Here is a 129,234-nt window from a genome sequence, read left to right as displayed (position 1 = left end):
AATTTGATTCACCATTTAAGGAAAGATATCACAAGTAACAATTTTAATCAAAACTACTACTAGGACAATTTTGAAGAGTTTTACTATTCTCTAATTACTAGTTTTATCGAGACTTATCAACCAACTTTTAGCTTCTTCAAAATATATTTAATATATTTTTTCTGTCCCAAGTGTCGTGTAACAATAAAACACTTGGAGAAATAGTTAAGAGGACTAAAATTTGGAATTCTAAGAGAATGACAGTCATGGGTTTTTTTTTTTTTTTTTAAATACTTCTCTACATTTGAGAGATTTTAGGTAAATTTAATTTTTTTCAGTGATTATCTAAAATTTGGTAGTATCACATGGACACAACAAAATTTTTTTAAAAAAATTAACCCACTAAAAGCATAGGATAGGTTGAAGTTTATCCATAGGTTAAGATAAGAATATAGCATTTCAGTGGGATTCACCTGGATTTAGGCATTGGATCTCGATAGGTTAGATAATAAATGGGCAAGAGTAAATTTGACAAAAAAAAATCTAATGAAACACTGATAAATAAATTAAAGAAAAATGCCCCTTTCATAATATTTTGGCCATTATTTAATAGACAACCTCACGGTTTATGAAATACAATTAGTTGCATTTGCCGAGCGACGGAGGGAGAGAGCACGAGCTGTGGCGAGTTGGTGGTGAAGTGCCCTAAGGATTATTTAACTCCTCATCACCTAAATAAGCACCAAGAGAGATTCGCACGCCAGTTTTTACCGGCCCTCTTTTTTTTGTTTTTGTTTTCCTGTCTTTCGTTCTGTCTTTCTTTCTTTTTAATGTTCCTTAACTCTTGGTAAGTGATTTCCTCGAAATGGTGGAAAGCTGGAGTCCACACGGCACTCATCATTCATCGTCCATGTTCGCTATTGCCTTGGTAATTGGTATTGGCTCGGTCGACAAGGACAAATCAACAACCAAAAAATCATCCCTCTCACCATCTCCTGTGCCATCCCTCCACCAGTTAAATACTATCGCCCACCTCGTTCGTTCAAATATTTAATCAAGTCTTTTAGGATGGATGACCTTCAGTATTTGCTGGTGGGCAGCAAGTGCCACCTACAAGAACAAGGCACAAAAAAATTTAAAAAAAAATGCAAAGCTCTTCCCAGAATCTCACAGATCAATCCACTCTCGAAACCTTTTCTCGCTCCTGTGAGCTTTACTCGTGTTGGAATTGGAGCTGCTGTCCCAGTCTCACCCAATTTCAGGGGATCACGCTCGTTTCTAGGCGCCGGGCGTGGTGGTCCCGCTTAGTGATAGGGCAGCAGAAAGATATGCTCCAAATCTTTTTCAGATCAACTTTCTCATAATCAAACCGCAATTGTTATTAAACTTTGTGCGTGTGTAAATGGATTTTGAATATTTTGTCTGTTGGATTTGGATGGGGCACCCCCTGCTCGCTCGGGCAGCTCGCTTTAGAGACAGCGACAGGCTTTTATTTCCTTTGACGCCAAACCTTTGACAACAGGGAGGGAGGGACTAGGGAGCATGATCAATCCGTGGAGCTTTTAATAATTTATTTAATTCACAACGTATAATGGACGGGCCATTCAGGCAGGGAAGTGGACCAGCATCTCAAGTCCCTGTCGTATTTAATAACTGAATTGTAGACGAGATGGGGTTCGATATATCTGTGGCCATATGGGCAGGCATATTCGGTGTAAAATATGATGCTGGAGATCCAAAAGGAGCCACCATATGGAATGAATGGCCACCAGAATAAGAGAGCTGGATTGGATTGGATGCCAGGGAAGAATAAAGAGAAAAAAAAGGAAGAAAATAACTTGTGAGGCTCAAGAGTTTTCAACCTCGAGACTTTTCTCGAGGCCCACTGCCCTGCACTGCACGCATCCTGACCTTTGAGAGATCTTGGAGCTCAAAAAGATGCTCCCTATCTTAGCTACTCCCTCCCTCCCACAACAAAAACATTTCTTTCTTTTTCTTTTTCAGTTTCTTTTTATTCATCTTTATTTATCGGAACCAGTAGTCGCTCCGATCCATCGAAGAAAGAAATTGCAATTTACTAGATATAGAACCAATAATTATTTCAGGAGGATAAGAATGGTTCTTGTTGAAAGTTGGAACCTGATCGAATCCATTACAGATTGGTCGACGCAAGGAATTATTTCATCTATTCAATTCACTAGATATGGAACCAATAATTATTTGATCTAATAATGATTCAAAGACTTCCAATAAAAAATCCAGTAGTTTATGCTCATATAACGACATCATTGACACAGATAGATACTCGACTTCAAATGGAGATTTATTTCATGTCCTATATGCACATTGTGAACTTATTTACTGATGATTAAAATTAAAAAAAAATCCTTAATTATCTAAAATGAGTGTTTTTGAGATTAAATTAGATTGAACAATTTAACTCTCGGCTCCTGCAAGTCGACAGAAGGAGCGTCTGATGCTTGCAGAGAAGTCTTTGTCCAAGGAAGCGTTAAATGTGAATAGAAGAATGCATAATGAGGAGGAGGAGGAAGATGAAGCAGCTCCACCCACCTCAACCCACACCGTTGGTTCACTCACCGTCCTCCTGCAATTATTAATCGCCAGAAATAATATATACCGAAATTATTAATCACATCAAAGCCTGGTCCTTGCTCTGGATCCGTGGCCATTTAAGATGCAGCTGGGGAACATGTAGGGCCTGCAACAGGGAAATGTAAAAAAAAGAAAAAGAAAAGGAGGAAGATTACGAAGAAAGAACAAGTTCGAGTTTAAATGCATGAGAAAGAGAGGAAAAGAATTCCACAAATGCAACATGTTAATGATAATTGTTCTTGGATACTTTCACAAAGATCCAAAATATGGGAAGTGGAGTAAATGCTTTCAGATAAGCAGAAATGTTATTGTCTGACATTGTTTTCACTGGGGAAGCTTTGTACTTGACCACATGATAAGGACCTCTGAAACATTGATGCTGGGGTCGTTCGTTGCCTTATGGGTTTGCTTTTCATTTCATTTTATTTTTTGAAAAGAAAAATATATCCTTGGGCCTTTATTGTAGGACAAAGAAAGGGCTGCAGTGACAGGAATATTAAAGAAATGATGATTTAGGTCCTTTGAACTGAAACAAATCGAAGCAAGTAGGGTTTGTTGGGATAAATCTTTGCTAACCTTGGAAGGCTATACATCTAAGAATTCAACTTTATTCAGGTAAAACGTAGAGTTGGTCACTACTATGATTTGATTTGTGATTGTATCTATTTTCAGACACTGTTGTACTCTTTGGCGGTTTCATGAAAGCCTGTAGATGATGAAGTTGAGAGCTATAAATTAATTAAACAAATTAATGTAAGAAATTAAGCGAAGAAAAAACTCACTGGAATAAATAAGATAACAAATAGTCCACAAGAGCAAACACACAAGAGGTGTTAAGTATTCAAGAACAAGACAAATGTATTTAATTACTCTCTGTATCATGATGGTGCCCCACTTGGCATTGCAGGCATCTGGTCACTTTCTGTGCTTTGAAAAAACATGTCAACCACAATGATGATTCTTATTTCTTATCAAGAAAGAAAAGATCAGATAGATGGTGTATTGGTTTTAAATACTGAAGCTGCTTATCTATCCATAAAATAGATTAAGCACCACCTGCTTGAACAAGTTTGAGAGGAATAAAAGATAAGAAAAGGACGACTTTTGACAGTGATCTTGTTGATATAGCCCTCTTATTGCCGTCCAACTGCCACAGCTGATCTTATTGTTGATAGCTGAACATTTGTCTCAATTCATAAGGCGAGACTGAAGACGTGATTGATCTGTGTGATTTTGAGTTCTTGGGAGGAATGATGACACACTGCTGTCAGGTTGCTCCAACGCAAATGTTGAGAAATAGTTTGATTTATTAGGAGAGTGTCTGGGATAAAAGTTGCTTTCAGTCACTTGACTATCGAGCTACAGGCAGCCATTGCAGTTGTTGCTCTCTCCATTCCACCCAATCATGCCTCCCTCTTTTGTCACGTTTAGTCTGAAAGAAATCTCCCAACCTCTGTCTTAAATGTGAGGCGTGAGCTCACCGCTGCAGCAATTATTGTCCCTATCCACTGTTAGCATTCACTTGTCTTCATTTCATTGTCATCCACTGAATCCTGCAACTTTCTCCATTTCCTTGTGCAGTTGTGCCCCTGCCAGACCTAAGAAGGTGGTGGTTGCCTAAGACTTGGCCATTTGCTGGCAATTTCGTTCATCCTGACATGGAAGGGTGAAGGCATGGCCAGTTCTTTTTTATCCTTTCAGGATATGACATGGACTCATAACAACCGGCATGATGCCATCCCCAGTGTTTTATGCTAGTTGGCCTTCCAATTCAATGACCCAATGAATACAATTCTGCAGACGGAATTTGGCTCAACCGCACCAAAACATGATATACTATGATGGTCATGTCGACAAGCTACCTTTTCCAACTTAAAAATGCAAAAGAACATGCTTACTTTTCAAACCTTTTGTTGATTAGCTGATGAGCAGATAAGGATGATCTACGTGCTCTAGAAAAAGATAAAGATATGGTTCATTTAGAACAATCCGGTTTCCAAACCTACATGGTAATTCCTTAATTACCGATTTCTTGAAAAGTTAATATGAACACAGGTCCTTGTCTAAGAATTTTGATTGATGTCAGACATCCACACTCGATGCCAAACCTCCAGTGGGAGGGCCCAATCAACTTTGTTTCTTAGCTTTTGGTGGAGGATTTCTTCACCTCCCAGCTCATTTCCTTTTGCTTTCACCCGTTCTGAGACTCGGAAGGGGATTCGAAGTTCACACATCCCTCTCAGTAAAAGACAGGAATTTATAGAGCTTGTGCTGCCTTAACTTTTCTTCCGGGATGCAAAGAATGGTCACCTCACTTGGCCAGTTCCAGGCACAAGGACAAGCGAGAGCAACGTGATGGAGCGCTCATGGGAAATGGATGCCCGGCCCCATGACTCGTGATGTGCTGCAGTGCCCAAAGCCAAAATGACCACTCCTTCAATTCCAAGATGCAGATTTTGAGTACATGCTAAAGAGGATGCCTTGAGAGAAAGAGATGGATGGGTGATGACAGAGATATACGATGCACTAAGCAAACAGTGGATCTGCAGTGTGGGACAGGAGGGTGGATGAGTAGTAACTTTTTACAGAATAGAATGGTATTTAACAATTTAAACATGGTGATGGGAAATTCCAGAAAAGGAACATGACTGTGCGGGAGAGATTAAAACTACGGAGAAAATACTTGTAAAATTATGTTTAGAGAAGAGGTAAAAACCAGTAACAATTGGAATGGCACATATGCCTACAAAAGTAGCTGGTCCAGAGTCCTTATCATGCAACAGTAACTATATATTCCTTTGCGACTCCATTAAAAATGAGAATGAGAGAATCAAGTTCCATCTGATTATTTTAAATATTTTAAGCTGTTTCTAACGGATTAAACGGGCCGAACCATCTGATTCAGGTTTGGTAAACCTCTTTTCCTATCATATAGAATCAGACAAGCACGGGCAGTCACAGGTCCAGAGCAGGCCCTGTGACTATGACCGCAAAGCATGTATCCAATCCTATATATCAGTTCTTTTCTCTAAAAAACTAAAATAAAAATTAAAGAAATATAAAAATAAAATATTTTATTTACTTTTATATTTAAATTCTCTAATCACGCAGGCAGATCATCCTTTTCAAATCCTGTATGCTAAGTTAAGCCCAACATATATAATATGATTGATTCCCTCACGGATCATGTCGAGCACGATCCATTTCTTTGCTGGTCGCACCAGAGATATATGTAAATATATGAAAAATGTATTTATAATACTTTACTAATAAAATTTATATAAACTATAGTGGAAGATAATATAGAGATATTAGAGTCATCCCTAGCTAGTTCCTTCTCCTTAATTTCGTAGATCATCGTGAGTATTATTTGTCTGAGTGTGGCTTTGTTTTCAAGTTGGGCTTCTCTTGCTCCCTACTCGACTTTATCTTTATGTACTAGCGGATGATTGCCTATATTATCATATCCTAGCAATTATATTCCTTGCATCGTCACAATACTAGCTAATTAATGTGTGTTCACCAACCAATACCATGTGCTCTCTTCTCATCCTTCGTACGAGCCACGAGCCCTCTAAGTTCTACGCATCCTTCGTGTACATCCACCCTTCTATGCATCCTCCAACATGCGATCTATGTGTCCTCCACGCGCATCCATCATCTGGTGTGTAGCTCCACACACTATATGTGTGCCCTTCCTACGTGTTTGCCATCCGTACGTGCCTTGGCATGTCCTCCGCATGCATTCGTGTGTCATATAACTCTTCCTTGTTTCTCTGTGTGAGCATCTCCTCTAATGATCTCAAACTTGTTGAAGGAGGGGTTGTCATGATGAAGTGATCATTGAGGCAAAGCCGTCTCGCTAAGGGCCTTCTATAGTTCATCCAACATTAGAACGACTCCTCCAATAGGAAGCTAAGTCTTCTTTGATGCAAGAGCACAAGTGGCATACTCTTCTATATCAGTGGATGACGGAGTGGTCATGAGAGCAAACAACAAGATAGAGGTAGTCATGCATTCTAGAGGATATATAGAACATACCCAAGTGCACCTACTCTTGGAAGTTTGGCAATATCAAGGCTACATGTTATTCACTATATGGTTCTCTCCTAGTTACTTATTTCACATTGCATGCCCATGTTGTTCACTTAATCCTCCTCAATTAGCGTAGACGAGTTCAATGGTCATAGTCACTGAGGAGGAGTATTCTTGACTTCTCCAACTTCAAGCAACGACTCATGCCGCATCATCTCAACTAGTCACCTCATTTCCCTATGGAGATACTTCTAATACTAGCATAATTTATCCTTCCAGGTCTTTTCCATGGATCTTAGACTTGGGGGGCTTCCGAGTTACTTCTAGTAAAGAGTCCAACTTCTCTAAGCTTAGAACACCTCAATTCCCTATCTAGTGTTGCAGTAGTTGATAGATATCAATCATCAATTAAGGGCAAAAGTGATGTCACTCTCTCACCTATCGTATGTTTTGTTTGTTTATCAATTCTATATTCCTAAATTCTTATTGAGCTTGTAACAAATTTTTAATTTTTTTAATCATATTTGATGTTACTTCTATTTCTATTCAGGATTTAAATATCACATAGATGACTAGTGGAGGGCATGCCTAATGAACTTTATTAGTTGGATGTACTTTCACATTTGTTAATTCTCTGGAGTACATCCTTTTCTTGTCAATCCACATTCATCTTAATCACCTTAATTTTCATAGCTAAAGCTAATGGTTCTTATTTTCAATTTCTTCATTATTGAGTCTTGTCAATTAGGTGAATGTATTCGATCATCATTTTTTAAAAGTGTTTATAAACATGCTTTTGCACATTTTATTTTTGTTTATTTTAGGGTCGTAGTCATGTTAGTTCAACTTTTATTTTTTAAAATAATCTTCATAGATGACTATTCTCAAATGACATTGTTTTCTTTTAATGAAAGATCAATCTAAGATATTCTCTATATTTTTTCTCTTTCTAAACTAAAGTTTACAAAAGTTTGGAACATCTATCAAAATTTTACACAGTAATAATGCTAAATATTTTTTTCACCCATTCCCATCATTCTTCTCAAACAAGGACATCCTTATCAATCTTTATGTCCACATACCCCTTAATGAAATCATTGAAAATAGGCTCCTATTGCACATACATGTTTAACTATTTGTGATCTTATCAATTGTACGTCGTTCTCCACTCTATAAGGACAAATTCCCTGTACGACTATCTGTTTGAGTGAGGCTATGTACTATATTCCATCAAAATATTTTGATTTGCAAAATATTTTTAATTTGCACTTGCTTTGTTCATCAATTCTCTCTGAATATTTCTATGCCTTGAATTAGACTCCCTCGTCTAGTGTACCTACTTTACAAGTGTACAATCAAAGATGATATTATTATAAAGATGCTCTACTTTACAAGTGTACAACTGAAATAATCATTTCCCTTGTGATATTTCTATGTTTTAATAACCTAGAAAAAAATAAAATATAAAAGCAAAAGAATAAAGATAAAAATAAAAGGAGATAGGTCAAATTAGTTTTCTTGGGTGTTCCACTGTCCTAGATTAAATAAATTCCCTTATCATATGCTTGCTCTTTTAGTCTTTGAACTTCAACATCAAGCTCTAGTTGATAGGATAGCTAGGTCCATTACCATGTCCTCATCCTGCACCTTGAAATCACAAATGTTAAGCTCATGGTTGCTCGCATCTTTGAAAAGCATAGGTAGTATATATAGTCTTGCTGCAAAGAATTAACATATTTTAGCTAGCTATTAATTTGGACTTCAGCTTCAGTGCTAATTAATGGCATTGAAGTCTCTGATTTTGAATAAACCTCCTCTCCAAATAAAGGACCAGTTGTTATATATTGACTTTTGAGCATTGAAATAAGAATTTTCATCGGCCAAACTAACCTTTTTTTTGCAGCGTTGACTAAGTTCCAACACCAGAACAAAGTAGGGATAATTTTTGCTGACTTTGTCCACTATTGATAAGTGTCAGCTGGCTTCCAATGCCAAGGTATTTCCTTTTCCAAGATTCTAGATGTTCTGCATTTGAACAATTGACTGTCCCAGTAGCCTTTTGTTTGTGTATAAGTGTATTGATTGATTCTCAGTTGGTAGCCCAGATATATAATCATCAATAGGTATATTGAAGTAGAAAACTGATGCTAATTGCTGTCCTCTTCCTTCCTTTATCGCAACCTGACTTGATGGGTTCTTGTTGAAATTGATATTCAGGCCACTGAATATATCGAGAATAGCTAGGAAACCAATATAAAATTTCAATGATCTTTTCCATATTTCCTTCCTCGACTTTGATGAAAATTATTGTATCATCAGCATATTGAAGTAGAATATATGCTGGTGGATTGAGCTTTACATTCATCAAACTTTTGAGCTTTTATCATTTGGTAATTAATATTTTTATGTTTGGATAATAAATAGATAATTAATTATAAGTACATCTTAATGACCATTAATTAATTATAAGTAAAGGTCATTAAGAAATTGAGTAAAGGCCATTATTTTATAGTTAGATATTCTTTTAGATTGCTTTAATCTTTGCTTGTATTCGTCTTTAAAAGGCTAAATATTTAAGCATGTATTGATGACCTATGATCATCATCATTTTGAGTGTAGAATAGAATATTTAAACACATCTTGATGGCCTTTATCTATTTGGGCTCAAAATTGAACCCCCAAACAGGTACTTAGGTTTTGAACTTATATTCACTCAAATATCAAACAAATTTTAAATATTCAAATGTGAAAAAGCAAATAATGTATTAAAATGTGTATTTATATTATAAATAGGTACTAGCCCCCCCTTTCTCTCTCTCTTTGCCTCATGGGCATAACCGAATTGATATTTGAGTGGTAGATTATCACATGAGAGTACAAATCGAATCTCCGAACGAATAATTTTTTGAGGAATAAAATCTCTCCTATCTGAAGAGACCACTTAGTCATCATAATTTACTCTCTTCAAATCGCTATGAGACCGATATTGAAGGACATCCCGGATGCCACATATCATTAAAATGTGTATTTATATTATAATAATTATGTATTAATTTAATAATCTTTCAAATATACTATCACCAACCATGTTTAAAATGAATTAAAATATTAATATTTTACACTACAAATTAATTTATAAATTAGCGTATAGTTTTAAAATTGACATAGAGATACAAAATTTTTCAGAAGCTAATTTGCAAAGGACCTTACACAAGATTTTACCATCAAAATAAACCTTTTCAGATCCTAAATGATTTGTAAATTATTTTATATTTTTAAAATTTCTATTATTTCAAAGATATTTCTATTATTTTTTCAATATTAATATTAATTATACAAAAAGGAGCTCCACATATATTATACAAAAAGGAGCTCCACATTCTCCTAATTCAGATCATTTGAATTGACGACCATGTGAAAGGAATCTTGGCCGGGGCGGAGCAATATCATCCCAAACTTAAACATACCGTTCCAACGAATACCCGGGAGGACCCCACTTGGAAAAGGTCCGAAAGCATGCTGACAGCGTTCGGTGCAAAATTTGGTGGTGTTTTCCAAGTCAAAGCCGAAATGATTTCAATGTGCCAGTAAATTGCCGGTTTTTTCTGCTTCTGTAACGCCCGGAATGATATAAGTCGTCAGGTATATAACTGCTACATGTTACAATAAGTAAATAATTAACCGCTCACCCGCCTTAGTCAAGCCTACGTGCCTCAGAGGTCCCACAGTTACCTAACTAGAGACCCAATTACCCACTGGTGACGCAATTGGATAATTAGCAGAAATTTGTATCCGGGTTCGCTTTAATTGACGTTTGCTCGAATTCCTTCGCCCATTGCCAACCCTTAGGTTCACTATAAAAACGCACGCGTAGTTTTCACGCGCGCTCGGGAGTTGAGGTCGTGAGTGGGAGGCAAATTCTGCGTAAAGTGGCCGCGTGCGATTTTGCAGTATCGAAACTCCGCCCATTGTGACGCTGTCGCTTCTGTATGTACTCGGTCACAGAGAAGGATCGCGCGGGACTTAGGCTTTTCCTTTTTGCCTTGGCTTCTGTTCGCCGCTGTCGTTGTTGGTCATCTCTGAACTACACTTCGATCGGGTGCCCGCCGCCGCCGTGCCGCTGACTTAGCGCGGTCTCCTTATCCACCTTTTTCGGTCTCTTGCTGTGTGATTTTGATCTGTGTTCCCCGGACGGAAAGGCATGGCCGGCCGGCCGCCCTGGATATCTTTGATCGACTGTTACCTTGCTTGATCATGACTCGGTTGTGACTATATCTCCAGATCAAGGAGCAGGTAATACCTAGAACGAGCAATCGTGCTTCTTCTTGGTTTAATTGGTTAGTGTTTACCATAGAATGTTGAATCTCTCTCTCTCGAATATTTGTGTATGGTAATATCTGACCATCTGAACCGTAAAACAACTTCGGTATTGATTATTCAGTGATTCTGTTTAAACAGTATCTTTGTTGGAGTTTTCTGATTTACACTGTAGAACTACGCATGCCCGTGTCAACTCGAGTTATGTTTTAATTTTTGTTGTTATTTCCTATTGTTTTCATGAAATTATGAGAAATTGTTGTCGCGCCCATGTTGGATGATATTTGAGTGATAATAAAAAGCTCTCTTTTCTTACTTTCCTGTGTCACAAGAAGCTGTGAGCGGATATATTTTAATTTTTGTTATTAGTTTCTATTGTTTTCACAAAAACATGAGAAATTGTTGTCGTGCCCATGTTGGATGCTCTTGGTGATGATAAAAAGATATTTTTCTCATTTTCCTGTTTCACAAGAAGCTGTGAGTGGAAACTACGTGTGTGTCAAAAACATGAATTTTATCCTAAAAATGAACTCTATTTAAGGTCTTATTGTTATTAATCCTTGGATTGTTTATACATCTTAATTACTTTTGGTAGAGTTCTTATGATCTCCCTTATGCCTCTATGTTCATCTCGAATTGATCGGTTTTGCTCACCATTGAATTTTTCACATGCCATCTTAATCTCTCTTTTTTCTCATTTTGATATCTATCAGGACTATGCCTAATTTTTCTTTGGCTCACTATGCTTCAGTTTATTAACTTAAATTAGTCGTGAAATTCTCTATCTTGTATCAGGTAGAAACTCAAAGAAAATATATTAGGAAATTGGAAGTATTTGTGATATTTTCAATAGTTTGTGATTTGTTATGTGTATTACTCTTCTCCTTCTAATGCGAATGTTTTCTTAGAAATGATCTCTCCATTGATAGAGTAAGCATTCTGCATGTGGTATGAGGATGTTCTTAATGGATATTCAAGAGTAGCCTCATTCATGATTACATTTATCAAGTGTTGTTTAGATATTTAACTTCTTTTTAGAAGCTTAGGCCTTATTCTTACAAATAGTTGGATATATAATGATTATTGATTATTTAGTAGAATGATCACTGAATTGGTAGTTAGTGTTTATTTTGAAAGTATTGGAACTTGAAAAATGTACATATTTGGCTTTAATGGTTGTTTGTGGGTTTTAGCAAAGACATTAGATGCCACTATAGGTGTTGAATCATAGAATTTATGATTCCTTTTCCTTTTTCCTCTCTTCAATCACATTAATGCTGTTGAAACTTAAAGTTGATGGTGAGGGTGGAGTCAACGATGACTCCCCTATTATGAAAAGCAATCGTTGGTGAAATGCCCTTCCATTTCATTTCAAATTTAAATGAAATGGCAAAGAAAATCTTTTGTCTGTTTTTGTTCATGGTGAGTGATGAACCTATATTCTTTTATGATTCTTGATCATCAAGCCATAGTAACAGTGCAAACACTTTCAAATAGAGAAAGGAATCTATTTTAACCAAACATTTTTTAAAACTAAACCTAATGATTTAAAATTATTTCGATTTGCTCTTTGAAATTACAAAATTGTACATGATAAGAATTTGAGAACCCTTGATGCCACAAATATAATTTTGTGGATCCTTTGAAGTGAATACTTCTGTATTTAGCTCTTCACTGCTGAATTTGTCTTTTACTTTAGAAAGCATGTATAGGATTGTTTTCCACAACTATCATTTGGCTCCCGTTATGAATTGTTGGGAATAATTGCCTCAATTCCCTCCATCTATGTTATTACTCATCAATATAAAATTATACGCAGGTCTATAATGTTCTATAGTATTGACATTCAGATCCTAGTGTTCATAACACTTCTCTCCAAGTTGCTCCACAAAAATTTTAGGAATTCAACATATTACACATATTTAATTTTAGTACCAGATTTGATTAGTAAATATTCTAGCTGATATTAGAGTTACAGATGATGTGACAATTTCATTAGATTGCATTTTCTCTTCATGAAATGAGAATCAATCTTTATGCCTTTTGTCCTTTCATGAAACACTATAATAGAGGCTATGTGCATGACAACTTAATTGTCAAAGCATAATATCTTCATGGGCTTTATAGGACTATGCCCCAGCTCGGTCATTAGTCCTTTGCTCCAAATGGGCTCACATATTGTTAGAGCCATAGACATATACTCCACCTCTTCACTCGATTTGGCTATATAATTTTCTTCTTGTTCTTCCAACAAATTAAATTACCATTCTAAGAACACAATATCATGAAGTGGATCATCTATCTAAGAGGTTGCTGTGTAATCCACAACTTGAAAATGACTTTGATCTTGTAACAAGAGGCCTTTCCCTGAGTAATTCTTCAAGATTACCTCTTAATAATTATGACATGGGGTCTCTAAACACCGTGATCACACATATGAGAAGGAATGCCTTGTAACTATAAGGTATCTCGGGTTTTTCACTAATCTTCTGTCTTCTTTGGATTAGTTAGTGACTCCCTCATGTTCTGGTATTGGTTTGACATTAGGATGTATAGGAGTGTTAACTGATTTAGTCTTTACCATACTAGCCTCCATAATATCAAGACTATTTTCTAATGAGCCATGAAAATATTTTCCTTGAGTAAACACCTTTATATATATATGTATATATAATACAAGATATCTCTCAAGTCTTTAGTTCTAAATAATTGATGGAGAAATTCTTTCAGTCATATGATCCCAATGGAATCATCATGAGTGACGAAGATGTCATCTACATAGACTATAAAAGGATCATCTTTCTGATTGAGAAATATTGAGTGATTCATTGAAAGAACTAAACTTTTAAAACTAAGGCCTTGAAGATTACTTCATCCATATAGCTAGTTTTTCAGCCTGCACACTGAGTCAGTCTTCCTTAAGCAACAACTATGGAGGTTGCTTCATATAGAACTCTTTAGTAAGAGCACTATGAAAGAAAACATTCAAGAGTCCAATGAAAGACATCTATCAGGGTGAGAAAAAGGTGAATTGAAGTAATCTTAGACATAGGAGAAAAGCTGTTAAGATGGTTCACACAATATCTATTCGTGTGTCCCTTAGCTGCTTGGCTATCATTCAACCAATCTATCTTGTAATTAGGATGGCATTTAACAATAAAATGTACTTGCAACCACTTTCATAGAGGAAGAGAAATCAACATACAAGTATTAGAGTGAATAACATCCATCTCATCAACTATGGTTTGCAGCTAAGTGGATTCAAAAGGAACCCTTAGACACTTTAAGTGATTGGTCATAAAGCTAAAGTGGATAAAAATAAATATTTGGGTGACAATGAAAGTCAACATGCACAAAGAGAAGAAAATAATATGTTATAATATATTGTGGTAAACTATTTATTGTGGCAGCAAATACTTGCCTGTGCTTACTATGGGAAGCTCCTCAAAGAGAAGGAATAACATCAAAGGGGTTGTGTCGCTTGGTAATGTTTAGTCATAAAGAAGACAGTTAATCTTACTACCAGTGATGGGTAAGTTCCATGTGAAGACAACAATTAGAGATTGGAAGTAGAGAGCGAAGACAAGTGGCCTTATGGGAATAGTAGGCAGCAACCACTTTTTTTAACTGATTATTGGTGTTGAGACTGGAGGCAGTGCAGGAGGGTGTGATTTGCGTGGGAGGAAAATTGATAGGGTTATTACCCTAGAAAGCCATGTTTATTCATTAATATAAACATTTTGGTATTATATGGTATTTACATTTTGGTTCTTAGGTTCATAATAGCTTCCATTAAGAAGGGCCCTTTTAACAGATGCAGTTACTGCAATTTCTCCAAGTAAGCCATGTTTTCAGCCTAGATTTACTCATGATCAGTGTATCTTATTTGGTGGCAAATGGATAATGTTCATTGATTGAACTTAACTCATGTTCAAACTTTGAAGTTTCCTTGTAAAATAATGACTGATGGCAAAGAATCATGTTTAAGTCCCCAATATTTCCATATAGCATGATTCTGGACTTTTATGGAAGTATGCAGTTCTGAATAGAAGTTTATCATATCTGCAACACTGAACCTGTAACTGAAGCAAAATCAAGATACTGCTTTATTTGAATTTTCTTTTCAGATGGCATCAGGACAGTATAAAATGCATTGTAGAGTTAGAAGATTCTGGACTATGATTTTACTTAATTGTGAACAATAGATACCTGCATAAAGGGTTACATGTGTTGTGAATCATTTGCTTCCAATAAGATTTCTATTTTGAAAAACTTCTAATGTGTTTTCATGTCTTCCTTGTTTTGTAGAAGACTTAATCATAACCAGTCAATTAACTTCTCCATTGGCCTTTTGCAACATGCATCGACATAGACTAAGGCTCCCCTACATTTTTCTTTTTTTTTTCAGTTACTGATTTGGTAGGACCATTTGATATATTTTTTTTAAATTTCAAATGACTCGCCCTGTGTTTTCTGTGGTTTTTGTTTTACCATTTATTGCATTTTTTTCATTTATAGCTTCTAGTTGTTTGCTTATTGCATATACTCTAGACACTTAACACTTGTATATGGAACTATCCATCTCCTGTAATGTAGATAAGAGTATAGCACATGACATCTTGTCACTATTTGTAATAATTGTATTACGAGTCCATTATTGTGGATTAGTATATACCAATCCCCTTGTTGTACCATACTTAAACAAGTTATATTTTATTGGTAAATCTATGTGTTGTTGGTCAGTGTGGTTTCTTTTTGTTTGAAAAAGCTAGCTATGAGAGCCCTTAAGTATTAAAATTTGGGTGAAGGTGGATTCAAAATGTAAAAACCTTGAGCAAAAACTTTAAAATCCTTAGTTAGCTGATACCCAAATTTTCAATTGTGAGCAGTATAGCCAATAGGGCTTTAAACCCGGTTGGTAAAATTATTCATAATTATTGTGGGTTAGTACAGTGACCATGTCTTATGCTTCAGACAGTTTCAAATTGAACTGCTGGAGAATTCAGGTTTATTTCAATTGATCTGCTGGAGTAATCAAGTTTACTTCAAATTGAATTGCTGGAGACTTCAAGTTGATCTTATTACTTTATAGTCCACCAATTATAGCTGTGATTCATCAGCCAAAATTTTAACTAGAAAAAGATGTAATGTCGGTACTTTTCTTGCACTTATCAATATTGGAACTTATCTTTTTGACATTGCTTTTATAATAATGACAATCACACTGACCATGTGTAGAATGGGATCACAATGTGATCTGTCATTTTATTTTATGGTATAACTGGACTCCCACCCCATGATTAGCCCTTCTATAGAAGATATTTTGGGTTTTGTAGAAGTGGTACACTTAAACTCGGCTAGGGATGGCAATAGAATGGGCCAGGGGGGGTTCTCATCCTAGCCCCATATAGGAAGTGGGGTGAGGCAAGGTGAGCCAAGGGGAGAAAAATTCTTCCTAATTCTCGCCCTACCCTATGACAAGACAATAACATATAAATCAAATTATATATTCAAGATGGGGTCGAGGTGAGGCAAGTAGGGCTGAGCAAAATTTTTTTTAAACCTATACCCGTCTGCCCATACACGCGTGCTATTTTTTTCTCTCATGCCTGCCTTATTTACATTACGAGTGGGATGAGGTGGGCTCAATCGGGTCTTGATGGGGGCATGCTGATGTGGATGGGGTAAATTGTCATTCCTAAACTCGATTAGTTGTTTTAGGTATAGATCTCCATTATTTTCAAAAAATCTAAGAGGATATTCACCTATAAACAAATTAGTTTCCTGTGAAGAAGCTTTAATTCACATCCAATTCTTTACTTGCAGTACTAGTTATATCTCTTTTCATTGGTTGATTGGAAGATGTACAGCACTAGCATGTGTTTTAGTTCTTTGTGTCACTTAAACAATGAAGCTAGATGATTGCTATTTCATGTTGATGCATAATCTTGTACGATGTTGGTGTTATTTATGCTTGCTTCTATTTTGAAACCTCTACGAGAAACAGAAGTTCATAATATAAATTGTTCCATACATGTCATCGCATGACATGATATATGTTTCGATCTTGCTGATACTGTCTTCTGTGATCACAGCACTATGATAGTTGTTGCATTTAGGTCTGGCTTGGCCAATCAGCTTACAAAACTCTCATCTTGGTGAACTGCAACTTTGGTTCAGCATTTCAAGTATATTAGGGTAACACATAATGTCTATGATGAGATCAGTAGATTCATCTACTGCCTATGACGAATCTAGTCTTTATAATTGTAAAGGTGGCAGTGAAACTTCCTCTTTATCTATGCACATATTAGGTGCAGATGAGCAGATTTATCATTATGGAGCTGCCTTACATCCTTCTGACTTTTATCCCAAGCAATACCTCACTGATTCACCACCAGAAATGGTTCATGCTAATCCACTTCACATATCAGGATCCACCATTCCAGGCCGCTATCTTCAAATTCCTTCAGCTCGGTATAAATTAATGGCTAATATATCAGACAATTCTTATAATCCTTACTTTGAGGATCGCCGTGTTGATTCCTTATCGAGCTTAAACATTTCTCATCAGACTTTAGAGAACTTGAGTATAGAGCGTGACATAGACTATGGCGATGAAGAAATCAGATTGAAGCTTCAAGAACTTGAGCAGGCGCTACTATATGATAATGAGGAATTGTTGGATTCAGATGAGTTCATGGGAGTTGAAAGTGACTGGGCCGAGCCTAGCAAGAATCTCTTACTTTCAAACTCGCCAAAAGAGTCTTCTTCAGATTCTAGCAATAGCAGTATTTGCAGCAATAGAGAACCAAGAACTCCTAAGCAGCTACTTTTTGACTGTGGTAATGCAATCTCTGAAGGCAGAATAGAGGAAGCACAAGCCATCATAGCTGAACTTCGTCAAATGGTTTCAATTCAAGCGGAGCCTCCTCAAAGGCTTGCAGCCTATATGGTGGAAGCTCTTGCAGCGAGAATAGCCTCTTCAGGACAAGGAATTTATAAGGCTCTAAAATGCAAAGAACCCCCAACTTCTGATCGTCTATCAGCAATGCAGATTCTATTTGAGATCTGTCCGTGCTTTAAATTTGGTTACATGGCAGCCAATCATATAATTTTGGAAGCATTTAGTGATGAAGAAAAAGTTCATATCATAGATTTTGACCTGACCCAAGGAGTCCAATACATTAACCTGATACAAACACTGTCAACCTGGCCAAGAAAACCACCACATGTAAGGGTCTCAGGGGTGGATGATCCTGAATCAGTCCAGCGGCCAGTTGGAGGTTTGCAAGTTATTGGTCAGCGCCTAGAGAAGTTGGCAGAGGAGCTTGGTGTGCCATTTGAATTTCATGTGGTCGCTGCTAAGACTGGTGATGTAGCACCTGAAATGCTGGATTGCCAACATGGAGAGTCTCTTGTGGTTAATTTTTCTTATCATCTTCATCATATACCTGACGAGAGTGTTTCAACGGTGAACGAGAGAGATCAACTTCTTCGAATGGTGAAAGCACTGAGACCAAAGCTGGTCACTATTGTTGAGCAGAATATGAATACTAATACAACCTCATTTTTCCCGAGGTAGCTTCCCCTATGTCTTCACATTCTCGTTTATGATCTCATCTTATTCTCTATCTACCCAAGTTTGCTGGTTTTGCTAATTGCACATATTGTTTCTTTTTCCATTTTCACTATGCCATTAGTTCTTATGAACTCTTGAGTTTTTTGCTTTGTTACATTGGCCATATCTTGCCTGAACTTTCAGTTTCTCATAGAGTTAAACTTTCTTGTAGGTATAAACACCTTGTTGACTTTATGTTTTTCTGATTTTGTTTGCATCTACTAAAGTTTGCTGGTTTTACTTTTTGTATGATTTATTTCTGTTACCATGTTGTGTATATGTCATTAGTTCTCATGAACATTAGTTTTATTCTTAATAACATTAATCATATAGGCTTTTTTTCTTACTGTTTCGAAGTGAACATATATTTCCTGAACTCTCAGTTTGTTATTGATGTTTGTTCCATGTGAATTAACAGGTTTGTTGAGGTTTACAATTATTATTCAGCAGTCTTTGATTCACTCGATGCAACTCTTCCAAGGAATAACACAGACAGAATGAATGTCGAGAGACAATGTCTCGCTCGAGACATTGTTAACATTGTCGCTTGTGAAGGTGTGGACCGCATAGAGAGGTAGACGTAGTCTAAAACTAAGTTGCTATCACATCCTTTACCTATTTGTGTTATAATCATCGCTTAACAATAACTTCCAATGCGATCAAAAAAGGTATGAGGTTGCTGGAAAGTGGAGAGCAAGAATGACGATGGCTGGGTTTGTTTCATGTCCGTTCAGCAGCAATGTCAATGGATCAATACGAGCATTGTTAAAATCGTACCCTGACAGATACATAGTTAAGGAGGAGACTGGGATGCTGCATTTTGGCTGGGAAGACAAGCCTTTGGTTTTTGCCTCTGCATGGAAATAAAGTTTCCATGTACCCGTTACCTTGCTAAACAATATCTCGGCTTCAGTTAGAAAAACTCATGTCTTCAAGCTAGCTACCAACTTTTAGTTGCTGTGGAAGAAGTTGCTTCTGAACTTTTAGTTCTAAAACTATGTGGTGGCTCTGTTTTCTGTCAGTAGTCCACGTCAACAGATCTGAAACACAGTGCTCAGCACAGCAGTCTAAATACCTTGATTCTGTATCTTGAGTGCTTGGCAAACCGAGCATCCCAACTCAACGCTCAAGTCTTGGACATTTCGTTTGAGGTTATGCTTGAGCTTCGTACGCAAGGCAGCCTTTCAAATTCCGTACACAACTGCCCCTCCTATTTAGGATTTTCTCAAATCCCTTATGGTATGATAGACTTAATCCTTCTGAATTAAAATATAGGTTCCTTCCTACGTAGCCCATTAGATATATAGTCTAATATGTTTATCCCATCAAACGTGTTCAACTTGCCTACATTATGTAACCCTTTTGACCTATTTGATAGGTTAAGTTTATTCAATTCGCTAGGAATATAATTTCTTTTGAAAAATACAATTACAACCAAAGACACCATTAAACCATTTATCTTGAAACTTGTAGCTCTCACATAAGAGTATCAATTTGGATGGATCAATTAGATTCGAATTGATTTGAAATAAAAATATTATAATTTTTTTTTAAAATTTGAACCTGATTCTAAATTAATTTAAAAATTATAAATCCAAATTCAAATTCGGATAACCTGATCAACTTGAATAATTTAAGTAACTCGATCTGATTCTTTTATTATTTAATAAATTAATTTAATAAAAATTTGAAATATATAATATATAATAATTGTAATTTTTTAATATAATAATAAATTTTATATTAAATTATATGATAATTATATTTTATGAGTTTAAATATTTAAATTTAAGAATTTAATTATCTAAATTAATATTAAAATCCAAAGTTGAGTCTACCTTAATTCGAAAAAAAAATTTCAGGTCAATTTTGGATCAATTTGATTTGATTCGAATCTTAAAATTTTTAAATCAATATTTTTTTGAATCAAATTCATTATTATTATTATTTTTTTACACCCCTACTCCCACCTAACCACTTGTGAGGAGAAGACCACAGCCTTGAACATTATTCAGGATTTATTAGTAGGTGGGTCAACTTTTGATCCATTCAGATTGATCCAAAATGAGTGGGCCAAACTAAGGGCATGTGGAAGGCCATGCATCCTTAAATCTCCAATTTTGACCTTAATCAAGTGTTATATCATAATTTCATTATTGTTATGTGATAGATAAAATAATATAGTTCATTCTAACTGTTCAGATGGAACATTTTTTAAATTTGATCAATTCGATTTAATTTATTTGATTTAATTGAATTTTTACTCACCATGAACGTATTTTAGTAGAATCATATATATTATTTCAATCGAATCAAAATTGATTTTAGATTCCTAAATTGATTAATCAATCAACTAATATCCTTAAATCTTAGATAACAATATATATTTTTGCTAATTTTATCTTCTAGTAAAAAGTAAAATTTACCACGGTCTCATACGACTTGTTTTCAAAAGAAATATTGTCTCGTATTTGTCGATATTCAACCTTGTTCACTACAATAAGTCTGTCTTGCAATAATCAACTCAACCAAAAACGTTAATTTTATCTTCAAATTCATGAACTTTTTGTCCAATTAGCTAGAAATTTATTTCAATTGAAAGTCTTTTATTATTTCATCCAAATAATTAGCAAGCCAAAAGTCGAAAATACCATTGAATTGATTAGTGGATTCAAATGATTAATTTAGAAATCTAACGTCAATTTGATTTCGATTTTTAACATTTTTAATGACTTAAAAAAGTTTCATAAGCATAAAATCACATCGATGTGCTATATGAGCTATCTTGCTTAAATACGACGAAACATTATCAATGCAATTAATATGGAGAAACAAACAATAACATGAATAATAAATAATAAAAAAAGAAAAAGGTTTTTGACTAAAACAAAATTATATCACGATTCGGCACGAGATTTGAATGACACATTATCAAGGAGGTCCTTTTACTTGTTTTCATGATGGGACTCGAATAAATATTATTATCTTCATGTATTCAAATTTTGTAGTTTTTATTTTTAAATTAACAAGAATACAAAATTCGGGTCTCAAATAATATTTCAGGGTCCCGCAAATAAACGACAATTTTGGGGTCTGAAAATAATCTTTGAAATAAATCAATAATGAATTGGAAGACAAGACAATTTTTGGTCCTAAAATAATTAGCAGATAATACAATTTTCGGTCCTAAAATAATTAGCATATAATTCAGTCTTATTAAATGATCATATAATATTAATACTTTAATTAGGATGCAACTAAATTCGATTGGAAAACATGGCATCCCAAGGTGGAGTGACGAAATCATCAAGGCATTATCCTATTTTGATTAATTTTTCGCAAGGTGAAAGTCCATGTGTATCAGCTTGTAGATCTCAAGCTACGGTAGCATCAATGCTGCGGATATCTGTTCCTGAGATGAGATTAGTTTTATGATCTGTGGTGCTTTGTATGTCCTATAGATGAGCATGCAAGTGTTGTGATATGTGGACATGTACATGGTGTCTTGGTGTTATGGTGTTATGGATTTGATGTAGTTTCTTATGTGATGAGTCATATGTGTGTGCTCAACAGCTAGTGTTGTCAAGATGAATTTATAGACTTTTAATTATACATTTGAGAGATCTAACCTCTCTTATTTTATTTATATATGAATTATTTTTCAAAAAAAAATCATCATCCATCCCATTTTGAAAATACTTATGAAAAAATTAAAAAAAATTCACTCATTTTTATTGAAAATATGAAAGTGTCAAAGTGAATTTCTAGTTTCGTGTCAATTCTCTGGTAAAATCGTGACCGCCAAGAAATAGTAAAATCGCATGCAGCACAGATCGATGGCCATTTGTTCTTGTTGAGATCCGCTTCTGGGTGTGCAACTTCTTCAGCACCTCACTTGAGTGAGCTTGGGTGAAGACGAAGGTGGGGAGCTCCTGGATCCTGTGAACACAAGAAACGTGAGTAGGAATGCTAGGGGTTGTCCTAGCGCGACCACTCCGATGCTTAAGTTAGCTTCGGGAAGAAGAGGCGAGGAAAATGGGAATGAAAAGGGAGAGTGTGTGAGATTGCATACCTCTCCTCAGGGCAGAACTAACCTTTTATATACATTGAGGGTGTTAAGTCGTGTCACAGACGTGACTGAAGTCCCATCACCGTCATGAATGTGTCAGAAAGCAAGGCATAGTCAGTGCATATGTCCCATCGGAGACTTGTATTAAAGGGGGGTCATGTCAAGCACGTCTATCGGAGCATTACCATGATGAGTTGCAGAGAGAGCAGGGAGACATTCACAACCGCATGATGGGGGAGTGGTCTTGAGAAAAAAGAGAAAAACCTGCCTTAGGGCCAGTGTAGCAAGGTAAAGCCGACCTGCCTTACGCCAGAATGGATCGTCTCGGCTCAGGACTGAGATAGCTGAGGATCCGGCTCGATCCGGATGCTGTGACACTCGAAGCTCGACTCGACGATTCGGCTCGGTCTTACTATCGGCTCATCGGATACTGTGCGGAGATTCGATGTTGAGTATTTGAGGGGACGAGCCTCGATCCGATTACGGCGCCCTTGATGAAGTACTGTCGTTCGTCAAGTCTTACCTGATTTCTCTAGTTCGGTCCGCAAAACTCGGCTCGGAGTAGAGATGCCAGGATATCCGGACCGTCTCGGGAGGAGATGTTCGTGTGAAATCGCGTCATCCTGAAGGAGCCTGCTTCCTTGTAGGTTCGGCTAGGTTCCCGCGTCGACACGAGGGATTCGGCAGGTGTCTGAGGGGAGGAGATTGGATCTGACTTCGAATGAGAATGGGGAGTCGGCTCGGTGGGCTTGACTTAGGACCATAGGGCCGGGAATCCGGTTCGGTCCATCTCATGCGATGCCCCGAATCTGACTCGGCGGTTCGGCTAAGCTTTGTGGGACTCTAAGGCCAGATAGATAAGTTGCTCTTGAACTCGACTAACCGTGATCCGTTCCCTTACGCCCATAACAGACATGAATTACTTTGCGCCAAAGCATGCCCGATTAACCGTGTTCTGTCGAGCATTTGCTTGCTAAATTATTTATTTACATTTTGTTTAAAAAAAACACAGTTATTCAGATGAGAAAATTGAATAATTCCCGACATTTGAAGAAATTTTGTGAAGGAAAAATAAAATAAAATAAAATAAAATCTGGGTCTGCAGCCACTCAAATCCGTGGCTAATGAAAGGATTGACCGCGACCGCCGTCCAACCCGTTAAACCGGAGTCAATAGTTCACATGCCTAACCCGATGAATATTTCTCATTATGAAATCGAAACGAACGCGCTGGCGGCCGAAGCCATTAATTGCAACCCCCCCAAAAAATAATCAAAATATGATTGAAAACGAGAAAAACTAGAGCGAAAAAAAAAAAGAAGAGAACGGCCATTTTTTGGTGTCCATTGTTTTCAATCGGCAAACAGCAAACGCGTGGCTTGTTCACAAATTCAAGCCTTGTGTGAATGTGACCTTTACAGCTGGAGCGACATCAGATAATGACAATATATATAATAAATGAATCAAATATTTCACATGCAAATATTTGACTTAATAAAAATTCATTTATATTTCATTATATATATATATTATAACATAACTAATTAAATTTAACAATTTTAAAAATTAAATAAGTTTAACTTTAAAGTAAACCTTAACAGTAGATTTTTTTTATTGGGCGGGCCCAATTGGAGCCCAACAACTCGTATGGAATTGTAAGCGGTGTCGGTCATTTAAAAAAAATATCACGGCGTTGATTGAGCTCGTCGATTGCTAATGGCTGCTGTTTCGTCAGTCAAATGGGCTCTCCGGCACTATCGCCGGCCCCACTACTACTCTGCCTTTCTTCCCTCCGATTGAATCACGTTCTGCAAAAGGGACATTCTGTTCCACCGGCTATTTATATGGACGTTCTCGTTGATCGCTAAGCAGTTAGCTAGCTAGTGTTGTAGAGGATTTCCGATCTCGTTGGGTTGTTCCTTTGACTTCGAACCTCCAGCTGCGGGGGTGCAGATCTGCGATCCGGATGCAGAGCATGGGGGTTGACGACGATGGCTACCGATCGTCGGACACGATCCAGGCGGAGGGCGTCGGGGGAGAGCTGGCGGTCGTCAGAGGCCAGCTCAGCAAGCGCGGTAGCCGGAAGGGCGCCCGCTTTGATTTCCCGGCCTCCTCCTCCTCCTCTGCCGACGATGGCGGCGACGACGAGGCCTACGTCGAGATCACGCTCGACGTGCGCGACGACTCGGTGGCTGTCCACTGCGTGAAGCCGGCAGCTGCCGGGGAAGCGGAGGATTCCGAGGTGTCGCTGCTGGCGCGGACGCTCGAGAAGCGGTCGGCGTCGTTGGGGTCGTCGGTGATCCGGAACGCGTCGTCGCGGATCCGGCAGGTATCTCAGGAACTCCGGCGGTTGGCGTCGGGGGCGAAGCGGCCGGCTGCTGGGAAGTTCGACCGGACTAAATCGGCGGCGGCACACGCGCTCAAGGGGCTCAAATTCATCGCCAGGACTGACGGCGCTACTGGGTGGACGGCGGTCGACAAGCGCTTCAACGAACTCGCCGTCGACGGATTACTTCACCGGTCCCTCTTCGGCCAGTGCATAGGTAGCATTCCTGCCTCAATTTCGCTTACTAAACCCTTTCTGAAACTAGCACTGAAGCTATGATTAGGCATGAAGGAATCGACGGAGTTCGCAGGAGAGCTGTTCGACGCGTTGTCGAGGAGAAGAAATATCACCGGGGACAAGATCACTAAGGCTGAGTTGACAGAGTTTTGGGATCAAATCACCGACCAAAGCTTCGATTCCAGGCTCCAAACTTTCTTTGACATGTATGCGATTAATGTTCATCAATTAACTGGTTCCCCCTAATTTTATCTAAATCGGTTAATTTGGATATGCAGGGTGGATAAGAACTTGGATGGAAGAATAACAGAACAGGAGGTCAAAGAGGTAATCGACGAAGAACTAGTTTCTTTTTGTGATTAACCTATTGAAGTTGCTCAATACTTGACGTGTAAACATGGAACAGATCATCACCATGAGTGCATCGGCTAACAAATTGTCAAAGATACAAGAGCAGGCGGAGGAGTATGCTCGGCTCATCATGGAAGAATTGGATCCCAATGACCTTGGCTACGTTGAGGTGATTGCTCGCAACCAATTAGCTAATTGAATTAATTGCTATGGCGAACAACAAGCAGGAGAAGCAGAATCAGTGTTCTAAGATATGAGCTAATTAGCGACAATGCTCAATATCGCGCGCAGATATATAACTTGGAGCTGCTGCTGCTGCAAGCGCCGAATCAGTCGATGAACATCGGGACGACCAACAGCCGGAACTTGAGCCAGATGCTGAGCCAGAAGCTGAAGCCGACGAAGGAGCCGAATCCGCTAAGGCGATGGTACCAACAGGTGAGGTACTTCATAGAGGACAATTGGCAGCGGGCGTGGGTGATGACGCTTTGGCTCTCCATCTGCGCTGGCCTCTTCGCCTGGAAATTCATCCAGTACCGCCGCCGCGCCGTCTTCGACGTCATGGGTTACTGCGTCTGCGTCGCCAAGGGCGGAGCCGAGACGCTCAAGTTCAACATGGCGCTCATCCTCCTCCCCGTCTGCCGCAACACCATCACTTGGCTCCGCACCAAGACCAAGCTCGGCAAAGCCGTCCCCTTCGACGACAGCCTCAATTTCCACAAGGTGATCGCGGCAGGTATCACCGTCGGCGTGGGGCTGCACGTGATCTCGCACTTGACGTGCGACTTCCCTAGGTTGCTGCACGCGTCTGAGAGGGAGTATGCCCCGATGAAGCCCTTCTTCGGGGACACGAAGCCGGACAACTACTGGTGGTTCGTCAAAGGGACGGAGGGATGGACAGGGCTGGTAATGGTGGTGCTCATGGCCATTGCCTTCACCCTCGCCACCCCGTGGTTCCGCCGCGGCCGCGTCAAGCTGCCCAAGCCTTTCAATCGTGCAACCGGCTTCAACGCCTTCTGGTACTCCCACCACCTCTTCACCGTCGTCTATACTCTCCTCATCGTCCACGGCTACTTCCTTTACCTCACCAAGAAGTGGTACAAAAAAACGGTACGTGTGGCCAAGACAAACTGCCCCATTGATATATTGCTTTAGCTAATTAAAAATCTGTTGAACAGACCTGGATGTATCTGGCGATTCCGGTGATCCTGTACGCGAGTGAACGGCTGATAAGGGCGTTCAGGTCGAGTATCAGTGCCGTGAAGATATTGAAAATTGCAGTGTATCCAGGCAACGTCTTAGCTCTTCATGTGTCCAAGCCACCGGGCTTCAGATACCATAGTGGACAGTATATATTCGTCAACTGCGCTGCCGTCTCCCCTTTTCAGTGGTATTTTTTTTCTCACTCTGTTAATGACAAACCATTTGCTGCTAAGTGATGTTCTTTGATTAAGTTGTACTGAAATGAGCAGGCATCCATTCTCCATCACCTCGGCTCCACAAGATGATTATGTCAGTGTGCACATACGGACACTCGGTGACTGGACCAGGCAGCTTAAATCAGTTTTCTCCCAGGTATTACAAAATGATAATCGAGCAGATCAGCATGAAGAGTAGATCATAAATTGGGATTTTACTTACGAGGAATTGCGTGTTTGTGTATAGGTGTGCCAACCACCAACTTCTGGGAAAAGTGGGCTTTTGAGAGCAGACTACGACGATGACAGCAGCAATGGAGCCAGCCGAAGGTGAGTTATTGTGACAAATTGCCCCAGTCCCATCTTATTCGCATTTATGACGATTTTAGAAAATGGATAGATTCCCGTGGGGATAGTAGAGCATGGTAGGACTGACACGTTCATTTTAGTTCTCTTTCCTAATGCAACTGGTCCAGTTTGCCGGTAGGAGAAGGTGCCCTACGTTCACGTGTCAAACATTTTATTTATTCATCAATCTCTCCCGTTTGCTAGAAAAATTCAAGGGCCCTTGTGGCTTTGTCTTCGTCCTTGCACCTCTCCCTACCTAATCCTTGATTGAGGAATAATACGAGTGATAGGAAAAGGTGCAGGATCGGAGACTGGTTTTTTTAATGCTCTGCTAAGTCGCAAGAATATGTTTCTTCTATTTCTAAGTGTGATGTGATGTTGGTGCTTCACAAATACACATGCATCCGTCTTTAGTTAATACCCATGCTTAGTGCTTATAGTTTGCTTGTTATTCCATAGCTTTCCAAGGCTGCTTATTGACGGGCCTTATGGAGCGCCAGCCCAAGACTACAAGCAATACGAGGTTGTGCTGCTGGTTGGGCTGGGCATCGGGGCCACGCCCTTCATCAGCATCGTCAAGGACATCGTCAACAACATGAAGGAATTGGAGGCCCTGGGACTGGCTGACGACGACATTTACGATGACGGCAGCATCGAGAGCGGCAGCTCGCACAAGAGGTCGGCCTCGGTGTCGACGTCCGTATCGTCATCGTTCAAGACGCGGCGGGCCTACTTCTACTGGGTGACGCGGGAGCAGGGGTCGTTCGAGTGGTTCCGGGGAGTGATGAACGAGGTGGCAGAAACGGACAAGAAGGGGGTGATCGAGCTCCACAACTACTGCACCAGCGTGTACGAGGAGGGCGACGTGCGCTCCGCCCTAATCGCCATGCTGCAGTCCCTCAACCACGCCAAGCACGGCTTGGACGTCGTCTCGGGCACTCGGGTCAAGTCGCACTTCGCCCGCCCCAATTGGCGCACAGTCTACAAGCGCATCGCGCTCAAACACCGCGATAAGCGAATTGGTACGTCACCTTTCCCTCCATCCTCCATATCTAAATGAATTTGGTAAACTAGCATTGATTCTAACAACCGAGTAAAAAATGTTTAAAAGCATCATAAGTCATCTTAACGACTTGCCGTATGGTGCGCTTTAACAAACATCTATAGTGGCTAATCAGGAAAAAATCTTAGAGCAGATTTATAGGCTTATAGGCTTCATAGTCTTTCATTTTACTATTATTATTAATGACGCATCACAATGTTCAATAAGTTAATTGATCAGGTCACTTCAGTGAAGTATTGGATTTTAATCTTAACGCTGAAGATTTTGTACGACTGCAGGCGTGTTCTACTGTGGAGCTCCAACTCTGACGAAGGAGCTACGCGAGCTGGCGTATGATTTTTCCCACAAGACCAGCACAAAGTTCGACTTCCACAAAGAGAACTTTTGAGCAGCCACATTTTAGATTAATGGAGGGGCTGCGTGCAGAATACTAATACAAATAAATCACATACTTTGAGTGGTTTACCACTAATATTAGGGCATCCCCCCTTAGTTATCGTAATGTTTCCCCACTAAGTACTTCTCAGTTGATATAGAAATGGTACAACTTTGTTGAGGTACTGAGCTAAGCCACCGAAGCTTACTTATTGGTGGACTGAGTGATAGTTGATATAGATTTGATGTACAAAGACCTGAATTGGTCAACTACTAATGTTACAGGATATAGTGGTTCCTAGTATATATGTAGTCTCAGCAAGGAGGAGCAAAGGGACCCTCTTGTTATTTGAATTATTTACTCCTACATTGTTGAATTGTTGATAATGCCTACTTGTGTTGATAATGTAGGACGTTTTATGCCATTTTAAATTAAGTGACACTGTAAAGTTAATGGACTCCCCTAATTTCCTTGAAAGAGTATTCTGTTATTTCCGTTTCATCTTCTGCCACAGAAATCTAGGAGCTCTCATAATTTTATTTTTAGACTATACCCAAAAGATCTTATACCAACAGAGATATCTTCCATCTTATAATTTCAAGATTTTTTTCATATATTTTCAATGTGAAATTTTGATTGTATTCCAACAATCTATCTCTCAAATAAAGGATTAACGGTTCCAACGGACTTCTTATTAGTTCGGGTCCTAAATATCCGCCTATTTGACGAGCCCCTCAATCAATCTTTTATTTTTTTTCTAAGAATTCTCACATAGTTCCATATAGATCATACTCTAATACCATTGTTAAAACAGATGGAATCAATATATATATATATATATATATATATATTCATAATGGTATAATATTATCCATTTTGAACTCAAGGCTTGATAATTTGATTTTTAAATTTTATCCAAAAAAATCTGGACAAAAATTTCTCATAGGATTTATCAATAGACAACGAGTTTTATTTTATTTTATTTCTTTTCAAATGGCACATTTTCTTGTATAAAATATAAACAAATATACCCCTTAATCTAATTACCCATCTATACAAGCAAGCAGTGGCGTGATCAAAAGGCAAAACAAATATTATTCTAAAATATATCTGTGTTTTTTTTTCACTTTCATATTTCATTTGAAAACAAGAACTCAAATCAATTGGACCAGAATACTATTATAAAATAATTCATTTTAATTTTGTCAATTCTATTGTAGATGATTTGATGACTCGTATCAAATCATTCAATGAGCAACTTTTATTGACTAACCTCTCTAAACCTCCAAATTATTGAAGGCATAAATAGACATTGTTGAAATCTTACCTAACGCAGAGGAATCCAAGTTTTGCCTAACATCAAAACTAAATTTAGAATTTTATGTATAAGTCAAGAAGGAAATGTTCAACGTGTGTTTAAGGGAAAAAAAAGGGGCAAAAATCAACATCAAAATCAAAAGGATGTCCCCTTTAAATTTACCATAAAACACGCACTGTTAATTCTTTCTAATAATTATGTTTTTAAATCCACTAAATGGGTGCATCCTCACCCGTCAATCTAAATAAATTGGACCAAAACCCCAACTCACAAATCATCCTAATCACGTTTGTTATCATTTGTTATTAAAAACTACTTCCACTTGCCTGTTTATATGTCACCGACACTTGTTGTCGACTCGTTATTATAGGATCGGTAGAGGAGAGTGAATATTACGTGTAATTTTTTTTAATAAAAATAAATAAAAATATGTAATGATAAAATAAATTATAAAGATACGATCAATTATTAGGTTCATAGTTCAATAACTGTTTCTTTAAGGCTCACGATTCCTTAGACCGTTTTGAATTAGACAATCCATTAATACTATTTTCTTTGAAAACTTTTGGAGAAGGAAAACTCGTACAAAGGATGAAAAAGATGTAACAAATTACTATCTCCTTAATATAAATTAAAATTATAAAGTTATCGACAACTAATGATTGAAACTTCGTAGTAGGTTATCAGAGGGTCTCTTGGCATGTCGATAGTAGCACTTGCACAAATAGAATATCAGGAGAGAAAGACATATCATTGAGAATTTGATCAGAGTCGCAGATTCTGAAGCTTCTTTTATAGGCTTTATCCGGTCTACTGAATCTCATTCAGTCGACTGAACCTATCAGGTGACTAGACCTAATACAAGAACAAATCAAAGAAAGAATGCTACAAAAGGAAAGATAACAAAGATGAGTAAACAAATGAAGCATTATCCGCTTCACCTTCGAGAGAAGAAAATCGGATAAGAGCACCCTCAATGTTGTGTTCATCGGGGGTGTTATAACGCCCCATGCCAATGTGGGACGTTAAAGCACTTGAACGTGTTCAATTTGTTCTCCAGGCCACCCCACATGTATTTATTTTATTTTTTAATTATATTTATTAAACGGTTAATTTTAATGACTATTAATGGTTAGTTTTAATTTTTATTAAAAAATTATAAATTTTAAATTTTAAAATTAAAAATTAAATAAAATGGTTAGTTTTTTAACGGCTAGTTCAAAATTTCGTCTATAAATATCTACCAATGTGTATTTATTTAATATATATAATTTTAAGATGATTGAGTGGATGGTAGGATTCATAAATAATGAGTGTTAATGTTAAAATGAATGTGGGTGAAAGAGGTATGTTGTTATAATGAGTATGTGGCAGTGGACCTCATGCTCGTTAATGAAGTGGAGGGCGTTATAATGTCAATGCATTGCGGATGCTCTAAGTAAGAATTCTAATGGAATATTAGACCATAAGTGTGTAGATATTTGACCATCCTGTTAATTTAAAAAACATGCTAAATTAGATAAAAATAGAAAGTTGTATTAAATTGAAGAAAAATCTTAAAGGTGGATTTGACTCGATCCAAAAAATCAAATTGAATTCATTGTATTTTTTTTCATGCTCTAGCCATAAACATTGAATTTTTTTGTACTATATTGGAAAGTATCGGTTTAAATTTTCTTTCTCTAAAATTTTGAGGTGGGGTTTATGCTATCTTTTCATAATCCAAATCTTTTTAGAGAGATAGAGTGAATAATTTTCCTCAAAATCCATCTTCAAAGTACTAAGATTAAATAAAACAATTGAAATCATATTTGACATATTTATAAATGATAAAACAAAATTAATATTACTAGTCAAAATTAAACATTACTAAAGTTTTTTTAATATATATATTTTATTTGTAAGTTTTATATTCATGTCTTTTTTTTTTCAAAAAAAAAGGGGTCAAAGTAAACATAAATATCACAAAGATTTGACACAATCTTCCCTCAAGGAAAACTATAATAAAAGAATTAACGAATCTCATAAGAGTTATTACAAAGTGCATGACCTACCAAAATTTAGAACAATGAGAAGCAAAACACTTATTTAACGAGAAAAAAATGGTGAAACAAAGCACTTGAAGATAAAATTAAAATGAATATATCTACCACTTAAAACAAAATTAACATGTCTATTGAAAAGGAAAATAGACATGCACTATGTCTCCCTCCTAGACTTCCTTTGGCGTGGGCCTGATTCATTTTCTTTATCCTTTTCATCTTTGGCATCACTGCGTCCTGCAAACTCAGTTTTGTCTACTTTGGCATTTTTGGATGCAGCGCTTACCTGATCAAAAGTTTCACAAGGTTCAACTCGAGTTAAATTGCAGAGAATGTAGACATGGTAAATTCTTTAAATGAAAGCCAAAAACTCACCTCAGGCTTCTTTGATCTAAAAATAGCCCTGGATAAAACACTAACAGATACAAACGCTATGGATAAAAGGATTCCTACTGTGATGTGTGCTTGCTTCTCTGCCTTCTCAATGGTCTCCTGTACAACAAGCCAAAATTCAGTACAGGCTTTTAAAAGCAATGAAAGAAACTAAGAAGAAACCTACACATAGAAAAGAGAAGAAGAAGACGCTGCTTACAATGATCTTAAACTTGTAAGCCTCCAAGAAAGGAATGTCTGCTATCTTGTAAAGAACAGCAAATACTTGCTTCTGAAATCTTAAGATCGTAGCCGAAAACCCAGAGGCAGCTTCCTCAGCTTTCAATTTTTCTTTCTCAACATCATACTTAGGCTTCCAAGTTTTGATCCTATATTGCTCAGCAACCTTCTCATCACTAGCTATCAAAATATTGTCAAATATAATACCATCTTGCATGGTCCAAATCTCAATACCGATAGCAGCAATTGGCTCAAAATTTGGTTTGTCGGACTCAAAGAATTCAGGGTTATTGATATCTCGTGGCTTCCAGGTACCCTTGTAGTTTGGGTTGTCAATTAAAGGGGCATGCCATTTCCCCTTGTATGCTGGGTTACTCTTCATTGGCCTCTTCCACTCTCCACAGCCAGGAGCTTCATAACACTTTGGGTTGTCCATTTTTGGTGGCTCCCATACTCCATCCTCTTCATCATCCCAATCCTCTGGTTTTACGGATCCAGGATCATCAATCTCTTCAGGCTCATCATCCAACCATCCATCGGGCTTGACTGCTGTCTCATCTTCGATCTCCATTGGTGCATGTTCATCCCAATCCTGTGGCTTTACTGCATGAGGGTCAGGAATTTTGCTCCTCTCATCCCAATCCTCAGGTTTTTTATCATCAGGATCAGGAATTGTCTTGGGAGGAATAAGTGCTGGCTCAAAATCATCTGTAGATAAGAAATTTGCACTCTTCTTTTCTTCCCCATCGACGAAAATCTTAAGCTCATTGTCAGGTCGCAAAATAGCAGTGTAGACATGAGTGAGTTTATCCGAGGGGACAGCGGGAGGGTATTTCAAATGATGTTCCACAAACTTGCCAGTTTTGGGGTTTCTGTGTTGAAAGATAAAATGCACTTTGTTTGTTGACCCACATTTATCTGGTCCAAACATGATAGTATAAGGAGACTGGTTGTCAAATCCCTTTGGTGCCCATCCAGGGGCTTGAGGACGGAGATATTTGAGATATGCCCCTCCACATTCAAGTCCGTTCTGTAGTCGAACCTCAAATTGCAAAACTGTAGTTCCATCGTTGAGATTGATAGGTTGATCAAGTTCCTTGGCTATTGCATACTTTTTAGCTTTTTCACTCACAAGAAGGCCATAGTCTTGATGGCCATTACTCTTTGAATGTTGCCATAGGCCTAATCAACACAAACAAAATCTACAATTAAGAAGGTGTTGAGTGCCTACCATTGTAACGCGCGGAAGCAAAAAATAGGGAAAAATATGAGGACGCAAAGAAGTTAAAGGAGGATGCAATTGAGAAAGAATACTTTTGAGAACAATTCAATAGATGACCCAACAATCAATAGTTATAGTTATATGGAAAAATATATATTTTTTCCCGGAATTCATGAAACTAACGAACCAGGAGATGGAGAATCGAAAATTAAAAAACACTGTAAAATAATGCAAAGAATAGTGAAATTTTTAACCAAAAACCTCATTTTCGAGCTTTTACTGGTTCATTCACTCATTCTAATCAAAGATATCGAGAACAAATGTCCAAATCATGCCTCGATCACAAAACAAAACAGGTTTTTGCACAGGAAAACATAAAGCATGGCAACCGATTCGAAACTTTGAAACTTTGGCGATTTACCAATAGACATCACAGATACACATTCGAACGACGACGATCTGAGGATAAATTAGGTACCTCCATAGCCCCCCTTCCCTGAGACGATCCACCGACCATCAAAAGGTTCATCAAACGACTCGTAGAACAACTGAATCAGAAGCCATAAACAATTAGTTACGGCTCAAAAAAAAACATATTTAGCAGATTAGGGTTATAAATACAACGCGCCTACCACATCCGACGCCCAAATCTGTAGAAAACAAGACGCGATCGGCAAGAAGAGGAGGAAGGGGTTGGCCATCTCTTAGCCGAAGGAGCCGATCGCAGGAACTCTAACAAACCGTTAAGAAGAGGGAGCGTGGAGAGCGGAGGGGTGCGGGTTGGACAATGAGAACGCGGAAGTAGGGATCTAAATTCATAATGGAGAAACTGACGGCCCAGATGAGCTGGTGGAAAGTCGTCCCAAATTCGTCTCTCCACGTGGCAATGGCATGGCCCCAAGTAGAAAGTAGAAAGTCAAACTCTAAACAATATGAAGATAGAGAAAATTTAATTTTGCCCCTAATTATTTATTTATTTAAATACCCTCACATTTTTAAAGATATTATTTTATCTTAATATTGTTTAGATTTATAAATTTCTCTTAAAAATTTTATGAGAATAAATTTTTTATTGAAAAATCTTTTAATAAAATATTGATATGTATTTTGTATTAATAAATTTAAAATGATAACAATCTTTAACTTTTTGATGGTAAGTTAATTTTTTTATAATTTAAAAATTAGCAATGAAATTTTTTATCGAAATAAAAACTTTTATAAAGCGAACCTTTATGTCTCTCCGATGGTAATTAGTAAGGTTGATAAAATATTTTTATTTTTAGACCGTAGCTAATTTTTAAATCAGTTTACATCATTAGAGTTGATACAAATTGAATGTCTATAAGCCGATTTATAAATAACTTTACTTTAAAAGTTTCAATAAAATAGCTTGTTTAGAAAAAAAAAAAGTAATACGTCATTGATAAACTCAAAATGATAAGATCTTCGATTTTTAGAAAGTAAATTGATTTTCAAATTTGCCATTAGAATTAAAATAAAATTAGCACAAACTTTGAAAATTAACTTGTAAATAGTTTATAATATAATTTTTTTAATCAAAATTATTTTTTAGAAAAAATGAATATCTCTTCGACCGTGTTGAGAAGTTCAAAGTAGTTAAAATTTTAATTTTTAGATAATAAGCTCGTTGATTACACCTATTAGTATATAGCCTACAGTATGTTTTATCATGTATGGTAGGGAAGGCTAGGATCCATTCATAGTTAACAAAGGAAGAAGAGATGATGCTTGCTGAAGGCCCTTTTTGGAGAAAAGAAGAAAGAGAGAGAAATCTACAAACAATTTGAATCCTTGAAAGATCATTTTTATCGAAGCAAATTAAGATGCATATTAATACCACAAAAAAGCCATAAAATTCCTAAGGGGAGAAATGAATTACCAACAAAATGAATGCAAACATTTACAAACATCTCCAAATCTCAACTACATGTATACAAGTCAAATATTATGGCACATCTCCTTATACAAATTTGTTCCAAATGTAAAATTAAAAAAAAAAGGAAAGAGAGAGAGAGAGAGAGAGGCATCTGCTTTTCAGTTTTAATGACACAAAAGTTCTTTTTACTGCCTTGTTAACCTACAAGGGATACACCAATTAGCGGAATTAGCAACTACCATTCTGATCCCAACATTTTCAATGAATATTTCCTCTGTGTCCGTAGGTATTTTCCATTCTAAATTCAGCCTCCAGTGCCTCTATGTCATTTGTTATCTCCCAGTGGTCTTTGTCATCGGTCCAGCTTGGGTGTGGCGGTTGGAGATCACATCTTGCTGATGCTCCACTCTCAAACTGGCTTTGTATGTCTTCAAGTTCCTCTGCAGCCACAGTATGTCTTTTTGCACCAACCTCGAGATCATAGCTTGTCTTTGGTACATCTGGACTAATGGCTCGCCCCATAGAATGTGATGAGGCGAATCTAGTTGAATCCTCTTTCACCTTTGCTCTGAAATTATTCATGGACTTGGGAACTTCAGAGAAGAGAACCTCCTTGACATTTTGGAAGCACCCGCGGTTATATGGATTCATTTTGCGGTCGTATCGATATCTAAAATTCTCATAGGTAGTCTACAGAAAAGACAAAAGATATCATGCTGCAAAACTGGAGCATGCAAAACGATATAGTAACATATGGCTTCAGCGGAAGGTACAAACCTGATTGGTGCAGATTAAGTAAATATGGAAGGATGTCAAACCGCCAACAAACCAAGCTGCTATAAATGTGTAAATGATGAGAATTCCAGAAACAGGTGATTTTGCAACAGCTGCCCAAAGATTGCATTCGTGCACATCCATGATCTTTTTAAGATTAACCCAACAGAAGGCAAAGACATACAGGCAGAGAAGGGTCGTTGAGAACACAAACATAAAGAACAAACGGTAGTTCCTCTGCTAGAACAAAAACAATAAGTGGCAAAGATGGAAGAAATGGTCTGTATTTCTTAATCAAATCTTTCTTTCTTAACTTTAAAAAATTAGATTAGGTAATCAAGAATCATAGTTATAAGCAAAAGGTATGAAGGTTGGGCATAAGATACACAGAAATTTCTGAAGGAACCTACTTTTAGTATACCTTCAACTCCCAATCATGGTAATTTAAATTGTCAAACTTGAAGAAGAAAACTACTATGGCTCTGAGAAATGCAATCAGTCAGTAACAATTAAATAAAATGGATTTGTGGAAGCTAAATCCTGAGAAGGCCAGAACAGGGTATGGACTTCACAATAAGATCTTACGTGCCATTAGACTTGGATCAAAACTAACATCAAGAATGGGGCTCCATGTCATTGTTCAACATGGTAGCTGTAGACAATGAAGACTGTCCCAATATGAACCATAAGAGGGCTTACCCTATTCATGTGTTACAAGGCCCAAACTCTGAATAGTGGTAATTCACTATACAAAATAACTACAGAGTTCTTTTTCTTAGCATTGAGTATAAATTTGTAATTATAGAGACCTACCTCATCCACTATCTCTATTCTTCATCCTATCATAAAAGGCAGCTCGATGCATAAAGCTCCTAGCAATGCAAAGTCCTGAAAAGGATCTGCCCACATTAGGTCTATTATATGTAACCTTGCCCTACATTGCACAAGGATGTTTCTGCAACTCAAACCCGTGACTACATGGTCACACAGCAACGACTTGACCGTTGCGCCAAGGCTCCCCTTCATGTCTTAAAAAATATGGACTTAGATGATAAATTAACATCACAAGGTGTTAGCTTAGGAATACTAAGCTGTTATGCTTGAATACGAATATCTAGTTTACAAGAGCTTACTTGTAACTTGGAAGAAAAAACAGAAGAAAGGGCAATAGATAAAGACGACAATTTAGGAAAACAATCTTACTCTTCCAATACACTGCCCAACCCAGGGACAATGATGATCAAAGCGCTCCACACAATTGTTGCAGATTGAGCAGTGAGAGCAACGAGGGGGGCGATAAAGCATGCATGTGTTGCAATACTTGACCTTCACAAAAGTGCCATTTACAAATACATCTTTAGTTGGAGGTAAAGCTGGAGCACCATGGCTTCCTGACCACTCTGTAGATGTACCAGGTGAGACAATATCTGTTGGTTCAGGTGGATTGGCATTACGTGGAACAATTCCTGGATCTCTGCCAGAGGTAAGAAGGAGAAGAGTAATATCCTGCATGTACCAAAAAGCAAACAATTTCAGACAATCTTCCATGAGAATAATTACAAAGGTGAATGATCTAGCAAACATAAAAGATAAATCAATTTTCTTATATGGATTTTTCTCTCTAAACATGTCGACATTTGTTGTTAATAAGCACAGGTCATTGCTCTCATGCTATTCATTGACCAAGCAGTTGAAGCTTCTATCTTCAACAGACTGAAGCAGACTGCAACTGTGATATGTAGTAATCAAGACGTACATGGACTAATTTACTTAGCAATGATACTGGATAAGAACTAGTGGTATTCTAGAAACAAAGAAATTCATTTCCACAAGAAAAGTACAATCTTTATAGTGTTACGTTGTCAATAGACAGTGTTTAACTAGCCTCTTAAATTATTGATTTTACAGTGATGTCCTGCCTTCCTCCTCGGTTGGTCCATGTTCTATGAAATTTAACGATAACTTAATATTGCTACAATATTGGAATGACCATCTTTTCATTAAGTCCCTCCCATTAACCAGGTGATTAGGAGTATAAAGCTTGTGAGATTCCAAATTCATAATTATTTTATGTAGCTTTTATGATTGCATTATGAATATCCAAACTATGAAAACTTTACCACTATAAGCCAGAAGTTCTACCACATATTTATTTTCAGGATTTTGCAACCAAAAGTTCACTCAATATATTAACATGCATATGATTGTATGGAATCTAAATACTAGAAGAAATAGCTGTTACTGAAAGTATATAATTATGAAATTTAACGTGACAAGGGACTTACATAAGCAGCAAACATAATAGCAATAGCTATAATAAGATTCCCAAACTGATGCTGGAACTCATGGACCAGCTTCTGTGAGACAAATATAGCAAAGAGGATAACAGGAACTGCAATAAGATTTATTGTGAGCACCAGAGACCTTGCATCTGGACCAAATATAAGCCTCCCTCCCCAAAAAAACTTCTGTATGATGTAAAGAAAGCTAATATCTCTTAGAACATCAAGAGATGGTCGATTAACTAATGAAACCACATTTGATAGTCCAAACATAATAAGTGTATTAAATATTCCAGAATTTGCATCTTGAAGAGAATGCTATTTTCTAATGAAAAGTAGATATAGGCATAAAATCAAAAGAAAATTTTGCACTTGCTATTGGAACATGCCATCTAATTCTAGGCAACCAATGTGGATTATCATATATTTAATTAGAAAAATACAAATACATCTATGATATGCAAGAGGATGAGATATTTGAACTGAAATATCAATTTTGCAGACTTGATCCAATTTATACCGATAAAATGCAAATACAGAAACAAGGAAAAGTAGGAAAGAGAATGTCAATAGGTTATTTTGTTTCTGGTCTGTTACCCCAAGGATAAAGCAGGTGATGCCCTTACTATCTATCGTAGATCCTTTCAACTTTGAGCAGTGAAAATGAAAGATTTCAAGAAAGGAGTAGACTAATCTGAATGCAATTTGTCGAGAAGATTCATAAATGTTGTTGGTGTTCAAATAGGCAGTGCAGTCTCTTCTTTAAAAGAGGCAGGCACAGTGACAAACAAAATAAAAGGACAAAATCTTTAAATTCAAACATCTAAAAAAAAGTGTTGAATGAATAAAATAATTTCTGCCACCCACACAGACACCCGTCTTGTGACCATGCTGGAACTAGAACTCTGCTTGCTTTGGCTGGCACCTCACCATGTGGCTCCGTTTGGCACAGTAAGAATGCATGCATAAGTTTGGGTGTTAAACTTAAAGTCCATGATTGGGCTAAAATCACACGTCCTCAAAAGTCTCAAGAGCTTGGCGAAAGAAAAGTATTCATAAAGGTATAAGAATGCCATAAAACTTCAGTGTGAGACTAAAGAATTATGTAAGGCCTTTTGGTTCTTTTCCTCCATTGAAATTTTGTAGTCCTTCCATTTGAAGCTTCAAGGCTTTTGCATGCTTATTATATCACTTATGAGAAAAGAATAGTTCATAGATTATCCTCTGTTTTTCTGACAGTGAAAGGTTAACAAACCACATCCTTGAGCAGATAAAAAGTTGCTGCCATTATAGTATAACTACATAAGTGCTATCTTTGGGCATCTGATATCTACCAAGAATAACATAAAATGCAGAAGAAGAAAAACTTTCATAAATATTTCTGCAGCATGGTAACTTGAGTCTAGTAAGCAAAATCTACCTAGCATTTATTTCATGAAGACACTCCTAATAGATAAATTTCTAGTACGAATTATTACATAAGAATTGTGAATCTCCCACGCTTTCAAGGGAAAAGGGATTCCTGCATTCAGTCTCCAAAGTGAAAAGGTCAAAGTTATCATGTTGACCACTTGAACAACCATTTTAAAATACAAGTTTTAAGTAACATATTAACTGCTTCAGTCTGGGAGCTTTTATTAAGATCTTGGATTCTCATAATATTATATAAGTTAAAATATACTCTGCTCTATAGGGATGAAGAAAACATTATCCAAAAATGATTTTAACTTTAAAAGATAAATATGTGATGCTCTTGCCTGGACAGAAAAGTAGAATGATGGGTAGATGAGTAAACAAATAGACCCACATATCTATCCTTCTGCCGGTTCATTTGAAGGATAAACATTCCGATTTATCCCTCATATCTAGTCCACTCAAATCACATGGACCAACTATAGGCTTAATGAGACTATTTTGTTAACTATTTTTTTATCCCTATGACGATTTTAATATTCCTATTCCTAATGGCCACTGCTAATTCCTTGTTTTGATCTCGAGTATTATGTTTTTGGCTAAGCGGCGCTCATGTATTCTTCTTCCTAGACTCTCGTGTTTGCCTACATTCCCAGCAGTGTGTTCTTCTCAGCTAGGCCTCCTTCCTTCATGAGAATTGCTCATGTATTATTTGCTATTCACGACTGTTCTCCATACTCCAGCAGGTTCTATGCTCTAACACACTGTTCTTCTGTTCTCTGATAGTGTTCTTTCATTCTCTAATGCTGCTATTATTTGTGTGCTCTTTTTCCTGGTTGTGCTGCTCTTCTTCCCAGACACATCTCCATTGGGTTAACGAATGCTGCTCCTGTCTTTGGTGAAGTTGTCTCTTCTTCATCTTCAAACTACAAATCCAACAGCATCCATATATGATTAAGATTTAATCTATTTTACATCACTGTTTCTTGTTCTCTATTATATGTTCCGTCAAGCGAATTTGTATCATAGAATTTGTTATACTGCTTTCGATTTCCAGTTCTGCTCACAAAATAGCACCATAAGCAGTCAATTCTATTTGATCTTAGAATGTTATATCCTAATACTAATGAACAACTTAAATATATCTTTTGTTTAGGTATGATTCTTGTATTTGGTTGTCACTGTTATAAAAACCTGAACTATTTCATGTAGTCTTATTGCTTCATTTCCAGGCAATGTAAAATCCAGAGTGTAGGATTACCCCTTCCAATTGTATGATCAAAGAGCTATCTTCTTATGACTCCTTACACAAGTTGTGTAGTTCTATAATTTCAAGATCAAATGCTTGTTTTGCCCTAAAGATCATTGAAGATGTTAATAAAATAAAGGTAAAATCAAACATTAATAGAAGCATAATTTGGGGAGGATAAATATACAACTCCAAGGGAAATTTAAAATTTGATAGTACAAGACTGAAAAGTTTAGAGCAAGGCGAGACTAATAGGATTAGCTAGAGACAAATCAATTTTGGCTTTCTCAAAGGCTACCTATGGAGATGAAATTTTTTACTCTATTTTATATCTCAAAAATAATAGATTATACTGCTTCATAATGTATATTGTATATCTTTGCCTTTGAGGATTGTTTCCCTTGAATTTGATTTATTATTTAAATACGAAAATTGAGAATTGGGGCTTGATATAATTGATTAATAACTGAAATTTGATCCACAGTTAATCCTACTTAAAATATGTTTTTTTTCATTGCATTCAAAGGAAGCTATGATAAATCATGGTAGTCATAGCATATTATCATCATGTGGAATCAATCAATAAACATATTGCCACTGATATGTTGACAAACTATTCGCTGAAACTAATAAGCATAAGGCAATCATTCAACAAGAGTTATTAAGACAACTGAAGTCGACAGGAGTTTGTGAAGAGAGGACAGGAATTATGAGGAGGGTATTAATGTCTTTTTTCAAATTTAGTTATCCATCCTTCAAATTATCATTCCATTCCAACTGAACTAGTCGGCAAATGGATTAAGGGATATATAATTCCATCTACCCATGCATCCAAACAAAGAAATTCCCAACTATCCACTGATCCACTCATTCATCCGTTTATTCGTTCATCAATTCATTCATCCTTCCAAGTTCCAACTGGATAGGTCCTGATTGTCATTGAATGATTATGGACAAATCAAAATCATTATAAAATAATTTGTTGTCTATGATTGGAGATCTGAAAAGCATCAAGACTGAAGAAACTTAACTCAGTCTTCCTCTTTTGGGAGTAAAGTTCCATTCTATGCCTATGGTGGCATACTCTTTATAGACTTTTTTTTCCTAACATAATTCAATAACAAGAACTGTTCCTGAATGGCTTGTTGATCTTCATCAAACATATTGACTGTTCTAGTTATTATTTAACCATTTAGCAACTAGACCCTGGTAAATGCAAAACTTGTCATCTCAAAGATCCTTAACCACTGTATAGTTACATAATTAATTCAGAGTGGTTGAGGTTTGAACTTATCCAGGGAATTCAGATTGAATATTGTCCTCTAATAAATATGTTAAAACATATTGCTACAAACAAGAACATTAGAAGTGGTTGAAAAAGAATGGAAAATCACTATAGTCAACTAAGACAGACTAGCAGTGATGGATCATAAGGTAACATTTACTTGTGAGGGGAAAACACAAAAACTGGGTGGGCCTCTGAGAAATTGAGACAATAAAGAATGTAGTAGACATTATTTGACTGTTTGCTATAAATCAAAGGAATTGCATGTGTGTAGTGTCATCAAGAGAATTTCTTTAAAACCTATTAACTTTGCTACAGATTGTTGTAATGCATCTAATAAAGACTCTGTCCTACAAAAGTTATGACTTCTTACGTCACATCTACCCACCATGTTTGAAACTAAGCAACAAAGGTAGCAGCTCTAAGCGATTTCCCTTGAGCATGAGGCAGCATTTATGGTATTCTAAGGTACTGTGTAAAAAAGGTTCACTAAATATGAAACAACATGCAAAAAGAGAAACCCAATAGTGCACAAACTAAAGGTCTAAAGGACTTGATGTTAGTGCCACAACTTCTGGATTAGATCAGAAGAAATTTCATATGCTAAGAAAGAGCTCCAAAATTTCTTACATTGCTTCCTTGCCACACTTGATACTCCCTCTTTGATGGACCGCTTGTCTCAATGATTCTCCGATTAGAGTCAGATACATGCCTTGGAAGTGTCTTTCCATACATCTTACCCTGCATCCTACCAGATCCTCAGGCACTATGATAGCCGACACTTCGATCCAACTTCTGCATTGCGATTTGCACAATATAGGATCCTTACAGCTGATTAGGAAACCAAGCTTCAGTTTTACTAGTCAATTACCAGCAAATTGTAGAATCAACTACGCAAGAACAAAAGGAGCGTATTTTTCTTCAAACCGAATGGAAGAAGTCACAAATTTAAAAATAAGCTAATAAAAAGCATACCAAATTCCCTGACGAAAAGGAATGGTGGATCAATTGTAAAACGTGAAAAACTCAACTAGAAATCAATGAGCCCTAAATGATCGCTACCCAAGAGACAAATGCCAGACAAGGAATATCCTTTAGGAAAAATTATTGAAAACGTTACATAAGATAAATCTCCAATAAATTTGGCAAAACCCGTGGTTTGAAGAAGCACGAAAGCATGAGCGGGCTAGCAACATTACGTCAAGGAAAGGAGAATGAGCGAGTGAGAAACCCTAAGCGTTCTCCTCCCCAAAATAGTCTCCGACGACGTGCCAGGCCACCTCCGTTGAGCTGGCTTGACGGCCGCAGAGGCGGGAAGGAGTGGTCGGAGGAGACGGGGATCGGCAAACCGTCCGGGCGATTAGCCGATCCTGCGCCTTCTCCAGAGATCTGTGTCGGGATCTGGAGCTCCTACGACGGACGACAGAGAGGAGAGAGACGGTGAGAATATTACGCAGCTAATATGGGCGAAACGGCGCCAAATAGTAGCCGAAGGTATACGGAGGAGAAAAAAAGAACAAGTCCCATTTTACAGAAAGGCCCCCAATTTGTTTAGTTCATCGGCATTCTTTTCTTCTGCATACGGCCGCATAATTCTTACAGATAGTTCCTTAAAGTCTGTCATCCTACTAAATTTTGCTCCTTCCAGCTATTTGTAAGAGAAAATTTAAAAATGCCTCACAAAATTTAACTATTTTTAAGAATATCATTAAAATCATAATATCATATCGCATGTAAGTCGATTATTTTAGGGAATTGGACACAGTGGAGGTGGATGAGGCAAAGATCCGAGAAAAGCTCGGAGGTGCAGTCGATGGCAGTAAAAACAGTCAAAGAGGCCACACTGATTACTGTTGAATGACAGTGTTGCTTGCTCACCAAATATATCTCTAGCAATAAATAATCTACAAGTTCAAACTTCAAAGTTGCATCACGCTTCAGTCTTCACATCGCCTTCTTTAACTTTTTTTTTCTCCTTTAAGATCGTCGATCCAAAGGGAAGCGGAGCAGCGATGCACGCACGCCAACTCGCTTCTTTTGCTTTTCGCCTTTTAAAAGCTCATCGTCCGTGGGCTTCCTCCCTTCTTTTTCGGCTGGTTTCATGTCTCCGACAGCCTCTCCCTGCCTGTTCCACGCGCCTTTTGAGAGAAGATAGCTGTCGACGAGCATCCGACGGAGAACTGCTCGAAAGTAAAAGTAAATGATGGATTCGCATCTATCCGCAAAATGGTTTTTGCAATTCAAAAGAGAATTGTTTAATCTATCAAGACCACGTTGTGGCATCATCAGTTTTACTACGTTGCTGCTGTGCATGAGCTGTTCAGATGGGGAAAAAGAACCACGATTAGTGTGTCGAATTAAGAATCCCAAAATATTCCTTACCATGTTTGTTAATAAAGTAGGTATACTTGCTCAGTAACATAATATTTAGAGCTTACTCTTTAATAACACTTTCTTTCCAAACTGAAACCCTGCTACTTATTAGAAACTGCATCATCATGGTAAAAAAATTGTTACAAGTTTTGCAATTCAAGATCCAATTGATGTAAAGATGCTTGTTATGGAGGGCTTACGTGTTCGAGACGACCAACTGTATTGCTTACACAGCAGCTTACTGTCGTCTATCTACTTGCGCTACTGAGGCAGCCATAGAAAAGTTGCCAAACTCTGCCCTAAAGCTTCAACAGCTACACTTCACATAATATGCCGCAGGATGCTCTGTGCGCTGTTAGAAAAAAAAGAAAAGATTAAGAGAAAAACTAAATAACACCAGCCAGAGTTATGGAAAGCAAATTGTCGTACCAGAGTATAGCCAACATCATGCTTCCCAGAGTTTCTACAAGCAAATCATGATAAAGACATTTGGGTTTGAGATTTCTTACGGAATCCCATTGTTTGGCAAACTTGTGAATGATTGAGTTCGTAGCGTATATAGGAGGGCTGCATAATAAAGCCCATTTGGTTACATCTGAATCATTCAATGGGTTGTCCTGACACCAAATATCATGAATAACAAAAATGATACAGCTAAAAAATTATCTCGATTGGTTGAAATGATGACTTATTAGCCTGGTCATTTTCCGTCTGCCTTATACAATGGGCATGGCTGGCAAATGCTTCTTCTCCCGTTCCACTCACTTCTTTCCTAGTGTCTTCCTCTCCCGGGTGCCCATTCAGGCTTTTTGTGACACTCTGTCTCTGTCTCAAAACAAGTGGCACTATAAAGTTAGCCATTCGAGGTGGAACGACTACGGAAGAGGCAGCACAATGTTGCCAAGGTAAGCATCAACAGAGAAATTTAAATCCTCAAAAGTTTTAGGTGAAAGGTGCTCAAAGCCAATGAAAACTCTGAACCAAACCTGAGAAGTTTGCTCTTGGAGAATGTGGTCAAATACTGTTCTAAGGTTTGAAGGTCAATGTACATAACCTTCAGCTAGCTGAGTGGCTTTGGGATCTTGGAGTTAATATAAATTTGAAGGGCACTTCTAGTGCCAAAATGATGGGGATGGGTTTTAAAGGATGCTTTGTGCTGTCTTAGAAGATCAAATCTAGATAGAACAAGCAAGATAACTAAAGTAGTGGTATGAATCTACATCTCCCTTCCAGGGAAGTTGAGATATGCACAATGTTTAACTCATAATCATGAAAAAAAGTCGAATCAATGTGTGAAGCCCAATAGCATCTTCACTGCCCCATGCAAAGATTTCATGTCGGTTCCACTCACCCAATCATAGGACTAGGTTCCCTCTAATACCACTTTTCACAGTCCAGCCCAATAAAAGAACTAAAATAACAGACTCATTAACTTGATTGATAAGTACCATTGCTAAATGCCAACACAAGTTGACCATAATATACCTATCTGTCAAGGCTTATAAATCAATGGAACTAAATCAGAATTAGCTACATGAGCGAAATTAGGGTGTAATACTTGTTTGGAATAATAGAAAGAATAGACATAAAATGGGAAAGAAAGTGCAATGCCACTTATTTGGAATTGTTGTATTGATAGTGTTTTGCAATTATACATGCATCATTCCTCAATATTGACATAGCATATAGCAATGACTTGGCAGTATTGTACAACATAAAACTCAAGACAGGTTTGCAAATGGATGTTTTGGTTTCACAATCTCATTTGAAGGTCCAACTTGTTTTAGTACCCAAACTTGGAACGAATGGCTAACATGCATTTTTGCAGGATAATTTTTGACTTCTGTTTATATCAATGAGAATAGAAAAAAGTAAGCACCAAGAGTAATTGTCCATAGTTTGTGTATATAACTATATAAGTGACAGAATTTTGCAAAGCAGACAAACAGCATATCTTAGCAAAAATTACTAAACATTGTGGCTGATGGTCAAAGATGTCGATAGAGGTGTTTGCTTTCTTCTGACCCATGTTCGTTAGTAAAAATATGATTAGCCAGTAGGCTATTTGTAGAAAACTGTCCCGTGCTCATAGTTTTCAAAGATAAAAATCCAAATCCACATGTTCAATTTTGGACATCATCCACTTCTGTAAAATCTCTAATAGAATCACCAGTCTCCATGGGCTAAGAATATGCCCACAATCACTGACCGTTATCTCTGTAAAACTTTTGGAAACAAGATCAGCCGTGAATCTGCCTTTCATCTAGTGTGACAAGTTGGCAGTAAGTGAGAAGAGAACCAGACAGTACTACAGTATGATGTACCTGTGCAGTCATAAATAAGACATGATAACTGAGAAACAACTGCAACTTCAAATAAAGCAATTGCATGATCTAAGTTTGATTTTTTGTGTTCATAATGCTGTAATTTATGTCTTGTGCCCTAACTGCAGCTTTATAATGGAATTTGGAGCTTGCTAGCATTAATAAGTGCAAACTATTCAGAACGAATTTTCCATAAGCTTTTCCATGTTTGTGGGATCTAAAAGTATTGAAGAGTTTTTCTCAGGGATTCTAACTGCATTCATCATACTCATTATTATCCGATAGGAAATCTAGGTCTTTCCTAGGGATCATCTAGCAAATATGATTTTTGATGAACAAATCCTATGAAAGGGGGGATCCATGCACTCTCATACCATAGCAATCTAGAATAAATATTATAGTAAACTGAAATTTGATTAACTTTAAAGTATATGGAGATCTTATAAGGAAAAGAATACAGTAATCAGGAAGTTGCTAGATAAATAGTTAGGTAATAAGTAATAAGGGAGCAACATAATTTCCAAGAATGTTTTTTTTTACCTGTGTATTGTCAGCATGCAGTAAATTAACTTGACTATCCACCAAGTTCTATAACCATAACTTGTTCTCTCAAGTCTCAACAGTAATCTAGCCAGCCGCCTCTGATATAACTCCATGGGTGACATCATTCACCTAAATTGAACTACAAGCAACATTCATTTTCACTCCCTTTTCATTCATCAACTTCCTAATCCTCCCGACATCCTCCCATCTCCTATAATTAGCATATATGTCAGCCATAATCGAGAATATCCCACTGTTATCTGGATCCAGTTCCAGTAGATGTTCTGCTGCAATCTCTGCAATCTCTATATTCCCATGTATCCGACAACCTGCCAGGACACCTCCCCAAACATATGCATCGGCCTTCATTGGCATCCCTTCGATCATTTCCATGGCTTCCTTGATAAACCCAGCCCGACCAAGTAAATCTGCCATACAACCATAATGCTTGAGCTCACGCTCAACACCATAGCTACTCTCCATTTCACTGAAGAACCTCCGGGCCATTTCAACAAGTCCTGCATGGCTACAAGCCACCAATACGCCTAAGCAGGTCACTCCATCCGGTTGAACACCAACATCACTCATCCTATTGAAGTACTCGAGCGACTTCTTACCATTGCCATGCATAGCTAGACCGACAATAATAGCATTCCATGTGAACAAATTCTTCCACGGTGTTGACTCAAAAATCTCTAAAGCAACACCAACGCAGCCACACTTTGCATACATGTCGACCAGGGCCGTGGAAAGATAGACATTAAGTTTAGCCCTGTTGTTCTTGATGTACTCGTGGATGGCTTCTCCTATGTCCAACTTTCCTAACTGAGCACAGGAAGACAATACAGAGACCAAAGCAACATCATCAGGCTTCTCTCCTATCTCGAGCATCCGGTCAAAGAGAATGACTGCAGCCTCGAATTCACCCATCTGCGTGTATCCAGCCAGAAGTGTACCCCACGAGACTACATCCCTTTCAGGCATTCCGTCGAACAGGTTGCGCGCGTGCTCAATTTTGCCGGCCCTCACATATCCATCTATCAAAATATTATAGGAGACTACGTCACGAAGCGAGGGGCACTCTTCGAAGATAGTCCTTGCTTCGGGCATCGAGTAGCAAGAAGAATAGGTGCTGATCAAAGTGTTACGGACGTAGAGGTCGTCGACGAAGCCGAACACGAGCGCTTGGCAGTGGAGGGCGCGGCCGAGAGCGGGGTGGCAGAGGTGGGCGCAGGCCTTGAGGGCGAAGGGAAAGGTGTGGGAGTCGGGGGGCACCGCGGAGCGGCGCATGCAGGTGAAGAGGAGGAGAGCGGAGAGAGGGGAGGAGAGAAGGGTGTGGACACGCATGAGGAGGTTGTAGGGGAAGGTGGATGGGAAGGGGATGGCGTGGAAGAGGGAGAGGGCGTATCCGGCAGCGGCGGTTGCTGCGGCAGGGAGGGAGGCATGGTGGTTGATGGCGGTGGGGAGGAGGAGGGTGAGCGCGTAGATAAGCTTGGCGAGGATGGGGGAGGGATAGAGAGAGGTAAGGCCGTGAACGGTGGCCTGGGCATGGATGGCCTTGAGGTGGCGGAGGCTCTTGCAGCGGCGGTGGAGGAGATGGAAGAGCTGACGGTGGGAGAACTCCCGCGATGGCATAACTGCAAAAGGTTGGAACCGCCAACCTAGCGGCCCCCACCCCGGCCCCAGTATGAGGGGGAGTAAATCACGATGAATACGGGACTGGCCAGGGCAATCCCCCCCGCGATGGCATAAGCTTAGCTCTGAGGATGACTCAGGCCAATAATATTTATTTATTAACTCTATTCACTCTGTATCAAATTTATTTATTTTTAAATGAATATTATTATCTTATAATTTAATTAAAATAATCTGATAAATAAAATTTATATATTTTCATTTTAATTATGTTATTACAGATAATTTATAAAAAGTATTATATTTTTCGTATTTAAATAAAAATTTAATTTAACACATAGACAAGTTAATAAAAATATTATTATTCATAAAAATCATGTATGAATAAACATAAATGAAATCAATTCAAATATCAAATTTATTTATAAATGTCTTAACTGAACTAGTGTATTATTGCACAATGAATTTTATAAAAATAGCTAGTTACCCAAACATAAATACTCTATTAATTTACATCCTTTACTACACATAAATACTCAATTTAAATATTTAAAAACATAATATATGTTTGAAATAAAAACTGGAGGAATCTAATATTTTTTTCCTCCATCTAATTTAATTTACCTACTCAATCTAATTTACATCTAGCTTAATATGATTTGTTTTCTCCATTTTAATTTATTGGCTAAAAAGAATTAACGATTTATAATCATCTCGATAAGATGTACTTTTGATGAGGGTTTCAGAAGGCTTGTTAGCCCTCGTTTGCAGGCTCATTCATAAGCCCTTTTTCGACTGATGGCAAGAACAAATTAAAACAGAGACCCATAAACAAAGCAGCACAATACAGCCATTCCACTAATCCAACTTCTGCCATGACAACTGCTCCATGCAAAGCCACAAAACACATCTACCAGTAATCCAATTGCATGTTAGCATTATCAGCAGTGGAGCAAGCACTTGAACAAGTCACACTGCTGCAATAAGAACCATGTCTCAACTTAATTTATACCACTCGGAGTTCAGAGATCGCATGTTGAAGAAACTTCTGACTCATATCGAGGGTAGCAAGTAAGCATCAGCACAAGGCAATGGCTTGCTCAGCGGCAGTAGACTTCACGAAGCAGAATTTTGTTGGCTCGTATAACCCGCGAACGGACAGCATTGTATTGCTATAGAGGCGTTTCACAAACAAGTCAAGGGCTTCGCGCATCCAATCGTATCGACAGAGTTTAAATGCATCCGCTACGGTCACCTGTTTAAAGAATAAAGACCAATGGTTTCAGAATCGAGCTAACTTGTGTATTGTTGCTGCTGATTGCCTATTACCAGGGTGTACAAAAGGCACTCACCCACTTCCTGCCATGTACTTCTTGCTCAGGCCAGCAGTCGAGTTCTTCGGTTACCTTCATAGCAAACATGTAACCTTTACAACCCCCTTCCTGGCTGAAACTGGCCTGACTGCTCTTGCTCCTAAATACCCATTGACCAAGCTCAATTTCCTGAACATAAGTGAGAAAATCCATTACTTTCTTGTCAAACTATGAATCTGAATGCTTTACGTGCAAAGTTGGAGCTACCTACAAATTATTCAATTTAGTGAGAATGCCTAGTTGGCAATGTTCAACAACGAGACTAGAACAAATTACCAAGAGAAATTGCTTCTTTTTTGTCATTGACATGACGTGTAAGTTAAGTCAGGTTCTTAGAAGATTATCTTTCAGACAGGTAATATGTGGGGGCTGGCTCTACAGAAGCATCTCTAGGAGCAGATCACATGTGAGATGCAGCTGGAATCAGGCAAGCAAGAGACATATCACGTGAAAATTAGGTGTGCAAGAGCAAAGTTGAGTGATATCACAATCTCTCAGACGTAAACTAGAGAAAAGCAATTGTTGAGGACAAGCTTGTTGTTGTTGGCAATGAAAACGACCACAATGTTACGAGTGGATCTAATTTAACTGGCGCTACAATCACTTGATTTATATCTGCATAAATCAGTATAGGACCACTTCCTGTGAAACACAAGAATCGAAAGATGAATTCGAGGATATCTTGATTGACAAGAACACAGTAAAAAAGCTCGCAACCCTACTAGTTCAGATACTAAAAAGTTTGCAATACCTTTGTTTGCTTATATTCATTTAATCAACATAAATACTCACATGTAGTATTCCCCGAACTCCTGCTTCCTCCAAAGCTTCTCTGCGTGCCGCTTCACATGCAGTCTCATCTTTCTCCCAGCCACCCTACACCGGCGTTTCAATCGGTTCAGTAACCATTACTAGCCCAGCCCCACTTTAGACCTCAAATTAACAAGCAGTGCTTACCTTTGGGAACACAAAATCATGTCGACCAGGTGAACTGATCATGAGAACTTGCAGTTTGTTAATCACATCATCAGATTGATTGTCTGGTTCCTCAGTTATCTTGTAGGGAATGCATCTGAAAAACAGCATATGACAACAGATAAGAAAAAAAAACGATTTGGTTTAGCCATAGTTATCTTAATTTTGGCTTTTTGGAAATACTACGAAGGGGGATGAGATTGTCCATCCTGCTCCAAAAAATTGCTACATCATATGGACAACCTACCAAACACTAGGCAGTGACAAGGCCCCCTCATGATGGAACTACAGACAACAAATCTAATAGGATATTGCTATCTAATCTCACAGAGAAATAAAGAAAGACTTAGCATTCTGCAATTATTTCTAAATTTTACCAAGTTGAAATCCCCTATCAAGAACAAGAAACCTTCGGTTTAAGAGAAAAGAAAGCAATATACCCTGCGACAAGCCGGAGATGGTTCTCGTAACGCTGCAAGTCGCGACCTTTCCGAGCCACCAGAGGCGACGCCATGATTCGCAACTGAAAGCTTCCGACTTTAAGGAGGAGAAGTCGAGACAAGAAAAGGCGAAAGATATCCACGAGTTCTGTCCTCGCGAGGGTCTAGAGACTGTTTTGGACGAAGAGAAAACCGCCTTGCAAAACCTAGGCAGCAAGCATTACTTCCATTCCCAGTTCTGGAGGTCGATTTATACAACTCCCTCAATCAATCCTCTTTCCAGAGCATTCGAGATAAATCCAAGGAAAGAAGAAAAGGACACAACTGGAAACGGAAAGCAAGCCCTCGGGAGTAGGGGAGCAGCGGAATCGCTACCAATTGGAGTTGCTATTGCTGCTGGTCTTGTCGCTTGATGTTGCCCCGCGCCGTATTTAATGCCGCTGGGTTGGAGTGGACGGCCCAATTAGATAAACTTTTTTTGGCAATTAAAAACTCAGACTTTTTTAAAGCTCTAGCACAAGCCAACACCGACGGTGGCTAAAGACCGGAAGCGGCGTCAGAATACAAGTTGGGGGCTGCGAGGAGGAGGAGAAGAAAAGCACAGGCGCGACGGGATTCAAAATCAAAGGAGCCGCAATCCGCCGAAGGAGGAAGACATGTTGGTTGACTTCTGGAAAAACTTCTCCCAGCAACCGTTGACTTCATTTTTTGATCAAGTTACATTTTTTTAGGGATAATAAATAAACCGTTTAAACATTTAAGATGATTAAATGTAATTAAATCTTTAAAATTTTAAATCTAATGTATGCAACCGCTATTGAAAATATGGTATGTATAAAATTTTATAAAATTTTAACATGTTAGTTAAACTTACTCCGTGTATCTATAGCTAAGAATCCAACATGATTATGACAAAGTCATCATTGAGAGTGCTCGGTGTCTTCTTGTATTCCCTGTCTCTTGCCAAAGCCCTCGAGTTCCTAATGGAGAAGGCCTATTGACTATGAAAGATCTTCCATTGAAATCTCCATGAGGATAACCTTGAGTGAGGTTAGTCAAAGGTAGATAATTTAGTGAGAAATTAGTGGCGGCAATAATCTTGAGGCAGCAAGATTATAAAACCATAAAATTTAACTGTGACTTGAGGCAGCAAGATTCCCTTCCATGCACATCTCTCTCACAAAAGTGAAGCGCTCCACTGAACACGAATCCAATTCCTCTTCCCTTCATACCACACCTTTGGCGCAACGTCCTGTCCAACTGTTCAGAGAATAAATCTCTCCCTTATTTTATTTCATGAGTTGGAGACAACTTACAGAAAACCCTTGTGCCACGTTAGCTTTGGGGATCAGATTTGGTTGACCATACGGTTTATGATTAAGTGAAACAAAAGACTGGATTCTCTCCTACATCCATTGTTTAATTATCTTATCCATTTGACCAAACAAAATGCAACTGTTAATTAAGGCTGTGTTCTTTTGCAGTAGTCAAATTTGTTCTCTTCCAGTTGGAGGTGAATCTGTGAAAGAATCACTCAAACAAAATGTTTTCTCCTCCTTTTTTTCCAAATAAACAGGAGAAACTAACAGATTCGTTTTCCTGTCCTATTTCATCTGATTAAGCACAAAGAAAAGAAAGGTTGAACAATGTGCAAGTAATTGTAGCCAAGTTAATGCAGATATACATTTAAGTTTGAAAAATAACATTAAATGCATCCATTGCTCATAAATGATGACCAAGTCTAATCCTATATTTAAGGACCATTTTTTGACTTGTTTTTTTTTAAATTGATAATATCATAGAAGTGTCAAAACTGTCTTTCTTTTATATCTGACTGGCAATGCATCCACACTACAAGAAAGTGAATTAAAGATGACACTCGATGTAAATAACTAAATAATTGTCATCGTGTTTTACAAAAGTTTAACTTTTTTTTTTCTCACACAAGTGCTCACCTAGCTCTATGAATCATTGAAACCAACTGTACTAATTAATTTACATTATAATCAGAAAGATCAATGATCTTGGCCTTGTCAGAAAGCAATCACTTAGATTTATTGCTACTAAACAAAATTGACTTGAGTGTTCTTAAGCATGGCAAACAGTGAATTGAAAGATGCTTATATAGCTCCTAAGGCTACATCTTGACTAAAGACAAGAGCACTTGTCTATGAAGATTGAAGGGATAGATTATTAACTAAAATGTGTGGATTCAGAGTTGGATGATTGATGCTTTTTTGAAATTTTGATGGACGAAACAGTGGCAGTGATGACTTGGATGAGTTTGTGAACAGCCCTTGCATATATATATATATAAGCTTAAAATATTTGTTTGACGCACGCTGAAATCGGACGAGTTCACAGTATTGCTGCAGGAATTGTTGCAGTGAAATTCCAGATCATCCTTGAGCAATTTGATGGATTGACGTTGATGTTTTTGTGTAATTTAAGTTTACGAAATAAATAATGAATTACTATCTTGTCGGCACTGTTTGCATGATTACATGCATTCAGATAAGGACGAGAAATATTTATCGTTTCCTCTGGCAAAATTTAACTAAAAGGAGGTCGATAATGGTCAAGTGGTTTTGAAAACCACACCGATAAAAAAATCTAGCAAGAGAACAATTGCTCTATGGGTATAGAAGCCTCTCTAGATCGACAATGATCAATTTAGTTAACAGTAGATTTGGAAACGACACCAATAAGAAGTCTAGCCAGAGGGCAATTGAACTATGGATAAAAGAAATCTCTTCTAAGTCAATAATAATCAATTTATTTAGAAGAGGATTTGAAGACAGCACTGATAAGAATTCTAGCTACATGAAAGAAACCTCTCTTAGAATTTCTTGAGCATTCAAATCTTTTAATGCTCTTAAAGTTTCCTATTTGGTAGCTCCTTTCTCACCCATCAATCATTACATCTTGTAGAGTGAGATTGAGGGTTTATTTTTTCTGTCTTATGCCTAATTTACATCTTTTAAACTGAGTTGTGAGTTTGTAAGGGAAGCCTAGATATATTGTTGTATTTGAGTAGTCTAGGGTTCGATTATCACTCTTGCTAGACCATCCTTTTCAGATTGGAACCATTCAATTGATTCGCTAAATGGAGATCTGTTTCTCTTGCTGTACAATTCATGATAATTGGGAGAAGTTCCCAGATGTTGGGGTAACATAACCCCTCCCCTGGGTCTCCTAATTAAAGCAATGCAAACCTTTTCTTTTTATCCTCCACACATATTCTGCCAACATTTTTGTGTTTATTTAGGATATTGTTGTGATTACCACATAAATAGTTTATATTTATAATCTATTTTTGTTCAATGTGTGAGGTTATGATCGTTCCTGTTCATGATTATGCCGGTTTGTATATTTATGAGTATTCGTCTTGTTTATGATAGTTCCTTTTACCCCTTGTTTATTTATGCTGGTTTGTCGATCGTTAATATGACTTGATCACTATTTTTTTTCTTGTTGTTAAGTGTTGATGTTTAATACATTAGAAATATAAATGTCTGGTTTACTAGCTAGCTTCAGGATTAGCTATCTAAAGATGATGCAGTTTATATATGAAGAAAACTTAGTCGACAGCATTCATTGTCTGCATTGACATTTATATAAGAAGTGCAACAAGGGAACATGATATGGAGACTTGGCCATCAATTTTGGACAGGGGAGAGTTTCCAAAAGTCCATACATTGGTATTCTAGACAAGATCAAAAGGAGTTTCCTAACTTCCCTGTTGTTGCTAGCTAGGAAGAATGACTCTAACATACTCCATGCATGCTATCTCCATTACCTCTCACTGTGCAAATTGGAAGTCTCTCAGGAGCTATGTTGAAGTTTCATTTGGATTTAATTAATCAGAATGGTAGTTGAAGGCTAAATATATATGACGACTATGTTAGGGAGCTTTCTAGTTTCCCCTCTTCTCCTATCGAGGGTGAGAACCAATCAAATGTAAGTTTTTGGAGGCCATCTTAGCTTCTATATATCTACGGAATGACTGTTATTAAGAGTTACCTCCTGAGACATCCAAACTAATAGTTGAGAATATAATGTCGAAGAGCCAATCCATGGTTGGGCCTGATCTAAGCTCAAAGCTTTCTTGGCGATCGCAGCCTTGATGCAAATCGCGTCATTTCAGTTTCTAGATGGGAGCGAAGGCAGTGATGGAGTTATCTGAATACAGTTGAGTAGTGATGTTTCTTCACTGGATATGAATTATGAACTATGAAGATACAGTACTTTTTTCTTAGTCGTAGACAATGGATTATGAACACCCTTCGCTTCCACCATGTTGGTCTTTTAGAGAGGACAAATATGTATATATTTCATTTGAGAAAGGTTGTGCTCAGGATTTCTACCTTAAAAAGAAAGTGAGCTGATAGTTAAGTGTAATAGCTTCAACAAAGCCCTCGCGATAAACGACACAAACTGGAACTACTGTAGTTTTCACTGATGAAGGAAGAATGGCTGTCTGCATCACAAGCAGATTACACCTTCATTTGAGATTGATATGTTTTATTTTTGTCATTTGGTAAACTTTCATTACCTTTAACTCCTCTATTTTACTCATTGATCACATATTAATTATTAGGCTTTCTTTTTTTTTTTCCTCGACCCATTTAATTTAATACGTACGCAGCAAAAGTTTCAGACTTACATTGATGCTGCATCAAGCAAACAGAGCCTCTTGATACTTGGCTAAATTGCTGTCTTTCAATGTATTTATGATAATCTAATTAATTGGGATAAGAAAATTGAGACTTCTAAATCTTAATTTTGTGCTACGAATTAAATAAGGAATAAATGGAGGATTAATTAAATTAGCAGGATTAATTAAAGCCCAATTGAATTAATTAACCTAATTAATTGATTATCGACAAAGGAGGACCATGCCCTCCTCTGTACATGCATGTGAACAAACAAAATGACAATGTGGAATAGTATAATTTGACATAAAAACTATAATCTACGAGTGTTGAATGACACTCCTATAACTCATCTCACTTTCATTTATTGCTAGTAGAGTAAGAACTCTATAATTAATCATCTATTTGTACGCTATTTATATAATGTCCAGCTATCGTAGGTGTTTCATCGTGTTTAAAGCCATGGAAACCTACTTGGAGCGTGACATTCTTGATTAAATTAGTGATGGTATTGGAAGCTCACAAATTAAAGAGAACGATAGGGCAAACTACGTACCTGCACAAAGCCTTAAAGATACGATAAATTAAAAGGTAGTTTATGGAATTGGAACGATACACATAAAGGGGATCGGAGAGATGAAAAGTAACCTTTAAGTTGTCTTCTATGATGTAAATGAGCAAATATTAATTAGTTTTTGTCCAATATAATTATATTACACTGCATGAGCCTCTCCCTACTCTTAAAATGACTGCATTAATGCCATTTCCCTGCTGCACGAAAGGGGTAGTGTTTAATATTGAAGTTAAATTAATATATGGGTAAAAATATGATTAGACATTAATCTAAGTCTAGATAATATTTTAATTCTATAAAAGTTTATCGTGATATGGCGCATTGTTAAAATAATGGAGCAATACTAAGTGAATTATAGTTCACAATAATTAGGAAATAATAGTTAGATGTAACAAATTTAGACGACGTTTTGATGAGTTTTTAAAAATTCGATGAGAATATTTACAAAAAAAAAAGATAAAATAAATTACGAGAACCAAGATATAGTTTTATAAAAAAAATTAAATGCGAAATATAAATAAAGTCATAGATTTATAATAAACCGACCAACTTTAATGGTTAGTGAGTTAAATGGAAAAAAATGACCCATAAACTTAAGTTCTAAGAGTGAAATACAAATTAGAATGTGAAATTAGATAATTAATTAAAAGGGCGAAGATTAATTTGAGATTAAAATGAATATTATGAAATATTTGGGTAAATTATTTCATGGTTAAATTATTTAATGTTTTTGATCTTGAAGAAAACGAATTAGAAAATTTAAAAAATCGTAAAGAGTAATATTTATGATGTGGAAAACGAATAGCAGAGAACATGTGGTGTCAGTAGTGTGGTATTGATTTATTTATTGAATAGGTTTTAGATTATCTTTTCGTGCTTAATTATATAAGCTTTTATTTATATTGTTAAAAAAAATTATTTTCCAAATCATATATTACGCAAAATCTCTCACTAGACATATTTTTTGGGTTGCATTAGCCTGGTAGAATTGCATGGCGGTGAACATACCGCCCCTCGTAGGCGGTTGGGCACGTGATCCCCAGCTAACCGGAAGGGAACAGTCGGTGGGCCACGTGGAGAGCGCATCCACCAAACCGAACCCAGCCGACATGCCACATCATCCGTCCTCTCTTCTTTCTCACTGTCTATAAATTGCTCGCTCCTTCTCTTCACTACTTCACCTCCCATCATTAATAGATTTCGGCCAGCGGCGGTGCAGCGGTAGGTGTATACACACGTGTATTACGATGGCCAAAGTCCAGGAGATCCGACAGGGTCAGCGGGCGGAGGGTCCGGCGGCGGTGCTGGCCATCGGCACGGCCACTCCCGCCAACGTCGTCTACCAGGCTGATTACGCTGACTACTACTTCCGCATCACCAAGAGCGAGCACCTCACTGAGCTCAAGGAGAAGTTTAAAAGAATGTGTACGTTCGTTGCTACTATTTTTCATGCATATGTTTATTTTGTTATTGTATGATTTATTCCTAATTAATTGTCGAGTTCAGGCGACAAGTCGATGATACGGAAGCGATACATGCACCTGACGGAGGAGCTGCTGAAGGAGAACCCGAATATGTGCGCGTACATGGAGCCGTCGCTGGACGAGCGGCAGGATATGGTAGTGGTGGAGGTGCCGAAGCTGGGGAAGGAGGCCGCAGCTAAGGCCATCAAAGAATGGGGGCAGCCCAAATCCAAGATCACACACCTCGTCTTCTGCACCACCTCCGGCGTAGACATGCCGGGCGCCGACTACCAGATCACCAAGCTCCTCGGCCTCCGCCCCTCGGTAAACCGCTTCATGATGTACCAGCAGGGCTGCTTCGCCGGCGGCACGGTGCTCCGCCTGGCCAAGGACCTGGCGGAGAACAACCGCGGCGCGCGCGTGCTGGTGGTGTGCTCCGAGATCACGGCGGTGACGTTCCGCGGGCCGTCGGAGTCGCACCTGGACAGCCTGGTGGGGCAGGCTCTGTTCGGTGACGGAGCAGGGGCGGTGATTGTGGGGGCGGATCCGGACCCGGAAACAGAGAGGCCTCTGTTCGAGCTGGTGTCGGCGAGCCAGACGATCCTGCCGGACTCGGAGGGGGCCATCGACGGGCACCTGCGGGAGGTGGGACTCACCTTCCACCTGCTCAAGGACGTGCCGGGGCTCATCTCCAAGAACATCGAGAAGAGCCTGGTGGAGGCGTTCGCGCCGCTGGGGATCGACGACTGGAACTCCATCTTCTGGATTGCCCACCCGGGGGGCCCCGCCATCCTGGACCAGGTCGAGGCCAAGCTGGCGCTGGAGAAGGAGAAGATGGCGGCGACGCGGCGGGTGCTCAGCGAGTACGGCAACATGTCCAGCGCCTGCGTTCTGTTCATTCTGGACGAGATGCGTCGCAGGTCGGCGGAGGAGGGGAAGGCCACCACCGGCGACGGATTCAACTGGGGCGTCCTCTTCGGCTTCGGCCCTGGACTTACCGTCGAGACCGTCGTCTTGCACAGCAAGCCAATCAATTATTAATTACTACAATGGATCGTGGCATTAGATATATATGTATGCTTTCCGTATGCACTTTCTAATAATAAGATCGATCATGTTATCTGCGTTTTAACCAGTATCCTCTTTTACACACGAGAACGTTAAAGAGGTCTACATCCACCAAAAAGACTAAAACTTTTGGACAGATACATTTGCCGGCAATTTTTCTATCTTCTATAGGATTTATTGGTTTGGTTTAAACTTAAAATACAGGTGAATAATATTAATATATATATATATATATATGTGTGTGTGTGTGTGTGAAGAGGCCTGCTCGTGTTTCATTTGATGTACTTTATGTTAACGGGCAGAACATTTAGGGGCGCTTGGTATACATTCGATAATGGGAATGGTAATGATTTTGATTGAGGGGTTAATGGCAATGGAAATGATTACCGAATTTTTGATGCTTAGTATAGATATTGAAATAGGTATTATTCTCATTAATAGACAAAAATAATTATAGACAAAATCATTTTATTTAAAAAAGTATATAAAGAAAAAAATACAAAGAAAAAGAAGAACGACAAGAACGAGGAGAGGAGAATGAAAAGGTCCTCCTTTGAATCTCCAACGCATCTCCTCCATCCCTCTGCGACTTCCCCATCGCCCACCTCCACATGCGTGCAAGCTCCCACTTTGATGAAGGAGACGAGGCAGGATCGATCGCGTCAGGAGTGGAATTTAATCCATAGCGAGCCTCCATCGCCCACTAGGTTTCCTTCTTCTTCTCTGTTCTTTCTCTCTTTCTGAAATTAGCGGCGAGAGCGGCGCTGAAAGAAGGGAAGAAGAAAGAAAGGAGGAGGAAGAAAAGGGGGAAGGAAGATTGAGCCGTCGATTTGAACAAAGGTGGGATTTTTTGGGAGGGGGAGATGGGGAACGCGACGTCGTCGGTGGCGGCGTGGTTCGCGTTTTTCCCGCCGGAGCCGACGACTTATGAGTGTTCCAGGAGGGGGAGGAGGGGAGGGGCTGCTGCGCCTGTCGGGGCTGGCGCCGGATAAAAACGTGGAGGTGCATGTGGTGGACACCAAGGCCAAGAGAAAGGGAGACTCACGGATGGGGAAGAAGAAAGGAAGAATCACGGCGGAAAGAAATCGTGACTTAGGAGATGGGTGCGGGGTACCATTGTCCACGGAAAAAAAGTTAAGTCGTTAATGAGTTTAACGATAACCGAGGAAGGGGTAGATTATGAAATTAGGAATATCAAATCCTTATTTTGATTTTTATTCTCGTCTACCAAGCATTTCCCCTCTCCATATGGTATGGGCAATGAATATCTAATCTCTGGTATCCTAATTAATCTCTCTCTATTATTTCCTTTTTATTACTGTTTTATTATTTTACATGACGCTATATATAGTAACTTTAGTATAGAAAGAACCTTAGAGGGCGGAGGGTCCGGCGGCAGTGCTGGCCATCGGCACGCCCACTCCGGCCAACGTCGTCGTCTACCAGGCTGATTACGCTGATTACTACTTCCGCATGACTAAGAGCGAGCATCTCACTGAGGTTATTAATTTAAGAGTGTGTATGTCTACTCAAAATCCATAACCTTCCTCTTCGATCAGACTCATCGAGTAAAAAATTATAATCTATTTGGATTAATCGGTTGATGATAAAAATTTCGAACTGATCGTGAAATTTGATTTAGGATTTAAAAATGATTAAATATATGTTTTTTTTTAAATATATGAGTTTCTTTCCTAAATTTAAAACAGACCCTCCCAATTAAAACCCGAGTAGATCCCCCTTGATCTCCACAACTCCTGTAACTTTTGTCAAAATGAACACGGGCATTAATTAAAGATGTTTAAATTCAAGGAGGAAGAAAACAAATAAATTATTGAAAAAATTTACCTTTTGAATATAAAATTATTTGTTTATTAATTGCGTCGTTAGTGAAAGAAAGTAGCGGTTTGTGGTCATTATTTTTATATTGTTATTGCAGCTGCTATGAATTATGATAAATTAATTTTTATTTAGCGAGGACCATTCTGAAATTAAATGCAGTTTGTCGTCACAATTTTGACATTTCAAATACTCTTTATTATTGCAGTTATTATGAATTATGATAAATTATTCTTTATTTTGCGGGGATATATCGTTCTGAAACTAATTGCCGTTTGCTGTCACGATTTTGATATTTCAATTCAAATGCTCAGTCTGTTATGAATTATGATAAATCATGGGACCACCCAGAAATTAACGGGTGTAACATGGTTTATTTTGTTATATATTTATTCCTACTTAATCGTTGAATATTCAGGCGACAGGTCGATGATACGGAAGCGATACATGCACCAGCTGACGGAGGAGATGCTGAGGGAGAACCCGAATATGTGCGCGTATACGTGGAGCCTTCGCTGGAAGAGCGGCAGGACATCGTAGTGGTGGAGGTGCCGAAGCTGGGGAAGGAGGCCGCGGCAAAGGCCATCAAGGAATGGGGGCAGCCCAAATCCAAGATCACACACCTCGTCTTCTGCACCACCTCCGGCGTAGACATGCTGGGCGCCGACTACCAGATCACCAAGCTTCTCGGCCTCCGCCCCTCGGTAAACCGCTTCATGTTGCACCAGCAGGGCTGCTGCGCCGGTGGCACCGCGCTCCGCCTGGCCGAGAACAACCGCGGCGCGCGCGCGCTGGCGGTGTGCTCCGAGATCACGGCGCGCCGTGAAGTTCCGCGGGCCGTCGGAGTCGCGCCTGGACAACCTGGTGGCGCAGGTCTTGTTCGGAGACGGAGCAGGGCCGGACCCGGACCCGCAAACAGAGCGGCCTCTGTTCGAGCTGGTGTTGGCGAGCCAGACGATCCTGCCGGACTCGGAGGGCCCCGTCTACGGGCGCCTGCGGGAGGCGGGGCTCATCATCCACCTGGTCAAGGACGTGCCGGCGCTCATCTCCAAGAACATCGAGAAGAGCCTGGTGGAGGCGTCCTCGCCGCTGGGGATCGACGACTGGAACTCCATCTTCTGGATTGCCCACCCGGGGGGTTCCGCCATCCTGGACCATGTCGAGGCCAAGCTGGCACTGGTGAAGGAGAAAATGGCGGCGTCGCGGCAGGTGCTCAGCGAGTACCGCAGCATGTCCAGCGCCTCCGTTCTGTTCATTCTGGACGAGATGCGGCGCAAGTCAGCGGAGGAGGGGAACGCCATCACTGGCGACGGACGGCTTCCACTGGGGTGTCCTCTTCGGCTTCGGCCCTGGATTCACTGTCGTGGTTTTGTTGCACAGCAAGCTCATATTGTTGTGATCATCTACAGCTTTTCAATGTACCTTCTTACATATGTATGGGATCGACTAGAATACGAATTCCATCGTAGAAGTGTCTTCCCATATGGGCTGGGCCTAAACCTCAAGCCCAATGTTCAATGTGTAGGTCCATGAAACTATATCAATATCATATTCATCATGTCCAAAAGAATAATATGAATGAACAAAATTGTAAGAGGTTCTTGTAATACAATATTATCAAGTTTGTGAAGAAGAAAGACCCATGAAAAGTCATTTAATTACTATCATAGAATATATAAAATATAATAAATAATTATAATAAACAACGTATAAGTGTTTAATATTTCATTTCCTATGTCTTAGTATTATCAGTGATATTTATAGTGAAGGAAACAATCTTATCTGAACAAACATTAGTCTTCTATGTTGTTATTATAATTCAATATTATCTCCCTTTTCCTTGTCCTGGTTCAATTACTCTCCTAGTTTTGCTCTAAACCTGCCCTTTATTTTCATCCTCCTCTTTCTCTTCCTGAACATTTCACCCTCCTTTTTTTTCATCATCTCTTACTTCTCAATTTATGTTCAACTTTATGGGATTTTCTCCTTCCTCGTCTCTTTCTCATCCTTATTCTCCTTGATTTCCCCCCTAATTCCTCTTCTTATTCTTCTCCTCTCTTCTCATCACTCTCCTTTTTATTTTTATGGTCGTTCTCTTCTTCCTAATTTTTCATCTCTCTTTTCTCACCCTTCTCTTTCCCCCTTCTTCCATTTGTTTTTCCCTCTCCTCATTTGGAAGAAACACTTGATGATTCTCCACTATCTACATTTTGAACCTGAAATAGACTGAATACGATTTACAGAAACCATGAAGCTCTTAAATCTCAAATTCGCACACTAAAGGTTCATCGAGATATTTCTTAATTAAGAAAACATGTTAATTGAGCTTCATTATCCAGCCTTTGGATGTAATACCTCAAGTAGAGTTAAAAGGCGCTTTCAGAAACATAACTGTATTCTCAAACCCCCAATCTACGAAGTAGAGATATATTAAGGTATTTTCCGAAACAACTTAATGACCCTCCATTGCCAGGGTTTATATGTAAGATTTTTCTAGTAGGAGCAAAAGGAAAAGGTACCATCACCCTACAAATCAAGTAATCCTTCTTCTTTCACTAATCATTATTTAGTCTTTTTAGTGCCTCACAAAGTTCTCAGTAAAAAAAACTCCGGAGTTTGTGAATGAACTCCCCAGTTTCCTTGTGTATTAAAGGGTGTACTTGCATTCGACTAGCTAGGCAGGCCTTATTCATGAGAACAGATATGCAAGAAAGGAAATGAACACATGAAAAATGGTCTTCCAAATGATGAGTGCTGCTCACCCATCCGTGTGCGCACAATAAATAGTCAATTAGTTGCAGTGTTAAGTACGTACCATCAATCAATTTTTTGTTTGATGCAGGGTCTTGTGGATCATGGAGAACCTCATCTATAATGTGGTAGGTCCAGTGATGATTGACGAGAAAAAAACGTAGACAACCATCCATGAGGCTGAAAATTAAAATGAAATTAAAAAAGGATCAGTTTGTTTTTTTCATTTGAAAGAACAGCAGTAGTAGTCAAAGATTCATTTTTATGGCTTGTACTGTGCATAATTCAATTGCAGTAAGGTACGTACTACGCCTACAATTCTCTCAGTTAAACTGATTTTCTCAGCAACGCTGACAAGAGCAATGAGATGTTGTGACAGTTTCACATTCTGATTGTCAAAAATTCCATACTCGAGATGTGGCATACTTTGCAGGCTTGAATTCAACGAGCACAGAAGTGATCCAGAGGATTTCATGAGATGGAGCTTCAGCTTCTAAGCAAAACAAATCTATCACATCAGAAATAGCTCATTAAATAACATCAGATACTGATAACTCTACAGGTTCCATGTGCATGGCCTGAAGTGCATCATGTGCTCCTCCTTTGAGAAAGATTGCTGCAATGCAAGTTTTATCAGTTCCGCCATGTGGTGATCCTTCTAACTGGATTACTTCGATTCGACATACTACTCGCACAAGATACCACCACCCTCGTTCATGTGGCATGTTCCCTCATCATCAGTTGGTGCTTTCTTTTAAGTGTTGAGGACCACTTCTTGGATCTGCTGACCTAGATTTTGTTTCCCTGACTGCATGTGGAGCACACAATGTTGTGAGTCCATGGCTATCGATTCGAAGTTTTGTTAAAATTTTCACTTGAATTAAGCAAATGGAAGCGACCGTGTACCCCTTAAGGAAGCATCGGAGGTCATGGATCTCCCAAATGCCTCGTGGTCCTGAGGACAATATGTTCAGAGCTGCTTAACCATTACTGGAAGCTGTGGCCCTAATCAGGGCTCGTAAAGCCAAGCTTTTTACTTCCTGGAAATTAAACCAGCCGGTGTTGCATCTTCACTTGAATCTTACATCAAGACATTCCATTTGTTCTTGTAATTCTGAATCTTATCATCTGAAACTTCATTTCAGAAATGTTGTATCTCTTAGCGTGCCACGTGCATGGGAGTTGAGAAGGGAACATTATATTCATGACTAAATATTGAATGATACATCATATTTATGATTTCACTCGGAATTGCACTTCCTTTCCTCTCGTGGTTATAATGTACGGCTCTTGCTGTCTCCTGCTCATAAATATGTGATAGGGTAATGTTTTGATCAGGCTTGTGGTATATGATTAGGGACAAAGTAGGTCTTCCTGCGAAACTCTTCTTCACTTTTCTTGCGGACTTTGCCGGCGGCGAGGCAACAATTACAGCCAGCTTGAGTTACTCAAATTCATGTGTGTGCATGTGTGCCTTTAGAAGTGCTAAATATCGTCTTCTTGATTTTAGTTAAAGATTACTTGCTTGCTTCAGTAATCACGCTCACTTGGTTGCTTCATTTGACCATGCAAAAGATAGCATGGAAATCTCCCAAGCACAGTGAAGCTGTGGTGAGCACATGCATTTGGAGACTAATTTGGATAATGTATAAGCTCGAATAGTTTGGATAAGTATGCATGGCGTGATATCACCTTAGGCCCAAAGAGTGTGGGGGTTAGCATTGGCGTAGCGATCTGGAGCATTTCTCTCCCTCCCTTGTTTTCCTGCTCATCTCCTGCCCTTTTCCAGGATCCTGTGTCCCCATAAAAGACAAACACCCAGATCTTTTATTATGACCCAAGCCTGGTGCAAAGAATCCAGCAGATCCCGGTTTTGTTGATGCATCACAAACCAAGCATATACTTGGTATTATTATCCGTATTCTGCATCAATGAACCCCTCAGTTCTTCCTACATTACACAGACTACAGTAGAAGCATAAAATCAAGAAAAACAATCTCAGCATTAATCATGCTTAAGTATCCAAGGATGTTGGATACATGCAGCAAAACAAGAACTTAAACTACATTAATTTATATGACTGCAACTAATTCTTTTCTTCAGATTTTGCTCTGCATTCTTCTGCCTTACTGATAGCCAGCCGCCATTGAGCTAGAACGAATTAACACGGAAGAATATTCTGTCTAATTAGTACTAATGCTTAATTAAGCTCAATTTGGATGTATCTTGTCCTTTCAAATCTTAGTAAATTTGGAAGTCAATAATGCTATCTAAATGACACATATCTAGAGTAGTACGCCTGGAAGCTGCAAGACTACAGCCTTAATTAGTTTATGACCGGTAAAACAGTAACAGTATTCGAGCCTGTTCGACAGTCTATTTATGTGCTCAGGTAAAAAATTAGGACTAACATCAATTGGACAAGAAGTGCATGTCTCAATAACCCAATGGCATGTGATTCTCAGTACATTCCAAATGCTGAAAAACAACCCTTCCCTGCCAGCCTGTTCAAGTGATTTGGCACTATGTTTGTTTTGAGCTAATTAAGGTACAACAACCTGCTGAAAATACTTGGCAGCCTGATTCACTTGTTGATTAATGACCGTAGAACACTGTATTTTTCACACATGTACAGATAATGAGTTTGACCCAAAACAGAACAGACATGAGCACATGTTGTAGGACCTTCACAACCTCTTCTTCCCCTTACATATAATGCACTTTCCAATAAATCTGTTGTAAGTGCACCAATTCCGAAAATTCCAACCCAATTTACACTTGTTTATTCCTCCTCTCTCCCTCACCCTCAGAAGCCACCAAGAAGTAGAAACCCCGACTCCACAGACCAAGTCCCATGAGTGTTAGAAGGGGTGGGGGAGGATGTTTATATATATCATGCCAACATCTGCGATCCTCCTCACCTTAACGCCATGGTTACTGTCCTCTTTCGGTCTTGATTCCTCCACCTTCTTGTTGTTATTGTTGTTGTTTCGAACTTGAGGCAGATCGATGGTGGTGCTCAGTTGCGATCCGAATGACTTGGAAGGCAGCATGCGGCTCATCGAAGAGCTCACCAGCGAATGCCGGCAGGATACAGGAGGAGGTGCTGCAGGAGATCTTGGAGAGGAACTCCGGGACGGAGTACCTACAGGGCTTCCTCCATGGCCGGAGCAGCCGAGATCACTTCAAGAAGCAGGTCCCCGTGGTGGATTACGATCAAGTTAAGCCTTACATAGATCGTCTTGCCAATGGAGAGCCTTCGCAGATCATCTCCACAGAACCCATCTTAGAGCTCCTGACGAGGTAACAAGCTTGACGGTTAGTTGCTTAATTTGTTTCATGCACGCTAATGTTGTGTTACAAATTCTGCCAGTTCTGGGACTTCAGGCGGGAAGCCGAAGATGATGCCGTCGACGGCGGAGGAACTCGACCGGAAAACCTTCTTCTACAATATCTTGATCCCCGTGATGAACCGGTGAGATTATAAGGAACAAGCTCTTTGTTTGATTTGGATAATTAATGTAACAGTGGAGTTTGAGGTGATCAGGTATGTGGAGGGGCTGGAGGAGGGGAAGAGCATGTACCTGCTATTCGTGAAGCCGGAGATCAGCACGCCGTCAGGGCTTCCGGCGAGGCCTGTGCTGACGAGTTACTACAAGAGCGGCCACTTCCGGAACCGGCCGTTCAATAGATATAATGTGTACACGAGCCCCGACGAGGTCATCCTTTGTTCCGACGCGAAGCAGAGCATGTTCTGCCAGCTGCTCTGCGGCCTGGTCCAGCGCACCGACGTGCTCCGCGTCGGCGCCGTCTTCGCCTCCGCCTTCCTCCGCGCCGTCAAGTTCCTGGAGGAGAACTGGCGCGAACTCTGCGCCAACATCCGCGCCGGCCGCATCAGCGACTGGATCCCCGACGGACCATGCCGCGAGGCCGTTAGTCGCGTGCTCTCGCGGCCGGACCCTGCTCTGGCCAACCTGATCGAGGCGGAGTGCGGCCGGCCGGAGTCGTGGGAAGGCATCGTGAGGCGGCTCTGGCCACGGACCAAGTACGTCGACGTCATCGTCACCGGCTCCATGGCGCAGTACATCCCACTTCTGGAGTTCTACGGCGGCGGCCTCCCGCTGGTGTCTACTATGTACGGCTCCTCCGAGTGCTACCTCGGCATCAACCTCCGGCCTCTCGACCGGCCGGCCGACGTCTCCTACACCCTCCTCCCCAACATGGCCTACTTCGAGTTTATGCAGGTCGACGACGACCGGACCTACGAGTGCCCTGCCGACTGCACTGGCGATCTCAAGGTGGTGGATCTCGTGGACGTCGAGGTCGGTCGCTACTACGAGCTCGTTGTCACCACGTTCGCAGGTGAGATTTCGCTTTCCTTGGGTTTGCACCCACATGACTCCCCATTATTTTACCCGCTCCAACAGCTCAGAGATTAGATCCTGCATGCCCAAATTAAACATAAACAATGTGATCAAACAATCCATGTTCTTCTCGTCCCCAGGCTTTTGACATTTTACCGAGATACGTAGCTATCCATTTATAGAAGTTTATTCTATCTCTTTAATTTGGGGGGAGCATCAAGTGGTAATTGTTGCAGATTATCTAAGCCAGATCTTAATCTACTTATCGTTTAATTTGTCGTGAACCTTTCTCTAGATTTTGGTCCAATTATTCTTGTCCAACAAACAGACGGACCAGCCTAGTTATTATATATATACCTGCATTCAATCCTCTGTTCATAATTTGATGTAGTTCCTATCTGAATCGCAGTGTGAGATAGATTATATGTAAAGATAAAGGAAATGATTATTGAATTAATTATCTGATCATGTTTGACTAATTGTTGGTTAATATGTACGGGTGTTGCAGGCTTGTACAGGTACAGGGTGGGCGACATCCTCATGGTGACCGGCTTCCACAACGCGGCGCCGCAGTTCCGATTCGTGCACCGGCGGAACGTGGTGCTCAGCGTTGACACCGACAAGACCAACGAGGAGGACCTCCTCCGGGCGGTGACGCGTGCCAAGCTCCTGCTCGAGCCGCTCGGGTGGCTGCTGACGGAGTACACCAGCTACGCCGACACCGCCTCCATCCCCGGACACTACGTCCTCTTCTGGGAACTGAAGGCCACGGCCGCCGTTAGCGCCGACGACGACGGCCTGCCGCTTGATCGGGGCGTCATGGAGGACTGCTGCTCCGCCGTCGAGTCCTGCCTCGACGCTGTCTACCGGCGGTGTCGGAACCGGGACCGCACAATCGGGCCGCTGGAGATCAGGGTGGTCCGCGCCGGCGCGTTCGACGTGCTCATGGATTACTGCGTCTCGCGGGGGTCGTCGGTTAACCAGTACAAGACGCCGCGGTGCATCAAGCCGCCGGAGGCCATCCGACTCCTGGACGAGGTGGTGGTGGGCAGGTTCTTCAGCACGAAGGTGCCCTTTTGGGAGCCCTACAAGATGGACGTCCAGGCCATTCCTCCTTCCTCATGAAGCATCCTCTGCTCTGTTCGTACGTACGTTCTAAGGATGCACGGAAGGTGTTCGAGGTTGGTCCACTGTGTTAGCATAGTGACAACAGTATATCATGTGCCGGATTGATGATTTAGGTTTACTTTCATCGATCGATTTGTCAATGTCATGATGTCTAAATTAGCTTGATGTTTGTTTTTCTTTACAAATTAATTAAGAATATAATAAATTGAACACGAGCACACACAGGGGTGGAAAGAGCAGGGCCTAGTCACTGTGATTGGGATATGCGGATTCCAAATCTAACATGCATGGCAACTGACGGCATTAAATGGGATGTGAGATTTTGGAAAGGTTTCATCATGTGGCTAATTGCTTGTAAGTGGTCTGTCCCTATGCAATCCATTGCTTCTAGTGGCTTTAGGTGGAGGGTTCCATACACTAAGATATCACAATGGTCTTGAGTTGGACCAAATCACATACAGCATGGGGAGACTTCCTCGCTCAACAAGGCAAATAAAGATGGTCAATTCACTTAGGTGGTGGTCAGAGTGGTAGATTCTTAAGTGACCCAAAGCAGTAATCAAGATTTTAGCATACTCTGCATGGTCAGGAACTTGCTCCTGGGACTCCGAGAGAGATTGAATGGCATTGGCCACAAGTAGTGGATATCTCCGTTGAATCCATGCATATTGAACATCTCAACTTTATCTCATTGAACCCGTATGATTGGCTGCTAGATGTCTTTCACACCTAAACATTGACAGGACAGGTAGCTTATTAACTTTTTTGCTTAATTAACATGAAACTAGCCACAATTATTAGATGAGAATACATAGTCTATCATTAGAGTGGGCCTCGCAAGCTATAATGATCCAGAAAAGTGTTACATGCCAAGCCTGTTCAAATCCAATCCACGGCATGAATACAAATCCTTGTAACCACGTCAGTTATCTACACAGGACAGTTACTAATCCTAGATTTCTAGACCGTCCAATACTCAAAAGCATGCCTCGAATAAGATTTCCAACTATAATCTGAAGATTATCCTCCTACTATCATATGGATCCTTACTAATCCTAGGTGGGGATAAGACAAATAGAAACTTAGCTAAGCCCTCAGGTCTACTTGTGAATCCAGTCAAAGCTGCTGAATGTTTTAGAGGTCCTAGGAGATTTTATAAAACAAGAACTGAGCATAGCTATTTTCTTTAAGCTTGATAGAAAAGAAAAGATCATTAAAGATGACAACCAAAGTCATTCGATAGCTACAAGGTGGGATAAGGACCATTTTTTTTCATTTCAAGTTTATGTAAACATACATTATCCAGCACTCTTAAGAAGTGTTAGGCTTAATGCAGAATCAAGATGTAGCGATACCTTCATGGATTTCACTGTATTTAGTCTTTAAATTTGATGTCCGATCTATTAGCCCCACAATTCAAATTTCAAAAGGCTGTTGGAAAAAAATAGCAAGGCATGAAATATATGCAGGTGAAGCAAGATAAAGTTGGAGTTCAACAGAAAGAATAAGTGGCACGCATTAAGCAAGAACTGATGATTTATATTATAAAAAGATTCACTGTATCAGCATACAACAATATCGTGTGGCATGTGTGATATCTGGTGTCAATATATAAATAGAGATAGATCACTTCAACTAGAACTAGGAAAAAGTGCATGAATGTAAAAATATTTTAAATAGCTTTGAAGAAAACAATAATGAATGCACCACCATGAAGAATTAATATAATCTATTCAAATGGGTACAATCCCTAACAGGCAATGCTTAAATCCAGGAAAGAGGCCTTCCTATAAGACTTACAAAGGTGAACGTATCAATATCATCTATTATGCTCGGTTGACAAGTCAAAGGTAGACATGTAAGAACTTACCTCGATGCTACATAAATCTGATGCTTCAAAGTTTAAAGATATAAGCCAATGTATCTTCTTTTAATCTCCCAGTGACTTGTATTGACACATTGGAGGACAAGGAACTTACATTTTGTTGTGTGGAAAGTTTACCTTAATGAAAATGGAAAGGATATGTTTGTTCAATAGCAAATACCTGCGATTGAAGTCCAGGAGAATATATTTGCATGTCATCATCGCCATCATCCTCAATTAATATGATCTCAATCATTCCTCCTTTAAATATATAAGACGGGCCAAGTCTCAACTCAAGGTCTTGCAATGTTATTCTGCTTGATATTGATCTATCATTAATGCTCTATTGCTCTGTCGCAATATCAAAAGGACCAGTGTTTTTAATTAAACCAAATACCTGCAATCACACATTGTATCTTTCACTACAGGAATCCTCACCCCTCAAATCACCTACCTGTGACCACTACTTGCTATTACTTAGTAATGACGGATAAGAGGGGAAAAGTAAGGAGAGGTTTGGTTGCAATCTTGCACGCCATTTTTATCAAAATGAAAACTTTCGCATGAACATCCACCAGCAAGTATGGAAAATATATACAACATACTCCTGGTGATTAAAGATTCAACAAAACACTGCTGAAAATGAATATTTTATAAGAAATTTCCAGCAGCAACTCAGAGCGTATATCCCTTTCAAGGATTTCAAAATCGAACGGAAGTGGGAGGAAACAAACAAATTTACAACGAAATCAAACTTACCAACAGCGAAAATAACGGACGGACGGACCAATCGGCGACATGAGACCGGTCTGCCGATGCGCCTAACGGATTGAGAATCGAAGACGAGAAAGGGATCTAGAACGCGTGAATAAAACTTGCCCAGAGGAAGGGAGAGGAGATCAAACGATTTAATAAATTACTCTCATCTATTTTTAATATCAATTATAAAGGGCATTTAAAAAAAAAAGCTGGCTGGTTTTCAAGAAAATAAAAATTACATTTTCCACCTTATAAAATATCTTATGACAAATGCAGATTTGCTTAAATTATAACGTGCAAGATATTTAATGCGTGAATTGATAAATCAATTACGTCGTATCGTGTATTCATGTATTTTTTTAAAATTGAATAAATTATGAAAAATTTATAATTGACCACTACGAGAAAAATATTCACTCGACTTGAAACAATTTCACTTTTTACTTTAAGTGTAAATCTTTCATGTAACCTATCAACTATGATAAAGCCTATGCATAGATGATAAGTTACCTCCGATTCCCCCAGCTCGATCTTAAACACACTGATAACAAAGAAAAGGAAATCACAAATAGACAAATACATTAACGCGATCAGGCATTCAAAATTCATGTGATGTAGACATCTATAACATCGTAACAGACTTGCGGAGCTTGGCAACGCTCTCAACATCATAACACAAAGCATGAAACCTTGCATCTGAACAGGTATTGCACTCGCAAGAGGAAATAAACAGAAATGAGAGAAAATGTAGAAAAGACCTTCCGAAACCGCAAGAATGATCCTATTTGTGCCCTCCTTTGAAGTTTCTGCACATTGTTTTTCCTCTTACGGCAATCCAAAATCTTAAGGCCCTCCCAACTCCTTTCTCATTGAGATTTCAGCTTAGATAACCCAGGAAACTTGGAAGTCAACGTGTACAGAGGTAGATTAATGTTTGCCTGGAATCACCAATGGCAGCTAAAATGGGTTGGATCACTCAGAGTCCTTTGTCGAACCTGGATGCAAACCTACTCGATCACAAGAAGCTTCATTTGCTGAAGTGAGCATACATCCCTCTGGGTTCTCTTCGCTACCATTATTATTCCTCCATCTGCCTAACCTTGATCTACTATTAGTGCCAATGGGGAAGGGCTCCTAGAAACACAAAATAAAACACAATAACTAAGGAGCTACGGATGCGCCAATGATAGGCTACAAAGTGGTGCATGGTGCACTCTTGAAGATGCACTCAAAAGGATTACAATATGAAAGGTAGATGAAACCACATTAAACACTAATTCAAAAAAAACAAAGATAAGCATATCAAGAAGCAATTATCAAATATCCCAATGGTTAATATGTCTGCTATTAAGCTTGAGTAGTTTATAATGAAGGTGTAGCAGCGCATTGCAATTCTCTCCTACATGAAATTGAAACTTCTACACATGAATATGAATAACACTACTTCAAGAGTTGAGATAAATGATGATAAAAGCAAGAGGGCAGCTGGGAATATTGATGGCTATGTTCCCTTGTTTTTCCAGATTCCCAAATCAGCATACACTGATATGACCTGTAAATTTTACTTTTCAATTCCTTTCCCTTCATTAATTTTATGTTATATTGGAGTATGAAACTCTGCCATACAAATATCCTATAAGGAAATTTCAAATGGCATGTGTGGCAAGTGGACGATTGTAAGGCCATCTAAATTCTAAGAAACTTAACAGATAAATGCCATCATATAATAAATGATGGTTTTAAGATCATAGTCTCATGAGCAAGTATGCAGCTCAGGCTATATGAACATAATGTTCTTGTCAAAAAACATCAAGGTCTGGTTTGGATCACCAACTTAAATCGAGTGTAATCAGAGCAAGGATGTAGTTAAGATTGTGATCCAACCTTGGAATCTTATTTTAATGAATCATGTTAACATAAATTATTTATGAAAATTTAGATGACCAAGAGATATGTAAGACAATCTAAATATGTTAAATAAATGTTGTGTTCACATAGTTATGCTGATTACCTCCAAACATTTTGTTTCTGTATCTCAAAAGTGACTCCGACTCCACCACATATAAGGGTTGAAATCTATGAGGCTACCAACCATGTAAGTGAAAACTATAATAATCCTCCTAAAGAAAAGAGAACAAAACAGTTGAGGAAATAAAATAATGCAATTCCTGATTAGGTTAGGGGTTACCACCATATTCATTACACAATAAACCACCAGTAATAAACACAAGAAATAAATCTGAGCAATGAATACTAGCACACAATGCCTTACCTGATCTCCAGCATTTGGACCATTTGTATGAAAAAGTATAGGACGGCAGTGTTTATCTTCGTTCATGAGACTTGAGTTCTGGAAATGAGCAATAAGAGCCAATTTCCCTTGGATTCTAGCGTATGCAAGTAATGCCACCTTTTCACTATTAAATTTCTCCCACTTTTTACCATTAAATGACTGCAGAAGATTGAGTATTTTAGCATTCTCAAGTGCAATTGTTGAACAGTTTTCCAGAAGAACAAACTAGGCATGTCCTAAGGTAAAATTAAATAGAAATTTTAAAAAAGAGATGCCAGATAGATTTATCTTGAAAATTATTGAATAGTTATTTAAAAATTAAAATTACTAATATTTAATGGAAGAATGGAAAATGCTGTCTTCATTTTTGTTATAAAAAATGGCCTAAATCCGTTAACTTACCTGATGGAATTGAATAATTTGCTTTGGATTGATCATGTTGATAAATGCATAACCAACATTGCATTTGTTCTGAAAAGTAGAAGAGAAAATATACGTCAGTTCTCTGATAATTGGTACTAGCATGCACATCAGTAGGAACATAGAGAGAGGTTCTGTCATAACCTTAAAATCAATTGGCAAATAAATGAAGTCGTAAGTTCCTCTATGGTTTTCATCAATAGCAGCCAATAGCATCTTAGATGTGTACCTAAATATAAAAACTAAGTTGAAGATTTACAAAGAGAAAAGGCAACCAATTGGATATGTTGCATTTAGATAGTCAAGGCAAATATAGGTTTAGACAAGTCATACTTGTTAGGAATGTTTTTTATCATAAGTGTTGTCCGGAAGTCTTCACCACATATGATCCGTTCAATATCTAATTCGTACTGCTTTTTATTCTCACCCTGATTAGCATTTGTGTCACTTGTTTGGCTCCTGATACGGTCAGCACGGACATCAAATGAACTTGGCATAGAGACCATTGGATTTTTTCCATGGAACATCAAACTCCTTTGCTGTGTTGAAGGCATCCCAATAGGTGCATGAGAAATAGAAGAGTTAAAGCAATTCCTACATGAATGAGGAAAGAAGTTACAGGAAGCAGGTGGTAGAGATTCCAACTGAGGAATTGATGCGAGGCCCTTATTTCCTAAAGATTTCGGATGAAAAACAAGTGGTTCCATGTAATCCCCAGAATAGGCAAGTCTTCTATCCCAAAGCGATGGATTGACAGCAGGTGCTGAACCAACGTGATGTAAAGGAAAAACTGTGTTAAGCATTTGAGGTTGTGCTCCAGAAATTCCATGAATATGAGATGACTGATGAGCAGGAATATTGTCTATAAATGACGGAGAATTTGACCATGACATGGTGGTAGCCATTGTTTTACGTTGGAATGTGTTTGTATTATTCCCAATATACTGACATCCACCTAGAGGACAGCTTCCATTGGAAACACCAAAAGCTGTATACAATCAATTATGTTAGGTAACATCAATCAAATAATATGAGCAAGAGATCTTGAACTTTCTGTTTTTTTTCTTAGATGGTAATAGCAACCACAAACTGAAAAACCACTCAGAAGTTTGAAACACATCATCTAAATCTAAGATTCAGTAACTTATTGTAACTGAAAATAAGGTGCAAATAACACTCTGACCCTAAGAAGGAGAGAGTCTTGGTGCAACAGTAAAATTGATTCTGTGTGACTTTGTGGTCATGAGTTCGAGTTGCGTAAACAACCTCTTACAATGCACGATAAGGCTAAGTACAATAGACCTAATGTGGTTTGACCCTTCTCCGGGACCCCGCATTGACAAAATTTCGTGCACCAAGTTGTCCTTTATAACACTATGGCCGCAAGTTGTTTCAACTAGAAAACGTGTGGCTATCTATTAATGCCAATAGCTTGTAACCTGTCCACATGAACTATAGTAAATTTATTACCTTTATTTTGATCCAACAAAATACCATTGTAGCTACCGGAGCTTGCTTTTTGAAGAGATCGTTTATCAATTCCTGCTAAAGGCCTGGAGATGACACCAATTCCCGTGGCTGACATAGTATTTGATTTGTAAGGAATGCAATTAGCTATTCCCTTAGGATAATTAGGGAGGGAGTGAGGATGGAGGCCATGCATGCCTTGAAGTCCAAAATTCATTGGACCCAGGGAATGACTGGAGTCGATATTGGCACCTTGTTTTGTATGATTACCAACCGAGGCAATTCCTGCAGTGGGAGATAAATGTTGTGGAATTTTAGATGACATTTCATAGGGTGTGGCCTCCACAATTGGGGTAATTGGTGCTTTAGCTGCTGAGTTTAAACCCTGGATAACTCTGTTTTCAAGTCTGTTGGGTGTGACTGATCCAAGAGAGGATTGCCCTAGGCAAATGGAAAATTGGATCAGTTATGTAGTTCAAAAGAAAAGCCTGACAACTAGCTACCTGTTAATTAAAATAGTAAAGAACCCAAAAAACCAGCACACACTCACCAAAGCAACCAACAAGAGAGTAGCTTGCATTTAGTATATCATGGTTCTTCTCTGAAGAAAATTGCTGCACAGAGCTGATAATTAAGAAAAGAATCTGTCAACAATAAGCTCAAAGAAATTGAAACTTATGCATCATTCTCGTGTTTAGTATGTTGATTGTAGACGAAAGCTTTGACAAGGCAATTTAAATCATATATTTCTGGACCACATGCAGTCTAAATTTTAGATAATGAACAACCAATTTTTTAAATTTGCACTCAATCTGTGGTGCTTTCCAAACATTGTGGTTTAAATAAATGTAGATGTAAGATTTTAACATGTCAAATGGCAGAAAACTGAATTTGAAATAGTACCACCGCTTTGCAACACCAGGGCAACTGGGCTCAAGCTTAATCTTTTTGCCAGCAATGTCACTCCTATTTAGAGCATGAAGAGCAGCTTCAGCAGCCCGAACATCATAAAATTCTATGAGCTTTTGGTGATGTTTATGGGGAATTTCATGTATCTACAAAGTTAAATTGAGGAAAAGTTAATAAAAGGACAGAAAATTTCAGTACCAAGTATAAAAATATTATCAACATCAAAATCTTAACATCACCTCTTTGATTTGACCATAAATACCGAATTTCTGATGGAGATCATCATTTATCACAGAGGAATCGAGATTGAACACCACAAGTGTACCCTGATTTACGTCTTTCTCTAAGGGATTGTCCTATCAATAGATTTCACGTTAAGTGAAAATTCTAATCAATCTTATGCATTAAGAAGTCAAAAGAAATGGCAGCGTTTAAGGTCATCAGAGCTTTTATATGAGTAATAAGCACATACAGTTCATGCAACAGAACAGGTGCACATCATTCTTAGCAAGCACATTAGCAATGAGAAGATAAACAAAGTCATATGTTCCCCATTCTTCCAGTGTTGGAAAGACCAAAGCCAAAATGGCAACAGTTCTAGCTTCAACTCAGAGAAGATTAGATCTGATCCTATTCATTGACCCTATGAGTTGTTTTAACATCAGATTGGAGGAGACAATCGAAGTAACAAAACACTATTTACCGATCAAGAGGTATACAATAATAGAAAATGACATCAAAATCTGAGCATACAAACAGTCTGAGCATCTAACACAGAAAATGAGGCATAGTCTGGCATTATCAACTGTCAGAAAGCACCTTTGCAGCACCATTATCATGAACCTGGTGCCAGTATTTTTGGAGAATAGAAATTCCGATATCCCAATATTACAAAATATTGAGAGTAGGACATGAGGGAGGATACAAGTTATCATCCACCACTTAAACCACACTATTAATACTTGCTATTTTGTGGGTTGATCCACATAGTTTTCGAGCTGCTGTCATGTTAGAAGATTCAATCAGTGAAAAAACTATGATTCAACAATTGTCTGGTGTTCATATTTCAGTCTCATCAAGAATCGAAGAGATATGATTCAACAATTGTCTGTTGTTCATATTTCAGTCTCCCAAAGAACCATAAAGCAAGTCTTCACTATCCTCAAATGAATTGATTAGATATATTCCAAAAGCAACAAGACAAATGAGCACTGTTATGTTGATGGGAGGGTCAACAATGTTAACTGCCCTCAGTTTCTAGTCTTGCATTCCAGAGGAAAATAAAAAAACATTTACCAGTGAGCCTCATAGTAATGATATGATTGTAGAATCATTTATTGGGAAAAACATGCAAGAGTACACAACCATGACACAAAAACATGTCCATGCATCTCATCTCTGAGTACAGCACGTAAGAAGTTTCCCTTTCTTTGTTAGAAGTAGAGAAAACAAGATCTCACCCTAGATCACTAGCACAAAATCCACCAAAACAACCTGAATTATTTTTGATAATTAATAACTCATGGTTGAATGGGAGCCTTGGCGAAACTATAAAGTTACTGCCATGTGACCTAGAGGTCACGGGTTCGAGTCTCGAAAATAGCCTCTTGCAAAGCAGGATAAGACTACGTATAATAGACTCTTCCTCGGGATCCCGCATTGGTGGGAACTTCGTAACTAGATTGCCCTTTTAATAACTCATGGCTGTAGGTGATTTTGAATCAGAAACATTGTGAAGGAAAAAAAATCATAAGCTTGATGATGCTAGATTCATTGATTATCAACTTATGAAGAGATGTTAATCCATTCCTACATCTTATACATCCATGAAACAAATCCAAAGAACACTTGATAACCTTATCCTCGTTAGGAACTCCAAATTAAACTTTGGATATAAAATTGAATTTCAGATTCACCTAGAATATCTGGCTCATTGTTCAACAACACATCAAAACTCTATAATAAAACTACCTTTAGTCTTCTGAACCAAATCTAAATGCACACCACTACACACGCTCTTCCAGAAACATGGCTGAAATAGTGAAAAAAATTTGAGGTCGACTTGGGGCACATTTGTAAGTGACTATTGGTGATTCAGTGAAAAAAATACTTTAATGTGTAACCGTTTTATCATACTTTCATGTAATATATAACAACTATTTCATTTCAAACAATAACAGAGAAGGCAGCAAATATTTGCCTTTGGAATAGAGAAATGAACATCCAGCTTCTGATGATTCAATGGCTTATTTTGAAGTGCTTGTATTGCATCTTGTGCTGCCCTGATGTCAAAGTAAGATATCGTAACAAAGCCACGATGCTTGGAAGCAGTATATAGTGTGTGTATGTCCCCATATTGCTGAGCAAGTCAAGCATATAACAGTTAAGAGCCAAAAACAATGGACATGAAAGAACCACAGGGAAAAAAAGTTGAAACAAAGAAATATTTGAGTAAAGAAGCACCTCAAACAGAGCCCTCAATTCACCATCCTGAACATTGCTGTTAATATTTCTAACAAAAAGAGTTCGAGAGGGATGTTCACCATATGAGTGTTCACCAAAAAATTTGTCATTTGGTTCCCCCTGTTGACCAGCAGGAGCTCCACCCATGACAAGTTCAGTTCTTCTGATGCCGCTGATATTGTTGTCAGATTCTAGTTCCATACCACCACCACTGTAGAAAATATCATCATCAACATCATTCCCGTTGCTGTATTGGCCGATATATCCAATATCATCAATAACACCAGAAAGTAATTCATCATCATCAGGAAGCAGATTTCCAATTGTTTTAGCTTCAATTTGAGCCATTGATTCAAAAGGCTCGTCTTCCTCAAAGTTTGAGTGACCCAACTCAAATGACTGACCCAAGGAAGTGATGCTTGATGATAATCTCACTGCTAGAATGTGAACGACTATAATGAATCAAGGCAAAAAAATGAAAAAATAATAATAATGCAACTTGAAGAGGTTCAAGTAGAACTACGATTGTCGGCAAGTATTCCTTTCTAGGACTTAGCACTCATTCTAAAAATAGCCCAAGCTACCTAGCAACATTATCTAAATAAAGTGTCAAAAGGTAATGCATAGGAGGGAGACACACATTTTCTATCGAACATGTCTGATAAAGAGCTTGAGAACAGTCCATTTTCATAATGTGATCCACATAGGTCCGTTAGGCTTTCTTCAGCAAAGACAGGAGATGAGACCAACAGATCAGTCTGCAATCTAGAAACATGGTCTGAAACTCTTGAGCCAGCAGATATGTTGGCCATTCTTTGTTGTTCCTTCATATGATGCTCAGGATTAGATTCAGTCTTCTAGTCATTGAGAACGTAGAAACTTGTAAATTCAGAAAACATGGACCCTGCTCCAATCCTATGCAATTCATCAAGCGGTGATGATGATATAGACTTGCTCTGATGACATTAGACGCCTTGGTTCTGGAGAAAAAAGTCAGTCGGAATTCAATCAAATAGCATAGATGCCATAGATGATAGGCCAAAAATAGAACATGCGGTCAAGGTTCTGAAGCATTCAGAAACAATTTTAAATAATATAATCAGAAGCTAATTGAAGTTCAACCTCAACCCATATATTCTTATCCCATTAGAAAGAAAAGAAAATTAAGGTAAGGATTCTTTCTTTGCAGATACTCCAGAGTACTGACTCGCATCATCCAAAAATTCAGCGGAGACCTTCCAAATGTTCATGCTGGAAATGTAGAGGAAAATCGTCTTTAACAATGAAATAATAAAATCACTAACCGAATCTAATCCTAGGTCACATACTCCATAAAAACTCCTTTGTTCCTTATCACACACATCCTCCTATGTTTTGTTTTGCCCTTTGAAGTCGAGCCCCTGAATATTATCCTCCCCATCTCACACTCTCTAACACACCAGCGACGAGAACGTTGCATTGGCTTCATAACTAACATTATAGTGCATTACTTTTTTAATACATAGGATTATAATCTGTTTCTAAATTCCTTAGGTATTAAGGAGATTAACATCCTTTAATTGATAAATTTTTTTCTTGCTTAGTAAAAGTTGTAAAATTTTAGGTGTTTAAAATTAATATTCAATGATTGATCATATATATTATTTGAAAATCATACGTGTCTAATTTTTATTAATATTCATTTTTTAATTCTAAAAATTAAATATGTAGTTATGATGATTAATTTTTCTCCACAAATTAATCATCATAACTCCACAAATTAATTTTTCTCCACAAGCAATTGCACTAGTTGAATTGAAATTTAGGGCCCCAAAACTCCTTTACTTCTCCATGGCCCGTGGCCCCGGTTGGGACACCATCTCCACAAATTCTCGAGATTTACGATTTTCATTGAATATTTTTAACAAAAGAAAAGAAGGGGAAAAGGGTAAGTGACAAATCCAATGGATCCTCTCTTCGTCTCTAGCAAATTAAGGGCCCTCTGTTCATGACTTGAAAAATCAAAGGAAAAAAAAACACTTTTCAGCAGAAAATTTCAAACCAACACAGAAATTTTAGGACCGATGAACAAGATCGTTGCAGCAACACAAATGTAAGCAGCAAAGACCAACCCAGAAAAACACTAGAAGCATCTCCAAAGGAAGAAAGACCAGAGGATCAAAGTAATGGAAAGAAAGAGAGAGATTCACATTCGTACCAACCTCAATTCAAGCTGAGAACCTGCTTGCCTTGCCTCAATCCTAGCCAATACCAAGCAGATCAGCGGCGAACATCAAAATTCCATCTAAGAACCAGCAGAAACGAGGAGAAACCCAAGTCAGCAAGACGGCTCCTCGACAGATCGCCCCGCGATCCCTTCCCTCTCGCTAAGAACCCCCGCGAATGGGCAACAAAAAGCTAGGTCCGACACGAATTCAAAATCAGCCATCAGTATAAGATGAGAAGGCTACAACCGGACAGAATTTCCTGAGGAATCACCTCGGAATCCATACCAATCGCGAGTATCCAGCACCTCCGATGCCAACCTTCCCTCCTCCCAATGTGAGCTAAAATACCAAGGCCAGCTGCCGCTACGAATAAGATACTGATCCTTTCGTCACTTCGCGTGAATTTGAGAGCTTTTCTTCTGTTGACTCCGGCGATATCTACGGATGGATCCGGCAGAGACAATTACCCAGCGATCTTACCGTCCTCCGGCCAGCGAAGGAAGACGAAACGGAAAAAGAAAAGGAAGAAGAAGACTGTGAGAAAACTTGTATTTAAGACGAGAGAGAGAGAGAGAAGAGAGTGGGAAGGAAAAGAGACGGAGACGGCAGCGGAAACGGCACGCCGTTATCTGCACTCACGGCGTCCCCTTCGCGTTTGGGCCTCCCTCTGGAAGTGGGTTAGATGGACACGTCGTCACCTCCAATGGAATTTAGTTCGCTCCTATAGAAATTTACCGATCCACCCTCATTGGAAGGCTGTTAAGGCTGTTTGACTTGTCAAAGCGGGGCCCACGAGATAACGCAACATTTCCACGCGTCACGTTTCCTGGATTACGGGGAGAAAGCTGCTGGCTTCTCTAAAGTGAAGCTCCATTTGCTGTCGCAACCGGACAGCATACGGGAAAATGGCGTGGGCTGATTTTTGATCGGACGGGTTAGATTAACCGCTTGCTTGATGATAAGATGAGCCTCGATTAATGGAGTGCAGTTAATCATAAACAACACAAGTGAGTGGTTTACCATCGCACTTACCTAACTTTGCATTAAGATCTAATTGACAATCTAAATTGTGTTTAATATAGTTCTACTGCTCATTTTATAAATTAAGTTTGATGTATATTTATTTTTTGAAAGAATTGTATGTCAATGGACGAATGACCCCTCTTCCTAACAAGTATTTCATATATAAATCTTTAGCGTTGATGCATTAATAGATTTTTGAGTTTGCCTATGCCTGTAAAGTTTTCTCCTAAGAGAATCTTAATATCAAGCAAGCATATAGAAGAAGAGGAATGGCGCCACAATACAGTTCAAAGAATTGACCATTTCCAAACCAAACAATGTTAAGAAATATTTGATGGATTTGACCATTGAATAGTGCAAAGTTCTTTTTTTTTGAAAAAAAAACTTTATATTTTTTATGCTTGCCACATGATAAGTATGATAGTCCCGAATCCATTTTAGCTGGGGCATCACTTATCCAAAAGCCACAGTCTTCCCATCCGTCGGGTGGTCCAGATATTCTTCAAGTCTCATCTCATTATCTTACAATCATGTGTTCTGTTGACTGATGCACATGGATTGGTGGATAGCCATCGGTTTCTTGTGGGTTTTCAAATTTATATGCAGCAGCTGGCCCTGCTACGTACACTGAGCAGTTAGACAGTCCCATCTAGCTCGTCCAACACTGCACGAATGTACTATTTTATATTTATAGGACTCGTTCAAAGTGCCGTCCATCGGTGTGCATGTAATAATAAAATGAGTAGAGCGAACTTGGAATGCCATTAATTTATGTGAGGTGGTGCCTGGCATGGCATCGATACAAGTTGAAGTGGCAAATTATTAGCAGAAATACGATGGCTCTGCACCCGGATCTTAAGGATAAATACTAATAAAAGTATGTTCTGTGCATCGTACGTCGAAGACATTGAAAACTGACGAGGAGTACGGGAAGTTAAAGCTGCAGTTTTGGTAGCGCATGCAGCCTAATAAATAGCTAGATAGCAGGTGTTAGTTCTCCATGGTACAGCAAGTAGATGGAGCCATTTAACCATTTTCAGCGGGTGCATGATAATGAGAGTCGTCAGGAATCAAAAGGGAGGAGAGAGTGGCGTGGGTGTGGCAGGGCTGGTCCAGCAGAGAGAGTCACGGATTTCTGAGAGGAGAGAAAGGAATAGAATGTGGTCACGATTCACGAAGGACGAACGGGGTGATCGAGAAGTATTAAAAGAAAGTGTTGTTCGTTCTTATGTCAATCTAATTGTTTTTGGTCATTTCGTGAAAGTACATCATCCTTGTTATTTTGTCAATAATGCTTTGTTAATTTTGTGATCGACATTCTCAAATTTTTTTCAACTGATAGAATTATTATATTGGAAATGCTAGCTTTGATAACGTGTACCCAAATACTCCAAATGATGGACTAGTACGTACAAAAGACAGATTTCTCCATTTACTTAATATAAAATTAATTTAAAAAAAAAACCAGAGTTGAAATAGAAGGAAATAAATTTTCTTTCCTTCCTAATTAATATATAAAATGTTTCAACGAACCAACACCTCCCAAAGGTAAGCTCGCGAGCTTGCAGTCAGATCCGCCGCGATTCACACGTAACTTGTTTAATAAAAATATAACAATTCACATATGACACTCCATTTTGATCGCACATTGTTTTTATTTTATAATTTGCATATTCGTCAATATCTCTTTTTTTAAATATATAAGAGATCTGAAATACCTTAAAGTTTCAGATGATCTCGTATCCATCCATCTTAACTATTTTATTAATAAAACTCATTTTATATATTCAAATCCAAACCATGTTAAAACAATCTTAAACCTCATATGGTTAAAACAATTTTATATAAGAGATCACACACTTATCTTTTTCTAATCCACCATCCCAACGGTCCCACACGGTCGGCCTCACGACTATCTGTGAGAAGATAAATCGAGAAACTATAGTTGGCCACGACGGAGAAGGGTATTATCTCGACTTCATCGAGATTTGAACCCTTACCCTCTTCTACAATTTTGCACCATCGTAACCAACTCAGCTATGCCCCAGAGGTGATATCACACACACTTATGATTCTAGTAAGTATTTCATAAGGCCTCACTTCTAGATATTCAACTTGATTCACATGAATGAACAGATTAGAATTACTTCAAGACTATAAAGACTTAGATATGCAAAATAACGAATGATAACTAAACAAAAACGCACTACAAGGGAGGCATTGTTTGAAGCCATTTGGAACTCCATTGTTTTGCTTTTCAAAGGTTTAAGTAGCTTCTCCCCAAGAGGACCTTGATTATTAGTCACATTTTGTGTGCCTTCCACCACACAACTTTCCTAGACTACAGATCAACTGAAGCACCAAGTCCCATCCTCTACTTACACACACTTTGGGCTGCAAGACTTTGAGCTTCAAGTGAAGGTCTCAGGTAGTGGCCTTCCTTGAAGGAATGCTCGAAACAGCACAAGAGACCTCTCAGGCTGTGAGAATGGAGCTTCATGGGAAGCTCCTCTTATGGTAGCAAATGACAAGATATCACCATAAACTTGAGTCCATCCACCAACCTGTTCAAATTTTCTCAACATCAAATTTCTGAGTTCATTTTCAGACAAACCACTCAATTTTCGATAGGCCCGCAGATTTAGAGTTCACCTGTTCTCCCTCAAACCAGACTCTATATGGGACTGTTGTTTTCAGTCCTATCTCATTTGCCAACTTTTGCACCAGAGTTCGACTCCCAGTCAATGGGATCACAGAATCCTGATCGCCACTGAAATGAATGTCAAGCATCAGAATTGTTTGCCTGCTCTAAGAAACTGAAGTGTGCTTGGATTGATGTCTTCAATACTTAATTTACCTGTAAACCAACACAGGGATTCCGGCCTTCACAATGGATCCTACAACGTTGATTGTCGGTATTTCCAAGTTGAGCAGTTCATAATCGAGAACGCTTGTTAAACAACAAACAAAAGTTAGGACAATACAAGCGTTTACATTCAAAACTAGAATCACTAGTTGTCACATACAAGTTTAAACATCAGTACCTGCTGCAAACAGTCCATTTAGTAACTCCTGAAAGGTGTGCGTGAAGGGAATCTTGTACATCTTTGCGGTTGAGATAACTCACTGTTTCATCTTCGACGCAAACATCAACGTGCTCTGTAACTTGCTGCATCACAGGGAAAATATGCTTCAGATGGAAGGCTAATGAGACATATGAAGGAATTATCATTAGAGATTGTTAAGACAACTGTTGATATCCTACAAATTTAAGATCCAAGTATGTCACAAATCAATCATAAAAAAACAAAGAACAAATACGATTCAGAACTTACATGAGGACTTAGAACAGCTGACTGAGACAGAACTGAAGGTATACAAACATCAAGAGTGACGTCGTATTTGTCAACAAATCGGCTTGTTTCTCTTGTGACTTGGCTCATCACTCTTTCACAAAGTGGGCTAAGAGATCCTCTGTAATACTCACCAACATAGCGTGAGTAGTTACATCCAGAAGTGAATATTTTATATGTAGAATCTGATATCAAGCCATGGGACCAAAAGAACTCTGCTCTTGAGTTGAAGTCAGTTGAGAACTCAAGGACTGGATTGCCTAACTGTAGTTGACAGCCAAAAAGAAATCAAATTTTTTAATATGAAGATATTAAAATACAAAAAAAAAATCTCTTCACAGTTCATTACTCACGGCAATTCCTTTTAGGTTGAAGATCTTTTCCTTGTTATTAAACTCAACCATGAGTTTAGCAAGTTGTGGAACATAATGGCCTGGAAACAGTTGAGTTCTTGAGATCGACAAAGAACAAGCTTCAATATTTCTAACTAGAAAATCGAAGTCCTTGTAATTCTTTTACCTGCATAGCTTTCTCCAGCTATGTATAAATCCCTGCTCTTGTAATGTGGGAACCTTGTGAACCAGCGTTGAAGGAAAACCAAATTATCTCTGGCTTTACAAATTGAAACAAGCAAAAAAATTAGACTCACCACAGCTGCCAATTATGCATAGATTACAAGGCTTTGTGTCATTCGTATTTCAGTAGTTTTCCCTTTTTTTTCCAGAATCCTCAAGATTTACATTAAAAGTTGATTTGATAGTCAAACAAAATGATCTCGGAAAAAGCTGAATGAAGAATCTACCTGTCATCTTATCATTCACACTCTCGTAGAAGGAAGAATCTCTTGAGTATGAAAAACCAACTCCTGCTGGGGTCTCCAAATACAACATGTTGGCTTCTGCAAATTTGAGGGCGAGGTCACTCCTTTTAGAGAATGGATTAAGCATAAGGGAACAGTTCAAAGGATAATATTCATGGCGCTGCAATTGATACCTTTGTTCCAACTATACTCATTTGTCACCAGCAGTTCACCTTTTGGTCTGAAAGGCCCATTCTCTGAGAATGCCCCGACCCCAACAGAGGAGCAACCAGGTCCTTTCAACCAAACAAGTTAATCTAGATGAGATAAATTGATAAACCAAATAAAGGCTAAATTTTCTTTGATTTCCATGATTAGTAGATCGTTCAGGCCTTCTATCAAGCACATTCAAGGCGCGAAATGCTAAAACAGGTTCAAAATCTTTTGTTTCCTCCTAGGAAGAAATTTCTGAGCGAACTCTTGAATTACCTCCATTCAACCAGAGAACTAGGGGCTTTGTGGAAGGGTCGAACTCTGCTTCAGCAAAGTAGTAAAAAAGAGCCCTCCCCTTCAGCTCATCCACTGTGATGTAGCCTGAGAACTGCTGGAAGCTAACCTGAGGCTGGCCAGGCAGCTTGATGATCCTGTCTGGGATAGAGAAATTAGCATCCAACTCCCTTGAGGAACACAATTGGAAAAGAGTGACAGAGGCCATCAGAATGCCCCTCCATGCCCATGTTAGAGAAGGAGACTGCATTGTTCCTAGAGAGAGAAGAGTAACGCCGAGTGAAGTGATTGCATGCTTAACTTTGGAAGGCCTTATATACAAGGCGAAGCCTCATGGACCATTCAATTGCTTATCGCTTTTCGTTACTGAAAACTGACACTGAATTGAGCCTTTAACCATGACTTATTGCGCCTTTTTGTGCTAACTAATGGTGGCACGGCTCCAGTGCAGCAGTTTTCCCCACATTTGAAAAGCTCCAAACCAGAGGGAAAAAGAAAACCTTTGAGCTGCCCAAACAAAAGGTTTTCCTTCTCCCAAGTTTTCCCCACTGACACTCATAACCCATCAACAGAAATTGTCAAAGGAACTTTTCTGCAACTGGTCTTGTCTGCCAACCCAAAGGAAAATTGATCAAGTGACTCTGATGGATGCCACTGCTGTTTTGATGGATCAACCACTCACTCAAGCTTGACATGTATTGTTAGAGAAGGCATTGGCAGTTACTCGAATAGAATCTCGATGTGCAAAACCCAGCATATCAAAATACTAGAAATTCTCATGGGGTGCCTTCCGAGTTTAATAAGCCAAACTGAACATGAAATCCCCAAGGGAGAGGTGCTCTACGAAACACCTTTATGAGCAATAGCTAGCTTGTCATTATTAGTGAAGTATTCTCCAAGGAAGGAGCAATCGCTTGCTTGTGGAAGTATATGAAAGTTGTTCTGAAAAGATGCCATTGCTGGCTTGTTGAAGTGCATGAAAGCTATTCTGAAAAAAAGTGCCAAACATGATGATGTACTGCGCGCAATGCGGCCTGTCTCCAGTAAATAAACTACATAATGATGATCATAGGTATGTTTTTGCATTTTGATGTACGGTAAATTGACGATAGAGAGTTGTAGTTCATGTGTACGCAAGGAACGTAGTTCACCAACATGTGATACCATGCAGTGGTTAGATATAGATATGTTTTTTATATAATTAATTTAGAAATATAAATAGACTTCAACAGTATTTTAATTAAGATTAGTAAGTAGTTTTGGATTTTTTTAATCACTTTTTAAGAATATGTTATGAACGCAAACGAAGGCCATTAGAGTTATTTTAAATTGTAAAGAGTGAAATTTTAAATTCTGTAAACAATGAAAAAAAAAATCTAAAACTACAAATTTGAAGAATCTAATCAAAGCGCTGCGGCTCCTCGGATCTAGCAGTGATTGGACATATCAATTTGTACAAATATTTGTCAGCGCGGTGTGGAAACGAGGACTTGGACAGATTGTCAAAATTTAATGGAAGCGTACGTTTATTATAACTATATTTAATATTAATATAACGTACATAACTTTATTTTAAATTATTATAAAAAATTAAAACACAAAAGTACTATACTTGATCATAAATAAATTTATTACATACTACACTAGTTGATTTAAACAAATATATTATTATAATATTTAAATGAATTTAATTAAATTAAAAATTAATTTTATTATAATACCACTAGTAATAATTTTAATCTTTTAATCAAATTTATTATAATAGTGCCGAAATAATAATTTTTATATAAAAAATAAGGATAAATGAATTTTTCAAGAAATTTTTATATAAAAAATAAGGATATATTTTTCAAGAACACCTTTTTAATTTATAAAATTTTTATATATTTTTTTTCTTCTCCGCCACTTCAACTTCCTGCGATTTCATACCCTGTCCAAACTGTCGACAAGCGACCGTACTGCAGCAGCTTTTGAATATTTTTCAAGAAAAGCTTCGCTTGTGTTTCTGGCCGCTGCTGCCTCTCTGTCTCCGTCCGAGTCGCTAAATTCCGAAAGCTTGTGGGCGGATCGCGTCGCGTGAGACGGGGAGAGCAGGCCAAGCTTCTCTTTTGTATGAGTTGGCTTTTTGGTCCCCCTTCTTTATGCTTTCCTCACTTTTTGGTCCCTGCGATGATGCTTGTTGTAAGTGAGCAAGCAGCGAGTAATCATATCCGCGGGAGTAATCATTAGGGGAAAAGCTGGGCCAGGCGTGCCTTCATCAACTGGCTTGCATTTTTAGTTCTCGGGAGGCAAACCTTATTTCTAGAAGTACAAGGGGCATTTTGTTAAAATAATGATGGGAGGTTCAACAAAATAAATCCTCAAAATAATTGGATAATCTAAAAAATCATTCTACGTTTCATTTTTTTTTCATTTCATTTCATTTCATCCTAATGTTTCAGGTGGTAAGGCATCAATTACATCTCTGCGCGGTGAAGAACCATGCAATGATGAATTCCACCTCATTTCCCACAGAATTTCTATGAATCTCACTGCCGGTCAGCCAGTCGCAGATCACTTCCCCTTCAACTGGGTTCACATGCCACATGAGGACAAGAACACACGCAGATCGAGAAGAAACAATGCCGTGGCAAACTCAGAACCTCTGCCATGATTATTGATTGCTGCTAAATTTTAATTTTCGTGCTGAATGATTGATCTACAACTAAATTTACTCGAGAAAAAGTGTTTCAGCTTGGAAAAAGATGCACTTCTGACGCTGAGACTCCAAGGCCTGGAAGAGCTTTGCGTTCTGTTTACGGTCCCTGTCGTTGTCATCTTCCGTTCCATCAACTTGCTGTTCCGTTCGAGCAAAGCTCGGTTCTCCTTCTTCAGGCCCTCAATCTGAGTCCACAGGCCATGGATCGCCAACCGTTTCTCCTCGTTTCTCCTGATCAACTCATGCAGCTGCTTGTGGCTTTCCTCCATCACCCCCAAAGTCTTTTCAGAGCAGGAAATTCTGCTCTCGATTGCTCCAAATGCAGACTCAAACGCGAGGTCATCATCCGCACTGGATTCAGGGTCAGAAACAGAGGTGGCTTTGCCAATGCGAAGAGCAGAGACACAATGCCTGCGTGAAGGTGATAGAAAGTGGCTCGAGTTTTCTGGAAATGAACTCGGCAACTCGTACAAGTCCTCAAGGCACTTGTTCGACACTTTTTGAGCATCAGAATTGGCATCCTCTAACATTTTGCCTTCGTAGTCTGTGGATGTTCCAATGCAGATTTAGACTAAAAATTTGGAGACTTAAATGAAGATGAAATTAGCAGGAAAAACTGACTCAAGCAAACACTTTTCTCTTGAGGATTCCAAATCTAGCTATTTTGTTCTAAGAAAAAAGGATTTGTGGAGTATATATAGAAAGGAGATGGAGAATTTAAATTTGATATATAAACGGAGGTATTTAATTTCATTTACTTTCTGATTGAAAATTTAATTTTGTGGACCGTTTTATGGGAAAAGAGGGAAATATTTTTTCTTTGTGCTAGATGAACGGAAATCTTTAATCACTAATTAATTACCATATTCTATATTAATTAAAATATCAATAAATTTGAAAGTGTAAAAACAATAAAGTGAATTTCAAAATCAAATTGATCAAATTTCATAAACATTAAATTGGCTTGAATCATAGAATTTTCTTATATAAAGTACCTATTAAAATAAAATTTCTAAGAACCATTTCGAAATATCCGGAAAATACATTGAAAATTCTTACTAAAGTTCTAAAGATAAATCAAATTTCCTGAGAATTGTGTTCATGACAATTCTAAAGCTCTTTGTCGTCATGGAGTAGCCAGACCTTGGTTGGTGTGTGTGTGTGTGCTTCTATTCGAAACTCGGTCACGAGTCCAATGCATGTGTTGGTGCTGTTTTACTTGATGCTTATCCTTTTTCTAGTTATGTTTTTGATGCAAAGGTGTTTGCTGGGCAGGGATGATTTCTTGCTATGCTGATGTACGCCTGCGCTGAGGATGCCTTGCAACTTTTCTCTAGGATGACCATTGTTGGCTTGCGACCAAACAACTTCTCACTCACTAGTCTGATTAAAGCAGCCGTCTCGCTTTCATCCTGGCAGTGGGAAAGGCACTCAAAACTAGCTATGCTTCGGATCTTTGTGGTTTACTGCTTGATATTTATGCTAAATACGGTGATATTGAGGATTCTAGGACGGTCTTCAAGACAGTTTCCCGGAATGGCATAATTCTTTGGAGTTTTATGCTTGCACGGTAAGAACAAACTGCCATTTTAGGCATGATGCACGCCTCAGCAGAGCCCAATGAATACAGTTTGTCTAGTGTTTCGCAAGCATATGCCAATATCGGAGGCTTGAATGTGGGAAGGCAAATCCATGTTCATGCCGTCCAGAGTATTTTGTTGTGTGCTCTAATGAATGTTTATGCCAAGTGTAGAATATGGAGGCCCCAATGGAGATTGTCTCTTGCCTGTTCAATAGGAATGATGAGAGCTGGAACACCCCCATTGTTGGTTATACTCAACAAGTCTTTGGGGTGGATGTGCTAAGGCTGTTTTATCAGATGCATGTCTCTAAAGTACCAAATACACAAGTTCGCGTACTCTAGCACACTTCGAGCTTGTGCAACCACAGCTACCGTCTGAGCAGGCTAGGCGGATCCATTCATTGAAAGACCACCCTTAGTGATGATGTCGTTGTTAGTAATTCTCTGATAGATTCATATGCCAAAATGTGGGAACTTTAAAGATGCCTGTAAAATCCTTGATGCAATGATAGAACATGATTTGATTTCTTGGAATGCTATGATCTGTGTATATGCAGCACATGGTCTTGGTAATGATGTGATGAGAATCTGAAAACCACAATATGGCAAGGATAACTTATAGTCGGCCCTGCATAGGAGCAGTAACATGATAAGGGGCATAACTTACGCCATTGTGCTAGTGTTGGCCTGCAATGTAGCAGGTCCCTGTCAGAAGGGAATTTAAAACCGTCTCTGATTGACTGTATGCCAACTGCAGTAAGTAAAACGAGCAAGATATTCTCAATTATTCATGGTAAGCTAAATGCAAAATAACAATCAATCGGTGAGCCCTCTCCTAATTCACATCAGTTCTTTCTTCACAAATAACGCTGATATTTCATGTCTACCTGGTAGGTCCATTTCAAATATGGATCATCAGATGAAGCACTGTTCTCAATGAGAGGTCTTCGTCCATGGAAAACTTGCTGCCACTTTATTTATATGTCTTATTTTTACCTCACCTATGAATTCCTTGTGTCCTAACATCTGTCTTTCATGTGTTTGCGTAAAAGCCAACATAGACCATTATCTCTGGTTATCAACTATTGTCTTATTCTTTCATCGAAATGTAAATATGAAGAAACACCCATCACAATAAGTAGAGGATATCAATGTGAGGCTTCTCGGCAACAAAGCAATAATATACTTCCTCTTGAGAAACCTTATCATAATTGATACCTGTTTTCGTTTTTGAGGAATACGAGCTTTACTACAGATTCCTGTGCAATTTAATTTAGACATTTTGTTTGGCATTTTACTTGTGCACCAAAGAGCCAGTAGCAAGTTTGAGATCTGTGTTGGCTAGTTTTGTATTTGTATATGGTTCCTGAACTTTTCTAGCTATAAATGGTCAATGTTTTCCTATTTGGACCTTTATCAATACTCTTGTTAAAGTCCAAAAGCAGTAAAAGATTTATTTACTAAGTTATCTTTTGTTTTCTCTCTTCAAAACCTGCTGAATACCTAAAGCATATCATTTCTGAGCATCCTTCTTATTTTCGGTCAATCACCTGAAAATTTGTTCCTTCATATTTTCTGAGTATTCTTATTTTCTGTAAGTTTTCCATAGACTTGCGTCTTTGCTTAAATTCAAACTGTACTGGTCTGAAATTAAATTCAGCAATCTTCATTACATTACATGAACACAAATGATCATTGAAACCTTTTGGTCAACTTCACTGGTCAAAATTTGACTGCTGAAGCTTATTAACTTAGCTGTATTATCTACTGAAGGTCTATCATCTTATCAGTACGTATATTAACACGAATGGAGCAGTTGACATTCCTACAACACCTATCCATTAATGCACCATTAACAGATCGCTATTAACTTTATTGATCTGTTAGGACCTCTTTTCATTCTTTTACAATTCTTTGTTCTATATGGATGCAGCTTTCGTGCTACCTACTCTGATCAACATGCTTAGCTTGTCATCGTGATGGTACCGGGGACTAGTGTTGCTAGCTACAGAATCAGTCACTTTACACTGTACCCATGCAGAAATTATTGCTCATGAGTCTTAGGCCATTCTAATCCTCATACTACAGTACCCACAGACGTCACCATCCAGATTTTCTTCAGAGGAAAAACAAGCATCGAGCTTTGAATTGCTTCGAAGAATTATTGTTGCCTTAGCTATGATTCAATGCATCCCAACTGGGTCTCTATAGTTGCAATAGCTGTTTCTGCTCCTCATCCTGCAACATTTTGGCGAAATGTGCACTTTTTGTATAGAGATCCAACCACGAAGGTCAACAAGGAGATTGTTTGCCTGCAAGACACATTGGTTAATGAGCAATCACTAGAACACATGCCATCGAGTCTTCAGGGGCATCTCTGAGCTGCCTGACCCCTTGAAAGCTAAAATGTTTACGTCTTATCTACAAGGTCTATTAGCAGATTCATGCATCTCAAACTAATTTCTGGGATCATTGAAGGTGCTTGCAACTGTATGGACCTACAACCTCATTTATTGGCATAATCTGCAGTGTCTGGAAATCACAATCAAAAGTTGAACTCTTGATGCTGCCATTCTTTTACCATGGACATCTACTAACAGTAAGTTGACAATGGCAGTCTTCCGGTCCTACTGATATCTTATTATGTTTTTTATGATAACTATTCCCACAAAGTTGAGATCCTAGAGGTCCCAATGAATGGAGACCTCAAGTGTCAGGATGTGCAGAAAAATACGGCATTCAGATAAGATTGACAATCTGAGGATTATTGCATTATGATGATCAAATAATAGCCAAATGAAATGTGAGTGTCTTAATCCATTTCGGACCTCAAGCACCTTTTTTCAAATGAAACAAAGTGAGAAATGCCCAAATGAGCTAGGGATTCAAATGGAAGTTTGAAGACAGAGGAAACAGGAAGCATGTGGGAATCAGTTATCCATCTGTTTCAAGGACAGCCCATGCCTGCATGCAGACATGCTGCCATTAAATCCGTTGTCACCCTACTGCCCTCGACAAGGTCACGTCCTGCACCATGCGGTCATGCTCCAACAAAATTTACAATTAAAGGGCATGCTTCCCTGGATCAAAGAGATGAACAAACTGTTTCTCATGAGAGATCTTTCAGTTCACTCTCAAGTAACAGTTGGCCTTCCAACTTAAACATGAACCGGAGGATCGAGAACGTTGCATGGATGCCACGCTAACATGGGGCCAGGCTGGATGCCGATCTTATCGCTTGGCCTCCGAAGGAACAGGACGAGGCTTGTATGAACTGATTCCTACCGTCGACTCACTGCACACTTGACAAGCTCTGTCTTGGCATCTTTTGCTGCTTGCCGGCGATCTGCATGGTCATGCTGCTGTCGTGATCCACAATTTTTAAAGTCGGCGAGTTTTTTTTTCACCTCGAGAGCTGGGGGCAGTGCTTTGAGATTTAGGTTCGAGGGTTTATGGCAGGTTCTGCAGGTTCAATGTCTGAAATTAACAGTTGAATGATCTAGATTTGTATATCTGATTGGTCCACACAGTCTGGGTTTAGATTTTGACTCTCTTTAATTATCATGAAAGTGGTGGTCTTCATATGAAAAGCCCTCCTTTTATAGTAGTTTTATTCCAAGGTAAGAAGCAAAATTAGTAAAATATTGCTGCTTGTTCTACGATTTCAACGTAAATTTTCCCAAGCAGGAAAATCAAAGTGCTTTTTAGATCGGGGAAAATAATTCCATTCGACTTTTGACGTTTATTTGCTTAAAAATATCTTAGAAGTTTCAAGCCATCAAAATACTTTGTAATTAACGACAAATAAGATAAGTCGGAGGGTGTATATGATAGAATGTAAAAATTTAAGTGGATTCTTATCATTATAAAATTTTAAGGTGCATTTGGAAAAAAAAATTGTAATTGTGATGCTGAAATGAACTTTTTTGTCAGATCATGTCGGATCATATGATTATTTATGAGTAAATGTATTTTGTCACGTGATTCTATAATTATATAAAGGATTAATTTTATAGTCGACATCTATAGAGCAAATTAAATTCTAGCAAATATGAGCCAATATAATTATCATTTATCACGACCAGCGAATAAGCTCCGTTCTCCAATCCTTACTTCTAAACGAAAGAATTAGGATGAAGCGACATAAGTAATTAAACACTAAAGCAAGGAGTTCAACTTAGATTTTGCTTAATGTTAGTATTTATAGTTGCTTTGAAATATCACCTAACATCCTTTATGATTGCCAAGGAGACTTTTTCTTGAGAAAACAATGCCTTTTGCACTGAAAGGGCCATCAACTTTTGGCATGAAAGCGAAGATGAAACATCAGCATAACCTCGAAGTATCTACTGGTTGGCTTGTGCCACTGTGCAAACGCGCTGTTTGAACAGCAGCCTGCTCGTCGGCAGCTCAATAATTCACTTAGTCAATGTTTGTTAGCTACTTGTTGTATCTTATGCACATATACTGCCTAACGACAAGAGTCTCACTGTTTCAACTTTTTTAAAAAAAAATAAATCACCACAGCAAATTTCTTTTTCGCCTTACATAGACTTTCAAAACCATGTTCAGATTTCAAGATGACAAATAGCAATCCTTGATCGAATTCCTCCTCTTGTCTTCCTTTCTTCTCCCTTGTTTAGCCTTCCCCCTCTCTCTCTCGCTCTCTTCAGTGTTTCTCAGTAAGACAATGACTGATTCTAAGCCTGGAGTTGTAGCTGTTTCTGTTCTTGGCCATGGCGCCAGTCTGTTGTCAAATAAGAATAGGCAATAATTATGAAGTGCATCAAAGTGATCTCAAATACAAGGTCGATACATTGCGCTCTGACCAGTGTTTTGAAGGTGCTCCATTAATTATTTACTGGAAGTGGCACATGTTCAGAAACGCTGCTTGATCCTGGAAACCTTGTCTTGGTGCACCCACTTGGAGGGGACTGCCAGTAACTTCCTAAAAGTAGATGCTCACCATTTAGTTTTAGTTCAAATGGGTATACACCTTGAGATGGAGTAGATGAAACCTGAGAGAAGTTTGTGTGTGCTTGGGAATGCAGTGATGGAGCTCCTGATGCCTGCTCCATCAGCTGGTAGCTCGTGAATGCTTCATTCTCATAAGATTTAGCCTGAGACTGAAGGTGGTTGTTTTGTTCCACACAAGGCTGTGGTTCTTGTACTATGCCCCTTATCAGTTTCTGAGATTTTCAATACAAATTGAAGAATCATGTCAGGCTCTGTTTATTTATATGTAGCTAAACGAAGAATGCGAGATTACCTGCTGTTGATTGATGCAATCCATGAGGTCCACGTTGAAGTCGTATAGCACAGGACTCAAGGATGCAATCTTCATCGATAGAAACTGAAGAACAAATTTAGAAGATTGGTAGTGTTGAGCCAAAAAAATAAAATTTGGGCTTCTAAACAATTTGTTGTTTAATTGAATACCTCAACTTGGTTTTGCAAGGACTGCACGTAGTTAATTATCTCATCCAGCATTAATGCTTTTCCAGTCACCTGATCAAAACAATAGAAAAATTAGATGATCTAAAAAAGATTCTTACTATTCAAAAATTAAGTACCTTGTCACAGCCAGGAACAAGGCCCTGCAGCATCTTCATTCTTTCACTAATCTTCTCCCTTCTCACCTGAAACCATCGAACTTAATTATTCATACAAATATAATCGAGCTACGGAACCGGATCAATTGTTTCTCTCATTCAGCATCCTCACCCTCTCTGCGAGACTGTGGCTATCTGTTGCTTGACCTCTCTTTGCTCTAACATATACATCCGAGTTGGAGCTCTGTTTCTTTTCCTCTGTTTTCTTTGCAGCTCGCTTCTGCTTCTTGCTCTTGCCTTCCTTTGCATTGTTCTACACAATTTTTTAAAGAAAAAAATCATCCTAATTTTCGCCCAAAAAAAAAGTTCAGATAGTAATAACAGAAGCAAACAGCTCAACAAATTTCCACCTTGCATTGAGTTGACACAGTGGTCAAACTGGTCTCATCCGATCTACTCTTTCTTTTGTTCTCAATCATAGTTGAAGCTTCTTGATTCGCAATCACTGAACAGACAAAGTGGCCATCAAACGAAGCAGCAGCAGCAGCAGAGTTATCATTCACAACGGCAACGCTGCATGCGTCGTCAAGCGATGAAAAGAGATAACTGGGGAAGCATGAAGAGTCCAAAAGGAAGCCATGAGGCAGAGGCTGCTGTTGACACGCCATTGAATTGAACCAGAGGAAATCGAAGAGGGAGTTGGGGAGTGGGTGTGTGGTACTCTTTGGTTCGGCCGGCGGGCTATAAATAGAGCTAGAAGCCATGCATTGATGTCTATTCACTACAGTAAGTGTGTTAATCAAAAGCTTTCATTGGGCAATGATGGCAATGGGCATGGATGCATGCAAGGTATAATGGAGTGGACCGAACTCCCAACAAGAAAGGAATGGGGTATGGCATAGGACTAGGACTTCGCTTTCAAGCTTGTCTCGGATTTGGCGGTACAAGGTGGGGGAATGGGCTTTGTTTAGTTGTCGTGGACGGAGAGAAAGAGATAGGGAAAGATAGAAGAAGAAGAGAAGAAGAGAAGAAGAAGAAGAAGAAGAAGAGCAAGGAGAAGAAGTTGAGTCGTCTTTGTTGGAGACGGCAAGGCGGGGCGTCGTGGTCGGTTGCCGACTTCATTCCTGGGCCGAAGGCCAACATGACCCACACTTGGGTTCGGAGAACCGGACCGGACATCTGAATACTTTATCAATTGTGGTGTAGGTCAAAATTGAAAAGAAATATTGACTACGTGGAACTCATTAAATTCCATTTGTCTGGTACCTCAGAAGATTTTTTTCCAAAATAAATTATTTTAATCATAATTATATTATTAAGATAATTAAATCTATATGGTTTAATATAACCATGCATTTCATGTTTAAACTAATTTATTTCTTTTATGATATATTATTATTATACATTCACTTGATGAAACACCTTTGCATTAATAAATTTTATTGAATTTTGATTATATATTGTCAAAATTTCTCTACAAATGAATACAATAAATATTAATCAAAAGCCCTTGAAAACATTTATTGATAAAATAAAAATTAATTAGATTGAATTACAAGATCAAATCGAGTACTGAGAATTAAAATGAAACTTAAAACAACATCCAAAGAAATTATAAAACACCATGGGTTTACAAGGATTGGATCCACTAATCATCAACCAATTGAGTGATATCTCATAATAAAATTATAAGTAAGTATTTGCTTAAGCCATAAACAAACTAAACTATACATCTAAAGTAGATCCGTATAGGGACTAGGGATTTAGGGGAAAACCTATTTTGATACCAAAATAGGTCTTTTATGTAAAGCCTAAATCCTAATCTTGGGCCATCAAATTATGTGTTTCTTTGATTTATCCCTCTTCTCATCTAATCAACTCCTATAGTTCCCATCAAGTCTAACCAAGATTCAGTTGTAGTTTGACATTACTATAACTTTTTTGTGATTTGGTTGACATGTGACCCTAATGTGACTTGATCGACATAGTCTAGCTTTGATGCAACCTAATCAAGACTCAAATGTCAACTTGATCAAAATCTAATGTTAAATTTGTTGATAAAGAACCTAGTCAATTGGCTTGATCAATATAGTATAATTAACTTAATTAAATTAAATGATAAATAGAAAAGTGTTAAAACATGGCAAAATGCTATTTCGATATTCCTGCATCTCGCTTATGGAAAATGTAATGATTAATGACACTAAAAATCTTGAATTGAGCGACGACAAATTAACTTGAATTCACCAAAATAGTGACGGTGCTTAATTTAGTGAAAGTTGAAAAGGACTTTAAGCTCTTTTAGATGTATCATACTACTATAACAACAAGTGATCACGACAAGTTTAACTTATCTAAATGAAGATGAAACAATGACCCAAATAAGTAAAAAGGGATTTAAAACTCCATCAAAAAAATTAATAACAAACTATGTACATCTAATCATCAAAATATAGTTATTGTATATTAAATATGGATAAGAGACCATTCATAACCTACCAAATGTTACCCCACTTTTATTTTTATATATAAAATGAAACCTAAATCCTCTAAATAGAAGTGCGAAGTGTAATCTTACCCATTCAGCAGGATCAAGCACTAATCCTGTTAATTTAAATGCGCTGAAGTTCCCAAAGGTTTAGCTTCATCAGAATGAATTCAAACAACTCTGGTTCAAGGTAGTAGTTAATTCAAATTCACCTTAATTTGTCCAAAATAAATCAGGCAAAATTTGAATATTTGAATTAATAATAATAATATTAATTATTAATAGAAACATTTTGAAAAACTTACGTGAATTACAATTAGTAGCTCTACTTTTGCATCGGCGGAGTGGCATCCCATGCATGAATCATAATAAACAATGTTACAGAAGGATTTGGTAGGCGAGGCGACCTTTCTTCATCGCACTTTCCTAGACCCATTCAAGCCACATTTTCCCATTATCCTTGTAAGAATTATTATTTGTCCTTCTCTGTGCCACATAATTTCCTAGCTCAAAGCATGAAACATGCGAGACGTGCAGAAAGGGAGCTGCAGAGCAGCTTCCTACTGGTCCCGACAGTACCGGCAGAAATTTTTACGCGTATGAACACGGCATGCGACACACACTCATTCATTATTGTATGTTTATTCGGAACAGTTCATTGTACGGCAAAAGCGATTGTAACATAATTAGCACGTAACGTCGAAGGCAACATTTACCAGAAACCATAGTTAATCAATAAAGTACGAGATCCCTGAGACATTAATATTTATTAAAACCACACATATCGAACTAACACGTAATACTTAATCAGGCACGCAGCAAGCAAGTCATCCCTTGCCACCTAAACGCGATTCAGGCCTGAGCGAGCAGCACGCAACGCCAGCTTGCGAAGGCCGAAACGTGCTCTTCCCCGAATCTTCCGCCAGCTGCTTCTCCTTCGCGTATGGACCTGCAGCCTCGGTCAACCTGCACGTTTTGAACGACCCACGACACTCGTCAACCGAAGTGGTTTGCAGTAAGCAAGCAAAGCAAAAACACCGCGACACGTGCAGAACTAATTTCTCATTGTTATCTGAACATGTTGAATTAATTTGCGTGCAGATCGAGATATAATTATTACCTCTGCTTGCGTTTCGCGAGGAATCGCTGCAGTGACTTCCTCCGTGACATCGGAAGCAGGTCTACAAGAAAAGGAGGGCCATTGTTTAACTACTAGCTATTTCAAGGAGTAGAATGTTAAAAAGACAAACGGGGCAAAGGAGACGTTGATTACCCTCCGGCAAACGCATGCCTTCCGTCCCGCCGATCACATCGCCGGCATTTGCCGTCTCTGCTAGTTTCAAGATCGCCTCCGTCTGTAAATACTTAATATTTGTTCCCTTTAACGATTTTTATTTAAAAAAATCGGAGAAAACGGAAACGGGATGGGAAAAAGCGAGTAACCAACCTTGTCTCGTGGGAGATCAAAAACGGCCACCGTGCCTCTGTAGAAGATCGTCAGCGGCATCGTCTCGTTTGAAATCTCCGTAACCGATCTAGATTTTTTTTTGTACATATTGAATTGAATTTGTTTGTCGAGAAGGGAAATGATGATTTTAATCCGGAGTAGAAAGATGGATGTGGAGAATGGCGGCGAACCTGATGGAGGGGTTCGGAACCGTCACCGGCGGCGGAGACGAAGAAGGAAAAAGCAAGGCGGCCTTCGCCGGCCGCATCGCGCCGGCGCCGGGGGCGATCACGCTTCGGAGAATCTGCGGGTTGATCCTCGACACTACGCTTTGGATCCCTAAACAGGAAGCCGAAGAAAAATCTCAGACTGGAGAACCAAGAGACGAGCGCCCGGCGAGAACAAGAGATGGAAAAATGGAGGGCGGTCGATCAGATCATTACCTCGCGCGGAGCTTCTTCCATCCACGGCACCGTATCTGGCCGCGTTCTGCTTCTCGATCTGGAAGAAATCGTGCTCCGCCATGGCATCGAGTATCGACTTCTGCTTCTCCCTACTCTGTTCGCTCGACGGGATTTTAAAAGAGCCGCGATCGGGAGCAGTAGGACACAAGCGCGTGTCGACTTGTAAATGCTTGGATCTGCATCGTTGGACCGGATCCGACGCCTGCGATGCTTTGGTTTAGTTGGGCTGATCCACTGGGCCGTTGTATATTTACTAATTAATCGATATGGGCTGGAAACAACTAGTGGGATCAGTTGGGCCCATTAGCCCGCGTTATGCTACTGATCGGATATAATTTTTGGTATTTTGCAGGAAGTTCCAAAAATTCAAATTGTTGTTTTCCTGAAGTGGGCCAGCCCCGCTGGCGTTCGGTTGTCGCTTTGACTTGACTGCAAACTTGAGGGAGAATCCACATTGATGAGATGATGGCGAACTGGATCCGGATGCCACCGAAGAAGTCCGATCCACGTAGAAGGATCCGTTTAACTAGATCCAGGAGTCCGAGTAGAAGACAAAATTTTCCTTTTATTTTTCAAAAAAAAAAGGAAAAAAATCGAAAATTAATTTTGGGGAACTGCGTTAAAACCGGCGTCCCCAACCGTGTTCTTGTTTATTTGACATCTCTCAAATCCTACCAAATCAAAAGGCTGCTTCATCGTCTTTGTTCGTGGATTCGCATTGCTCGGCGGGAGTTCTGCTCCTGCGATGGCGGCGGCCCCCAATGTCGAGACGATCGCAGCGTCGCTGAGGAGCTGCTCGCTGGGGGAAGGCCGAGAAGGGGGGCGCTCGCCGCCGCTCCAGGCTCATCTCACCGAGGCGAGCGATGAGAGCGGCGGCGGGATCTCGGTGGACCTCAACTCGGAGATCGCCCTTCCAGTCCAGTGGGAGCAGTGCCTCGACTTGCGGGTGCGTGCGATCTGGCTCCCCCTCCTTAAATGCGGCTCCTCTCCTTCTCCCTCTCCCCAAATCATTGACTATAAATGCGCCTTAAAATTCAAGTGATTTCTTTCGGATGTTGGTCGTTTTGGTTCTGTGTGAATTAAGAAGTTGTTTTCCTAGGTTTGGTTGCCTTTAATTAATACAGCTTTCTTCCCCGTTCCACGCTTCATTCAATGCCACCCTTGTCCAGTTTTATGATTTTATGAGTTTTGATTGAGATTGAGTAATTTGTTCTTGTGTTGTTGATGAGCAGAAAGAGAGATCTTCTTGGTCTTCCACATTGCATTTTTGCGTTGTTTTCCTTTTAAAAAAATTGCCCATGACTGTGTTTTTACATCGATGATAAGCTTTTCTTCCTTCTTTCTGTTTGAATCCGGTATGTAAATTCCTTCTATCCATTTTAGACTGGAGAAATTTACTACATCAACTGGGAGAACGGAGACCGGACCACCGAGGACCCTCGAAGCACTTCCGGCGGCTACAGCTCCAGTAACTACTACTATGACGACGACGACGACGACGACGGGGCCTCCGACGAGTACAGCTCTTCCCGAGGCGGCAGCGGCGGCGACGACGAGGATGCCTCCGACGACGAAGACACAGCCGATTCCTCCAGCCTCTCCTCCGCATCCCCGTCGCCATCTTCCTCCGTCGAGGAGCCCATCGGCGAAGATCACACGCTCGTCGCTGCCGGCTGCAAGGCCTGCTTCATGTACTTCATGGTCCCGAAGCGCGTCGACTCCTGTCCCAAATGCGCCGGCGGCCTCCTCCACCTCGGCCGCAACGGCTAGCTAGTTCTGAAAAAACTTCGATCTTGTTCTTCTACAAGCCATTCGCTGTGGGAAAGGTCAAAGTTTTATGATCAAGCTGGATTCTTTTTGGTTCGGATTGCATGCGTTCTTGTTCCTTAATCGATACTTCCCTGTGAATCGCATTGAGATAGATTCAAAGGTCGTGATCAGTATCTTGATTATATTTCACTCCTGTGTTCTTGATTCCATTCAAAATCCTTCTTTTACTGTTACAACTGTGCTCTTTCCATATGGCCTGACGATATATGAGACACAAAGTCGATGAGTTTTCTTTGAGAATTGAAGAATGGCTGGGACTAATTGGGAGAAGACGAGTAATGAACCTGTCCAAGTAGCAGATTGGACCCGCCCAAGTACCAAAATATTCCTTTTCTTTTATCTTCTAGCTCTCACTTTCCATTTCAATTATATAGCAACAATATTCTCTGAAAGCATCAATTAATGGCTCCTCTCTCCTACTTCAAAGTTGATGTCTCTAATGGTCGATGCATCAATTTTAATTATTATTATTATTATTATTATTGTTGGTCTTGCTATATTAGAGTAAGCTCCTACAACATAAACTTAATCAATCAAGATAATCCACACCAAGTTGACTCTTGCATATTTAGCATAGTAGGATTTACTAAAAATATGTTTTGTTACATCAGCTTTTCTTTGTTTTATATATATATATATATATAGAAGTTCTTGAACTTTTATCTTTTAAATAGGATTGAAGACTTTGACAATTGAGGTCTTTACCAATTGGTCTAGTTGACACCTCTAAATATAGATATTATTATGGCACATAAAACATATATATTATTCATTATTGGTGAGACACTTAATGCTATAATTGCTTTTGGCTATGAAATATTTCATCTAAATAGTCAAAATATGTGATTTGCTATTGTTATTAAACATGATATTATTATTAGGAGAAGAGAAAGAAAGATCTAAGTTTGGTAGATCTTTTTTGTGGCAAGAGCAAGTTAAATAATATATTTTTGATTTTGCAATTATCTTGAGAACTAAAGATTTAATAATGTTAACTGTCTTGTTCGAAGACAGTTAACATATAGTTCTTCCATAATTTTGCACTTGGTGCTTATGATCACTTCCATAATTATATTCTTTATCAAGAATTTTCTATTACTTCTTCTTTAGAATGATCATTTTAAATTTTAATTTGTGCCAGTGTGGGCCTTCAACACAAGTGCCGTATGATCTCATTGGCATGAGAAAACCCATCACAGTAATCATGTCGTCGATCAAGAGCATTAATCCTCTGACATTACTTATCTTCCACCACTGACTTGTTAATGTCATGCATGAATTCAACTGCATGACTCACGAGGAGCACCTTTTAGCCTTGGCTCTGAACCAAATCCTGGTCTTTCTTGTGAGGAAGCTAAGACAGAGCAGCAGCCATTTCCTTGCAGATGGTAGACAGCAACCATATTCACCAGCACTCCCTTTTGCCCTACAAACATTTTCTCCTCTCTCTCTTTTTTTTTGTTTTTTGTTTTTTGTTTTTTTTCCCTTTCCTTTCTCCTTAATTCCGTAGACAGCAAAAAAGATTGAAAGAAAAAACATTTCAGAAGCAGCTAAAACAACAGCCACGCTGCTCCCACATCCTTAATTAGTTTCCCTCTTCCACGGCATGCTCTCTCCCACGGCTCTTGCCACTGTTCCTTCTGGTGTAATCACTGTGCTGGAGTTGTGGAATCATGACCAAATGATACAATCCTAGCTATGCACAGGTCCTGCCAAGTACTTGGAGAAAATTATATGTGGGAAGACAGTGATGGCTTTATAGACCACTGGTAAAACCCCCCTTCCTCCACCTAGTGATATAGCTTCTCTACCAGAAGCAGCACAATAATTCTGATGGGATCATGGGAGAAAGATAACTCGAAGCCCATCACCACTAACATGCAACAGCACACTGATGCTTCTCAAAACTCACCATGGAAAATTGCATGATGTATGTGGGAACTGGAAAGGGAGGGAGGGGTCACTGTGCATGAAAAAGATGTTGAACAGGACAGCCAAATTGCTGTGTACTGTGGAGCAGAAGCTTGGAAGCAACTGTGAGGGATTAGAGAGAAGTATTTATGAGGAGGGAAGGGGGGGAGTGAGACAAGAGTTGGACCCATTGAGATTTGAGCATCATGTGTAAGGAAGCAGAAGAGACAGGACAGGACCACGCCATGCATGCATCCAATAGTTGCAGTGAAAGTGACCAGTGCTAACAAGGAGCAGCGCTAGCTCAGTGGGCACTGCTCCACACAACCATATGCTTAAACAATATATGAAAACCTACACCGGGATGGACTGATCGCCCAGTGGTAAGGAAAGAGATGACTCATGATAGATCAATCGTTGTGATTAATTATTATGTTCTTCATCTGTGAAGATTTTCTTTCATAGAGAGAATTTTCACGAAGAGATCTGTGAAAATTATTTGATATCTAAAATAACTGAGTGAGCGTTCATTCTTATCTAGTGGTGCTTTTTGGATGATTTATGATTCCTTTTTTTTTGTAAGATATAAATAGAGAATTTAGTATTTGTTTTCAAGAATCGTTCTCTTGCATGTCCTGTAATTTTATTGTCTAGAATTTTATTTTTCAATATTTATCATGGTTTTTTTTTAAATTTTTTAGAGAAATATGCTACGATATTTTGGGAAAGTTGATAACCAATAACTCTTATTTTCATTTTTTTTTAAAAATTAAAGGTGAAAAAAATTAAAGTTCAGTTGGCCATCTCATTGGTGTTCAAGAAATCATAATGTGATCACTTTTAAGACATCCAATAAAATTAGAACGATGCATAAAAGAAATAGTATGATTAAAACACAATGATTAATCGGTATCAAAACTCAAAAAAAGACTGAAACGAGCTAGTAAGGGGCATTTCAACACCTTATTAAACTTTGACCATATGATAATTTTATTTAATTTTTTTATATTTAAACTTCGAATCTAAATATACAGATACATTTTAGAAAGTCATCCAAAGTAACCAAAGTACTACATGGTCATTTAATGTCAAATTTTATATATTCATAAATACACACTCTAAGAGATTATTAGAATTCACCAATGCTTTTAAAGTAATCAAATGACTCAAAAATAATTTTATAGAATTTTTAATCAAAATTCTTAAATTTTGAATATGAATAAAACATACATTAAGGAGAACGTTGTTGTAGTTTTTTTTTTAAAAAAAATTATCAAATGACTAAATGATCATATAGCAATTTTGATCAAAATTATTACATAATTGTATAGTAATTTTGATCAAAGTTATTATATTTTTTAAAAAATTAATTCTTAAAAAAAATTGTATATCACTTTCGTCTCTATTTTTTAAATAAATAAATTTAATGCTTTATATATATATATAGTTAACATATTCTTTAAAATATAATTTATGTAACAATTTTTAAAAATAATATCAGATTTATAATCCTCTTTTATATATTTTTAATAAAATTATAATTTGCATCATTTTATTTTATTTTATTTTATACTTTATTTAGTAATTTTAACTAAAATTACTTTATGAATATGCCTAGGCGTGTGCGTTAAACTAATTGGGTAGTCGACCTTTTTTTTAGTCAGTGGATAATGGATTTTGACGGTTTTGAAGATGATAAAAAACTTTGTTTTGTAATTTATAAAAAAGAAAAAACTCATTTGATTTTTAACCATAAAAGTACTAATCTTACATTTCTGGTTTTCAAATGTGATAATTGTCATGATTTGGGAGATGTTTATTCAAGATAAAAAAAATAAAAGAGTTAAACTAATGTATGAATAAATAAAATAGCTAAATGGGTTATGATTTAATTTATTTTTAGAATTATTTATTTTAATAGATAAAAAAATAAAGAGAAAAATGATTTATACTTTTATCCTCCTAATTCGTCTAACACATTCAGTCTGATTGGTTCACATGGCCAATCCAACTTGACCTACTCATTTTGACCGTATAGTTTGACTATTCATTTAGATCACTTGGTAATTGATGAGATTGATTAGTGTTTTCAAGTCATGAGTGGATATTATTTTAGAAATTACAAGTAAATATTATTTTATGTAGAGTGACAATTGGACATATTTTGATAAGTACAAGGGATTTAGTTGCTAATGCTACCCTATTTGAGTGGAACCAAAATTAATCAAAGGTATCTCTAGCCCATTTGATTTTTCATCATTTTTAAATATCTTTGTAGGTAAACGGTAGCAAGAATGAAATATTTTAAAATTTTATTCTCTATAATTCATCCTTCTAGTATTCCATCCAAGTAGGCATGCCTTGATCTAATCATTATATTTGTGACAAATTCATTATAATAACCTTGATATTAACGCAGGTATAAAATTTTGGATGGTCCAAGAGAATCAAACAAAAAATATGTTGTTTATAAAGTCCATCTCTCTTCTACATGGATAAAAAAAAGCGAACACAAAGATATTAATGTACGTAATAAACACCCAAAGAAAAAAATATATCTTGGGGTATCAACTTATAAGTTCTTCACAAGTTGCAAGATCAATCTTGTGGGTTGCCGCGTTCATTAGGGGGCGTTGCTCCATCACAGAGAGCCTTCGTGCAGTTCATACAAAAACTTCAAAGCAGCAACAAGCTACAGATTATCATACGATCATCAGTCAATTGAGTATGAACAAATCAAATGTCATCATACGAGAGGACAAACCATGATATGTAGGGCAACAATGTGCAACGGAACTATGAAAAACACCAAATAATTTCCATTAGAAAGGCGATGCAATCACTTAAATGTAGTCTTGGGTAACAAAGGCGTATAACATCAACAGCAACATTTGAGTGTTTCCAGACTTGAAAACAGATTCAGATAACAAGAGAAAATATCTTTCTTAGATAGTCAACTTCTCATCTCACAAAAAATTGAAGTGAATGAGATGTAGTTTTTAGCATCTCAACTCCCACATAAGAATCAAGCCGAGGCAGGGTAAACTAACTTAAGACAAATTTTACTTTATGCTGCTAGCATCAATTTTTGTGGGGCAAGACATAATATATAATATAAATTATACATACATTCTTCATTAGATTTGATGAGCAAGCAAGATAAAACAAGATGGGATGAGACAGGGCATTAAAGATCTCACGCCAAACCTCTGTTTTGCCCCTGCATATAAAATGAATTTATCCATCTCATTCCCGCTCCAATATACATTTGATGATGAGGGATGGCCCACATCAAGATTGGTCGATATGGATCCCGAGGTGGGTCAAACTATCACCCTCATCTATATCATTTCAACAGTTCATTGCTGATTTGTGATCAAGAAAAATAAAGAAAACTTTAAAATGTTTGATTGTGCAGCTTGATCTAGTGCATAATGAACCCGTTTTATAGATGGTGTTGGAAGCATCAAATACATGTGCACCTACGACTAATATTGTTATCAAAGAAAACAGAAACTCAAATCAATATATCCAATTGAGTAAATTTGATTTAAGTACTAATTAACTAGCCACATTAACCCACACGTCATTACTGTATTGTTGCTAAAGTGACCCAATGGATCATTAACCAACAAACCAATAAACTATTAAACACAAGTACAACTACTGCATATGAAACAAACACCATTGTGTAAAAGATAAATAAAATAAAGAGACCAATACCCATCACCAATATTATTTTCCACCACGTCCTATTTGCACATCTCCAGTTCTTTATCTTCCTCGAGCAACTGTATCACGACTTGAAGAACAGCACCATTTTTTCTATAATTTAAACATGCAAACGCAATTCAACCAAAGAAACAATGACAGAACTTAGACATATATCTTAATAAATAAGATTCGAAAAGGGTGCAAAATCTGATTTTTTTTTTCTACAAGCGGCAATATCATCAGAAACCCACCTGTCCTCGGATAATGGTTCGACCCTTGGATATACTTCTTTTTCTAATAAAAACAAAACAAAGCAAAAGAACAAACCCAGGACCATTTGGAGTATTCTCTCACATTTGTTCACGATCACTGAAGATCCAGCTGAGGACCTGCTCGAATCATCAAAAGCCTTAAATCCACTTGGAAAAGAAAACTATGCTTGATTTCAAAACAAGGAAAAGGCAGAAGCCAGAAGCAACACATCAAAAGCAGTAATGTTTTGGATTCTACCTGTATATTTATGTGAATAGTAATCACCTCATGAGGAGTCCTAGTTTCGAAGATAAATCACCAAAATCAAGGTATCAGATAGCAGACCCTGAATTATTTGGAACTACTTTAAATACATCCACCAGGTATGTCTTAATAAGTCCATTTCCAGACAGCTGGTCATTTATACACCTGGGATGAGTTCAAGCTTCAACTGTTAACCACAGACAGGAGCCAGCCGAGCTGAGGTGGTGAGGTGCATTACACAGGCTGGATAGCATGGTCCCTGATACCTCAGTTAGCAGTCTGGCTTGCTGCTCCCTTATACATGCATTGTCCACATTGCAGAGCCACACCTTTAGATCTAATTCTTCTGAACACTTTCTGAGCAAAATTAGCAACAAAATTTTGGCAAAATTTGAAATTCATCAAATTAAGAACCTAGTCATCTTAGTAAGGCTAAAGGTAAGAACTAAAGAACCAGATTTAGCATTTGAAGTTCCCCAAAAGTCCAAGCAAATAGACAGGTCGACATTTTCAGTATGACAATGAAAACTCAGCTCACAGCCCTGCAGGCAGCATTTCAACCAAAAAGAAGGTAAACTTGCTCCAAACTCAATTCACCGCCTTTTCTTGCTTGATTCTTCAGTATTTGCCTTAGATGGAGCAGCAACTAGCTGGATGAACTAGCACCACCCATGTCAGAGCAGACACCAATGGTCCATATTTAGTTAGCAGCTACTGCATAGTGCCAACTAATTATGTGATGAACACAAGAATCAGAAGCTTTTCAGAAATATTATTGAAAAAAATGTTACCTCTGCCTAAAACATGTCAAAGCAGGCCATGGACGCCAGCCCATGAAAATTAAAATTGAATATTAGAGGGAAATAAAAAAAAAAGTCAGATAGTAACAGATGGTCAGTGGATGGATTATGATATCTCACGAATGCAAACTTCTTCTCAGGAGGCTTGTTAACAAGAACATCAAATGGCAGAACAGGAGTAGAATAAGCTTCCTACACCAGTGAAGTCATGAAATTTAAAGTTCAAACTACAGTGTACAGCCACCAAATTAATAAGGAACAAAACAATATGCATAATAAAAATTAAAAACTATACCTAATTATAAGTCATAAAAGCAAACTATTAGAAGCACTTTTATAGCTAATTAAGATAACTTCACTACGCATGTAGCAAACCCTAGAATGAATTCAGCATTTCCAAGTTTTCGCAGCAGCAAAACACACAAGAAGCAAAACACTAAACTTTTTTGTTCCCATAACATAAAACAATGACTTCAAACCTATTGCCACTTTACAACATGCATTTTGAAACAGGATAAAACATAACCTGCAGTGCAGCCTTAGTGGGAATACGGAATTTGACAACAGCAGAACCGTGGAAGACACCCTTCAAGTTAGACTCAAACGTAAAAGAGAGAGAAGCAGAGGAGCCTCTGACATTAAAAGAATAGTATTGATTCTAGTGGCTGTATTAGTAAGAGTTTAGAAATAGCATAAACTCACACATCAAGTTGTTCACAAGTATTTGATGTGCTTTCCAGAGATAAGTTACCAACTATTTGATGTTCTTTCCAGAGACAAGTGCAAATCTATCTTGGGGCCAACTATCGTCACTAAGGCTCACATCATATGCCATCTTAAAAGTATCAACTAAGATAGACTAGAGAGCATGATCATAGGATAAAAGAGTATGGAAACTCTAAGAGAACACAAGCAAATGCAAGAAATCGAATAGTTCATTCTTATCTGACAATGTAAAAGTTGGTGATAAGTGACTAAAATCAATCAGTCTTCTAGAATCTGAGGTGCTGGAAAACCTTGTAGCTCAGAGGTTTAATGGACTCTAAGATAAACTCATAAAAGTCTTTGAGAACTCCTTAAAAAGGAAGTTTGCTATGACATTGACTCCATAAAATAAATCTCATAGAAGTGGTTGAGAATCAGTAGAGGGAGTAGGGATGCTTTTGTGAATGCATGTCATAGAGGGAGAGAGATGAGAATAGGAGGAAAACAACAACCAAACTGCTGAAGAAAAGTTTCAGTTTGTATGAGTAGACTGTACTGTAGAGGCATACAAAATTCTTTCCTACTTAAACAGATTGCCATATCAGAAATTGAGAAGGGCATTGCTCCAAATTTAATCAAATGTTTAATAATAAAGGACAGAAGCAACTTAAAGTGTCCCTTTAAATGCTAGAATCTGAGTCCCTTTGATCCAAATAAGATACTTGTCTCCATCTCCTCATCCTAAATTCCCTAACCATGTGCCAAACCGTAGTGTACGATCTTGTTTAGGCCTTTCATCGCCTTTTCTTGAATCAGGTTAATGCACAATGTAGCAACTTGTTTCATAACCAACCTATAGTCCATGAATGGTACTACTCTCAGAGTTCTTGAAAGTAATTCATTCCTAAGAGCTGTAGCTTCTAGATCTGGAATGTTGAGTTAATTTAATAAACTAATGGAAATAATAAATCTCCACAGCACATTGAATATATGATATGCACGATTATCATAGGACAAAATCATCTGTGAGAGTTGCTCGGAGAGGAATGAATGGATCTATGACAAAATAAGAATTTTCAATAAAAAAAAAACATATAACATCTTCAAACTAGCTTCAGAAACTGAAACAGAAACAAGTAGTAAAAGCAATTCAAGAATACATAGCATAATGCAATCCACATAACATAAGTTCTATCCAAAGGTTTATAAGCAAAAAAACAAAGAATACATTTTGCAAATGCAGGAAAAGGTCAAATGAGAGCCTGTCCGATGGAAAAAAATTCACATGATCAAGATCTTCAAGTAGATCATGTTACTTCCCAATTTGCTAAATCCTAAGCACACGGATTCAATCCCATTCACATAGTTAGTTTCCATCATATGCCATTGTTACATACTGTGGGTAATTTTAGACACGATAGTTTGATGTATTGAATACAAATCTTGCAAAGGAATGCGTGAAATACACACACACACACACACACACACGAAATAAGATTACGTTACTACAGTGCTTAAAAAAAAAAAAAACAAATATAATTATATTTTCAGAACAAAAATGATATTTGGAAATTTGATAAAATTTAGCTAGATTAGCGTCCTAGAAGTCCCTAGGAATCACGACACTAGGAGTTCAACAATACTGAATATCCAAACCAAACGATTCCAGATATAAGATATGGAGTCCCAATTCTTATTACCATGTTTTAAATGAAACCCCAAGGACTGGACTTCTGATTCTTAAGAACTATTTTTACATGCCCAAAACAAAAAAAAAAACCATTCCAAAGAAATAGGATCGATAGAAATGGGATCGCGTATTCATAACTGCACGAGAAACTTACTTGAAGCATCGAGATAATTGAAAATTACTGGATTAATAAGGAAAACATCTAAGTAAGAAGTAAGAGACACATGCAAACCATACGAACGAGATCGATCGCAACGGAGACCTGCTCAGCGCCGGATCTGAGCCGCGTCAGGCTTACTTTCTTGTGTGCGTCCAGGAAGGAGGACGCCGAAGCTAGCCATCACGTAACATGGAGATATTAGAAGAATCGTTGCCAGGAGGAGGAGAAGACGACCTGACCCCACCCAGATTCGCCATGACTAGGGTTTCGCCGCTGCTAGAAAGACCTGGATCAAAAAGGGACCAACGCGAGAGCAACAGATCGTCTCGACAAACTTTCCATTTGTCCACTTAGTCTTTTAATTTGTTCACTATGGCCCACCAATTTTTAAAAATATATTTCCATTTAGTTGAAACAGATGGCATTTTTCCTCACAACTTCGTGCGTATATACATATATTTCATGTATCTCTCACTTACACTTCACTTATTAACTAAGATTAATATTATTCCATAAATTGTAGGTGACATATTTTCTAAATAATTTTAAAAATTACATCTATAGAGAAATATATTCTTATCTGTAATCATGTTAGTTGTGCATATCCATGCATTGCCATGCAGATGGTGCAATACCACCAAAATTGCATGCATTAATCAGTAATAATGAACATGCATGTGTGTATATGCATGTATATATACCTGGCCTGTAATTAAGACTTGATTAGCAGTATAAAGCTTTATAGGAATTGAAAATTAGGAAATTGACAGAAGATTTCAGAGACTGGCATGAAGGATAAGAGCCTCTCAGCTTAAGCCAAGGGGATGACTGCCCTACAGAAAACCCAAAGATATTGACGAATTCATCACCTCTTCATCAGAGGATCTCTGAAGCTAGATATAGGCAAGTCATTCTTGGCTTAACCAAAGCAGGTCCTTACCCTCATGTAAGACCCCTCTTCTAACTCTACTAAGATTTCCTGCTGTTCTTGATGATCTATCTGCCCTATTTATAATGCATCTGTGCTGCAGGAAATAATGTTAAGTCAACGCCAACTTGCACACTGACAATCTTATATATATACTCTTTTTCTCTGAAGCATAATTTGGACTACACTTTTCCTTCTTTGCTCCATGCAGAATATATTCGGTTCCCAGCTGCAAGATTATCCATGCATGCTTTAATAATTTTATATATGTTTTTGTTTTTCTAGCTAGCTACGGAATTAATTAAGGAGTTTAATAAGCAAATCCTGTAATCAAAGACAGAAGCATTAAGTTCATGTGCATGCATGCAAGTCGATCTCCTCATTAATCTTCCTCTACTAATTAATTACGTACCTTTCAGAAGTGGGATGATGAGACGTCGATCTGACTGGGAAATTGATTCCGAGTTTCATCTTCTGATCAGGACTGATGAAGACCGATCGAGTGGGAGAAAAAACTCATGGAAGGAAGGAATAATCCAACTAAAGTGAATGATATATATGCATCCCCTTTAATTTGTTCTCTGCAAGTTGGTGACCATTCATCCTGCAGTGCTTTGGACGCGACTAAGCCATGCATGCACGATAAAAGTATATATTTATATATTTTGCATATGGTCTCGTAGATCTTGTCTAGCTATTTACTACTGTTCGATCGTTTTCATTTGTGAATGATAAAAGTATACAAATTAATTAAAACAAGTTATATTATAAGCTAATAATTAGCTTGAGCATGGCGAATTTCAGTTATCTTGTTAATATTTACAGACTAATTAATTAGCTCGTGTTATAAAAAAATCACAGACAAGATATTCCACTTCCTCCTTTTATGCATCCCTTTTAATGATTAATAAATTAAATTTGGATGGCACTTTTGTCCAAATCGAATTGATTAAAAGGGGGAGGACAAACACAAGACATGTGTAGTGCTTTAGGTAGGTGAGAGGTCAATCTAATCTGGAACATTTGAAATAATTATGAGCAAATAGAGTTAAGTTTAAATAATTTTAATTATTTAAATTAAGATCTATCATTGAGAATTATTATTGATATTTTCTCGTGGTTATTTAAGATATATATTATAATTTTTAAAAAATATATATTATATTTTAATAATTAATTAAGATTTGATTAAAACTTCCAATGGCCACAAATATAAACACGTCGCTTATAATTTATTATTTTTCATTGTAATTGCTTTTTATTAAAAACCATTTTTTCCCTAAGCTATTTATAAGGAGATTTATAAAAGAACTTGTGATTAATTTTTTCCCATCAAAATAATCTTATAGATAAAGCATATTCTGCTTAGCATATTTAGAAAATTATAATAGTAAAAATTAATAATTTTAAAGGCTTAAAAAAATTGGAAATCAACTAATTACTTTGTCAACATCTTTAATTGTGGAAAGTTGAACGGATTTAAAAATCAGACATAGAATAAATATTTATGATTATATATTTTATCAAAATTACCTCTTTTGATTCTAAAATATTAATTAATATTCAATTTAAATTAAAGAGATTAGTTATGTTTAAGTTTACTTATTTGTTTATCAAACTTAATTATTTAAATTTACTAACAATATTATTTTTTATATATTATAAATAAGTTAAATTTATAAAAAATTATAAACTACAAGAATATAATTAAATTTTATATAAGTTAATAAATAAATTATGTATGGACATTAATAAACTAAGTTTATTAATATTTAAATTTATTTATTTTATATTCTTTTTACTATTAGATAAACATAAATAAAGTTTATCGAATCAAATACTAATCACGAATATTCTCTTCATTTATAGAGGATGCCATGCGTGTAAGGACAAATGCATGTTCATGATCTTCCGGATCAATAAAGAGTTAATTCATTAATAAAAAAAATTGTCGGAGAAAATCTGTCTCATTAATGCCAATAAAGAATGTGTTATCTATAAACTAATTTCCATAAAATAAAATATTTCTATGTTTATTGCAAAAGTTATTTATAAATGCCAAATTTAATAAAATCATAAACTTTGACAAGGGATAATTATTTCTAATCTTTTTTAAAATTATTTTTCTTGAGTAATTATATCATTTAAATAATATATTTAACTACCACAAACGATCCTATTCACATTAAACACATTGATTGAGTAATTAGAAAAATTAAATAAATCAATTATATTAGCTAAGCAAGCTAGATAAAAGTAGGTCAATCATATCAACTAGATCGAATAGGAAAGTTGGACAGGCAACGTTGAATCAGGCGAGTCGATCGTGCAACACTTGGTTTGAATTGAATCTCCTTAGCTAGTAAGCGTAAATTCACTTGGGTTGAACTTCTCTTAGCAAAGCCACATTGAAGTCTAAACCATGTTAAATTTCTTTATTAAATTTATTCTAACTTTGAATAAGGAATAATTATTTCTAATAATTTTTAAAATAATTTTCTTTAACAGCTCTAACATTTAATAATACATCTAACTAACACAATTTATCCTCTCGATATAAAACAAATTGATTGAGTTAGAGAAATTAAATAAATCAATCATATTAGCTAAGCAAGTCCATCATATTAACTAAATCAAATAAGAAAATTGGACAGGTACATCGAAGACCATTGGTTGACCATATGAGTCAATCATGGAACACTTAGTATGGACTGAATTTATCTAACTAGACCGAGGTTAGTACTGACCAAGCTTAAATTCACTCGGGTTGAGCTCATCCGAGCAGAGCCACGTCATTAAGGCCTAAATCATTTTTATTTTTTTTATATATAAAACAAGTCAATAATAGACACATCATTTGCTTTCCCACCTTCCCCGTCCTCGCTCAGCTGCTCGTCCATTAAATACTACCGAGTTTCCGCTACCCCAGCCTCAGATGGCCCCCGAAACGCACCCACCAAAGTAAACCATTTAATAGGACAATACGGATGGGACCCTTCCATTATTATTCAACTTCTAAGTCCTTTCGACGAGTACGGTGTGGGTGCTAATTTCCATTCAAAGTATTTTTTATTATTTTCTAAATATTTTTAGAGATTAAAAAATACAAAAAAATCCACGAAAGGAAGACTTGGTAATTATTTGTATTCTATTGGGAGCACAACACAATCGGACTTACAGTCCTTGCTGAGAGCGTCGTCGGGTCTGCTCCAGGAATCGATCGACCCATCGCCACCCTTCCCGCCATGGACGCCGCCGTTCCCGCAGGAGACGGCGACGACCTCCGTGACTGCCGCCTCCTCCTCTCCTCCCTATCTGCCGCTGCCGCAGACGCCCAGTCGTTCCGCGGTCGCTGGACCTCCATATCGTCCGCCGTCGCTCGCCTTTCTGCCTCCCTTGACGACCTCGCTCCCCTCCCACCTACCCCCCTCGTCGCCGACCTACTCCGCTCGCTCTCCCAAACCCTCTCCCCCGCTCTCGCACTCGCCTCCATCTGTCGCTCGCCGGATCCCCCAGCGGCCAGGCTCCGTACCCAGAGCGAGATCGCCGCCGCCTCCGCCGCGCTCCACCAGCTTGCTGCTGATGCCGATCTTATCTTACTCTCTGGCGCGCTTGCCTACCTGCCGTCGCCTCCGATGGAGGCGGGGAGTTCTCGCCGAGAGCTCGTGCGGGCTGAGGCTAGGAGCCTTGTGACCAGACTTCAGATTGGAAGCTCCGAGTCGAGGATTGCCGCTTTGGATTATCTTCTCGACCTGCTCCACGAGGACGACAAGAACGTCGTGGTCGCTGCTGGACAGGGCGTGGTGTCAGCGCTAGTCCGCCTCTTTGATTCTGTCACTGGCACGGTGTCCTGTCACGAGGCGAGGGAGAAGGCTGCAGCTGCGATCGCGAGGATCTTGGCGGTGCAAAGCTGCCACCATTTTATAGTGGCAGAAGGGCCGCCCCTCCTACACCACCTCGCTCGCGTCCTTGAGTCCGAGGGTGGCGCTGCCAAGGAGAAGGCCTGCATCGCCCTCGAAATTCTAACCCAAAATAGGGATAACGCCATCATAATCGGGTCCCGAGGCGGGATCGCCGCCCTCCTGGAGATCTGCCGCGCTGGAAGTTCCTCTGCCCAGGCCGCTGCCGCTGCAGTGCTGAAAAATCTCGCCACAACCCAAGAGCTCCGGCAGAACTTCATCGAGGAGAACGGAGTCCCTGTCCTCGATCAGTCTTTTAGCATCAGGAACACCTCTTGCCCAAGAGAACGCTATCAGATGCCTCTGTAATCTATCTGCTGGTGGGGAATCCGAAAGCATAAAGCTATCCATCTTCAAAGAAGGGGCTTTGGAATGCCTGAAGAACTACTGGGAAGCAGTCGACAGAGGAGAGGATCGAAATCTTGAGCCTGGGGTTTTCTTATTAAGAAACTTAGCATCTTTCAGGTACATAGCTGAGATCATTGCCGCAAGTGGATTGCTTCTTCGCACCATAACTGCACTAGAGAGCGACAAACCAGGAACAAGAACAGAGGCAGCGAGGGCAGTCACCGAGTTGGCTTTGGTTTTAGGGAGGGCAAGGAAGGAGTTTGAGGACGCAGTGCCTCCTCTGGCGCGCATGTTGGAAGCCAAAGCCGCGGAGGAAAAGGAAGCTGCCTTAAGGGCTCTGGCTTCACTGATGTCATTCCCTGGCTATCAGAGACTACTAAGGAAGGAGGAGAAGGGGATTGTAAACATTGTTCAGCTCCTCGATCCCTTAGTCCATATAGATAAGAAGTACCAAATATCAATATTGTTATCAATTTCGCACTCGGGAAAGTGCCGGAAGCAAATGGTGGCTGCAGGAGCTTGCAGATACTTGCAGAGACTTGCCGACATGGAAATGGATGGTGCTAAGAAACTACTCGAGAACTTGGGAAGGGGAAAGATACTGGGAGTGTTTCCAAGAACTTAACTATGGAAGTCAGCTGTGAAGGATACCCAGCTTGAAGCTGCTTCATATGTATGTAAAATTAACACTACTTCATCCATTGTTCACCTTTGTGTAGATGATTTTGTTCTGATTCAATGTTGGTGTACATGCTTTAGATTGTTGAGTCCTTGATGAGATCGTTGGTATTTAAGTAAAGATAAAGGAAACCTCTAAGATGTTCTTCCACTCGTTGACAACATCTATAAGTAGTTTCTCTGCTGTATCACAAGTTGTAAACACAATTGCCACAAGGGCAGTTCTCTTGCTTAACTGGACAATAAGTCAATTACTCGGTCGTTAGTGTAGTTCAGATACTTTTCTTTCAATAAAGAACTGGAAGATGTTGGGTGGAATTGATTATAGAACACTGTACAGAGTAGGGGACCTTGCTTTGTGAATGAGAATAGTGAATCTGTTTCACGTGTGTACGATCACTTGCTTTAATAATCTTCATAGGAAAGAGCAACTTTAATCTGATTTAGTCATCTAGCCTCTATCAAGTGAATCTTTGGGTTTAAAAGGTGTTGGAGTAATCTTGCTACCTAGTCCGGTAGGTGGCATTGATTTGGATCAGCCACAATTGGTCGGTTTCAGATTTAATAGCTGAGAACTTTCTACTTTGCCTTTTGTTTAAAATAGCAGCTGGCTGTTGTACTTATTTAACTTGTTTTTCACTTTGATTTATGTTTAGTGACTTGTTTCTTTCACAGGACAGTTGAGTGTTATGCTCTACTCCAATGGCCAAATTCTTTTTCATTCAACCTAGCTGTTGTCTTTCCTATGTTCATAACCATAGTCAATTTCAACTAAAGGCCCGATGAGTGAAGATAAAGACACTTGCAACTTTCACTTAAGTTATAGCACTATGAAGTTATGCCACCTGGCTCTGATTGCTTGTATGCTTTACTTTAAGAATTGGATTTAGCTAGATGATACTTTAGAAGTGGCTAAACCTTTTCCACCTGTCCCAGGCAGATGCATAATGTCTAGTGGTCTACAGGACTGGAACTCAGAGTAAGCCCACCTATTTTGGGGCTATAAATAATGACTTGCTTTATGATATCTTTGACAAATCAAATATACATTTGTGATTTTTCTTGCACTTCAATTTAATTTCTTTGACTAGACTATTCATTTGATATGGTTGACTTTGCTGCAGTAGTCCACAAGCACATTCCTAGGCAAACCCATTTGTCTTTTTCTGCACTTAATTTCCCAGAATCATTCAGCTATGTAACTTCTTAAAGTATTCTGAAGTTCATGAGCTTGAAATACTGTCTAGATAGGTAACTTGCATCCATACAATTCCTTAACATGATTTTTTTTTAATGGAACAGATGCTTGTTCCACCAATAGGATTATGGATTCAGGTTTCTATGGCGATCCATGAAACATATTCTAAACATGCCTGACAGTTGAAGGAGCTGCAAATGAGTTCTTAATTGAGAATGATGATGAACCCTCAACATCCCATAGGAAGCATGTGGTGCTTCTTTAATGGCAAATTTTAACTCCATCCCAGGGGAGATCCATATGCCAAGGCATCAGTGTAGCTTTCACTCAAAAATTTACTTGTAAAAAGTGATGAGAATTTAACAGAGCTAAAATTAGTTGAAGTGGAAATCATATTAACCTGTTGGTAAGTCAAGGTTTGATTCTTCAGATCTTATGTGTCTCCCCACTAAACCTTTTCAATGTGCAACCAAAATATGTTTACATCCAACTGTTCTAGGATTTTGATTTCTACATCAATAATAAAGGTTCGGATATAGTTGAAAAGTGGAAGGTGAGAAAACTGATGTGTGACCTAACATTATGAGACAACTTGAGGAATGTTGAGTGGTAGTAGCTAGGAGAAAAAAAAATCAGATAATTCTGAGTGTTTTTGACAATTGCAGCTTCTTATTATGTTTCCACATATGCAACTCCATCCTTGTGATTCAGGATGAAGTCATCGGTTTAGGACGCCATTTAGCACACATTCATTGCTTACTCTGTTGGTTTGCGACTCCATACTTCTTTCCATGTCTGAAATGGATACAGATGGCTTCATCTTCTCAACTCTTATCAGCTTTTGAATTCCAGGAGAGTTTGGAAAGAAGTAGTATCCATTTCGGACATGGAAAGATTTCTCACATGAAACCATCTGTACTGGGTGATGCGAAATCTTCATATCTAGTCCAGATATTACTTATGTGAAGATTAAGATAATGGTGATGTTGCCAGAGTTTGCTCCCGCATATGAACTAATCATAGCCTGAAATACAACAACAGGATGTATACTTGCTTACTTGGGGGTGAAATAGTTTAAGGAATTTTAGCATCTGTAATTGATCAACAACATCAAGGTGGTCGAGGAACTCCATGTTATCTCTCGAGCGAAGATTCAAATAAATAGAACCAAATAGAAAAGTATCTGCAGAATCTAAATTGCTTGAAAACAAAAAAAGGTTTCAAGTCTATGCTTGAAACACTCTACTTCAAAATGTGGAGGAGTATTTAATTATTAGCTCTTCTCTTGGACTTGGGTAAGGATTCACAGAAGGATGAAAATCCTTCCAACAACTGGGGAGGAAGTGGAAGTGTAAATGGCGGAAGAACAACCGCGGGATCTCCTTTGTTGCCTCCACCGGCCAGGCGAGGAAGAGCAAGTGCATCTTGATTTTTATTGAGTCCTTGGATGAGAAATGAGAATGCTCCAAAGCTGAGGCAACTCTGCAGCAGAACTCCTGGTGAACCTGCCATTGGAACAAGCCCGAGATATAGCCATATTACACTTCCACTGAATCTATTGGTTAACTCTGCAAATTAGATGGTGTTTTTAGGAACAAAATAAGACCAGCACTTTAATTGTTCCATACAAAGGACTCTAAAACCCCTTATAAGATAACAAAATTAGATGATAGTTATCCCCTCGTGCAGCATCAACTCAATTCAATTCAATTTCTTATGTGAGTTCTGATTGAACTTTAGTGCTGCATCATTTGCCAACTCATTTTGTTTCGAGTGAAAGTACTTTCAGCGCCTCAACTATTGCATCATACAAAAACACAACTTGAGCGAAGGAAAGCCACGAATTATAGACCAAAATCAAGGGGGGAAAAAACAAATAAATGTAGTTTCATCTGCAAGCAGTTGTAACAGGTAATTCTAGGGGGGAAAGGGCCCAGAACAATATTAGGGTAAAACATGAAAGCTACTAATCCATAAATCAATGCCACGACCAGATGAGTAAGATAAATTGTACAAGAGACAAGTAACAAAGGAGGAATAATATGTACCTGGTACACCGAAAGCAAGACCTGTACAACACCCGGCTATGCCTGCATTGATAGCTGCAAACAACATGATGATTAAACTTAGACCAATAGCTTCATTTCACCAAAATTATTCAACAAATTTTATTAGTGCCATACCATCATCCTTTCCTCTGAATCTCTTTAGCAAACATGAAACAAGGCTATGGACACCGGCTAAAACTGCAAATGTCTAGCACGCGAGCATGCCAGTTACAAAGCTTGGTTTATGTATGCTGTGCAGGAACTAATGAGGAACCAAAACAGAAAATTAGAAATCATTACTAGTAATGGTACCTTAGCGGACGACCCCACATCAACCAAGGATCCCTTGAATCCTTTCTTCTTCATCAAGCCTGATCCTGAAGTGAAGACCATCAAAGTAGCCAACATTCGTCAACATGGAAAATAATTCAAACAAATCCAGAAATCAACGAACTGATAGGACAAATAAATACATAATAATAGAACAAATTTTGCAACTCTGTTACCACCCACTTTTTCCCCTTATCCTATTTTTCTTGATGTGCTGTTTATAATGAGGAAGTTAGGTCCACAAACAATCTTAGCACTTAGCTGCAAATATGTAACAATTAAACAAATGCACTCTTCAGTGAAGAAGTGAACAGTGCCTCTTCAGAAATTATATGATAGCTCTACAGCTCAAATATAAGTAGATATTTCACAGATGCATGCATTCTTGGATCATCATGGTAAATATACAATAAAATCAGGTCACTGAAGAAGGCTGAAGGTGGAGAATAACTGGTAGAAATCATCCAAGGGAACAAAAGTTTTTCACTCCTACATGGAAATCCAATAATCAGAGCACATTCATATCAAATAAAAACTTTTCCAATCTATGTTACATTACAAGAAGTTGACAACACTATTTGACTTAATTTTCTCAGAACGTCAATTTTGTACCACCCCTTACATAAATGCTACTTCCATTGGACAGCCACATCTCACACCTTTTCATTGCCACATAAGACCTAAGTGGAAATACACACATCAAAGCACCTAATACATTTGTCGTTTTCTTCGATTTTCAAAGCCAACACCACTGGCATCTTGATTCTTCCACTTGAACAATCAATAGGGCAAAGATGTCTAATCTTCCACCAACATCAACTTCTAAAGTGTTTCTATATAAGATAAACTATAACCATTTGCTAGATGCAAATATGCCTAACAGTTGAAGGCAGGATGGACACGGACAACTAGAAGTTCATGAAGCTAAAAACATGGTTCCAACAATTATTTAGGCCTTAGTACGACATGTCCCAAATGCCACCAACCTATAAGGAGCAAAAGGGTGAATAATCAAGAGATAGCATCTTTAGTTACCACCATAGTTCCTTCCAAAATATCAAAGAATCATGACCATCTTCAGTATAATTTTAGTTTTTATTGTTTATGCCACTGTCTCTCATTTCATCAGGATATAGAGAATATAACGCACCAAAATCGGACAGAGGAACTCTATCATTTAAATATCTTAACATGGTACATGGTACGAAAATTTGGCAAAATCTATTGTTGTATCACTAACATTCCATAAACAAGAAAATTTAAATATTTGGAAATGAAACTCAAATCCTAGTCTAATGATCGGGAGACTATATGCTACATGGAAGTCCTAATTCAATTGGCTCGAGCGTTCTTCAAGCACAGATCGTGATGCAGTAGGATCTTCCCGCATCATTTACACAACAATTCTACGTTAAAGACTAATTGCAGAAAGACTAATGCGCCACAGTCGCCAGAGATAAGAAACTAGACAAAGATTGCGCAGGGAACCAAAGAACTATCATATCGAATTGGGAACAAGGAGAGATGGAGATGACCGGAGACTAAGATGGAACCTACCGAAGCCAATAACGGATCCCATGAGAGCCCCAGCTGCCGAGTCAACGGAGAAGCGCAGGAGGCACACGATGGGCGGTTCGGCGCCGATGGAATCCGAAGGCTTGTTCTTCGGCTTTGGGCCTCTATCTCTGCCATAATCTCCCCCTTCCTCGCCGTCGTCGGTGTCGGACTCCGGTGGATATCGCGCCGCCGCTTTCGCCATCACTGCTCTGCCCGAGTCTCCAAGAATCTCTCTCGCTCTCGCTCTCGCTCAGGCTCAGTAGCGACCTCGGCTTCGGTCTGCTCTTGTGTGGATATGTCTGGAGCGATAATTTTTGACTGGATTAATGTCTACCCATACATCCACCGCCCTTGTCATTGGAGGCGCAGGAAAGACCTGGTATCTACTCGTGTTAAAGGGAGTTCGGGCTACTTCTAAACGATGAACGTTTCAAATTGTTCCTGGAATGGGATCCGTTAAAGGGGATGAATTATTAAATTTATGATGAATTTTTAAAATTCTAATAGAAATTTAAATTTTCGTTTTTATTAAATAACGATATATTTTAAATATATAATAAAATAATTTATCCATTAAATTTTTAATTTTTAAAGATATGTTTTTGACATATAACTATTAATATTTTTATCAACTTTAATTTGTATAATGATAATGTAATATATTGGATTTTGATATACTGGACATTATCGTGAGCACCAAAGTGTAAAAAAAAAAAATTAATTTTTTTAGCATCTAAGGTTTAAAATTTAATATTTAGTTTAAATTAAGTTAAAATTAATTTTTTTTTACTATTGATGCTCATGGAATGTACTCAACGTAACATTCCTCGTAATATATATAATCTATTGGCTTTAAATAATTATTTTTTTTTTGAATTACATTGGTATTTTCATATATATAGGTAATGTAGGAGGCACCTTTTTCTCTTAAAGTTTTATAATGAATGGTGTTGTTATTAACCGAAATCATATGGTTCACTCTGTGCACATTAAATGAAATATTAGAGGATATTAGATTTATCCTACAAAATTCTTGAGATGCCTAAATCACTAGAGATAGTGAAAAGGAAAGTAGAGTAAGGAGTACAAGCCAAAGATTCTGAATCTCTAGATGATGCTCCTAGGGGCGGATGTATTAAGGGGCCCGAGGGGCCATGGCCCCCCCAGCAAGTTGAACCTTTAATGTGTTTAGATTAAACCCTTAGGGTTACTGGTTAATAGGTTTTAGGGTTAATGGGTTGTTGATCTATTGGATCCTAAACCAACCCGATAAGCCGATAAGGAAACCTAGAAATCGCGAGTCTGCCTTCGTTGGGTCCCGATCGCGCCTACGTCTTCTTCGTGTCTTCGTCGGGCGCGGCGGCAACAACTTCAGCTTGGATTGCCGGCGATCTGCAAGGTGGCTGAGGACGTCGGTGAGTGAAGGGTGGATTGGGCAGTGCCGGTAACAGGGTCAATCGGCGGTGGCAGTGGCGTGAAGGGCAGACCGGAAGAGTCGAAGAGAAGAAGTAAATCGGGTGAGTTTCAGCCGAATATGTAAGTTTGTACTTAGGTCCTTGATATGTATCTTTGGGCAATTCTTTTGTTCAAATGAGTATATCGTTTTCATTATATGACCCCCCCAAATATGAAATCCTGAATCCGCCCCTGGATGCTCCTATCTAATATTTATGTGCAAGAGAAGCAAGGAGTCTACAAGGTTTTAGGTTCGTGATCACAATCTTCTTAAAAAATAGGAGGATTATATCATTAATGATGACAACATTGACTGTAGAACGTTGTTAGCCAGATGTGACTATCATGGAATGGTCATTATTAAAGGCCCAGCATGAGATCGTTACTGAATAGAGAATTCGGGAAGTTGAACTAGTCCAATCTTTCGAGAGTCCAATCTTGAGTAAGAAGCTGTAATAAAATCATCCTTACTAGTTGGTATATCCCGAAGCTTTCTAAAGTAGATCACGTAAGTATGGACTACTAATTTATAGTAGGATGCGCAAGCATGGCATACTAACCTCTGAAAAAAAAAAAGGTTTGCCAGTTCACCTTTAATCTGATTTTTTTTATGTATAATATAATGATAACAATAAGATATATAAAATAAATCAAGGTACAACTAAATTAAATTATACAAAAGTTTGTTTATAAATTTCAAGTGATCCCCACTCACCTAAAGATGGCAACGTTCCTGCACATGGTTCCTTATTCCTCCACTGAAACTAAATTATTGTTGAAGTCAACTTTAGGAACTTCATCAACCTCAAAACAATCCTTCAATACTCTACTATGTCAATGTATATTTGTATCAAAATCTGGTGTTTCATAGTAGAATCAAGCATATGAAAGTGGAATTTCATTTTGTTCCTGCTCCAAAACAACTTACTCGAGGTAGTTCATTTGCATTCAAATGGCCAACTTGCTAGCTCTTTCACCAGGCCTCTTAGCGTCCACGACATGCAACTAAAAGCTTGAGAACGCCTTTCCAAGGTGACATGAACAGACTCTGTCTAAATTACCCGTCCCTCTGATAGACCAAGAGTCAAAATTTGTCTTTCACTTATGTACTACCCGAACAGGTTCAGAATCTGCCTCAACTGAGATGGTTTCACTGTTTCAACTGAAATAAATTGATCTCCAATTCCTATTTTAATGGAGAATAGGTCTACTTTAATGTTTGATGCTTATGCTATTACCCAGCAATATGAAGGATAAGCCATCTCTGATGGAATTGTTTAAGCCATTCATGGAATTGTTTAAGCCATCTCTGATGGTGAGCATGTTGAGCTGGATAGGATTCTCTCGCTTTTTTGTTAAAAAGGAAAATGGAAGATGCTCAAACAATTGGAACAGCCTGTTTGTGCCTTATTCCTAAGGATTCAGATTAAACGTGAGGAGAAATATTTTGACAAACAATCAGGAATACAAAAAGAATTTGGACAACAATGAAATTCCAAGAACATTTGGAAAATGAAAAATAACTTGTAAATAATATTTCTGAATAACTTTACTGTGAAGACTGCAACAAAGTTTACACAGGCAAAAAGAGTCATACTCAGAAACCTAGTCAATAAGCCTGTTCTAAAAAAGATGAAAACTTATGAATGACTATTACTTAATATCCAATAATAACACCAACTAAAACAGAGAAAACAAAAAAAAATGGTGCCTAATTTTAGTGATTCAATTTTTTATTCAATAAACAATACGTAACTAGAACTGTCCATCCAAAAGGGGGAAAAAAAGGACAAGAAGAAAAGAAAAGAGGAAACTGCCAAGATCGTAAAGCCAACCAAGAACACAACTAATTAGTTGAATAGTCTAAATCTCCACGAAATTACATTTGGTTTTATTAGTGAAGGAATAACACATACGACAAGCAAAGGTTGAGTGCTAAGGCAGCACATTAGCATGCATAAAGTGACCGATGAATATCTACTTTGAAATAACCAAAAGGCAAAGGGGAAGATGTGCTCAACTTTATGACCAACAGGAAAAGAACACCCAAATCACCCGTGAAACCTACCTGGTCACCATTAACATCTTTTCATATTTGAGAAGAAAAATCGCCATCAAGACCTGAAAAAAAGCCATAACATTATTCTTTATAAACAACAAAAAAGCCAAAGAAATTGAACCATACACATGAATATGGCCAATGAACCTCTCTATATTTTAGAAATGAGTCGCAATATGTAACAGTTATTTGGGAACAGGAAGTAGCCCTGTAAATTCCAAGCTAACAAGCAAATCCTTGGTACATCTCAAATGACAAACAAATTGAAATGAAAAGAAAAAAAATTGAAGCCTGACGACAATGAAGCAGCATTTTTGCCAGGTGTTACAATAGTTTTGCTGTTTTCCTTTGTTCCAGAAGGATTACTTGGTCTACTTGCAACAACAGTTGCATAAACCTGAAAGATTCTGAATGCATCCCGCAGTAAGATTACATCTCAAACAAACACTGAACCAAAACCTACTTGGCAAGTGGAACGAAACTTGAATTGCAAACCTTAACACAATATCCTTTATTTTGAATCTTCTGAATCTTTTTTTTTTTTTGAGCGCTGCCCTGATTAGCCCCTGATTAGCACTATAAAATTAACTAATTGACACAATTTATGAGACATGTAAAATTCAAAGTCACGCATCTGACTGCATGATTGTTCATCTATTAATGGTCTTAGATCCTTGGAAAATATTGCTTTAAGTAGCAATC

At 38.4% G+C, this 129,234-nt stretch overlaps 17 protein-coding genes, 2 long non-coding RNA genes and 2 pseudogenes across 32 annotated transcripts in view; 7 read left to right on the top strand and 14 right to left on the bottom strand.

Moving 5' to 3' along the window:
- The first annotated feature begins 10,620 nt into the window (after nt 1-10,620).
- Nucleotides 10,621-19,652, top strand: LOC141839140 (scarecrow-like protein 1). Of its 2 annotated transcripts, none has more exons than XM_074726813.1 (4): nt 10,621-10,920; nt 17,040-18,525; nt 18,984-19,139; nt 19,234-19,652. In XM_074726813.1, the coding sequence occupies exons 2-4, from the start codon at nt 17,153-17,155 to the stop codon at nt 19,430-19,432; spliced, it is 1,728 nt and encodes a 575-aa protein (XP_074582914.1). In that variant the 5' UTR covers nt 10,621-10,920; nt 17,040-17,152; the 3' UTR covers nt 19,433-19,652. The 2 variants fall into 2 exon arrangements, with proteins under 2 accessions (XP_074582914.1, XP_074582915.1); XM_074726814.1 differs by lacking the exon at nt 10,621-10,920 and having other exon boundaries at nt 17,342-17,421; nt 17,519-18,525.
- Nucleotides 19,653-24,502: 4,850 nt separating this feature from the next.
- Nucleotides 24,503-29,138, top strand: LOC141838722 (respiratory burst oxidase homolog protein C-like). Its single transcript, XM_074726282.1, has 10 exons — nt 24,503-25,176; nt 25,243-25,402; nt 25,475-25,523; nt 25,603-25,716; nt 25,839-26,657; nt 26,726-26,937; nt 27,020-27,122; nt 27,213-27,295; nt 27,773-28,335; nt 28,655-29,138. Exons 1-10 carry the CDS (start codon nt 24,600-24,602, stop codon nt 28,762-28,764), a joined length of 2,790 nt encoding a protein of 929 aa, XP_074582383.1. The 5' UTR covers nt 24,503-24,599; the 3' UTR covers nt 28,765-29,138.
- Nucleotides 29,139-32,228: 3,090 nt separating this feature from the next.
- On the bottom strand, nt 32,229-34,647 carry LOC141838723 (calnexin homolog). The gene is made up of 5 exons (XM_074726283.1): nt 34,579-34,647; nt 34,425-34,494; nt 32,705-33,906; nt 32,488-32,604; nt 32,229-32,398 (listed from the first exon to the last, which is right to left on the bottom strand). Exons 1-5 carry the CDS (start codon nt 34,645-34,647, stop codon nt 32,270-32,272), a joined length of 1,587 nt encoding a protein of 528 aa, XP_074582384.1. The 3' UTR covers nt 32,229-32,269.
- Nucleotides 34,648-35,873: 1,226 nt separating this feature from the next.
- On the bottom strand, nt 35,874-44,286 carry LOC141838724 (putative protein S-acyltransferase 7). Of its 4 annotated transcripts, none has more exons than XM_074726284.1 (6): nt 44,046-44,286; nt 43,477-43,677; nt 38,903-39,085; nt 37,821-38,123; nt 36,621-36,854; nt 35,874-36,533 (listed from the first exon to the last, which is right to left on the bottom strand). In XM_074726284.1, exons 2-6 carry the CDS (start codon nt 43,591-43,593, stop codon nt 36,102-36,104), a joined length of 1,269 nt encoding a protein of 422 aa, XP_074582385.1. In that variant the 5' UTR covers nt 43,594-43,677; nt 44,046-44,286; the 3' UTR covers nt 35,874-36,101. The 4 variants fall into 4 exon arrangements, with proteins under 4 accessions (XP_074582385.1, XP_074582388.1, XP_074582386.1 ...); XM_074726287.1 differs by having other exon boundaries at nt 36,621-36,764; XM_074726285.1 differs by having other exon boundaries at nt 43,477-43,641.
- A 385-nt stretch (nt 44,287-44,671) lies between these two features.
- LOC141840847 (pentatricopeptide repeat-containing protein At5g61800) lies at nt 44,672-49,721 on the bottom strand. Of its 6 annotated transcripts, none has more exons than XM_074728926.1 (3): nt 48,084-49,721; nt 45,117-45,571; nt 44,672-45,026 (listed from the first exon to the last, which is right to left on the bottom strand). In XM_074728926.1, the coding sequence occupies exon 1, from the start codon at nt 49,719-49,721 to the stop codon at nt 48,216-48,218; it is 1,506 nt and encodes a 501-aa protein (XP_074585027.1). In that variant the 3' UTR covers nt 44,672-45,026; nt 45,117-45,571; nt 48,084-48,215. The 6 variants fall into 6 exon arrangements, 5 of the variants coding, with proteins under 5 accessions (XP_074585027.1, XP_074585025.1, XP_074585026.1 ...); XM_074728924.1 differs by having other exon boundaries at nt 44,672-45,334; nt 45,420-45,571; XM_074728925.1 differs by having other exon boundaries at nt 44,672-45,162; nt 45,420-45,571.
- An 812-nt stretch (nt 49,722-50,533) lies between these two features.
- On the bottom strand, nt 50,534-52,896 carry LOC141839523 (nudix hydrolase 12, mitochondrial-like). The gene is made up of 5 exons (XM_074727279.1): nt 52,510-52,896; nt 52,052-52,166; nt 51,887-51,970; nt 51,074-51,223; nt 50,534-50,976 (listed from the first exon to the last, which is right to left on the bottom strand). The coding sequence occupies exons 1-5, from the start codon at nt 52,581-52,583 to the stop codon at nt 50,800-50,802; spliced, it is 600 nt and encodes a 199-aa protein (XP_074583380.1). The 5' UTR covers nt 52,584-52,896; the 3' UTR covers nt 50,534-50,799.
- A 6,033-nt stretch (nt 52,897-58,929) lies between these two features.
- Nucleotides 58,930-60,333, top strand: LOC141839333 (chalcone synthase 2). Its single transcript, XM_074727062.1, has 2 exons — nt 58,930-59,163; nt 59,245-60,333. The coding sequence occupies exons 1-2, from the start codon at nt 58,986-58,988 to the stop codon at nt 60,240-60,242; spliced, it is 1,176 nt and encodes a 391-aa protein (XP_074583163.1). The 5' UTR covers nt 58,930-58,985; the 3' UTR covers nt 60,243-60,333.
- A 1,319-nt stretch (nt 60,334-61,652) lies between these two features.
- On the top strand, nt 61,653-63,507 carry LOC141837325 (chalcone synthase 2-like; annotated as a pseudogene).
- Nucleotides 63,508-67,868: 4,361 nt separating this feature from the next.
- On the top strand, nt 67,869-70,348 carry LOC141837324 (indole-3-acetic acid-amido synthetase GH3.17-like). The gene is given in 5 exon segments (XM_074724749.1): nt 67,869-67,934; nt 67,936-68,162; nt 68,233-68,334; nt 68,407-69,221; nt 69,732-70,348. Coding segments are annotated over 5 exon segments (1,827 nt in total).
- A 433-nt stretch (nt 70,349-70,781) lies between these two features.
- Nucleotides 70,782-73,089, bottom strand: LOC141837649 (uncharacterized). The gene is made up of 3 exons (XR_012602556.1): nt 72,975-73,089; nt 72,397-72,566; nt 70,782-71,080 (listed from the first exon to the last, which is right to left on the bottom strand). It is a non-coding gene; the product is annotated as an uncharacterized LOC141837649 (long non-coding RNA).
- Nucleotides 73,090-73,549: 460 nt separating this feature from the next.
- LOC141838365 (protein MEI2-like 4) lies at nt 73,550-83,231 on the bottom strand. Its single transcript, XM_074725815.1, has 13 exons — nt 82,728-83,231; nt 81,167-81,506; nt 80,527-80,963; nt 80,264-80,422; nt 78,303-78,419; nt 78,058-78,209; nt 77,705-77,778; nt 77,158-77,595; nt 76,021-76,675; nt 75,832-75,916; nt 75,670-75,738; nt 75,247-75,426; nt 73,550-74,108 (listed from the first exon to the last, which is right to left on the bottom strand). The coding sequence occupies exons 2-13, from the start codon at nt 81,354-81,356 to the stop codon at nt 73,947-73,949; spliced, it is 2,718 nt and encodes a 905-aa protein (XP_074581916.1). The 5' UTR covers nt 81,357-81,506; nt 82,728-83,231; the 3' UTR covers nt 73,550-73,946.
- Nucleotides 83,232-85,871: 2,640 nt separating this feature from the next.
- On the bottom strand, nt 85,872-88,679 carry LOC141839528 (serine carboxypeptidase-like 45). Its single transcript, XM_074727288.1, has 10 exons — nt 88,398-88,679; nt 88,103-88,204; nt 87,912-88,007; nt 87,629-87,721; nt 87,463-87,542; nt 87,092-87,373; nt 86,801-86,925; nt 86,614-86,706; nt 86,409-86,526; nt 85,872-86,320 (listed from the first exon to the last, which is right to left on the bottom strand). The coding sequence occupies exons 1-10, from the start codon at nt 88,663-88,665 to the stop codon at nt 86,168-86,170; spliced, it is 1,410 nt and encodes a 469-aa protein (XP_074583389.1). The 5' UTR covers nt 88,666-88,679; the 3' UTR covers nt 85,872-86,167.
- A 2,409-nt stretch (nt 88,680-91,088) lies between these two features.
- On the bottom strand, nt 91,089-91,643 carry LOC141837322 (uncharacterized). The gene has a single exon (XM_074724748.1). It carries the CDS (start codon nt 91,641-91,643, stop codon nt 91,089-91,091), a length of 555 nt encoding a protein of 184 aa, XP_074580849.1.
- Nucleotides 91,644-97,023: 5,380 nt separating this feature from the next.
- On the bottom strand, nt 97,024-99,233 carry LOC141841338 (basic helix-loop-helix protein 80-like). 3 transcript variants are annotated; one of them, XM_074729491.1, is made up of 8 exons: nt 98,658-99,233; nt 98,420-98,560; nt 98,269-98,334; nt 98,135-98,203; nt 97,965-98,048; nt 97,714-97,884; nt 97,558-97,643; nt 97,024-97,442 (listed from the first exon to the last, which is right to left on the bottom strand). In XM_074729491.1, exons 1-8 carry the CDS (start codon nt 99,009-99,011, stop codon nt 97,271-97,273), a joined length of 1,143 nt encoding a protein of 380 aa, XP_074585592.1. In that variant the 5' UTR covers nt 99,012-99,233; the 3' UTR covers nt 97,024-97,270. The 3 variants fall into 3 exon arrangements, with proteins under 3 accessions (XP_074585592.1, XP_074585590.1, XP_074585591.1); XM_074729489.1 differs by having other exon boundaries at nt 97,353-97,442; nt 97,525-97,643; XM_074729490.1 differs by having other exon boundaries at nt 97,353-97,442; nt 97,525-97,639.
- Nucleotides 99,234-101,346: 2,113 nt separating this feature from the next.
- On the bottom strand, nt 101,347-102,762 carry LOC141841231 (protein TIFY 9-like). 2 transcript variants are annotated; one of them, XM_074729372.1, is made up of 6 exons: nt 102,626-102,762; nt 102,374-102,521; nt 102,183-102,270; nt 102,009-102,099; nt 101,856-101,916; nt 101,347-101,701 (listed from the first exon to the last, which is right to left on the bottom strand). In XM_074729372.1, exons 1-6 carry the CDS (start codon nt 102,705-102,707, stop codon nt 101,563-101,565), a joined length of 609 nt encoding a protein of 202 aa, XP_074585473.1. In that variant the 5' UTR covers nt 102,708-102,762; the 3' UTR covers nt 101,347-101,562. The 2 variants fall into 2 exon arrangements, with proteins under 2 accessions (XP_074585473.1, XP_074585474.1); XM_074729373.1 differs by having other exon boundaries at nt 102,009-102,090; nt 102,626-102,748.
- A 629-nt stretch (nt 102,763-103,391) lies between these two features.
- On the top strand, nt 103,392-104,559 carry LOC141836922 (protein CURLY FLAG LEAF 1-like). Its single transcript, XM_074724396.1, has 2 exons — nt 103,392-103,592; nt 104,030-104,559. The coding sequence occupies exons 1-2, from the start codon at nt 103,392-103,394 to the stop codon at nt 104,414-104,416; spliced, it is 588 nt and encodes a 195-aa protein (XP_074580497.1). The 3' UTR covers nt 104,417-104,559.
- Nucleotides 104,560-109,002: 4,443 nt separating this feature from the next.
- LOC141837957 (uncharacterized) lies at nt 109,003-110,399 on the bottom strand. Its single transcript, XR_012602604.1, has 3 exons — nt 110,353-110,399; nt 110,111-110,212; nt 109,003-109,079 (listed from the first exon to the last, which is right to left on the bottom strand). It is a non-coding gene; the product is annotated as an uncharacterized LOC141837957 (long non-coding RNA).
- An 811-nt stretch (nt 110,400-111,210) lies between these two features.
- Nucleotides 111,211-114,229, bottom strand: LOC141837321 (uncharacterized). The gene is made up of 7 exons (XM_074724747.1): nt 114,217-114,229; nt 114,050-114,145; nt 112,188-112,266; nt 112,120-112,152; nt 111,944-112,049; nt 111,538-111,609; nt 111,211-111,267 (listed from the first exon to the last, which is right to left on the bottom strand). Exons 1-7 carry the CDS (start codon nt 114,227-114,229, stop codon nt 111,211-111,213), a joined length of 456 nt encoding a protein of 151 aa, XP_074580848.1.
- Nucleotides 114,230-118,087: 3,858 nt separating this feature from the next.
- Nucleotides 118,088-120,246, top strand: LOC141842368 (uncharacterized; annotated as a pseudogene).
- Nucleotides 120,247-122,199: 1,953 nt separating this feature from the next.
- Nucleotides 122,200-125,313, bottom strand: LOC141840292 (chloroplastic import inner membrane translocase subunit TIM22-2-like). The gene is made up of 5 exons (XM_074728233.1): nt 125,019-125,313; nt 123,444-123,508; nt 123,267-123,339; nt 123,132-123,185; nt 122,200-122,588 (listed from the first exon to the last, which is right to left on the bottom strand). Exons 1-5 carry the CDS (start codon nt 125,218-125,220, stop codon nt 122,350-122,352), a joined length of 633 nt encoding a protein of 210 aa, XP_074584334.1. The 5' UTR covers nt 125,221-125,313; the 3' UTR covers nt 122,200-122,349.
- Nucleotides 125,314-129,023: 3,710 nt separating this feature from the next.
- The window catches only part of LOC141840712 (heterogeneous nuclear ribonucleoprotein 1-like), a 6,223-nt gene continuing 6,012 nt past the window's right edge, over nt 129,024-129,234 (bottom strand). For both annotated transcript variants that reach the window (XM_074728773.1, XM_074728774.1), the window contains one exon: nt 129,024-129,234. This exon is cut by the window's right edge and continues 1 nt beyond it. In XM_074728773.1, coding sequence (XP_074584874.1) covers nt 129,222-129,234 — 13 coding nt within the window. In that variant the 3' untranslated portion in view covers nt 129,024-129,221.

Source organism: Curcuma longa, chromosome 11 (assembly GCF_044706935.1).
Source record: "Curcuma longa cultivar G26 ecotype Majalengka, Jawa Barat chromosome 11, ITB_CL_G26_1.1, whole genome shotgun sequence".
Classification (NCBI taxonomy): domain Eukaryota; kingdom Viridiplantae; phylum Streptophyta; class Magnoliopsida; order Zingiberales; family Zingiberaceae; genus Curcuma; species Curcuma longa.
Note: the sequence above shows the minus strand (reverse complement) of the source record. Positions and strands in the feature narration are given on the sequence as shown.

What these genes read in the sequence shown, in the direction of transcription:
- LOC141839140 (XM_074726813.1), top strand. Translation starts at nt 17,153, where the DNA reads ATGTCTATGATGAGATCAGTAGATTCATCTACTGCCTATGACGAATCT. An exon ending in ACAACCTCATTTTTCCCGAG is followed by an intron (nt 18,526 to 18,983) that starts GTAGCTTCCCCT and finishes GTGAATTAACAG; the next exon opens with GTTTGTTGAGGTTTACAATT. An exon ending in GGTGTGGACCGCATAGAGAG is followed by an intron (nt 19,140 to 19,233) that starts GTAGACGTAGTC and finishes CGATCAAAAAAG; the next exon opens with GTATGAGGTTGCTGGAAAGT.
- LOC141838722 (XM_074726282.1), top strand. Translation starts at nt 24,600, where the DNA reads ATGCAGAGCATGGGGGTTGACGACGATGGCTACCGATCGTCGGACACG. An exon ending in CAGAACAGGAGGTCAAAGAG is followed by an intron (nt 25,524 to 25,602) that starts GTAATCGACGAA and finishes AACATGGAACAG; the next exon opens with ATCATCACCATGAGTGCATC. An exon ending in GCCGTCTCCCCTTTTCAGTG is followed by an intron (nt 26,938 to 27,019) that starts GTATTTTTTTTC and finishes TGAAATGAGCAG; the next exon opens with GCATCCATTCTCCATCACCT.
- LOC141838723 (XM_074726283.1), bottom strand. Translation starts at nt 34,647, where the DNA reads ATGGCCAACCCCTTCCTCCTCTTCTTGCCGATCGCGTCTTGTTTTCTA. An exon ending in AGATTTGGGCGTCGGATGTG is followed by an intron (nt 34,495 to 34,578) that starts GTAGGCGCGTTG and finishes CTTCTGATTCAG; the next exon opens with TTGTTCTACGAGTCGTTTGA. An exon ending in AGGGAAGGGGGGCTATGGAG is followed by an intron (nt 33,907 to 34,424) that starts GTACCTAATTTA and finishes TGTGTTGATTAG; the next exon opens with GCCTATGGCAACATTCAAAG.
- LOC141838724 (XM_074726284.1), bottom strand. Translation starts at nt 43,593, where the DNA reads ATGCAGGGTAAGATGTATGGAAAGACACTTCCAAGGCATGTATCTGAC. An exon ending in TTGGGCAGTGTATTGGAAGA is followed by an intron (nt 36,855 to 37,820) that starts GTAAGATTGTTT and finishes TTGTTCTAGCAG; the next exon opens with AGGAACTACCGTTTGTTCTT. An exon ending in ACTTAATCTGCACCAATCAG is followed by an intron (nt 36,534 to 36,620) that starts GTTTGTACCTTC and finishes TCTTTTCTGTAG; the next exon opens with ACTACCTATGAGAATTTTAG.
- LOC141840847 (XM_074728923.1), bottom strand. Translation starts at nt 49,721, where the DNA reads ATGCCATCGCGGGAGTTCTCCCACCGTCAGCTCTTCCATCTCCTCCAC.
- LOC141839523 (XM_074727279.1), bottom strand. Translation starts at nt 52,583, where the DNA reads ATGGCGTCGCCTCTGGTGGCTCGGAAAGGTCGCGACTTGCAGCGTTAC. An exon ending in CATCTCCGGCTTGTCGCAGG is followed by an intron (nt 52,167 to 52,509) that starts GTATATTGCTTT and finishes GCTGTTTTTCAG; the next exon opens with ATGCATTCCCTACAAGATAA. An exon ending in AAGTACATGGCAGGAAGTGG is followed by an intron (nt 50,977 to 51,073) that starts GTGAGTGCCTTT and finishes TTCTTTAAACAG; the next exon opens with GTGACCGTAGCGGATGCATT.
- LOC141839333 (XM_074727062.1), top strand. Translation starts at nt 58,986, where the DNA reads ATGGCCAAAGTCCAGGAGATCCGACAGGGTCAGCGGGCGGAGGGTCCG. An exon ending in GGAGAAGTTTAAAAGAATGT is followed by an intron (nt 59,164 to 59,244) that starts GTACGTTCGTTG and finishes TGTCGAGTTCAG; the next exon opens with GCGACAAGTCGATGATACGG.
- LOC141838365 (XM_074725815.1), bottom strand. Translation starts at nt 81,356, where the DNA reads ATGAAGGAACAACAAAGAATGGCCAACATATCTGCTGGCTCAAGAGTT. An exon ending in TTTATGGTCAAATCAAAGAG is followed by an intron (nt 78,210 to 78,302) that starts GTGATGTTAAGA and finishes TTAACTTTGTAG; the next exon opens with ATACATGAAATTCCCCATAA. An exon ending in TTTGTTGGATCAAAATAAAG is followed by an intron (nt 76,676 to 77,157) that starts GTAATAAATTTA and finishes GATTGTATACAG; the next exon opens with CTTTTGGTGTTTCCAATGGA.
- LOC141839528 (XM_074727288.1), bottom strand. Translation starts at nt 88,665, where the DNA reads ATGCAGTCTCCTTCTCTAACATGGGCATGGAGGGGCATTCTGATGGCC. An exon ending in ATCCCTGTGTTGGTTTACAG is followed by an intron (nt 86,527 to 86,613) that starts GTAAATTAAGTA and finishes CATTCATTTCAG; the next exon opens with TGGCGATCAGGATTCTGTGA. An exon ending in TCTGGTTTGAGGGAGAACAG is followed by an intron (nt 86,321 to 86,408) that starts GTGAACTCTAAA and finishes AAATTTGAACAG; the next exon opens with GTTGGTGGATGGACTCAAGT.
- LOC141837322 (XM_074724748.1), bottom strand. Translation starts at nt 91,643, where the DNA reads ATGTTAGAGGATGCCAATTCTGATGCTCAAAAAGTGTCGAACAAGTGC.
- LOC141841338 (XM_074729491.1), bottom strand. Translation starts at nt 99,011, where the DNA reads ATGGCTTCTAGCTCTATTTATAGCCCGCCGGCCGAACCAAAGAGTACC. An exon ending in GCCACAGTCTCGCAGAGAGG is followed by an intron (nt 98,335 to 98,419) that starts GTGAGGATGCTG and finishes CGATGGTTTCAG; the next exon opens with GTGAGAAGGGAGAAGATTAG. An exon ending in CCTTGCAAAACCAAGTTGAG is followed by an intron (nt 98,049 to 98,134) that starts GTATTCAATTAA and finishes TTTGTTCTTCAG; the next exon opens with TTTCTATCGATGAAGATTGC.
- LOC141841231 (XM_074729372.1), bottom strand. Translation starts at nt 102,707, where the DNA reads ATGGCGGAGCACGATTTCTTCCAGATCGAGAAGCAGAACGCGGCCAGA. An exon ending in TGGAAGAAGCTCCGCGCGAG is followed by an intron (nt 102,522 to 102,625) that starts GTAATGATCTGA and finishes CTTCCTGTTTAG; the next exon opens with GGATCCAAAGCGTAGTGTCG. An exon ending in CTCGCGAAACGCAAGCAGAG is followed by an intron (nt 101,702 to 101,855) that starts GTAATAATTATA and finishes CAAAACGTGCAG; the next exon opens with GTTGACCGAGGCTGCAGGTC.
- LOC141836922 (XM_074724396.1), top strand. Translation starts at nt 103,392, where the DNA reads ATGGCGGCGGCCCCCAATGTCGAGACGATCGCAGCGTCGCTGAGGAGC. An exon ending in AGCAGTGCCTCGACTTGCGG is followed by an intron (nt 103,593 to 104,029) that starts GTGCGTGCGATC and finishes TATCCATTTTAG; the next exon opens with ACTGGAGAAATTTACTACAT.
- LOC141837321 (XM_074724747.1), bottom strand. An exon ending in AGATTTGCACTTGTCTCTGG is followed by an intron (nt 112,153 to 112,187) that starts AAAGAACATCAA and finishes CTTATCTCTGGA; the next exon opens with AAGCACATCAAATACTTGTG. An exon ending in CTGAGAAGAAGTTTGCATTC is followed by an intron (nt 111,268 to 111,537) that starts GTGAGATATCAT and finishes TAGTTCATCCAG; the next exon opens with CTAGTTGCTGCTCCATCTAA.
- LOC141840292 (XM_074728233.1), bottom strand. Translation starts at nt 125,220, where the DNA reads ATGGCGAAAGCGGCGGCGCGATATCCACCGGAGTCCGACACCGACGAC. An exon ending in ATTCAGAGGAAAGGATGATG is followed by an intron (nt 123,186 to 123,266) that starts GTATGGCACTAA and finishes TGTTGTTTGCAG; the next exon opens with CTATCAATGCAGGCATAGCC. An exon ending in TCTTGCTTTCGGTGTACCAG is followed by an intron (nt 122,589 to 123,131) that starts GTACATATTATT and finishes TTCCAATGGCAG; the next exon opens with GTTCACCAGGAGTTCTGCTG.